The 113,775-nt window shown below is 42.8% G+C and overlaps 4 protein-coding genes across 8 annotated transcripts; 2 read left to right on the forward strand and 2 right to left on the reverse strand.

Moving 5' to 3' along the window:
• Positions 1–13,299: 13,299 nt before the first annotated feature.
• Positions 13,300–20,793, forward strand: LOC111979891 (myosin regulatory light chain 2, ventricular/cardiac muscle isoform). 2 transcript variants are annotated; one of them, XM_024010564.2, is made up of 6 exons: positions 13,300–13,427; positions 17,524–17,689; positions 18,997–19,101; positions 19,315–19,393; positions 19,811–19,859; positions 20,555–20,793. In XM_024010564.2, exons 1-6 carry the CDS (start codon positions 13,386–13,388, stop codon positions 20,657–20,659), a joined length of 546 nt encoding a protein of 181 aa, XP_023866332.1. In that variant the 5' UTR covers positions 13,300–13,385; the 3' UTR covers positions 20,660–20,793. The 2 variants fall into 2 exon arrangements, with proteins under 2 accessions (XP_023866332.1, XP_023866333.1); XM_024010565.2 differs by lacking the exon at positions 13,300–13,427 and adding an exon at positions 16,322–16,410.
• Positions 20,794–28,303: 7,510 nt separating this feature from the next.
• On the reverse strand, positions 28,304–75,949 carry LOC111981897 (collagen alpha-1(XXVI) chain). Of its 2 annotated transcripts, XR_011481730.1 has the most exons (15): positions 75,477–75,949; positions 74,668–74,790; positions 73,513–73,616; positions 42,441–42,502; positions 42,201–42,327; positions 41,904–42,011; positions 41,634–41,756; positions 32,815–32,898; positions 32,582–32,634; positions 32,386–32,448; positions 32,230–32,265; positions 32,080–32,124; positions 31,735–31,819; positions 29,188–31,523; positions 28,304–29,152 (listed from the first exon to the last, which is right to left on the reverse strand). XR_011481730.1 is itself a non-coding variant. In XM_024013388.2 (14 exons), exons 1-14 carry the CDS (start codon positions 75,635–75,637, stop codon positions 31,366–31,368), a joined length of 1,332 nt encoding a protein of 443 aa, XP_023869156.1. In that variant the 5' UTR covers positions 75,638–75,949; the 3' UTR covers positions 28,304–31,365. The 2 variants fall into 2 exon arrangements, 1 of the variants encoding a protein (XP_023869156.1); XM_024013388.2 differs by having other exon boundaries at positions 28,304–31,523.
• A 477-nt stretch (positions 75,950–76,426) lies between these two features.
• Positions 76,427–95,061, reverse strand: LOC111981896 (matrix metalloproteinase-28-like). The gene is made up of 8 exons (XM_024013387.2): positions 94,651–95,061; positions 90,578–90,654; positions 84,611–84,813; positions 80,400–80,621; positions 79,702–79,947; positions 77,992–78,141; positions 77,483–77,650; positions 76,427–77,248 (listed from the first exon to the last, which is right to left on the reverse strand). Exons 1-8 carry the CDS (start codon positions 94,816–94,818, stop codon positions 76,851–76,853), a joined length of 1,632 nt encoding a protein of 543 aa, XP_023869155.1. The 5' UTR covers positions 94,819–95,061; the 3' UTR covers positions 76,427–76,850.
• Positions 95,062–98,670: 3,609 nt separating this feature from the next.
• On the forward strand, positions 98,671–113,127 carry LOC111981029 (mitochondrial fission factor homolog B). 3 transcript variants are annotated; one of them, XM_024012143.2, is made up of 8 exons: positions 98,671–99,013; positions 100,368–100,595; positions 101,790–101,929; positions 104,059–104,150; positions 104,644–104,832; positions 106,810–106,884; positions 107,027–107,099; positions 111,719–113,127. In XM_024012143.2, the coding sequence occupies exons 2-8, from the start codon at positions 100,385–100,387 to the stop codon at positions 111,848–111,850; spliced, it is 912 nt and encodes a 303-aa protein (XP_023867911.1). In that variant the 5' UTR covers positions 98,671–99,013; positions 100,368–100,384; the 3' UTR covers positions 111,851–113,127. The 3 variants fall into 3 exon arrangements, with proteins under 3 accessions (XP_023867911.1, XP_023867910.1, XP_070305480.1); XM_024012142.2 differs by having other exon boundaries at positions 100,371–100,595; XM_070449379.1 differs by lacking the exon at positions 104,644–104,832 and having other exon boundaries at positions 98,672–99,013; positions 100,371–100,595.
• The last annotated feature ends 648 nt before the right edge of the window (positions 113,128–113,775 follow it).

A 113,775-nucleotide genomic window follows, 5' to 3' on the forward strand; every position in this document is an offset into this window, starting at 1 on the left:
TACAGCATTTAACTGTGCAGGGAGACAAGGAGTTCCAGCGGTGAGCATTCAGCACTGCTCACATTGAGACTGATCGGGACAGAACCTTGTTGCCTCGGAAAGAATTTGGTCAAACAAATACTGCAGGTCCCAAATGCTATGTGGAAACGTATAAATATCAAGTTTTCCTTTGCAATTATGAACTCCCAGGGCAAAAAAAGAAGAAGGCAAAGACGCTTGGGCTAAATTTGGATGGGGACATGCAAATGTCTGTCTTGTTTTGTGCCTTGTTTACAAGCTTGTTGGGGTTTGAAGTGGTGTGGATCTGACAGGGGAATCGACAGGGGACGGGAGTATGTGGTGGGGGGGTTGAGGGGTAGCAGAGCGCTGAGGCACAGTTCTCCTTTAATTTCTACATTAAGGAGTTTTCTAAATTTAGTCCTGAGTGCAGGCTCCTGCTTTTTCACTGACATGTGGCAGAGCTAGTCAGGAATTTGCCTGTTTCAGCATGGATGATTCATACTCAGGTGCCTGTGTATCTAAAATCCTGCTGTACAAACATGTGACCTAAGGGACCAGAGAGCATACAGCTCTCACTTTGACTTAGATTAAACAACTTCATAGAAACTTGAACATAATATTTTAGAATGGATCTTTCTTGTGTGGCTTCAAGGCATCTTTAAATCAAGACCTAGGTCAATACTCTAGTCTATGTTGAAGAGCACAGAGAAAAGAATCCTTCCATCAAATTATTGGCAGTGGTGCATATCTCGACAAGACGCACCCATGTCTGTGGCAATTCTGTGGCAACAGAGGGTTAAAAATAACACAGGGGAGCCAAAGCCAGCCTGTGTCTGCCACATCGTAAATATCAAACTGATATGTTTACAGCCAACGGCAGGCCAGCACAAGTTTAGGGCGCAGGGGAGCTCAAATCTCCATGGCGCGGTCATGGGCGACATTGCTTCCTTCACTAATCTCCATATGTTGACGTGTAAAATGCAGGACCACACACAAGCCCGAATACCTCAAAACACAGCATCTCACCTACAGTTGGACACCTTCCAACCACATGGAATCAACACAGGTGGTATGCTGAGGGGCCGCCCAACGCCACGGGACCCTTTGAAATGGCTGAGAACCTATATGGGAATTGACGTCTATGTGGAGAGGTGGAAAAATGAGCTCAGAGGCTGGTCTAAGGGCAAGAGAACTATACCAGACAAGCTTCTTCTCTCAAGTAAACCAAACATCTCTGTACGGTAACAAACACTTAGCTAGCTACTGCAAACCAGACACTCCAACCATGCTCTCACTATAATTTAATGTAGGCCCAATATACATAATAAAGCTCATTCACATAAAGATGTTACAGTCTGCCTTAAAGGTGTTAATAGTTTAAAACCCAAATTAATTCTGGGAAAATAATAACCTGAAAATGTTTACATTTTCCACATCAGAAATTTAAGTTAAAAGCAATGTTCACTGGAAAAACTGTAAAACATTAAACATGCTATAATTACAGATTTTACGACACACGCCTCAGATGGATAATTTCAATAAAGCACTATATCAAAAACAGATTTGCGACATTCTGGAGATAAAAGCCATGGAAAATAATAATATAGATTAGATAAACGCCATTTGTTCATTCATGGGGAGGATTGTGAACAAAGTGGCTAATGAAGACCAGACTGACAATCTGACACGGAGAGGAGAGCAGGCTTTCTGAGGAGGCCCTGTCTGAGGGCTCACATGAGAAATGGGATTGGCACATGGGGGACAGAGGCAGCTTTTGGCCCACAAAGAATGTAAACAGCCAAATCAAACTTAATCAGGAGAGCAAGGGCCTGAATAGGAAACTGTGGGCGTCCTTTCAACTTCAAAAGGCAGCCCTGTAATGGTGCCATTTCAAAGTTTCACACTGAGCTGCCTACTGTAAGCAGCGCAGGAACATGTCCCAAAAAATGCCTGACAAGAAACCCTTTTATTCCAAGCTTCAAAGGGCAAGCTCCCGTGGGCTGTCTGTCTGAGATGAGCGGGGAAATATTGAAAGTCACCACACCTGAGAGACGGGCTTGTAGGGGTTGTGTGTGTGTATTAATTTCCTTCAAATTCTTAGCCCTCAACTCTGATCTTTGCACATGCATTATTTGTACTGTGTATAAACTGTAGTCTCCCTGTTCATTTGTTGAATGACCTTAGACAAATATCCAGGACATGAGAATATAATGATAGTGAAGTGGGAGTAGCATTTGTCCACTTAGCATTTGTCCACTTAGACTGAGTTTGAGCATTGAGTCCCCAAAAAACTATGCAGTTTGTAGCTGCGAGGGGGGGTCCCTTGCAATTCCCAGCCCTAATATGTAGGTCAGGGGTTCCCAAACTTTTTTGACCCACGACCCCATTTTGATTTTAAAAAACTCACCCCGGCATGTCAAAAGAGTTATGTAATCAACGGCCAATGTTAACTTTTTTTTTTAAATTGGGGTTATGACAGTCTATTACAAATCAGTCTGACAGTACTTTTGACAGTATTTCAATCTGAAGGATGATTTGAAGTGACAAATGCATCACAAAGGTATTGGGACGTTCAGAAGATCAGTCAAATATGTATGATCTTTTGTGTAGAAAAGAACATCGATGTTCTTTCCCCCCCATTCTGATTTAGTGTCTAGTCTCCACTCTGTTATAATTAGTCATGTGTGGCCTGATGGCATTCAAAGGGAAACAGAAGACACATACATGTTCCTGAGAGTCTTATCTTTCAGTGATGGTGTCATAATATTTTGTAGCTTAAACTGTTCAATAGTCACATTTGTAGGAAGAAAACAGAAACCCCTCTGTTTATCACCACCGCATCTAGCGGCTACCAGAGGTTACTGACGTAACCCAGGTTCTATAAACCAAGCAGTGTTTTTTTTTTTTTTTTTTTTTACTTTTTCTTCACGACCCCATTTTCAAATCAGCCGACCCCACGTGGGGTTGCGATCCCTAGTTTGGAAAACGCTGATGTAGGTGGTCTTTCAGACAGGATTGCATGAACGTACCCGTACAGCTTGTGAAGAAACATTCATCTTGATCCTTGTAACTCATTCAATGCCTGTAACACTGACAAGCTGTAGACATAAGCTTACATTCCAGTTGGAAATAAACTGCTTTAGAATGTCTGGTGGTATCACCATTGGGTCTACTACAACATCTTGGATTCACATCATCTGATGCGCTTCCCAGGTGATCACTGAGTGGAAAGCAGCAGTTGCCTTGTTTGGGATAGTGGCTCAGAGACAGAAATCCTATTTCTGCCGAGCCATTTAAGGTTTGTCTTGAAGCTTAATGTCTTTCCCATTTGGAATGCACCAATTTGAGAAGGCCATAAAAACAGAAACAATATACTGGTTTATTACTTGTAACATGTACATGTGGTATCACTAGCAACTCCTTATTCTGGGAGTCCAATTAAAAGAGGCTGTGGCTGCTGGTGATGAAAAGGCCATACCGCAGTGCCTGACAAGCCTGAGCATACCCTGTCAGAAAGACTCACCGGTGGCAATACTGCAGCAAATTAAATAAGTTGTCATCAATAATAGAGGTGAAATCTTGAGTCCACCCTGCTGTCGGGTCTGGATCCTCCAGACAGGCCCTCGCCTCGCTCCTCTCTGCTGAGCAGCTGTCTTGACTAATATCATTGGATGGGTCTTAACATGATTATTGCTGGGCTCTTAACATAACCCTACGTGACGCATACTTTATGCGAGAACTATGTATGGCTGTCAAGAGTCAATGCACACTCATTAAATGGATACCATAGGTAGACATGTGTAGTTAACATGTCTTATGTTCTGGGAAGCGCAGCAGTTCTGAGTGGCGCAGCGGTCTAAGACACTGCATCTCAGTGCAAGAAGCATCACTAGAGTCCCTGGTTCAAATCCAGACTGTATCACATCCGGCCGTGATTGGGAGTCCCATAGGGCGCCGCACAATTGGCCCAGCGTCATCCGGGTTCGGCCAGGGTAGACCGTCATTTTAAATAAGAATTAGTTCTTAACTGACTTGCCTAGTTAAATAAAAATTAAATAAAAGATGAAGAAGCATTTTGTTTAGAATGATTGATAATAGTAGTTAAGGTTTCTGACTAGATTAATGGCTCACTCTTTCTAAACATAAAAAATACCCCACATAACACTCAGTATGAGATTTTAACCTAAATAATGCAAGATATATCTACCTAAATGTATTACTTAAGATATAAACTACATAGACAAATTATAACTGTACTTGAGAATACATTTCTTACCTGTGTCGTTTCAGAATCCTATTTAACTGGTTTTGACGTTCCAATTAGTAAGGGATAATCAATGAAGGGCTATGCGATCTGGAAAATAATGAATGACGAGCTAGCAGTGGAACTACCCTTCCACAAAGTTGCATTATTTTCCAGAGAACGAATAGAGCCCCGAGCTAACTATCCCTTTTAGACCATGGCTATAATTTCGCACATTTACCCCTGGATATGTGTTCATTTGCAGGTAGAAATGTGTTCAACATCCACTGAAGTCGATTGCAGGTTTGCTAGATAGCGACAGTAGTTGCTATAACCAAACAAACAGACTTGCTAGTTTAGCTAACCAAACCATCAGTCCTACCTTGCTATTAAGAAAATCTAATTCAACAATGCCAATAATGTTTTCAATTAGACTTTTGCTTTCAAAAGCAGCTCAAACATAGAACATGTAATAATGAACTATATATATTGTTTAATAACTAGGCAAGTCAGTTAAGAACAAATTAGTTAAGAACAGACCTCCTGTGGGAACGGGGGCTGGGATTAAATGATATATATATTAAAATAAATAACATATAAATATAGGACAAAACACACATCACGATTAGAGACAACACAACACTATAGCCATTGAATTCTACCGTGCATTATACGGAAATAATGCACGCTCTAGAATGCCCTTCAAGCCAATCAGAAACAAATATTCAACAATCCCATTGGTATAATTAAGCAATAGGGCCAAAGGTGTCTCAAGTTGAGGGAGCGTGTAATTGGCTGCTGACTGCAGGAATGTCCACGGCTGTTCCCAGAGAATGTAATGTTAATTTCTCTACTATAAGCCGCCTGCAAAGTAATTTTTTTGAATTTGGCAGTACGTTCAACCAGCCTCACAACCGCAGACCACATGTATGGCGTTGTGTGGGTGAGTGGTTTGCTGTTGTGAACAGAGTGCCCCGTGGTGGTGGGGTTATGGTATGGGCAGGCATAAGCTACGGACAATGAACACAATTGCATTTTATCGATGGCAATTTGAAAGCACAAAAATACTGTGATGAGATCCTGAGGCCCATTGTGAGGCCCATTTTTTCTTAAGGTATCTTTGATCAACAAATGTATAACTGTATTCCCAGTCATGTGAAATGTATAGATTAGGGCCTAATGAATGTATTTCCTCATGAACTGTAACTCAGTAAAATCAATGAAATTGTTGCACGTAGCATTAATATTTTTGTTCAATTTAAAGCAAATGGAATTTGTAATAGGCATACCTTATTTAAGCAATAAAGCCCGGGGGTGTGGTATATTGGCCAATATACCATGGCTAAGGGCTGTTCTTTTGCAGTGTGGAGTGCCTGGATACAGCCCTTAGCCGTGGTATATTGGCAATATACCACAAACCCCCAAGGTGCCTTATTACTATTATAAAACTGCTTACCAACATAATTAGAGCATTAAAAATAAATGTTTTGTTATACGGTCTGATATACCACAGCTGTCAGCCAATCAGCATTCAGGGCTCAAACCACCCAGTTTATAAATGCAATTAGAAACTGGGTTGTTCGAGCCCTGAATGCTGATTGGTAATAGCTGTGTTATATCAGACCATATACCATGGGTAAAATAAAACATTTATTTTTACTGCTCTAATTACATTGGTAACCAGTTTATAATAGCAATAAGGCACCTCGGGGGTTTGGGGTATATTGCCAATACACCACGGTTAAGGGCTGTATCCAGGCACTCCACACTGCATAAGAGCAGCACTTAGCCATGGTATATTGGCCATATATTGACCACCCCCACCGGCCTTATTGCTTAAATAAGGTAGGCCTATTACAAATTCCATTTGATTTACACTGACCAAAAACCAGGGTCTGTAGTGACGCAGTGCCTTAGGGAGCCTTATTGTCCCCAGCACAAGGTGCACCTGTGTAATGATCATGCTGTTTAATCAGCTTCTTGATATGCCACATCTGTCAGGTGGATGGATTATCTTGGCATGGGAGAAATGCTCACTCATGTTGTGTTTATATTTTTTGTTCAGTGTAGATAACTGTGGCCATAAAGTTATATGAACTTAATGACCATTTCAAAATGAAATGTAATCAATGTTGACTTTATTGCTATACAGAATGTAAGGCAGAACGCTTTAACTATTTAAATAAAGACACAATAAGAGCCTATGTGCAACTCTCAATTGTCGGGGGTTAGGCTACAGTGGGTACAATATGAGGCATTATATTCGTGGCGCCAAAAGCACACCTCGCGTGAGAATCATAAATCAGTCATAAAAGCGTAAGGCTATTTTCCTTCTACAAAAAAAATATTTCAGACGGAGAGCCTAGGTTACATGGAAATATTCCTCCGGAAAATCCCTGAACCAGTTGAACGCAAAATAGAGTGAACAAATTCAGATAGGGAAAGAACAGTAGGAGCCTGCCGTCAAATACACCGTCAAATACACCCACATTGTATTTTCAAACATACAATGATTTCAAGAGCCAACGGTACATGTCGCACCCGGCAAAATAGCTGAGAAAACACATCCCTGTGATTGAGATCAACCTGTTCCCTGGCCGCAGAAGACCATGGCGGACACTCCGTAGCATGGAAAACAATGGTCGAAAATAAACGGCATACGGATGAATAACAAAATATTTTCGGCACCTTTTAAATAGACTTCATTCTAATCTTGGGATGGAAATATTGTCCATCGAAAAGGGCACGCATTGTCTCATTCCCCCTCCTGACATGATGTGCAAAAACCCGTGAGACTCAGTGACGTGTACATTTCAAACATTCCTTTGATAGTAGCCTAGGCCACCTGAATCGATATTACACCCCCTATTAATTTGAGAATCATTAGCCTACTGTTGTAGGCTGTAAAATACATGCAAAAACGACACATCCACGAAATCGGAGTTGAATAGGCTTTTAGTGGGCAACTAGGTTAATTGAAATTTACCAATCAGAATAAAAGCCAAAAATAAAAAGTAACCAAATATTGATTTGAAAGGATTAACTAGACTATATAGGCTACATTAATACGTATGTTGTGATTGGTAGTAGTTTGTTTAAATGTAACAAAAAGCCTTCACAATAAGTGTATCCCTCATGAAAACGAACACATTCGCGAATCACATTCATTGGGACTATTCAATAACACCTTCATTCTATAGGCCTATTGATTAACCAATCACGTTTGCCTAATATGCAAAAATGACACTCCCAAGTTGCTTCTGTCGATTAGTCAACAGTCAATTCAAATTTCAGTCTTAGATAACTTTAACCTGTGAAATCAAAATAAAATAAGCGATTTATCAAATTTGGGTAGGCCTATACGTGCTCAATTTAAACTGCAGTGTATGCTCATACAGAACTATAAATTATAAAGCAGATAAACATCTTATAGAAGCAAAAGTGGCTCGAGCACTCATAATGCATTTAAAATATATTGAGCGCACAATTCAAACGAAATAAAACATACAACTTGGTTATTTAGTTAATGGTAAACTATTACAGATTGAAATAACGCAAACTTGAACTTGGGTAAGAATACCCATGTCTACAGCCCATGGCTACGCATAAAGAGTAAACATCACAATTTCGCTGGCCTGTATATCAAAACACTTATTTTTTCTACAGATTAACACAACCACGACATAAACTAGACATCAGCAAACTGTTTTTGTTTTTAAAATAGCTACCGAGTTGCCTAGATGCAGGCAAAACACTTCCCTAAAAAAGGAGCACGAGGCTTCGCGATAAGCTTTTCGCGAAAATAATAACTATAAACAGCTATTATGAAATGTATGCTATCACAACATTTTGTATATTTCTTATTCAAACGCAATATTTCCCAGTGTAAAACAGATAACATAAGTCACCTAACTCTTCTGCACCCATCTCGTTTCAGCACCACAGCGCCACCCGCGAGAGCTCGAGACAACCAATGCACTTATTTTCTTTAACCAAATTATTCAAACAAAACGCATCAAGAACATCAAATACATCCTCTCAAAAGGTATTAAGTTTCCAGTTTTGCACTAGAATAGTCTTCCATGAGAGTGGAATCGCCTTTGCTCCCGGAATTGCCATAGTGACCGCTTCCCCGCGGCCATGATGTCTGATCGATGGGAATTGAACAAAGAGGATCAATTTCCGATCAACGAGAGAGCCGCTTTAATCAATGGGAGAAGAGAGCTCCAAAAGCGGCCACAAACACCGGCAAAGAGGGGCTCAAGAGCGAAGCCACAACTCGACAACGGTTTGCCACGCATAAGGCTTCAAGAAAGCAGAGAAACTTTAAGGAAAAAGGCTGACCTGCAGCTGCTGTAAATCAAAGCGCTTCCAATATTGAAACATCGATCCCGCATTGGCCGCCATCTTGAGACATATTGAGACGGAGTGAGAGGCTGATACAGAGAGAGCGAGGGGCTGGAGTTCAGTAGAAAGGAGGGGGAGCGCACGCAAAACACGGAGCGGAGCAATTGAACAGGGACATCGCTTATTGAACATGGGCGTGGAATGGAGTTATTGAACATGAACCTGTGATATTGAATAGGGCCACAGAATAGAATTATTGAACGGGAGTTGGCAATTTCTTTAACAGCTAAAACATGGGATGGATTTTCCATGTAGATCGTGAACAATGCTGAAAGATTTGTTGTCGAGTGTGTGTTTTGGACTGATTTTATTCGTTTTTCGACATGTGATTGCCAATATTGATATTTCATATAGGCTACTATCCATTAGATTAGGCAATGCGTGAGAAATGTAGTATTAGCCTACTCTTGTTTTACATGTAGCCTATTATTTCTGCTATTCTTTCTGTAGCCTAATTTCTGTGTGCTACTTATTTATCATTGCTCAAATGCATTTATTAATTGTTGGATTAAGATTATCATTCTATAATATTTCGTTTTACACTAATCATGTTAATAGTTTTGGTGTTTTAAACCGTTAGTTCTATTTCATGTAAATATTATCTTATTTATTGAAGTGTTTTTAAGAATAACACTGTGAAAGGTGGTTAGAACAATTTTATTGTAAATTATTTTTTATTGTAAATTCTTTACATGGACTTTATTTAGTAAATGTAGTGACTAAGATGTATAGTTTGCATTGTGAAAACATTTTAATTATTTGACTGCATGGCCGAATGTTTTATCAATACTTCAGCAGTCTCAGCAATGTGTGCTTGAATTTGAACTTGAATTTGGGAGAACAGCGCCCCTGTAGATCTGAAATGGGAATACAAGCAATCTGCTGCAATCTATAGTTTTCATGTTGTGCTGTATATACTATTCTACTTTCGATTGGAAAGTTTCCATATTTGTTCTTTAAAATTCATTCACAACACCTTTTATCAGTCTTGTAGGTAGAAAAATAGCCTAACGTCTACTTAAATAATTTAATCACAACTTTGATGTTTTTGTTTAATATAGAACAAAGAAACACATGTCAAGTAACTCATGCAAAACTTTAACACATTTAAGAACTTGAATATTGCTGGATTTCAGTTAGAATTATTTTAAAATCACCAATAAAAATAATGTAATCACAGTGATTATATAACCAAGTTTTGTTCACTGCTAAACAGTATACTATTGACAACATTATTTATTTGCCTTGGCCTGAATGTAGTGTTATATTTTCATATATATTGTTTCCCTTATTCACACTCTGTTCCACATTGTTATGCTGATAAAGGTTATTTACATAAAATACATAATATAAACTTGCATTTGTATTTTGCACTTTTGCTAAACCCTGCACAGTGTATAATGATACATTTAGCCGTTATTAAAGCTACCATTTTTCCAGACTATTTGCATGTAATTTTACAAGAATGTTTGCTTCAATGATAAGCTGGGAAATTTCCATTCTGTTTCATTTGCAGGAAATAATATAGCCTGTCTAAGTTACCATAGAATCAGAGGCTGTTTTGGCCAGCCACAATTACTCCTGTTGAAAATCCCTGGCTCTTAAAGTTATTTGGCATATAAGTGGCAGAATAACTTGTTGAAAAGTAGGGGCTATTGGGTAACGAGAAACACCAGACACATTTAACATTTAACACAATCCCATGGCACTGCATGCAAGCCAACTTGTAGAGAGGGAAATGCACACTTGTTCGACCCCGTCATTTTATGCATGTAATCGTACATGTATTTAAGATCCCCCATAAGACATAGCGTACCATTGGAATGCAGACCAAACTAGTCTGTTCTCCTAAACATATGAAATGTATAATCCCACTCGCTCAGACAGACATTATGTTATCTAATGAATCATTCTAAGAAGCAAAGAGTACATGAATGTCTTTAGGTGAAACATCTGTGGATTCTATTAAACTACAAAATTGCCTTCCAACTTATGCAGCCGATGAACTGATGTACTCAAACAAGTTATCTTTGACTACTTCATTTCAAATTCCATACATTCGGAAGACTACCAAATACATCACACACCTAAGCAAACCATACGATAGAGTCAATTTATTCATAGTGAGTCAAAACCTCCTAAAATCCCTCATAAAACTCCTGTCAGCTCATTCATGGCTGCACTTTACATTTATGAGTGACTTTTTCCCCCTTCACCCGTATACATTTCCTGTCAGTTAATGCTTGGGCTGGGTGGGGTGCACAGTGATTAGAAATCAAACCTGAAAGACAGGCCAGCTTTCATGGGTATCATTAGTGAAAGAAAGAGAGAGACACCTTGTCAGTATTATCTCACCATGTCTGTTGTCATGCACTTTCCCCCACTAGAACCCTCCCAGGCCCAGGGAGTGGTCTAGAACGATCTCAATTAAATGAGTAGAGTAGAAGAACATACAAAGGCAAACAAACAATCATACGTACAGTACAGACAGATTGGTTGACAGATAGACAGATGAGACACACACACAAACACACAAACACAATGACATAATCATAATCATGGAGAATATATAGCTATATATATATATATATATAGCTCTTTTAGACTATTTATTACAAAGAAATGCTCAACTTGTAATGAGACTAATGGCTCTGTTCAACCCATATAGTTTCATTTCTGAATGGAGTAAAGATGAGTCTCAATTAATCTAGACTTGTGCAGAAATGTTGAACAAATGTATACTGTCCTATCTCCAGAAGGAGGCTTTAAAGAGGATACATTACAGTAATAAAAGACAATCCTGGAAAAAAAACATTCTGAAAGCAGTTCAGATTTAAATGCATGTATCACTTTTTCTCTCCACAAACATATATTTATTTTAATAAAATTACTATGTTGGCCTTATTCTCTCTCTCTCTCTCTCTCTCTCTCTCTCTCTCTCTCTCTCTCTCTCTCTCTCTCACTCTCTCTCGTCTCTCTCTCTCTCTCTCTCCTCTCTTCTCTCTCTCTCTCTCTCTCTTTCTCTCTCTCTCTTCTCTCTCTCTTCTCTTCTCTCCTCTCTCTCTCTCTCTCTCTCTCTCTCTCTCTCTCTCTCTCTCTCTCTCTCTCTCTCTCTCTCTCTCTCTCTCTCTCTCTCTCTCTCTCTCTCTCTCTCTCTCTCTCTCCTTCTCTATTTCCCTTTCTGCTACCTCCCTTCTCCCCCCTCTCTCTATCTCTTTCTCTATCCTTCCTGTCTCTCTTCCCCTCTTTCTCGCTCATTTCCTCTGTCTCTCACTCTCTCTAAACGTTGAGTGAGTCTGGTAGATCCACAGCGCCATCAGTCCTGGCCTCACCAGGGCAGTCCATTTAAAGGTAATCATGCGTGTGAGTGCGTCAGTATCGCAGGGACCAGCTAGCTCCTCTTTTTCTCTCTTTTAGCTCCGGGAGCTATCTTTGACTTAACAAGGAGGCCCATTGGTGTGACGATTGTGTTTGCGCAGGGGAAGATGGGAACTGAACAGACATGGATGGGCAAACTTGATGGAGGAGCGTTCCCCAACGTCTCCTGTCACAAAACAAAGAAATAGAGAGAGAGAGAGAGAGAGAGAGGAGAGAAGGAGAAAGGTGGGGATAGATGTGGGGGTGGGGAGCATTCTGATGATTAATTATGTTTGGGATTCCCCAATTAAAATGGAAAATTTCAGTTAATCAACCTGCCAATGCGGTGTGCTGCGGTGAAGAATGGTATCAACGTTGGCTTAACATATAGAGGAGGACGTACAGCAGTGAATATCACTCAAAGGGGTATTAATAGTAGCATGCACACATCATATTTCTTCAAATTGAATTCCTATTCAAAATGACAGTACATTATGTACTGAAACTGTAGACATAAAAATATAGAAATTGTGCCATGGGCTAATTCAAACAAAGCATTGCTGTGCCAATGGAACACAACAATAGCTGTGACATGCTGAATGAACACAGGCCGTGAGGGAACTAAGAAGGAGACGTTTTCCTGTCCCCATCTCCCCTGGCTGGGCTCCCTCGTATGACTGTCAGACAGTCACACACACACACACAAACATTCATACAAGTGTGCAGGGTAAGGGAGGAAGACAGAGGGGGGAGAGGGGGAACAGAGGAAGCAGTGTAACCCAGGAACAGTAAGAGGAAAGAGGGAGAGAGGTGCCGTGTGGAAGTATAACTCAGAAGGGAGAGGAAGAGAGGGAGCAGAAGTATAGCTCACACATGAGGAGAGAGGGAGAGAGAAAGGGGAAAGAAGAGAGCGGAAATCATACAGGGGAAGAGAGGGAGAGTGCAGCAGAGGGAGCTGTAGCAGACAGTAGTCCAGGCGTGCAGTGCAGTGAAGTGCGGTGCTGAGGAGGGCATTGGGAGTTGAGGAGGGCCCCAGAAGACTCCTGCGGCTCTATGCTCCACCCCTCTCCTCAGCGAGGGGCTCAGGGAGTGCTCATCCCAGCGCCTTCCTCCCCACTGGCAATTTGTTTTCCTAATCCACCAGAGCCTGGTGCTACCACTACCCCCGCCCCCCCTCTCTCTCCCTCTATCAGGCAAGGCCCCCTTGGGAGCCCAATTAGGGCCGTCTCCCCCACACGCAGATCTACCCAGGACTTCTCCTCCTCGTCTTTTTTTAATCAAATAAGACTCCTCTGGAGGCTAGTCCTCGTTTTAAGGAGACGGCATTCTGGATTAAATTTTAATTAAGGAAATGCTAGCCTTTTAGAAGACATCGGAAATGAATGGATTTGGGAGGGCGAGGGGAAAGCCACCCAGCGAGGTTTGTGTGCTTCTCTGTGGGAGTGTTTGTGTGTAGATGGAATCTGAATCATATTATAGTGCTATTATTGGTACAAGTACAGGTTCATCATTGGAATAAATTGATAGCTTATTAATGTCATATCATTTTTCATTACTATAAATCAGACAGACTTTGTTTTTCTTTTTCTGTGGGGTAAATAGCTGTAATTTTTTTACAAGATAATCAGGTACTTACTACCTAAATATGTAAACACGGTGAATGGATTAACATCTAAAATGGAGGTTCATCCACTCTACCTGGTTATGTCTAGTTTCACTCTAAATTGAGATGGTATCAAGCGTGACCAGTGCCTTTCTCTGGGAATACGTTGCCATCTACTGACAATCATGTGAAAATACAATTTAGCTGAGGTAAATATAACTAAACCACTTACAGTATACATAGTCATAAACATATTTTTTACCCTCCAAAAAAGCTTTGTTAATGTACAGTACTGTACCTTTGCCTTATCTTGCATTATCTCTGCAGAATCTAGGAGTTCTCCTTTTCATTCACCTTTTGTAATTTTTCAAGCTTGCCCTCCTTGGCAGAGGTTATTCCATATTGCTTACTCATATCAAATCCTCTCAGATCTCCACAAGTGTTAAGGGGGCAATTAAGTATAGGGTGTCTGTCTGTACAGTACGAGCTTGTTGTCAATTTCATAGTTACCTACTGCAGTTTAATCACCAGGGGGCGCCAAAAACCTGACTGATAGAGTAGCCTATAATAAATTCAGCTGGCCAAAGCCCTTTGACAACAGAGTGAGCTGCAGGTGGATCAGATGGATCCTTGACCTTTACCCCTGTCAGGGGATTAGCCAACACACTCAAAACATTTACTGGGAAAGGTTTAATAATAGGGCCTACACTCAAAGGTGAGCATACTCTCACAAGACTAAATACTAACTTGAGAGATGCTTGAAAAAGTAAGGGGATAATTATTGAAGTGATTGACATGCCTGGTAGTGTGGTCCAGTTGGCTACACAGATTATGTGAATACAGTGATTGACAGGGCTGGATGCTAATGGGGGAGGGCCTTGAGGGTGCAAGAATAATGAAGTGATTCAAAGCGCTGGCCAGTTTTTTTAAATGTATTTTTATTTAAATTTTATTTATTTACCCCCTTTTTCTCCCCAATTTCGTAGTATCCAATTGTTAGTAGTTACTGTCTTGTCTCATCGCTACAACTCCCATACGGGCTCGGGAGAGACGAAGGTCGAGAGCCATGCGTCCTCCGAAACACAACCCAACCAAGCCGCACTGCTTCTTAACACAGCGCGCATCCAACCCGGAAGTCAGCCGCACCAATGTGTCGGAGGAAACACTGTTCACCTAGCGACCTGGTCAGCGTGCACTGCGCCCGGCCCGCCACAGGAGTTGCTAGTGAGCGATGAGACAAGGATATCCCTACCGGCCAAACCCTCCCTAACCCGACGCTAGGCCAATTGTGCGTCGCCCCATGGACCTCCCGGTCGCGGCCGGCTGCGACAGAGCCTGGGCTCGAACCCAGAGTCTGGTGGCACAGCTAGCACTGCGATGCAGTGCCTTAGACCACTGCGCCACCCGGGAGGCGCCCCGCTGGCCAGTTTTATGCGTCCGTCACATGCCAGGAAGGAGCCCAAGCCACCTGTGTTATTAGAGGAATGCAGTGCCCATGGCATTGTTGCCCCTGGAGACCTTGACTCCTCTCCGCTACCTCTGCTTGGAGCAGCACCCAACATGGACACAACCCCCCAGTGGTCCTCTGGGGGAAAATATCTTCACCCTTTTGGTTCACGCAAGGGCGTGCCAGGGACCACAGCAAATAGGACATTCTCCACAGTCTCCCCAAGCCCATTCTCCCATACCAGAACGTTTTATTTTACTGTACACGCACGCACCCCCCCCCCACACACACACACACACACAAACACACACACAACCACACACACAACCTATCACTCAGCTAAAACAGGCCTCTCTCCAAGGTTGCTTAGCTGTGGAGATGAGTTACTGCCGTCTGACACAACAATGGTCACCTGTTTTCCACACAAACATAAAGTGCCGCCAGCACAACAGTGGTCCATATCTGTACAACTGAGGTAAATAGGAGCTATTTTCTTGCTTGACTGTTCAATTTGAAGGGCTTATGTTTCTATCAAGAATCTGGTGTTTGGCTTATACAACCCAGACATCTATAAGCTGCCAATAATGACATACTTTGGTCCCAAAATACTGTTTCAGACACAAATGTTGAGCAGTGAGCACAACTGAATTGGTTGACAATAGTGAGCTATGTTGAGAGTGCAGCTGACATCAATGCGTCAATGTTATTTCCTGTATTCATCTCTGTAGTGATTGCTAAATGAATTGTTCACCTACCTAAAGAAATATCTTAGGGGTTGATTATAACGTTTAAATGTGAGACAATACAATGGTTAAGTGATCAACAAAGCCCGGTGACCTCAGTGACCTTAGCCATTCCATGGTGTCCAACACTCCTATTAATGAAAAGCCACACAAGAGCTGTTCAAAGCGTGTTCTTCCACCGCAAAATAGACAAGGGCATCAATTCATTACCGTGGTAATCTGGCGGGCTGAGACGCGGTGTCGCACCCAGCCTAACTACAGGATCTGTGAAGTCTGAGGCATTGACACATACTCACAACTCACACTGTCCCCTCCTCGAGGATAGGGGCCGGATTTGACTGTCTGACCGTGGCCCCTGCTCCTAAAATAAGGTGTCACATAAACAGTTCAGAGCCACAGCACCCCTGCATGGGTCAATTATAATGGGGGGCTGGGGGCAGTGGGTGTTAGTCCTCTATATGGCTGGCATGCCTTGGGTGACGTTCCCCCATTGTCTAAACATAGAGCAGGTGGGCAGAGGAGCCAAGTGTGTCGCTATATAAGTGACCAGGGTCATTTTTTAGTGTCCTCTCAAGCGTAAGTGAACAACTGAGAAGCTCCTGACATAATGGTAAGAATGACACCTCCCTCACTCTCTGCTCTCTACTTGTCTTCGTCTTCACCTTGGGGTTAACTAAGTGTCTCACTTTCATGGTGTATAGGATGCTTAGAGTTCTTGGAGAAGCTAAGCTTACTTCAGAAGTAGACAGGTGTTGATGTTTTTAAATGTATTTATTAAGATTCAATTTAGTGAGGTAATCAAGGAGCGAGCACTCTTGTATATTTGATAACAGCTGTGCGGAATGGTAAATTAACGGAGTAAATTTCTTGCCAATCGTAATTAAAATCCCAAACTGTAGTGATGGGGGAGCTTGATTGCATACCAAACATGTTTGAATGATAAGAAGAAAGAATATCTTGGAAGGTTAGTAATAACTGTGATTATTAGGTCTGATAAAAGTAGGACCTAATAATAATATGCCCTAACCATCTCCACAGTGTATCCAATCAATGTAAAGAGCAGGAACGCCATTCAAATAGTTAATCATTTTTTGGGGTGCCCGACTCTGTTGATTGCAACGCTTGACCTCTACTACAGTGTTGTAAACATTTGTGAACTGTGGCTCTTCAATATTGAAAGCTTGCATGCTCTAAAAGTGATACGTTTAATTAGAGATATTAATAGTCATGTAGTTTTGTGACCGCATGCTGTGCTCTGTAGTTCAATGTTAGATGTTCATAGTTTTGGTTATGCATTTGAAATGAGCAAAACCCAATAAATGTAATTTATGTCATTAGTCTTACTTATTATTCATTATTATAACTTATGGAATATAATTAAGCAATAAGGCCCAAGGGGGTGTGGTATATGGCCAATATACCACGGCTAAGGGCTGTTCTAATGCACGATGCAACGCGGAGTGCCTGGACACAGCCTTTAGGTGTGGTATATTGGCCATATACCACAAACCCCTGAGGTGCCTTATTGCTTTTATAAACCGGTTACCAATGTGATTAGAGCAGTAAAAAATAAATGTTTTGTCATACCTGGGCTATACGGTCTGATATACCACGGCTGTCAGCCAATCAGCATTCAGGGCTCGAACCGCTTTATTGAAATGTATGTACGCTGTTGTTATTCATCATAACCTCAAAGTAATAGCCATTTCCCTGTGTATCTCAGGCACCCAAAAAGGCAAAGAAGAAGGCAGCAGAGGCCAGCTCCAATGTGTTCTCCATGTTTGAGCAAGCCCAGATCCAGGAGTTCAAGGAGGCTTTCACCATCATGGACCAGAACAGAGACGGTTTCATTGACAAGAACGACCTGAGGGACACATTCTGTGCACTGGGTGAGCTAAGGCTAATGCTTACTCCTCTGGAGAACGGCCCTTTGCAGTATAAAATTGGTGGTGAAGTTATCTTCAAGTTAACTTCAAGTTATCTATCTTGGACAAGAAGTTACCCCTCCCTCTGTCCTCCAGATATCTCCAATGAGTGTCATGATTGCTTCCACAAAACACAAACATTTATATTGAGAATGACTGATCCAAACAACAATCTCTGACCATAACACCTGTGCTGCTCAGAGTCATGTATTTAGAGAGTTGGCCCATTAAGGTTTCTACAATATGATGCACTTACAGTACCAGTCAAACGCTTGGACACAAGCCAACAAATGCTCAGCATATGTGGGAACTCCTTCAAGACTGTTGGAAAAGCATTCCAGGTGAAGCTGGTTGAGAGAATGCCAAGAGTGTGCAAAGCTGTCATCAAGGCAAAGGGTGGCTACTTTGAAGAATCTCAAATATAAAATATATTTTGATTTGTTTAACACTTTTTTGGTTACTACATGATTCCATATGTGTTATTTCATAGTTTTGATGTCTTCACTATTATTCTACAATGTAGAAAATAGTCAAAATAAAGAAAGACCCTGAGTAGGTGTGTCCAAACTTTTGACTGGTACTGTACATGACCCAACATTCTATGGCAGCCATGTTAGCACCTCATTAACATTACATGGGGAATATAATGTCTATAATGAGCATTATGAACCATTTACATGACACTTCAAATTATATGGCAGCCATGTTAGCACCCAATTAACATCACATAAATGTTCAGAGAGTGCCACTTTCTCCTCCATAGCCGTTGCTAAGTAATAATTGACACTTCTGCATTGTGCTGTTTATTTCTGATAGTTTGCAAAACCTATGAAGATGTCCAGTGATACCATATATGCAATTTGTTGACACCAGAAGTCCACAACACAGTACAGACTTGGATACACATGATTCTGAAAGTTAATCAATAAATAGCCTGTTAAATTCGCTGCTCTGTTTTGATTATTTACAGTCGGTCATTCCATAGGGAATTGTCAGAGGCGCTCTTATCCTACTGTTACATCACCAACATTTCGAGAATAAAGGTGTTAACATGGCAGCCGTTCTAAAACCTGGCCAAACTCTCTATATACATGACTCTGATGCTATGTAACTGAATGTTCAGAATTAGAACAATATTCAACATTCTAAAAGTTGGCCCAACTCTATAAATAATACATGGCTCTGGTGCTGCTGTACTTTCCCACCTGGTCACGTGAGTGGTCCCACTGACCTCTGACCTCTATCTCTTCCTGTCCTGTGTGTCTCTGCAGGCCGTCTTAACGTGGGTAATGATGAGCTGGACGAGATGCTAAAGATGGCCCCTGGACCCATCAACTTCACCATCTTCCTCTCCATGTTTGGCGAGAAGTTGAAAGGTCAGGCGACACCACTGTATGGCCCACAAAGGCTTGCACATGTCATATATGGTTCATCACATGTAAACTGAAATATTATGACTAGCTATTGCTTATAACAATCACATATTCAGACTGACATGAGGCAAATTACTATTTTCCTCAGTGATATTTTTTCACGGTGCACTGTTTAGACAGACCAGCTGTATGTCTGAAAAAAGTGTCCTCTCTCAGGTACTGACCCCGAGGAGACCATTATTAATGCCTTCAAGATCTTCGACCCCGAGGGACAGGGAGTCCTCAAGGGAGAGGAGTAAGGACTTTATTCATTCTAATACTGTCAAACATTACAACAGTAGCTGTCGCTCTATCCCCTAATGTGTATGCGGTACAGTTAGTAATGATCAAATTCCTAAAATGCTCTAATTAGTCGGTTTAGGAATTATTCAAGAAGTCAATAACTACTACAGTAATAGATAAGGCATTAGAATTGCTTTTAAAAAATTACTAAATTCGAATCTATTGAACCTCTTTTATGGTTGCTGATAATTACCCATCAATAATAGTTTCAGTAGTTTTATAGATTCTTGTAGAACAATTTGACCTTTTCTTGTGACTTTTAGGAAATAATTAACGAAAAAAGTGTAACTTCTTGGAGCCAACTCTGAGAAAAGAACTCACTGTCACGGTTGATGTACTGTACCTAACAAGTCATCATTTTCCTTTCCAGTATCAAATATTACATCATGTCTCAGGCGGACAAGTTCACCGAAGCTGAGGTAATGTCCTTCTCCCAAGTTTCTGAGGCTCAGTGGGATTTGTGTTTGGAATCAGTCAACTTTCACTGGTTGACTTATACCTCATTTCCTGTCAGAGTCCCATCCATCACACAAGTCCATTTCATAGACTATACCTCTAACCCACTTATCGCTGACCCTGAGCCCCATCAGGGCCCAGTAAAGCTATGGAACAAACGTTTCCCTCAGACCATCTGGTCCTCACAAAAGTGATCCTGTATTACATCACAAAGACAGTGAATCTGATCAGAGCCCCCATCCAGAGCACTGTCCCCTTCTAACTATATACAGGAGGCCTATATACTTCCAGTGAGCTTACGCAGTACTGATATGAGACCCTATAAGACAATGGCATTCCTTTCTTAAAAGCATATTGATGTACTCACAGAAATAACTTGCATTCATTTTGAATGAGTGTGTATCATGGTTCGTTTACATAGCATAAAGCACAACCATGAGTGGATATTTCGGTCTCATGTCGGCTTATTCAAAGAAGGCCAGATCGTGACTTGAGATGCATGTGTGTTCACTTTTATTTTAACTAACGATACACACCAAGTTCAGCTTGGAGTGCTAAAAGGCTAGGTTAATGTATTATTAGCATAAGGTGAAAACAGTTACCAATCAGTTTTTCAACCCATGACATTGCATGACCTTTGTGTGCTTCACCCTTCCAGGTTGAAGACATGTTCACAAATTTCCCCCTGGACGTCGCCGGGAATCTAGACTACAAGAACCTGTGCTACGTTATCACACACGGAGAGGACAAGGAGTCGGAGTAAATGAGCCAATCACGAGCTCTCAATCACCCAACCAATCACCTTGGACTGCCCACTACACATCATCGCCCTGTACACATGACCCGTTTCCTTTTCCACATCTCAATTTCCCCACAATAAAAAACGAATAAAAAGGACTTTGGTGTGTGAACGAAGCATTGTGTCATTTGAACTCCAAGATGACTGTGTTGAAAGTGAAGAGTTGACTGGGATCAGAGGTAATGCTCAACAATGTATTGTATGTGAGATGGGAATAGCCTTAAGCATATTTCAGACACCCTCAAGTCGCTGGGCTTCACAGAGGTTAAGTGCAAGAAGAAGAGCGCTAATAGGGATACACATAGGAGTTTGGTGACTGATAAGTCTATATTCAGATTCAGCCTCTGTCCCATTTGTCTATTGTGTTACAATACATCACAGTATTTACAGAAAATTACTAGGAATTTGAGACTCAGATAGGACAAGCAGCGAGCCAGAATACGTTGCATTGTGCATGTGAAATATCACAAGTTCTGCCGAAGATCAACAAAAGACAGGTGTCACACCCTGATCTGTTTCACCTGTCCTCGTTATTGTCTCCACCCCATCCAGGTGTCACTTGTTTTCCCCAGTGTATTTATACCTGTGTTTCCAGTCTGTCAATGCCAGTTCGTCTTGTATGTTTCCAAGTCGACCAGCGTTGCCTGCCTTGACCACGAGCCTGTCTAGCACTCTGTACCTCCTGGACTCTGATCTGGTTTTTACCTTTTTGCCTGTGCACGATCATTCTCTTGCCTACCCCTTTGGGTTAATAAACATTGTAAGACTCCAACCATCTGCCTCCTGTGTCTGCATTTGGGTCTTGCCTTGTGCCTTGATAACAGCATGTTTTATCATTTACATCTACTAAAAAATAGGGCTCATTGATGTGTCGCAAAATAGGCTACATTTAGAATTCAATATTTACACTTTTCAATACATTGATTGCAATCTGAACAGTAGAGCCATATCAATGGTGCAGCAACAAAACAGACAGAAAAATCCCAATGAGTCAAAATTATAGTTAACATCTTTTCAAAATACTGTGCCAACCCCCCGCCCCCACCCCCCAAAAAAGGTATACAAAAAAAAAAAAAGGGAAGATACTGTAAAACTGAACCGTTTACCACTTGGAACCTCACCACAAAGATTGAAAAAAAAACGAATGTAATGAGTCAGGATATGGTCAGAGACATATGCTCTAGAGGGAAGGACATAACAGTTGAGCTGCAATAATAAACTGGGTACACGCTCTGCAAAGGAGTTGGCAAGGACTCCACACTTAATATAGCAATGGTCATATGAGAGCAGCCAACAGTCTAACGGGGGTTCATTCTATTAAATCTATTTATACATTTGGTTAAATAGGTTTAATAGGTTTTCAACAGGTGCAGAAAAACCATTATGTAATGTAAAAATGTGAGCTTATAATAACTCCAGACTGAAAGAAAGAGAGTAAAGATGGTGATAAAAGTAAGATCAATAGGTCACACTTTATTTTACAGTTGGCTATTCAACTGTTTCACCTGCTTCATCCGCCTACTTGTTGACACAGGACTGCACTCTTAGAGGAACCCCATAGGATAACCCATTTTAGGTCCAGACAGAACCCGTTTTGTTTCAGGTAGAACCGTCTGTGGAAAGGGTTCTTCATGGAACCCAAAAGGGTTCTTCAAAGGGTTGTCCTATGGGGACAGCCAAAGAACCATTTTAAGTTCTAGATAGCGACAAGGATATGCAACAGAGTGGCAGATACAAGATCACCTACTGCTTCGGATAAAGAATTACCATAAACAGAAAACCTAAAGAAAACAATTTTTTTCCACTGTTGTGTGCAAATCAAATTCCAACCATTAAAAACAGAAATCAAATCTTCACAAACCGTGTAAAAAAATAAAGTACATATATTATTCAAAAGCGGTCATGATATTTTTACTGAATACAAAAACAACTGTTATATATTCAACCCACTGGCTAAACTATCTCCATGAAACTCCTTGTACACTTGGTACACCCTACGGTTTCCATCCTTTAACAGGAGCAGTGACGACCACTCAGGGCAGGTGGGGCTGTTTAGCAAAAAAAAGATATACAGTACCAGTCAAACGTTTGGACACACCTACTCATTCAAGGGTTTTTCTTTATTCTTACTATTTTCAACATTGTAGAATAATAGGGAAGCCATCAAAACGATGAAATAACACATGGAATCATGTAGTAACCAAAAAAGTGTTAAACAGATTCATCAAAGTAGCCACCCTTTGCCTTGAAGACAGCTTTGCACACTCTTGGCATTCTCTCAACCAGCTTTACCTGGAATGCTTTTCCAACAGCCTTGAAGGAGTTCCTACATATGCTGAGCACTTGCTGGCTGCTTTACCCTTCACTCTGTGGCCCAACTCATCCCAAACCATCTCAATTGGGTTTAAGTCGGGTGATTGTGGAGGTCAGGTCATCTGATACAGCACTCCATCACTCTCCTTCTTGGTCAAATAGCCCTTACACAGCCAGGAGGTGTGTTGAGTCATTGTTGTGTTGAAAAACAAATGATAGTCCCACTAAGCGCAAACCTGATGGGATGCTGCAAACTGTTTGCTGGATACCGGTAGCCAAGTCAGCACTATCCATGAGTCATTCTTCAGAGAACACTTATTATGGGAAGATGAAGACACGCTTTCAACAGCAGGATGGCTTAAGATAACTGTAGCTAACGGGTTGGACATCCCTTACATAGGTTACCTTGAGTTAGACTTAGAGACCATGGGGACAACTTTACCTAAGTGTGGCTTCCTGGTGGTCAGTGATCATCAGCAGTCCCATACTACAGTACCAGGTCTCCTTGGAATGAACATCATCAGCAGATCCAGACAACTAGTCCATGTTGAGTTTGACACAACTCTAGGCTGTGAGTTGGATTCTGATTGGAGAGAAGCCTTTCAGCGATGACAGAAATGTGACGTAATTGAAAAGTCTTCAGCTGCCCGTGTGGCTGGTAGGGATACTGTACATGTACCTGTGTCCTCCGTAGCCACAGTCCATAGTCTGATAGACTGTGGCTACGGATGCGCATCTGAGTTGCAGGTCAAAATACGAAGATCCTGCACCTGCTCGCACAGGAGAATATACCTTCAAACTGCCTGGAAAAGCCCAGAAAGTAACCTCCCCTGCAGCCCCTGTAACCTCCCCTCCGCATGATATTGGGTTGAAAATGCCTATGTACAGTACTTAGTTGTATTGATTTGATTTGGGGAGAGAAAGCTGATCCTAAGTTACTATGTGGGAAACGTTACCCGCAAGGGTTTTGGTTGGCCAACAGAGGTTTTCATACTGCAATTAGCTAACCAATATCCTAAAATATGAAGTGAAATCAAGCATAGAAAACACTATTGGTATTGATTAAAAAATATTTATAACGTAAAAAACGTATTTAAATATTCCCAGGCAAAGAACCCAAAGAGTGCCAGTAATCCCTGTACAGTTTCAAAATGCCTACCTGTTGAATATCCTCTTGTCTGCAGCAAATAAATGTATTACGGCGCATTGGTTAAATGAAGACATTCCTACTGCAGAAGAGTAGAGTGGTAGATTGAAAAACATTTATTTAATGGAAAAGATCACCCATAAAATAAAACTGCAGACATATGTAGACTGTGAAAAAGATGGGAACGGCTCCTTGGAAATAATATTGTGTCTAGATAAGACTCATTAGTCTCAATGCAACCAAACATATGATCATTTGATATTACATTTTTTGCATTGATTTTATTGTTACTTTATGTACTTTAGTTTCTTAATTCTATAGTTATCTTAATTGTTATATACTGGTAGGTATCTCAGACAACCAGAACCTTAATAATAAACACCATACTTAGGCTACTTCACAAACACTAATTGTAGGTTACTAGTTGACTGCACATAGCACGGACATAGTAGGCTATGACACCTACTCCGCAGTGGTCGGGAATGGGTATGGGGGCTGGAAACCCAGACCTTTCTGTTGGCGATCACACATACTAATGCCACGTTCATGTACTATCAGAGTTATCGGAAATTCCTAGTTTCGACTGTGAAGTTTTACTTGAATGACCCTCCAAGTAGGAATTACAAAAGGGAAACTGAGAAAATGTTGTTGCCGGTCTTATTGGTGTAAGAATTTATCAAAATTCAAAAGCACTTGAACACAATCATGTCTGAGTTACGACTTCACACTTTCCATTTCCCATGAGCATGTGAAGCCAGCATAATACTGCATTCAAGTGCTAGTCGGTACAAGGAAACTGAAATGTCTGACTTGCTAACTGGTTGAACGCGTTACAATAGCATAAGTATATAACATGATTGACACGACCAGAATAATCATCATGGGACGGTCTTAGAAGTGCCATAAGTGTAAGCCAACATAATTCATTATTTTACATGAACCTGTTTAACTGCATTTATATGGCTTAATTGATAATAGTCCAGGCAGACTCCTTAGAGTTACAAATACACACATCTGAGCAGCAAATATCATGCAGAGTTGCACCAGGAGAATTTAAACCAAACATATTTTTTTCAGGTCTTCTGTTTCCCCACATTTATTGATTAATTAATGAATTTCCCATCATGAACATGTATCCACATTCCCCAATCAAATACCTTCATTGATACCACAAAAAAAGGGACAAAACCCCCATAACATCCGACATAGCCTTGAAAAAATGCATTATGAAATAAATGTTGTAATGTACACAGAAAAGTGAATTATGAAGAAAATTGTGTAATGTAGGCCACCACGAAAATATGAAATGCATTATGAAGAATATTGTGACTACAAGTGCACCAGTTCCCCAAAGTAGGCCTATTAAGTGAAATCAAGGATAGAAAACAGTATTGGCATTATTAAAGGTTAGGATTCCTGGTTTTCACCCAGGTGGCCCGGGTTCAACACCCGGTATGGGAAATCACATCTTGGGATCCTGAGTGGGGCAGCGGTCTAAGGCACTGCATCGCAGAGGCATCACTACAGACACCCTGGTTCGAATCCAGGCCATATCACAACCAGCCGTGATTGGGAGTCCCATAGGGCGGCGCACAATTGGTTCACCGTCGTCTGAGTTTGACCGGTGTAGGCCGTCATTGTAAATAAGAATTTGTTCTTAACTGACTTGCTTAGTTGAATGAAGGTAAAAAATATATATAAAAATATATTTAGGTGACAACCTGGTTGATTAACAATATTGGGTTTTTAATACGTTAGTTTTTTTATATAAATAAATGTGGGACACAAAAAAAGGCAGTGTAGAACACCATTGCCCATCATGCATTGCTCCAATAACTTTCAAAACATTGTTCCAAAGTTTGCCCCCCCCCAAATGTATTTTCCTACGAATGAAGTCGCACAAAAATGTGTATTTTTCCCACAAATTAAGTCGCACATAAATTTGTATCTGTTCTCACAAATTAAGCCACACAAAAACACACGAAATCTGCTGCAATACTTTTTGTACATATTTGCACGTGTTGAGTGTGAGATTGTGTTGCAATAGGATGTGGTGCAATGTGGTGATATTCTGCCAGTGCAAGAGGCTAATGTCATATCGTCAACCAATCACATTTGTAGAATCCTTTTAGGCTATATAAACTTGGACAGTTACCTAACGGTACTTACAAAAAGGGTACGTCTAAGAGCTACAAAAGTAAGTAAATAGCAATGACAAACTGGGATAAAAAATTACTGAGGATAATAACAAACGATTTTGCCACTCCTATTTGCCATATCTTCCATTTAAGCCTACTTGAAAGTGTGCCCCCTCAGGAAGCAAAAGTCATTCTGTAACGGTTTTCTAGATCTTCCTCCTCCTCAGACGAGGAGAGGAGAGAAGGATCGGAGGACCAATACGCAGCTAGGTATGATGACATAATATTTATTTAACAAGACAAAAGACGAAACGAAATACTCTTAAACAAACTACAAAACAACAAACGAAGTAGACAGACCTGGTGCGACGAACTTACATGTAACACGAAGAACGCAATAACAGGAAAACTGACTACATAAAACGAATGAACAAACAAAACCGAAAACAGTCCCGTGTGGCGTAACATACAGACACTGACACAGGAGACAACCACCCACAACAATTAAAGTGAAAACACCTACCTTAATAAGGCTCTCAATCAGAGGAAATGAAAACCACCTGCCTCTAATTGAGAGCCATATCAGGTCACCCTTAAACCAACACAGAAACATAAAACAAAGACTACCCACCCAAACTCACGCCCTGACCGTCAAACACATACAAAACAACAGAAAACAGGTCAGGAACGTGACACATTCCGCCTCCTAAGAATTGTAAAGCCCCCTTTATTGGCTCAAAAAGCCAACCAATCAATCTGTTACCAACCCTAAGTAAACTTTTGGAAAAAATTGTGTTTGATCAGATACAATACAATGCTATACAGTAAACAAATTGACAACAGACTTTTAGCACGCTTAGGACATCCAACAAGCACAGCGTGTCTATGTATGCGGATGACTCAACACTATACACGTCAGCTACCACAGCGACTGAAATGACTGCAACACTTAACAAAGTGCTGCAGTTAGTTTCAGAATGGGTGATAAGGAATAAGTTAGTCCTAAATGTTTCTAAAACTAAAAGCATTGTATTTGGGACAAATCATTCACAAACCCTAAACCTCAACTATATCTCGTAAAGAATAATGTGGAAATTGAGCAAGTTGAGGTGACTAAACTGTACAAACGTATCAGTTTCATCACTACTTTTTTTCTGTAAGAATTCTGTAAGAATTGTTAACAATTCCGAGCTGTCTGTTTAAACTACTAGCACATAGCTCGGGCACCCATGCATACCCCACAAGACATGCCACCATAGATCTCTTCACAGTCCCCAAGTTCAGAACAGACTATGGGAGGTGCACAGTACTACATAGAGCCATGACTACATGGAACTCTATTCCACATCAGGTAACTGAAAAACAGATTAAAAAAAACATCTTATGGAACAGCGGGGACTGTGAAGAGACAAACACACATACACACAGGTAGCACACGCTCTCTACACACATTTACATTGTAATTTTGTTGTATGGTGGTATTATACATTTTGTACTGTAGATATGTAGTGGTGTAATAATGTTATATGATGTATTGTTTTATCTTTTGTTTTATGTGTAATGTAAGTGCCTTAATGTGTTTGGACCCCAGGAAGAGTAGCTGCTGCCATGGCAACAGCTAATGGGGATCCCTAATAAATACAAATTTGACAAGCACGAATGACTATATCACAATTTTAACCATAACTTTTTATTAACGTATCAGTTTTTTTGACCCATTGTCAATTGCACCGTTAAATGACTTAACAACTTTAAATGATTTTAAGGCTCCCGAGTGGCGCAGCGGTCTAAGCCACTGTATCTCAGTGCTAGAGGCTGTAGCACTGGTTTGAACCTGGTTCACTACAGACCCTGGTTTGATCCTTGGCTGTATCACAACCGACCGTGATCGGGAGTCACATGGGGCGGTGCACAATTGGCCAAGCGTTGTCCAGGTTAGGGGAGGGTTTGGCCGGGGTAGGCTGTCATATAAAATAAAATTTGTTCTTAACCTTTATTTAACTAGGCAAGTCAGTTAACAAACCTTTATTTAAGCAATTACCACCAGTTACATGTTTTTATTACAGTGTAACTATGAATTGTTAGTTAATTTCAATAGTTATTACAGTGTAATTACATATGTAATAACATTGTAATAAGGACCCCTTAAAATTAAGTGTTATTGAATTCACTTTCTGCTGCTGGCTTGCTGATGTTCCCTCAAATACGTATTTCCACATGTAATTGATGAAATTAGATTTTTATTCTATAAAGATTGTAGTTGTGTCATTATGTTGTGAATATTGTAGAAAAATCCTCACAGCCGTTTTCCATACTAAAAAGTCAAGTGCCACTTACAGCTTACCATGTACAGTAGACTACAGACAATATGTTCCTCCATCATGTACAGTAGACTACAGACAATATGTTCCTCCATCATGTACAGTAGACTACAGACAATATGTTCCTCCATCATGTACAGTAGACTACAGACAATATGTTCCTCCATCATGTACAGTAGACTACAGACAATATGTTCTTCCATCATGTACAGTAACTACAGACAATATGTTCTTCCATCATGTACAGTAGACTACAGACAATATGTTCCTCCATCATGTACATAGACTACAGACAATATGTTCCTCCATCATGTACAGTAGACTACAGACAATATGTTCTTCCATCAGTACAGTAGACTACAGACAATATGTTCTTCCATCATGTACAGTAGACTACAGACAATATGTTCCTCCATCATGTACAGTAGACTACAGACAATATGTTCCTCCATCATGTACAGTAGACTACAGACAATATGTTCTCTCCATCATGTACAGTAGACTACAGACAATATGTTCTTCCATCATGTACAGTAGACTACAGACAATATGTCTCCATCATGTACAGTAGACTACAGGACAATATGTTCTTCCATCATGTACAGTAGACTACAGACAATATGTTCCTCCAGCATGTGAGTCATAATAGTTGAAGTCGGAAGTTTACATACACCTTAGCCAAATACATTTAAACTCAGTTTTTCACAATTCCTGGCACTTAATCCTAGTAAAATTCCCTGTCTTAGGTCAGTTAGGATCACCAATTTATTTTAAGCATGTGAAATGTCAGAATAATAGTATAGATAATGATTTATTTCAGCTTTTATTTCTTTCATCACATTCCCAGTCGGTCAGAAGTTCACATACACTCAATTAGTATTTGGTAGCATTGCCTTTAAATTGTTTAACTTGGGTCAAACGTTTCGGGTAGCCTTCCACAAGCTTCCCACAATAAGTTGGGTGATTTTTGGCCCATTCCTCCTGACAGAGCTGGTGTAACTGAGTCAGGTTTATAGGCTTCCTTGCTCACACACGCTTTTTCAGTTCTGCCCACACATTTTCTATAGGATTGAGGTCAGCGCTTTGTGATGGCAACTCCAATACCTTGACTTTGTTGTCCTTAAGCCATTTTGCCACAACTTTGGAAGTCTGCTTGGGGTCATTGTCCATTTGGAAGACCCATTTACGACCAAGCTTTAACTTCCTGACTGATGTCTTGAGATGTTGCTTCAATATATCCACATCATTTTTCTTTCTCATGATGACATCTATTTTGTGAAGTGCAGCAGTCCCTCCTACAGCAAAGCACCCCCACAACATGATGCTGCCACCCCCGTGCTTCACGGTTGGGATGATGTTCTTCGGCTTGCAAGCCTCCCCCTTTTTCCTCCTAACATAACGATGGTCATTATGGCCAAACAGTTCTATTTTTGTTACATCAGACCAGAGGACATTTCTCCAAAAAATACAATATTTGTCCCCATGTGCAGTTGCAAACCATAGTGTGGCTTTTTTATGGCGGTTTTGGAGCAGTGGCTTCTTCCTTGCTGAGCGGCCTTTCAGGTTATGTCCATATAGGACTCATTTTACTGTGGATATAGATACTTTTGTACCTGTTTCCTCCAGCATCTTCACAAGGTCCTTTGCTGTTGTTCTGGGATTGATTTTCACTTTCCCACCAGAGTACGTTCATCTCTAGGAGACAGAACGCGTCTCCTTCCTGAGTGGTATGATGGCTGCTTGGTCCCATGGTGTTTATACTTGCATATTATTGTTTGTACAGATGAACGTGGTACCTTCAGCCGTTTGGAAATTGCTCCCAAGGATGAACCAGACTTGTGGAGGTCTACATTTCTTTTCCTGAGGTCTTGGCTGATTTCTCTTGATTTTCCCATGATGTCAAGCAAAGAGGCACTGAGTTTGAAGGTAGGCCTTGAAATACATCCACAGGTACACCTCCAATTGACTCAAATGATATCAATTAGTCTATCATAAGCTTCTGAAGCCATGACATCCTTTTCTGGAATTGTCCAAGCTGTTTAAAGGCACAGTCAACTTCTGTAAACTTCTGAACCACTGGAATTGTGATACAGTGAAATAATCTGTCAATTGTTGGAAAAATGACTTGTGTCATGCACAAAGTAGATGTCCTAACCAACTTGCCAAAACTATAGTTTGTTAACAAGAAATTTGTGGAGTGGTTGAAAAATTAGTTTTAATGACTCTAACCTGAGTGTATGTAAACCTCCGGCTTCAACTGTACATTTCCCGGCAGTCTTCGTGTAGTTTATATGCGGTGAGCATAAATTGTACAGTTATAAACTAACAAATAATGTTTCAAGTTAGAACCCATGTATTTAAGTTCATATACAGCACCAACTACATAAATATATGATAGGGTCCATTATCTGCTACCTAGACTTTAAGAATATGCACATGTTGAGGCCAGTGCCAGCACCAAAGTTACACAATTACATTGGAATAACATGACTACGATAATGACAACAGTACTAAAAGTCAATGTAAAAAACACACATTATAAACAGGTCAAATTCAAGAATCTGAGTAAGAGAAGGGGTCATTTTGCAGACGCTAGGTCATCCAAAGCCCAGATTGATGGAATTCTGTGCTTCCATAAGGATTGACTGGTCATACACTCTGGCCCAGAGAACACATGGTACGTCCATCTCAGTCTCTTAAACAATCACAGTTCATATACAAACCATGCTCTACACCCATTGGCATGACCATCTAATTGTCCCCCCTCCTCACTCTTTCCTCTCCAATCAGCTTCCGGTCTCCCGTGGCGAGAGAGTGGAGCAGGGTATTGGGTCCCGCCCTTTTGTTTTTAAACATGGGCACCAGGTCTGACAGGATGTCCAGGCCAGAACCGGGTTCTAGTGGGTTCTCTGAGAAATGACCAAAGAGAGGGAGGAATGGATTGGGGGTGGAGACAGAGGGAGATCAAGTTAATCTCACGCTCACAACAAGGACTCTCCAGTAGAAAATGACTTATCACTGACAGACACAGTGATTGCTTGGAAGTGGACACAGTATAAATCTCTAACAACCCTGTAAATAGAGACCCTGTTGTTCTCTGAGTAAGGGTGTGTCTCTCACCGTGAATGCCGATCATGTGCTCCAGAATGAGAACCCTCTCAGCCAGGATCTTCAGAGCCTCTCTCAGCTGCTGCAGCCCCTCCCCCTGGACGGAACCACATCACTATATCAAGTTCAGCTTCAAGTTCACCTATCAAGTTCAAATTAAGCTTCCACCGGGAACTATATGTTAAGGTCTGTTTATTTATCACAGTACTATTATGATATACTGTATACCTACTGCATACCACTACTGTGCTACTACTATGCCGGCTTACTACTATGCCCGCTTTTTCAAAAGCGTGAGGTATGGCAGATGTGTCTCTGAGGACTCTTAAATCATATAGAGGGAATGTGTAGGGTCACCTCAGCCTGGCTATCTCCTGGTTCACCCTTTGGCCCTGGTACACCCTAAAAACAGCATCACAAATGGAAAAAACACAGGTGGTTGGCAAAGATTAACTAAATGTTAATGTGTGTAAGAGCAGAAATGTTGTACTCTCACTGTGTACTCACTGGCTGACCATGTTCTCCCCTGAGTGCTGGGGGTCCCTGTGAGGAGAGAGAAGCTGAATGAACGATGTGGACTCATGTCATGTATAGACTGTACATAGAGCATTTCAGAGTGGAATTGAAAGGGGTCTCTTTAAAGGCAGTTCTGCCAAGCCTCACCATTTCACCAGTGTCTCCTTTAGGTCCGCGATCCCCAGGCTTGCCTGAGGGACCAAACCCAGCCTGGAACACAGAGATAGAACTTCTTGAATGAATCTCCCGTTGACATCAATACATGATTTCCGAGAGTAGCAAGCACATATGTCAAGTTGTACATCAGGAAGCACATCAAAGTCCAATGTTATACTGTACATACGTTTCTGCCTGGGGTACCTGGGTTTCCAGCAGGCCCTGTGGGTCCAGACCGGCCTGAGGAGTTGGAAAACGGAAATAGTTTTCCAAGTATTCTTCCAATATCCACTTAAAGGTCACACTAGGTGGCTAGCTGATATGGCGAAGTAGTATTCTAATTTCCCCTTAATAACATTATTACACTATTATCATTATGGCTTCATGGCCATGCCAGCGGGGGTGTGAGTGTTTTTTTACCTGGGGGTCCAGGGGGTCCGATGGGGCCTGGGGGACCGGTCACATCTCTCTGGTTATTCTGTGAAGGGAGCGCAGCCTCTTCATCTGTACCCAAAACAAAAAATGCCATGGTTTAAGTACAACAGGTGCTCACTGTGCTCTAAAGCAGGGGTCGTCGACGATCCAGGAATCCCCATCATACGTTAAAATGTTGTTTATTCACGTCTTGTCTTATCATCAGGTGAATGATAAGGGCAAGGAGAAGTAATCAACATTTTAAAATGAATAGATTTGGTAGATTGTTTTTCATTATTTTGACCTACCTACATTATAATTAGAAGAGGAAGTGTAAACTCTAACATAGCCTATTAGCTAGAAAGGTATCTCCAAACACATTTTTAGCAGGTTAAACAAAGGATAGCCATGTGTTGGCAAAATGATATCAAGGAAACTTACCAGCAGTCAGCAGCACTTGCCGCACCTGTAGCCTATTCGTAGGTGCTTTTTCAAAGCCCATGTCAGATACTCCAGTGAGTGTAATTGGCTCAAATGAGTGTCATTTTCTCAACATTAGGAGTTCAGAAATAACATTGACATCCTTAGAAAGAAGATATTCTCCTATTTTCTACTATAGGTATGTCATTAAAAATGTGTTTATTCTGTTGTTGCTAGCGATATTCATAAAAACATTTTCAAAATATATTTAAGCGCCCCCTGCAGTTCCTCCGCACCACCGGTTGAATAGTCCTGCTCTAAAGACATACTACATGAATGTACTGCAGGGATGGGCAACTCATCATGAGCGGCCACAATTGCTCGCGGGTCTGCGTACCCACATCCATACCCCCGGCCGGTAATTCGACCATGATAACATGTTTAGAAAGCTGGCCGCTAAAATGTACCTGACATGGGCTAATTGACTGACTAGCAGTCATTGACATAACAAGAGGAAAACTGATGATGCACAACCACATTTCTAAATTGCACCTTGTGTATTCTTACTATTCAACTCATAACAGTAAGTTGAGACCCCAAAGTAGTCCCCCCCCCCCCAAAAAAAGGGAAATTGGGGAAAGGAGAAATTGATCTGAGGCCCATCCCTAATGTACTGTGTGTACAGTATGTACTACAAGTTTGAGTTAAGAGTAGCCTATTTCCATTATTGACATAGCTCTGTGTGGTGGCCCGTGTTGCTCATTGGTAGAGCATGGCGCTTGCAACGCCAGGGTTGTGGGTTCATTCCCCACGGGGGGACCAGGATGAATATGTATGAACTTTCCAATTTGTAAGTCGCTCTGGATAAGAGCGTCTGCTAAATGACTTAAATGTAAATGGTGTTTTTGGGGGTTGTGAATTATTTTCAAACATTGGAGATGATAGGCTGTCTTGGTTGCTTGTCACTGTGGGTGTACTGTGGGGTAGGGCCACACTCCCTATGGTCATTGGTTGAGTGGGGAGCAGTAGCTCTGGTACTAACTAGTTCAGCATCCCACCACAGAGAGGGATAAACAGGTGGAAAACTTCAATATCCTTTTGGAGCAATCCCACTGGAAGTCATTTTTCTGGTGTTCCATCAAGTTGTCTGACGTAGACTACTTCATGTAGTGAACACACACACACACACACACACACACACACACACACACACACACACACACACACACAACTCCTAACCCCAAACTCCCTGCAGCATTGAGGTTTGACTTGAGAACCTCGCCTTGCCGTTTATTGAGCAGTTTCTGGCTCCGAGGCGGCCCATGGTTTCCAGATTCAGGCTGCTGTGCTGACAGGTTACAAATTGGGTCTGACTTACAGCAGGCAGACTGAAGCCAGAGCCCAGACTTAAACAAAGCCAGTCCACCACAGTAATCAAATACAGCTTTCCATAGACATCTTGAGTGGGAGTCTGCTGCCCTCTGCTGGTCAAAACTAGGAAGTGCCTCAGATGGAGGTCAAGAGACTTCTACAGTTTACAGTTTTACAATCCATATAGTTCAGCCAGAGTCATCTACTAAATTTTACAGCATGAATTAACTCTATACATGTTAAAATATTACACTGTAGGGATACATATGCTGAGTGTTTTGTTTCACATTAGGTCATTTTCCCTCTAACACTCATACATCACTACCGCTGACTGCCCTTCAAATCAAATTGTATTTGTCACATGCGCCGTGAAATGTTTGCTTACGAGCTCTTCCCGACTATGCAGAGTTAATAATAATAATAATAATAATACACAAATAGTAACACAGGAGGAATGAAATACACAAGAATGGTGCTATATACAGGGAGTACCAGAACCAGATTAATGTGTACGAGGTATTTGAGGTAGATATTTACATAAAGGCTGGGTAAAGTGACTAGGCATCAGGATAGATTATAATTAGAATAAAAAACAGAGCAGCAGCAGCATACGATGGGTGTGGAAATGTGTGTGTATGTGTGTGTTGTGTTGGAATGCGTGTGTGTTATGAGCGCGTGTGCGTATCAGAGTATGTGAGCGTAGCGGAGCGTGCCCAATTTGACTGGAGCGCGGAGCGAGATCCCCGATGGCTGGAGCGTCCGACTTCTCACCGGCTCCAAATTCGCTCAAGTAGCGCTCACTTCAAGAGCTCAGGGCATGCCCGGCCCAGCATGCATTTGTAGTCTCCTTGTGTGCTGCTATAGCTCCTTGTTGTAGCTACTGTCATGGAGTTAGCTAAATATTTTCAGAAAACTGATAAATCACACAGGTGCAAAATCAAGGTGACTTACAAAGATGAGGACCTAAAGCAAGAGAGAGAGTGTGGTGATGTAGTGCCCACTAATGAGTCATTGTGGAATCTGAAAAGATACATATTCCGAAAGCATGATGGTGTACTTACTACATGCACATGTTAAAAGAAAGGAACGAGGTGGGTAGGAATCTAAGTTTGTCATTGTAGCGAAGTATTTATAAACTGAAAATCAGATCTCATAAATGTTTCGTTCATTTTTGTTTTATTATCAATACAATAGGCCATAATTGATTTTGGCCCAATAGGCCTGGCATATTCCCACGTTCAAGAAGCTTTCCAAGAAGCTTTCCGTTTTGATCGGGTTATTTAGCCTAAAACCTGTAGGCCTATCTATAGAAAAATACAATATTATCTGCTGCATTGCATGAGCCTGTAGCCACAGACTGGCCAAACTCAAGTTTCTGAAAATGAATTCAAAAGGCACTAATAAGTCGTTTTTCGTTTAATTTGTATTTTATTCTAAGTAAGGCACAGCCTATATGCCCAATTTATAGACTATAATGATTTAATACAACAACATGTTTAAATGTTGAGCGCTTTATGTCCCTACTAGCCAATTGTGTTGCACTCGCAATTGCTTCACAATGTATTTATTTGTAGGCTATAGCCTTGAAATAATAGAAATAATATAGCCTAAATAATTCATTTTCAGCAGCTAATAGGCTCCCTGTCTGGCTCTTGGCCTATTTAGAATGTTTATATGCATGTAGCCTATTTGAAATTTGTATTTGCATTTATTATGGATCCCAAATAGCTGGTGCCAAGGCAGCAGCTACTCTTCCTGGGGTCCTGAAAAGTTAAGGCAGTTATACAATTTTTTAAATATTAAAATACATTCATTACAGAATTCACAACACACTAAGTGTGTGCCCTCAGGCCCATACTCCAGTACCACATATCAACAACACAAAATCCATGTGTACGTGTGTGTAGTGCGTATGTTATCATGTGTGTTTGTATGCATGTGTCTGTGCCTATGTTTGTGTTGCTTCACAGTCCCTGCTGCTCCAGAGATTAGCCAGAGATTGACATGCATATTATTAATGTTTGCTCTCTGTGTACATCTAAGGGCTAGCAGTGCTGCCCTGTTCTGAGCCAATTGCAATTTTCCTAAGTACCTCTTTGTGGCATTTGACCACACGACTGAACAGTAGTCCAGGTGCGACAAAACTAGAGCCCGTAGGATCTGCCTTGTTGATAGTGCCAGGGTCACTCCAAACAGTTTAGTCACCTCAACTTGCTCAATTTCCACATGATTTATGACCAGATTTAGTTGAGGTTTAGGGTTTAGTGAATGATTTATCCCAAATACAATGCTTTTAGTTTTAGAAATATTTAGGACTAACTTATTTCTTGCCACCCATTCTGAATTAACTGCAGCTCTTTGTTAAGTGTTGCAGTCATTTCAGCCACGTACATAGACACACTGGCTTTACTCAAAGCCAGTGGCATGTTGTTAGTAAAGGTTGAAAAAAGTAAGGGGTCTAGACAGCTGCCCTGGGGAATTCCTGATTCTACCTTGATTATGTTGGAGAGGTTTCCATTAAGGAACACCCTCTGTGTTCTATTAGACAGGTAACTCTTTATTCGCAATATAGCAGGGGGTGTAAAGCCATGACACATACATTTCTTCAGCAGCAAACTGTGATCGATAATGTCAAAAGCTGCACTGAAGTCTAACAAAACAGCCCCCACAATCTTTTTATCATAAATTTCTCTCAGCCAATCCTCAGTCATTTGTGTAAGTGCTGTGCTTGTTGAATGTCCTTCCCTATAAGCGTGCTGAAAGTCTGTTGTCAATTTGTTTACTGTAAAATAGCATTGTATCTGGTCGAACACAATTTTTTCCAAAAGTTTACTAAGGGTTGGTAACAGGTTAATTGGTCGGCTATTTGAGCCAGTAAAGGGTGCTTTGCATTTCTTAGGTAGCGGAAGAACTTTTGCTTCCCTTCAGGCCTGAGGGAACACACTTTCTAGTCTGCTTAAATTGAAGATATGGCAAATAGGAGTGGCAATATCATCTGCTATTACCCTCAGTAATTTTCCACCCAAGTTGTCAGACCCCAGTGGCTTGTCATTGTTAATAGACAACAATATTTTTTTCACCTCTTCCGCACTCACTTTACAGAATTTAAAATGACAATTCTTGTCTTTCATAATTTGGTCAAATATACTTGGATGTGTAGTGTCAGTGTTTTTTGCTGGCATGTCATGCCTAAGTTTGCTAATCTTGGTAAAGAAAAAAAGTAGTTGGCAATATCAGTCGGTTTTGTAATGAATGAGCCATCTGATTCAATGGAGCCGAGTTTGCCTTTTCCCCCAACATTTCATTAAAGGTGCTCTAAAACATTATACTATCATTCTTTATGTCATTTACCTTTGTTTCATAGTGTAGTTTCTTCTTCTTTTTATTCAGTTTAGTCACATGATTTCTCAATTTCAGGTAAATTTGCCAATCGGTTGTGCAGCCGATTGTGAGCTTCTTACGTGAGCCTCTTACGTTTACCTTTTCATGTTTATTCAACTACTTTTCATTAAAATCCATATGGTTTTGTTTAACCTCTTGACGCTAGGGGTCAGATTTTTTATTTTATTTTTAATAACGTTCCCAAGGTAAACGGACTATTTCTCAGGTCCAGATCGTAGAATATGCATATGATTTACAGATTAGGATAGAAAACACTCCAAAGTTTCCAAAACGGTCAAAATATTGTCTGTGAGTATAACAAAACTGATTCTGCAGGCGAAAACCTGAGAAAATCTAACCCGGAAGTGATTTTTAAATTTTTTATCTGTGTTTCCTGGCCCGTCTTTCTTCCATTTAAAGGGGTATCAACCAGATTCATTTTCCAATGGCTTCCTCAGGCTGTGACCAGGCTTTAGACATACTTTCAGGCTTTTATTTTGAAAAATTAGCGAGATTTTTCAAAACTAGTCAGGTGTCCTCTGAATAGTTCCTGCGTGCGAGAAGGGTAGCTCTCCATTTTCATTTGATTCATTTGATTGCTTTTCTGACTTTCGTGACCAAGCTAACCAAGCTAATATAAGGCTAACTGTTCTAGCATTGATTGATACACTCACAAAGGCTTGGATTTCTTTCGCTGTACAGCATATTTTCAAAATCTGACACGATAGGTGGATTAACAACAAGCTAAGCTGTGTTTTGGTATATTTCACTTGTGATTGCATGATTATAAATATTTTTAGTAATATTTTGCGCCCTGCAATTCAGCGGTTGTTTAGGAAAATGATCCCGTAAAAGGGGAAGTTAAATACTTCAAAACCAAATGGTAGGTCCAGTTAGTCACAAAAATAGATTGCTGTTGGTTAAATTGTTATTTTAATGAATGGAGTGAATTTTGAATTATTTCCTGTGTGTCACGCCCTGACCTTAGAGATCCTTTTTATGTCTCTATTTTGGTTGGTCAGGGCGTGAGTTGGGGTGGGCATTCTATGTTGTGTTCTATGTTGTCTAGTTCAATGTGTTTGGCCGGGTGTGGTTCTCAATCAGAGGCAGCTGTCTATCGTTGTCTCTGATTGAGAACCATACTTAGGTAGCCTTTTCCCACCTGTGTTTGTGGGTAGTTGTTTTCTGTTTTGTGTGTATTACCTGACAGAACTGTTTTGTTTTCATTCTTCCTCGTTGTTATTTTGTTTAGTGTTCAGTTTTGATTCAATTTATAACATGAACACTTACCACGCTGCGTTTTGGTCAACTTCTTCCCAGGACGGTCTTTACACTGTGAGCATGGAGCGGTTTTTAGCAGAGCAGTTGGAAAGGATGTGGAGCGCCAGATCCACGGAGTGGGATTTCCAACCGCTCAACTCCGCTCACATACTCTGGTGCATATGTAGTTTATGTGAATGTGTGTGGGTTTTATGTGAGAGTGTCAGTGTAGTGTTTGTGAGGGAGTGTGTATATAGTGTGTGTGTATATATAGTCTTGTGAGTGTGCATAGAGTCAGTGCAAGATAGGTTCATTGCAGATAGTGCGAGAGCTAGCTATGTACTGCCACACAAAATTGTTAAACATATCAAGCCATTTGCCGAAGGCAAATTCATTAAAGAATGTTTAATTGACTCTGCAGCACTACTTTGCCCCGACAAGAAAGAGCTGTTTGAAAATGTTTCCCTGTCAAGACCAACAGTGACACAGCATGTTGAGGACATCACTGAGAATATGGAACAGCAGTTGAAAGACAAGGTAAAGGATTTCACCTTTTTCTCCTTGGCCCTTGATGAGAGCAGTGATGCACGTGACACGGCGCAGTTGTTAATATTCTTACGAGGCATAACCCCAGACTTTGAAATTACAGATGAGCTGAATTCCAAACTACAAGGGAAGGGCCTTTTTGCACATCAGATGTGCAGCCTTGTCAAAGCCTTCAAGGGAAAATTACTCCTCCTGACCCGCCAAGTAGAAGCCAACAATCTCACCCACCTTCCGACACTACTAGTCTGTTCCCTATCAGATGACCAGCGGGATAAATATACATTGCTGCTGTGTGCTTTGAACGGTGAGTTTTCAAAGTGTTGGTTTCCTCTCCTTTCACCTGCAATGTGAATAACGCTCCCACTGACCTGCAACTTGAGTTTATCGATCTTCAGTCTGATGCTGTAATTGGAGAACTATTAAAAACAATGTCACTGACGAGGTTCTATGCATCTCTCGATGAACAAAACTTTCCAAAGATTAGGAGTCATGCTCAGAAGATGTTTGTACTTTTTGGGTCAACCTATGTATGTGAACAGACCTTTTCAGTGATGAAATACAACAAGTCAAGGCACATGTCATCTCTTACTGGCTCTCACCTCTCAGCAATCCTGCGCATAGCGACGTCAGAAACTATACCTGACTCCACTGCTCTAGTCAATGCCCATCAGAGACTCCACTGCTCTAGTCAATGCCCATCAGAGACTCCACTACTCTAGTCAATGCCCATCAGAGACTCCACTGCTCTAGTCAATGCCCATCGGAGACTCCACTGCTCTAGTCAATGCCCATCAGAGACTCCACTGCTCTAGTCAATGCCCATCAGAGACTCCACTCCTCACACTGACTAGTTGACATGTAATGTTGAGCTGTCAACACAGTCTCATGATGTATAATCCTGTAATATGATTCTGGCCCGCGATGGCCAAAATATATTCTAATGTGGCCCTTCATGGAAAATAATTGCCCTGGCCTGTCCTATATTGTCCTTCTCCCTTAGCGTGCATATTTATTTCTAGCTGTAACAATTATTCACTATTAGACTTCACATGTCTCACACAGCTAATACTACTACAGGAAGAAGGTAATAAGACTCCAGGATTACAGGAACATTCGAATCATCCACACAGCGGCCAACTGACAGGCTTTATGGGGACTCTTGCTTGACTGATACAGGTATAGGACTTTTTCCAAGGCCTTGTGAGGGCTCAGTATGCTTAACTAAACTCTCATTTTTCCTCTGAGTGTGACTATATTATAGCTCTTGGCAGACCTGTTGCCTGTTGTCCAATGAGGGTTCTTTGATTAGGAACAGAGAGTTTTAACAGGCAAAGAGAGGGCTGTTCCACTGATGGACTTCCCAGATATGGGCCAATGGGACACCTGGCATGCTGAACTATACTGTACACAGGCCCTATAACTTCATAAATGGTCCGTGAACTCCGTGCTATAGGTGAAACTGCACTATGCATGTCAATTGGCTTTAAGGGGTGTCATGACATGTTTTTCTTCCTTCCATAATATGTCCCCCAGTTGGTAGAGGAAATAGGTGAGAGAGTAATGTCTCCAAATATTATCAATGGATTGCTATCAGTAACTTACCTTTGAAACAAGATCTCCACATATATGTTTGGCAGATGGCCCTGAAATAATGGATATTCCAAAATGTCCTAACTGTCAAACTGCCAATGGCAAGAAAGGGGTCAAAAATCACATGAGACTCCTGAAACACTTTCAGAATGAACCATCAGTCATATAAATAAAACTAGTATCCCCATAGGGCTTATGGCTTTCATTTCTTGGTGTAGTTCTTGGATTTAATTTCTTAGTGTAACAGGGATACTCACACTGGCCCAGCTCCCTCAGACCAAACACATCTCCTCTGTGAGAGAAGGGAGAGGCTGGCCCCGGAGACCCCGCTGGCCCAGGTGCACCTCTCTCCCCTGGGGCTCCTCGCTGGCCCTCGGGCCCTGTGGGAACCACAGCACAGTCTGCCTCAACACAACACTGTCTTTACACACAACATACTAATCGAATGTATGTGCAAGTGCCAAACTGCTTGGTAGCTTAAGTGGTAGTGTATGGGTGTGATACAGATGTGAGGGTAAGACTTATACCTCTGGGTCCCATGGGTCCAGATTTCCCTACGAGGCCTGTCTCTCCGGTGCGTCCAAGGGGTCCCACCACACCTTGGGGTCCAACTGGTCCTGGGGGGCCTCTTGCTCCTTGAACAAAAACTAGTTAACTCAGTCAGAATCCCACCTGATTCAGACACTTTTCTTTTTAATCTTGGTGCACTTTTCTGTAAATTGATAACAACAGAGTCAAATAGCTGCCATGTAAAACTATGGAGGAAGAAAAGTGAATAGTTAACCATCTGAGGTTCAATGAGGTCCTGCAGTAAAGTCCCTCACCCGGTAGGCCAATGGTGGGGGGAGGGATGAGGGTGGGCTGGGGTGCTCCCACCTCGTTATCTGAAGACCTATCTGGGGAGTATCTGAATGGGGGAGGTGGTGGTCCTGCCTCCTCCAGTAACACAATCTGTCACAAAACAAAGTAATATTTGTGTGTTCAGATATGAGATATGAGGCCTTGTTAATAGGTTAATGTATGCAGTACTGTTTAAATAACATGTTTGCTTGATGCAAGCTTACCTTGGACTCAAGGATACTCAGTCTATTGTTCATATCAGTATAGCCAGTGCAGTTCATACATTCTGGGAACAGAGACAGAAAGAAAGAAAGAAAGAAAGAAAGAAAGAAAGAAAGAAAGAAAGAAAGAAAGAAAGAAAGAAAGAAAGAAAGAAAGAAAGAAAGAAAGAAAGANAAAGAAAGAAAGAAAGAAAGAAAGAAAGAAAGAAAGAAAGAAAGAAAGAAAGAAAGAAAGAAAGAAAGAAAGAAAAAAGAAAAAATGAAGAAAAATAAAAAGGGAGAAGGGGGAGAGAGAGAGAGGTAACAGTTAGTAATACATTGTAGCTTGTTGCTTTAAGTGAGAGATACCATATTATCTCTCAAGTTAGCAGAAACAGATGAGACTCATACCTTTGTCCTTTCAATACATCCATACCAATTCCCAGTGCAATGGTGTGCATTTGCAATAATGCAATTCCAATAGTAGAGGACATGGTTTGGCATATGGTTTGGCTTAAGAAGATACACATTTTCAAGCCAGACTAGCACAAAAGATAAAAACAAACACACAGTGTGTTGGGTCAGACTGTGTTGTTGTAAGAGACAGAGAGAGGGTTCATGTAGTGGCTGGGACATTATGAAGTGTGCCAGTCAAAGCAGCAGCACAGCGGCATGGTGACACAGGATGGAGAGACAGCAAACGCCCTGTGCTGAGATGACATACAGGCTGGAGAGAGGGAAAGAAAGTAGTGAGAGGGAGGTGAGAAATGGAGAAAATGACGGCGAGAGAGAGAAAGAGAGATAGATAGAGGAAGAGTGAAAGAGAGTGATGTGAAGCTTGCCTGGCAGCCTCCCTGACCATCAAGCTTCTCTCGTTGCCAGAGAAAAAAAAACTTCCCTCCTCCTTTGCCAATTCTACTAACTCCTGGCCAAAGTGTCCTTCTCTGTCAGGCAGCTCTGAGACTTGGCATCAGCCATGTGTTCAAACGGCACCGCCACTGGCCCGCTCCAGTGCTTGACAGCGACACCCACCACGGTCCACCACCTCTGACAGGACAGCCTTGCCGCTGCCTGCTGCCCGGTGCCCGTCTCTCTGCCAACATGCCCAGGCCCAGGCTGTCATGTCCTAAAATGCCCTGGGATTTGTAATGGAATGGAACATAGTACAACCACTCTTAGTTCATCTACTGATACTGTGTGATACCTACTGTATACAGTTGAAGTCGGAAGTTTACATACACTTAGGTTGGAGTCATTAAAACTCGTTTTTCAACCACTATGTTTTTGGCAAGTCGGTTAGGACATCTACTTTGTGCATGACACAAGTCATTTTTCCAACAATTGTTTACAGACAGATTATTTCACTTATAATTCACTGTATCACAAATTCCAGTGGCAGAAGTTTACATACACTAAGTTGACTGTGCCTTTAAACAGAAAATTAGTCATAAGATTTAGAAGCTTCTGATAGGCTAATTGACATCATTTGAGTCAATTGGAGGTGTACCTGTGGATGTATTTCAAGGCTTACCTTCAAACTCAGTACCTTCTTTGCTTGACATCATGGGAAAATCAAAATAAATCAGCCAAGACCTCAGAAAACAATTGTAGACCTCCACAAGTCTGGTTCATCCTCAAGGTATTGGAGTTGCCATCAAAGATCGCCGCCACGGCACAACCCAAGGGGGGGCGCCAACCCAGACAGGAAGATCACGTCAGTGACTCAACCCACTCAAGTGACGCACCCCTCCTAGGGACGGCATGGAAGAGCACCAGTAAGCCAGTGACTCAGCCCCTGTAATAGGGTTAGAGGCAGAGAATCCCATAAAAAAGCGTGTGCGAGCAAGAGGCCTACAAACCTGACTCAGTTACACCAGCTCTGTCAGGAGGAATGGGCCAAAATTCACCCAACTTATTGTGGGAAGCTTGTGGAAGGCTACCTGAAACATTTGACCCAAGTTAAACAATTTAAAAGGCATTGCTACCAAATACTAATTGAGTGTATGTAAACTTCTGACCCACTGGGAATGTGATGAAAGAAATAAAAGCTGAAATAAATCATTCTCTCTACTATTATTCTGACATTTCACATTATGAAAAAAAAGTGGTGATCCTAACTGACCTAAAACAGGGACTTTTTACTAGGATTAAATGTCAGGAATGATGAAAAACTGAGTTTAAATGTATTTGGTTAAGGTGTGTAAACTTCCAACTTCAACTGTATATGTGGGAATTATATTTCTTACGAAATTGAAAACATAGCCAGGGATATCCTGCACGTCAGGCCTATGCTTAGAATCACCTTCATGAACTGCAGTGTTTTATGTACATGGCATTTCCATAGCATTTCACACAAATTCTCAAAGCACTTTATGTTGTCTGTCTGGCGTAACTCTATGGAACTGGTTCCCAAACTTTTTGGTGGTTGAGAACCATTGTAGCTTTTTGAGTTCCCTTGTGACACACCAAGTACACAAACAAAATGGGTTCTAGACAGCACTCCGGTCTTAGGACACAACCCAAAAAAGAATTAGCTGCAAACCACCAGTGAATCCCGACCCATCTATGAAAAATACATCACTATGTTGTCTGGGTAAACATTGTCTGTCATTCAGCTACAGACTACATCAAAGTGTGCATTGTTGACTTGGCATAAAATAAAATAAAATGCTACATGAAATTATGCCATGTGCATGTGGTTATTAATAAGTGGAATTAACATTTATGGCCTAAAAGTCGCGTTTTTCCTCCAGTTTTCTGAGTAATGAATGTGACATCAGCGTGAAGGTGTTTGTTGACACGCGGAATGTGTGCTGCGAATCATGGAACATTGCAAGACCTGAGGTGGGATGCCAAGAGACAGACAAGGGAATGAACAGATCAGAGAGACCCTAAAACACAGTTGTTACACTGTTATAAAATGTGTTTACACTGTTCTTTTCAACTCAAATCAAATTGTAAGTTTCACAAATCCAATTGAATGAGCTCATTTTTTAGGAGGGTTAGTCGCTGCCATGTACACAAAACACTGCAGTTCATGAAGGTGATTCTAAGCATAGGTCTGACGTGCTTTCCCTTGATCAACCACTAGGACATTGTCAATTTCGAATCTTCTCTCTCCCTGGCTATGTTTTCAATCTCGTAAGAAATATAATTCCCACATATATACAGTAGGTATCATTCAGTATCAATAGATGAACTAAGAGTGGTTGTACTATGTTCCATTCCATTACAAATCCCAGGCCACGGAATACGCATGGCAAGAAGACAAGAAGAGAAAGGAGGGTGATGATGATTACCCATTGTCTCCACTGTCAATCATGACAAACTCTGCACTGGGGTCTTTAGTCTGATGAGATTCCAAATTAAAGAGGTTGATTCAAGAGATTCAGGCCATCTGCACAGTGTGTGTTGTGGTGTGTGTGTGTGTGTGTGTGGTGTGGGGGGAGGGGGGGGGGGATGGTAGAGTTCTGTGGTGGCCTTGGCAGGTTCCCCCAGCAGCCTGAGTGATCTTGAACAGTAACATGACTAATTCACGCACTCAAGCTGCCTGTTGCGTTGATGCACAATCAGGCACTGAAAGCACATTTGCAGCTTTTCCCCCCACACACATTCATATTGCTATATAATGACTGCCAGGAGGCCAGTACAGACAGAATGGTGATGTTTCTCCTGGCATAGGTACTGCAATAACATAAGACAACCTTTTATGGTCACAAAAATGTGCTGTGGGTTTTTGTGGCGTGGTTAGGGTTAGGGTTCCCATGACTGTGGAAGGGCATCAAGGTCGGCAGCAGCTGGATACAGAATGGAATCCATGCAGTGAAGAGGAGTGATAAGACAAAGTTGAGTCCATAACTTTGAAAGTCTCTTGTTGCATGTCTACTGAAAACTCAAGGATCATCTTCAAATATAGCTCAAAATCTATTCCAAAGTTCCTTTATTCATTTTCAACAGCTTACCCATAAAACATAATTGACTCAAGGTGAAATGGAAACGTGCTGCCGGGAAAATATTAAATTCACGCGTCTCTCCTGATGACCGAAGGACAAGTAGTCCCAGCCGCTAGCTGAATTACAGCCTGGTGTAAAACCTGTAGTATGATAAATACAGGCCTGGATGACACTACACATAGCAGGGACGCGATGTTGCCGCCTTGTGATTTTTATTTTAAATGTTTTATTTAACCTTCATTTAACTAGGTGATGACAAGAGTCGGCCATTTTAGCGAACACCACCGTTAACACTTGGCATGAGAGGCACCTCCGTAAGCCTGTGACTGTTGTGAGCACACTGACAGCTCTGCACCACACCTCAACATATAAAGACACACAGGACAAGCTAGTTATTTGAGTGTACTGTATTACATATATATATATACACAGTGGCAAGAAAAAGTATGTGAACCCTTTGGAATTATCTGGACTTCTACATAAATTGGTCATAAAATTTGATCTTCATCTAAGTCACAACAATAGACAAACACAGTCTGCTTAAACTAATAACACACAAACAATTATACATTTTCATGTCTTTATTGAACACACCGTGTAAACATTCACAGAGCAGGGTGGAAAAGTATGTGAACCCTTGGATTTAATAACTGGTTTACCCTCTTTTGGCAGCAATAAACTCAATCAAACGTTTTCTGTAGTTGCGGATCAGACCTGCACAACGGTCAGGAGGAATTTTGGACCATTCCTCTTTACAAAACTGTTTCAGTTCAGCAATATTCTTGTGATGTCTGGTGTGAACCGGTCTCTTGAAATCATGCCACAGCATCTCAAATCGGATAGAGGTCAGGACTCTGACTGGGCCACTCCAGAAGGCGTATATTCTTCTGTTGAAGCCATTCTGTTGATTTACTTCTGTGTTTTGGTTCGTTGTCCAACTTCTGTTGAGCTTCAATTGGCGGACAGATAGCCTTACATTCTCCAGCAAAATGTCTTGATAAACTTGGGAATTCATTTTTCCATCGATGATAGCAAGCTGTCCAGGACTTGAGGCAGCAAAGCAGCCCCAAACCATGATGCTCCCTCCACCATACTTTACAGTTGGGATGAGGTTTTGATGTTGGTGTGCTGTGCCTTTTTTTCTACACACATAGTGTTGTGTGTTCCTTCCAAACAACTCAAGTTTAGTTTCATTTGTCCACAGAATATTTTGCCAGTAGCGCTGTGGAGCATCCAGATGCTCTTTTGCGAACTTGAGACGTGCAGCAATGTTTTTTTGGACAGCAGTGGCTTCTTCCGTGGTGTCCTCCCATGAACACCATTCTTGTTTTGTTTAGTGTTTTACGTATCGTAGACTCGTCAACATAGATGTTAGCAGGTTCCAGAGATTTTTGTAAGTCTTTAGCTGACACTCTAGGATTCTTCTTAACCTCATTGAACATTCTGCGCTATACTCTTGCAGTCATCTTTGCAGGACGGCCACTACTAGGGAGAGTAGCAACAGTGCTGAACTTCCTCCATTTATAGACAATTTGTCTTACCGTGCGCCGGCAGAGATGGCCACCTTGCTTCGCGTTCCTAGGAAACTATGCAGTATTTAGTTTTTTTAATGTGTTATTTCTTACAATGTTACCCCAGAAAATATTAGGTTTTATTACATACAGTCGGGAGGAACTATTGGATATAAGAGCAACGTCAACTCACCAACATTACGACCAGGCATACGACTTTCCTGAAGCGGATCCTCTGTTTGGCCTACCACCCAGGACAATGGATCGGATCCCAGCCGGCGACCCAAAACAACGGCGCCGTAGAAGGGGCAGACGGAGCGGTCTTCTCGTCAGGCTCCGTAGACGGACACATCGTGCACCGCTCCCGAGCATACTACTCGCCAATGTCCAGTCTCTTGACAACAAGGTAGACAAAATCCGAGCAAGGGTAGCATTCCAGAGAGACATCAGAGACTGTAACGTTCTTTGTTTCACGGAAACATGGCTCACTCGAGACATGCTATCTGAGTCGGTACAGCCACCTGGTTTCTTCACGCATTGCGCCAACAGAAACAAGCATCTCTCTTGTAAGAAGAAGGGTTAATCATGCCTTATGATTAACGAGACGTGTTGTGATCATAACAACATACAGGAACTCAAGTCCTTTTGTTCACCTGACTTAGAATTCCTCACAATCAAATGCCGACCTCACTATCTACCAAGAGAATTCTCTTCGATCATAATCACAGTCGTGTATATTCCCCCCCAAGCAGACACATCGATGGCCCTGAAAGAACTTAATTCGACTCTATGTAAACTGGAAACCACATATCCTGAGGCTGCATTTTTTGTAGCTGGAGATTTTAACAAGGCTAATCTCAAAACAAGGCTCCCCAAATTCTATCAGCATATCGATTGTGCTACCAGGGCTGGCAAAACCCTAGACCACTGTTATTCTAACTTCCGCGAAGCATATAAGGCCCTCCCCCGCCCTTCCTTTGGAAAAGCTGACCACGGCTCCATTTTGTTGCTCCCAGCCTATAGACAGAAACTAAAACAGGAAGCTTCCGGTTCAGGTCTATTCAACGCCGGTCCGACCAATTGGATTCCACGCTTCAAGATTGCTTCAATCACGTGGACTGGGATATGTTCCGCATTGCGGCGAACAACAACATTGACGAATAAGCTGATTCGGTGAGCGAGTTTATTAGCAAGTGCATCGGTGATGTTGTCCCCACAGCGTCTATTAAAACATTCCCCAACCAGAAAACGTGGATTGATGGCAGTATTCGTGCAAAACTGAAAGCGCGAACCACTGCTTTTAACCAGGGCAAGGTGACCGGAAACATGACCGAATACAAACAGTGTAGCTATTCCCTCAGCAAGGCAATCAAACAAGCTAAGCGTCAGTATAGAGACAAAGTGGAGTCGCAATTCAATGGCTCAGACACGAGAGGTATGTGGCAGGGTCTACAGTCAATCACGGACTACAGTCAATCACGGACTACAAAAGAAAAACCAGCCCTGTTGCGGACCACGATGTCTTGCTCCCAGACAGACTAAGAACGTTTTTGCTCGCTTTGAGGACAATACAGTGTCACAGACACGGCCCACTACCAAAACCTGCGGGCTCTTCTTCACTATAGCCAACGTGAGTAAAACATTTAAACGTGTTAACCCTCGCAAGGCTGAAGGCCCAGACGGCATCCCCGGCCGTGTCCTCAGAGCATGCGCAGACCAGCTGGCTGGTGTGTTTACGGACATATTCAATCAATCCTTATCCCAGTCTGCTGTTCCCACATGCTTTAAGAGGGCCACCATTGTTCCTGTTCCCAAGAAAGCTAAGGTAACTGAGCTAAACGACTACCGCCCCGTAGCACTCACTTCCGTCATCATGAAGTGCTTTGAGAGATTAGTCAAGGACCATATCATCTCCACCCTACCTGACACCCTAGACCCACTCCAATTTGCATACCGCCCCAATAGGTCCACAGAAGACGCAATCGCCATCACACTGCACACTGCCCTAACCCATTTGGACAAGAGGAATACCTATGTAAGAATGCTGTTCATCGATTACAGCTCAGCATTTAACACCATAGTACCCTCCAAACTCATCATTAAGCTCGAGACCCTGGGTCTCGACCCCGCCCTGTGCAACTGGGTCCTGGACTTCCTGACGGGCCACCCCCAGGTGGTGAGGGTAGGTAACAACATCTCCACCCCGCTGATCCTCAACACTGGGTCCCCACAAGGGTGGGTTCTCAGCGCTCTCCTGTACTCCCTGTTCACCCACGACTGCGTGGCCATGCACGCCTCCAACTCAATCATCAAGTTTGCAGACGACACTACAGTGGTAGGCTTGATTACCAACAACGACGAGACGGCCTACAGGAAGGAGGTGAGGGCCCTCGGAGTGTGGTGTCAGGAAAATAACCTCTCACTCAATGTCAGCAAAACAAAAGAGATGATCGTGGACTTCAGGAAACAGCAGAGGGAGCAGCCCCCTATCTACATTGACGGGACAGTAGTGGAGAGGGTGGAAAGTTTTAAGTTCCTCGGCGTACACATCACGGACAAACTGAAATGGTCCACCCACACAGACAGCGTGGTGAAGAAGGCGCAGCAGCGCCTCTTCAACCTCAGGAGGCTGAAGAAATTCGGCTTGTCACCAAAAACACTCACAAACTTTTACAGATGCACAATCGAGAGCATCTTGTCGGGCTGTATCACCGCCTGGTACAGCAACTGCTCCGCCCATAACCGTAAGGCTCTCCAGAGGGTAGTGAGGTCTGCACAACGCATCACCGGGTGCAAACTACCTGCCCTCCAGGACACCTCCACCACCCGATGTCACACGAAGGCCAAAAAGATCATCAAGGACAACAACCACCCGAGCCACTGCCTGTTCACCCCGCTATCATCCAGAAGGCGAGGTCAGTACAGGTGCATCAAAGCGGGGACCGAGAGACTGAAAAACAGCTTCTATCTCAAGGCCATCAGACTTTTAAACAGCCATCACTAACATTGAGTGGCTGCTGCCAACATACTGACTCAACTCTAGCCATTTTAATAATGGAAAAATTGATGTAATCAATTTATCGCTAGCCACTTTATATAATGCTTACATACCCTACATTACTCATCTCATATGTATATACTGTACTCTATACCATCTACTGCATCTTGCCATCTTGATGCAATGTATCACTAGCCACTTTAAACAATGGCACTTTATATAATGTTTTAATACCCTACATTACTCATCTCATATGTATATACTGTACTCTATACCATCTACTGCATCTTGCCTATGCCGTTCGTCTATCACTCATTCATATATTTTTATGTACATATTCGTATTAATTCCTTTACACTTGTGTGTATAAGATAGTTGTTGTTAGGTTATATTACTTGTTAGATATTACTGCATGGTCGGAACTAGAAGCACAAGCATTTCGCTACACTCGCATTAACATCTGCTAACCATGTGTATGTGACAAATACATTTGATTTTGATTTGATTTTGACTGATGAACATCAAGGCTTTTATATATACTTTTGTAACCCTTTCCAGCTTTATACAAGTCAACAATTCTTAATCTTGGGTCTTCTGAGATCTCTTTGTTTGAGGCATGGTTCACATCAGGCAATGCTTCTTGTGAAAAGCAAACTCAAATTTTGTGAGTGTTTTTTATAGGGGAGGGCAGCTCTAACCAACATCTCCAATCTCGTCTCAATGATTGTACTCCAGGTTAGCTGACTCCAATTAGCTTTTGGAGAAGTCATTAGCCTAGGGGTTCACATACTTTTTCCAACATGCACTGTGAATGTTTAAACGATGTTTAAACTGAAACCTATTAGTAGTGTTGCCCCTTGCTCTGCAAGGGCCGCGGCCGTTGTGGAGCGATGGGTAACGATGCTTCGTGGGCGACCGTTGTTGATGTGTGCAGAGGGTCCCTGGTTCGCGCCCGTGTTGGGGCGAGGGGACGGTACTAAAGTTATACTGTTACACAATGTCGGTTAGGGGCTCGTAAGTAAGCATTTCACTGTAAGGTCCATACCTGTTGTATTCGTCGCATGTGACTAATAACATTTGATTTAATAAGGAAATCAGTCAATTGAAATAAGTTACTTTAACTGGCAGAATAGCTATTGTCAAAATGAATATATTGCCACGGCTGAATTTTAGTAGTTGTCTCCCTCTTCTGGTTATTGGGATAAAATCCAGAGTGCGGTTTAAAAATGTACATGGAAAGGTAAGTGATCCCACATAAAATTAACACATTTACAAGAGAGAGAACGAAATAGGAGGACTATCCATACCAAACTTTAAATTGTATTTCCAGGCACTAGCATTTCGTCCCATCCTAAATTGGTTTAGACATGATTCTTCCGCACCCTGGCTGAGTTTAGAGAGATATATGTTGTCTCCTATTGACCTGGAAGAGGTGGTCTTCTACACTTTGTTCCTATTATTGCTCACACAATCTCTATTTGGTGCAAAATGTTAAAACAATGTAACTGGGAATCAAAATGGCATGCCCATTCTCCAATATTTCATTATAATGCCTTGCGATCTGGAGGGCAGCCTTTTGCATCCCCTCAATGGTTCAAATGTGGAATTCGTACCCTTGCCGACATCACGGACAAAAATGGTTTGAGAACATTCCAAGATTTGACAACTTTTTTCTATATTTACAACTTAGGTCAGCTATGCTGGCCTATGGAGTCTCTCACAACTACCGAACCATCCAATGAGGGTATTTATAAATAAATGATCTGGACTCCTGAAACGACTGATCTGACGTGGGAGTGCCCTGTAGTTAAATGCTTCTGGGACAAAGTTACAAAATTAATTTCGAAATGCATGAATGTAAATATTCAATGCTTTGCATCTACTATGTTGCTTAACGATGATAGCTCCTTGAATCTCAATAAATCTGAGACAATTGCTGCTGGCAGGCTGCACTTTTGCAAAATAATATGTTGGCTCAAATACACTTGACTTTGTAAAGAATAATCTCAGATAAAGCCCAAAATCTATAAAGCCCAAACATACAAATAAAATATACAGTATATATTGGTGGTATGGGGGGAGGGGTCATTGACAAGCAACCTTAGTTGATGGGGGTGGGGGGGTGAAGGCGTGGAAAACATGGTTTGCGGGTGGGGGGGCAGGAAGTAGATTGTTGGATGGAGACATGCTGGATGGGTGGGGTTGGGGGAATGGGATGGGAGGTTGGGGGAATGGGATGGGAGGTTGGGGGTGGAGGCTCACTTCTTTTTGTTGATTTTTTTCCTTTACATGCTATATTTATTGTTACTTCTTGTGGTATGATCATGGTGATCAATACTTTGTATTTGTGTACTTAAAAAAAGTTTATTTTGAGTAGCAGCCCAAAGGTGGATGCGAGCAAACTATGAAATTATATGAGTTTCATGCCCCCCACACACACACACAAACACACCAGAAAATGACCAAATAAAAAAAGAAATAGTTTAAAAAAGGAGACAGGACAGGAGATGCAGTTTCAGCACAAAAAACAAGTTGACATTTTGGGGCGAGAGAGTGAAAGATAGATGAGCCGCTAAACTAACAGCCAGACTGTGGCCTGTCTAAACTCATAAAGACCTGTTTTCACTTACCCCTGAGGAGAAACTCCCAGCCACATATTGACCTGAACCCCTGAGCCTCCTCCTCCTGCTGCCTCACAGAGGTCAAGGGTGGACGTGCAGGATGGGCAGAAGTGAAGAAACTGGCTCCTCAACACAGGAACAAACTTGAAGAGTTATAGGCTGTAATTGCTGCCTCATTTGGCATCATGTTAAACAGATCATGTCCAGCAGGATGGAGCCTCGATATCTAGTCTACACGCTAGTATTTTGTCAGTTTGCTCAAGACTATCATTGCCATCAATGCATGATTACACAAAAATGATGCCTGCACATTTCAAGTTAGGATTTGGCCCAGTGTGCAATGGGGGGGGGTTGGGGGTGACTGTACAATGTCCATCCCTACCTCTATAAGAGGAAGATACCGATCATAAACAGCCTTGTAGACAGATAACTTATCTTCCACACCTGCTAGTATTTTTCACCTCATGCGGTGTAGCTATTAGGGTGGATCCATCTTGTCTTTTAAAACCATTATGATACATAGTTCTGTGATGGATTTAGTTCTTGCTATATTTCTTTTGTCTTACTTTGTTACAGATACCGTACAGTGTACAGTCAACGTCTCCTCCTTTCTTCCTCTTCCACAGTAAGAGATATGAATTTATGAACTGTTGACCTTGACGGTGCTTGTCTCTGCTCCATGGATCTGAGGCTAAGGTAAGTCTATACGGGTCACATTTCAAAAGATGAAGTGCGCCCAGAGTCCGACATCCTGGCACAGACTGCTGTCTGGTCTAAACCCAGGCGTGCTTTTCCTGCGGTGTAGTGTACCACTGGGTAAAGGTCTACCTTCAGACCACTGGACAGGGGAGAGGAGGTGGAAAATACAGATGTTCTCTTCAGTCGGCAGTAAAAGAGAGCGAGAGAGGGAGACACCCCCTGAAGACAATGAAGTATGCAGACCCAGAGAGGTGAATACTTTCCCAGATGGAGAGATGGGGTGGAGGACCCATTGGACATTTTTGGCAGCAACTCCACTGGTTCACGAGAGGCAGTAAGCAGATGATAAGGACAGTTGAGGTTTTGAAATGTAGACACCATACGCATGCACGCTTCGCACATATGCCCAAACACACACACACCGACTTGAATAGAGGAACAGATGAGTTATGAAGCATCTTCACGGTGAAAAGTTCATTGCAATAAACTACACGCAAAACAAATACACATAAACAATCTCACCACACTCACGGAACACACCCATCGACACATAGTTGTGGAGGAAGATGTTTCTGGAAATGTTGCTTTGCAGCTCAGGGCATAAAAACACCAGTCTCCCTCATCGACAGAGCTGGGCTAATAATAGCACATCCCCCAAACAAAACAAATGGGTCTACAACCTCTTCCTATGCCTATTTTACAGTATGTACAGTGTGTAAAGCACAATATTTATACTGCATGAGTCCAGCTGCAAGCTAATCCTGATCCAGACCATTGTATACCACCCCTTGCAGAATGAGATTGTTAGACTAGGTCTCCCTGGTGCAGATTTGACAGACCACTCTCTGAGGTGGTCTCTAGCTGTCTGACTGTACCCATAAACAAAATAGACTTGATCACACAAACACAGCTCAAAACAAAGCACAAGCCACTACTTAGTGGTGAAATTGTCATAAAAGACCAAATGGGGGACATTCCCTCTTCTCGTCCCCTATGCGATGTCTAGCCACAATCCAACTAACCCAAGCCACAACAACAAGATGAATTCTAAACAATCACTCACAAACTTGCAGATCCTGTGTCTGTCTTAAAACTAACAAAACCTACATTGTTAGTGATTCCATTGACATGAACTGTTCTAACTACGTTTTCTTGTTTCAATGTCTGTTGTGCCTGATGAGATGGTTATCGCCATATAATATAAGGCACTTAGAGACCTTGCGGATACCATTCATTGTACTTCATCTACTTTATTACTGCGTTATGCGCGACCATTCAGAATAAAGTGGTGGTATCATCTGACTGAGTCAGACTTAGAGATGTAAACGGAGCTGGGTGGATCTGGCAGACTTTATCAACGTGAGGGGGAGACCTCCCTGCTGAGGAGCGTTTGACACATTTCTCAGCTCGAACACTCAAAACTATGCGAAATTTTAAATGCTCAAAGGAATGAATGATTCCATGCCTTGTGTAATTCAGACCTTCTGGTACTGTACAGTAACAGGGGTCATATGCTCTCACTTAACGGCCCTTTTAAGGTTTACAACTCACGCACTATAATGTACATACGTACGTACGCACAGAAATCTTTAAGAGTGCTTTGTGTTTAAGAGTAAGATGGATGGACTGTTGACAGGGCTGATTGTGCTATCTGATTAAAACAGGGAGCCATGTAGCCATCTAGGCTTTTTTTAAAGCTCCTAAATGAAACTAGCAGTCTCTTCTGTAGGCCAATAGACATCAAAAGGGGACCATTGAGCTCTCCCAGAAGTTTGGTTGGTGCATAAAATCTGTGAATTCAGATAAATAAAAAGGTGTGATGGGTCCGCACTCAAAAAGATGTTGCATAAAGCTTACTACATTTTTGGATTGTTGTATTATTTTCACTGCATCAGGGATAGCGTACACAGACGTTTTGGCTTTGCAGCTTTCTTCAGTGTGTAGGTACACATCTTTTTCATTCATAGACACAGAAAGGTCACTGTGAAGTATTAACTGTGTTTAGTTACTCGACAGATGGGTACGCCAGCTGTTTTGCGAAGTATCCCATTCCAAACAGTTGCTTATAAAGGACATCTCAAAATGATGGCAGATTCTGGAATTACAGTATTACTTGAGTTGGAGGAATGAAGCTTGATTAAACTGCTGGCTTACTTAGAGCTCTGCAATCAGCTGGCATGTGGCTGAATGCTAAATGGAGCTCCCCAGTAGAAGTGGCCAGCCCCCACCCCTCCCTCAGCGGTCAGTCAGAGTTGGGCCTGGCTGTGTCTTCTCAGTCTCCTTAGTTCTGGCAGATTTACGGGAGGTCACAGTGTGGCAAGTTTAGGCACACTTCCTGGTGGACTGTCAATTCCCCAACATACTAACTCAAGGTAACTCAAGGAGTCAAAGTGATTTGAGTAAAGAGCTGTGGAAAAATGTGCTTTCAGTTTGGGCAAGCATTGCACAAAAGATATCTGAACCCTAGTGGAGGATACATATGCTAAAGTAAAACTTTGTCAGGGGATACTTTTAGTAGTCATTCTACACTCCACGTCCACTGTCCCCAGCCATGATGCTTTGATGGAAGATGAAACTTGAAGTCAAACCATAATAAGTCATTGTGTCCTGCTTGTTTTCTCATAGCTCTCCAAATCGGCATACAGCAGTTTCCTACAGTGTGCAGCTGCTCCTCTTATGTCTTTATCATCCAAACAACATTATGAGTGTTCTCCTGTTTCCCATGCTACAAGCCCAAGCAAATAACACCAGGGAGAGGATTTGATCGTGCCGCTATCACAATGAGTCTGCAGGAATTTATGGGAAAACAGGTTGGCCAAAGATTGTCTGCATTGAACACCATCCTCTTCATAACTCAGTGGGACAAACCGTACCCCCAAACACATCAACTCCATGATCCCAGACTAACTCCAATTTGCATACCGTCCCAACAGCTCCATAGATGACGCAATCTCAATTGCACTCCACACTGCCCTCACCCATCTAGATAAGAGGAATACTTATGTGAGAATGCTGTTCATTGACTACAGCTCAGCGTTCAACACCATAGTCCCCTCCGAGCTCGTCACCAAGCTTAGGACCCTGGGACTGAAAATGGTGCTTCAGAGGGTGGTGTAGACAGCCCAGTACATCACTGGGGCTGAGCTCCTTGACATTCAGGACCTGGCCATCCAGGCGGTGTGAAAAGAAGGCCCAGAGCATGGTTAAAGACTCCAGACACCAAGCCATAGACTGTTCTCTCGGGCTTCCGCACGGCAAGCAGTACCGGTGCATCAAGTCTGACACCAACAGGCTCCTGAACAGCTTCTATACCCAAGCCATAAGACTGCTAAATGGCTAACTAAATAGCTAACAAAATGACTACACGGACTATCTGAGTTGACTCCTGTATTTGATAAAAATCTCTATGAACACTCACAGGGTCCTACATACTCACGCACACTGACACTCCAGCACACACACAAACACTCCATAATTTACTCACACACACAATATGCACATACACTTATACTGACTCTACACACACACACCCACTCACATACAATCATCATATTCACTGCTGCTACTCTGTTTATCATATATCCTGATGGCTAGTCACCTTACCCCTTTATATACAGTTGAAGTCAGAAGTTTACATACACCTTCGCAAAATAACATTTAATCCTAGTAAAAATTCCCTGTCTTAGGTCAGTTCGTATCGCCACTTTGTTTTAAGAATGTGAAATGTCAGAATAATAGTATAGAGAATGATTTATTTGAGGTTTTATTACTTTCATCATTCCCTGTGAGTCAGAAGTTTACATACACTCAATTAGTATTTGGTAGCATTGCCTTTAAATTGTTTAACTTGGGTCAAACGTTTGCGTAGCCTTCCACAAGCTTCCCACAATAAGTTGGGTGAATTTTGGCCMATTCCTCCTGACAGAGCTGGTGTAACTGAGTCAGGTTTGTAGGCCTCCTTGCTYGCACACGCTTTTTCACTGGGATTCTCTGCCTCTAACCCTATTACAGGGGCTGAGTCACTGGCTTACTGGTGCTCTTCCATGCCGTCCCTAGGAGGGGTGCGTCACTTGAGTGGGTTGAGTCACTGACGTGATCTTCCTGTCTGGGTTGGCGCCCCCCTTTGGGTTGTGCCGTGGCGGAGATCTTTGTGGGCTATACTCGGCCTTGTCTCAGGATGGTAAGTTGGTGGTTGAAGATTTCCCTCTAGTGGTGTGGGGGCTGTGCTTTGGCAAAGTGGGTGGGGTTATATCCTGCCTGTTTGACCCTGTCCGGGGGTGTCATCGGATGGGGCCACAGTGTCTCCTGACCCCTCCTGTCTCAGCCTCCAGTATTTATGCTGCAGTAGTTTATGTGTCGGGGGGCTAGGGTCAGTCTGTTATATCTCGAGTACTTCTCCTGTCTTATCCGGTGTTCTGTGTGAATTTAAGTATGCTCTCTCTAATTCTCTCTTTCTCAGAGGACCTGAGCCCTAGGACCATGCCTAAGGACTACCTGGCATGATCACTCCTTGCTGTCCCAGTCCACCTGGTCGTGCTGCTGCTCCAGTTTCAACTGTTCTGCCTACGGCTATGGAACCCTGACCTGTTCACCGGATGTGCTATCTGTCCCAGACCTGCTGTTTTCAACTCTCTAGAGACAGCAGGAGCGGTAGAGATACTCTTAATGATCTGCTATGAAAAGCCAACTGACATTTACTCCTGAGGTGCTGACTTGTTGCACCCTCGACAACTACTGTGATTATTATTATTTGACTTTGTTGGTCATTTATGAAAATTTGAACATCTTGGCAATGTTCTGTTATAATCTCCACCCGGCACAGACAGAAGAGGACTGGCCACCCCTCATAGCCTGGTTCCTCTCTAGGTTTCTTCCTCGGTTTTGGCCTTTCTAGGGAGTTTTTCCTAGCCACCGTGTTTCTACACCTGCATTGCTTGCTGTTTGGGGTTTTAGGCTGGGTTTCTGTACAGCACTTTGAGATATCAGCTGATGTAAGAAGGCCTATATAAATCGATTTGATTTGATTTGGCATAGTGTGAGTCTATGTCCCACTCTGAACCTGAACCCTAACCCTTAACCTCTAGGGAAGTGAGCCGGATCCCTCTCTTACGGCCTGTGGGGCCACAGTGTGTCCACCTGTCCCGTTCAGCTGTCTTCTACCATTTCCTGCTCTGCAATCCACTGCGCTCCACTGTCTATCCGTCTGTCTGCCTGGTTCTCATGTTCCTTGGTGCAATGTGTCATGCCATTCCATTTTGATTATCACTTACCAAAGCTGATATATATTGGCAGTTGGATGAACAACTGACGGAAGCTTAATGGGACAATTTATCTTTTCCAGTCTAAGGTTGTGGTTATTGCTTGCTACTAAGCGATATGGGCCGGTCCAGCTTGAGAACTTCCTATTCAAGAAAAATACAAACTTGGTTCTCACAATCAAACCACTGTTTGCGCGTATGAACCATATCTCTGTAGTGCGTTAATAATAGTAAACTAATGTATGTTTTTCCTTACGGTAGGTAGAGCTAGCATCTGTTTATGTTTTCCATACTCTTATCAATCAGAAAGTTGCAAGACGACAGCAATATGTGGAATTCATGTGAATGGTGGAGAATGTTCTCAGATGTTAAATTAGCCATGTGATGATATGAAACAAGTTATGGAAAAACAAATAATCTGCATTATAATCAGTTCACTTGAGGACAAACAGAAACAGAGTTTACATGGCAGATTTCCAAGCAAAGGTGCAAGGTTGTGTGAGTTAACCCTGTTACATCTGGGGTGCATTAATGAACTACAAACACATATCCACTCAAACCACTTCTTACCGGACACGTCTCTACATTGTAACACACACGCTCAAATTTATGTGGCTGTACATGTGGCTGAACTACAGAGAAATATATGGGTCGACGTGACCCAATGCAACCCAACACGACCCAGTCTTGGGAAGTCTGTTTGCCAAAACCATTAAACACATTGACCTGAAAAATAACAATGGGGACTCAACATATGTAGATCTGGGTTTCATGACAGAGTTATCAATCACTTCCAGTTACCATGAGGGAAAAACCCTTGTTCACCTTGAAATGTAATCAAACATGTTGACTGTTTGAGCTTCCACATAAGAATAGCAATAGGGCATTTCCCAAATTTCGATGATCCCTTTTTTCTAAAAACATAAAACACAGGTGAGATAAATTAGAACGCCAGTGTTCACAACGCAGCACCAGGGATGGATGGATACATGGCAGAGATGGGGGCACTGAGGAGCACTGGGCAGGTCCTGGCACAGCCCCAGTTGAGCTCTTTAATTAACCACTGCCCCATTAATGTTTTAGATATGGACTACAAAATATCCCCGGACATTGCTCAGCCAGAGATAGGCATCAGAAAGGCCGTGTCGGAGGACGAGGGAAGTAGGGGGACCGAGGTGGAAGGGGAAATGAGAACCAGGCTCCAGAGTCCCCCGGCGTTGTGATTCCCCTCCAGTCTCACAACCAGAGGGGATGGAAGAGCTCATCAGGACCTTACATAAACACTGCCTGGTTCTCTCTACAACACACCCCAAGATCACTGCTGGAGAACTCCATCAAAACCCCATCAGCAACTAAAACAACAGAAAGAGTTGATGATCTGTGTATCTCAGAAGGACTACTGCTTACGGTCATTGTGGTTTAAAGTGGTGATAATCTCTTGATTGGAGATTAGTTTTATGCTCTTACATTTCAGCAGCACATAGGCTTGTCTGTGATCAGAGAGTTAAAAGGAGTTAAAGGAACAGGCACATCCCCCTCTTTGGAAGGCTGACCGCATTTCCCATTAGAGTGTTCACAGTAGGGGAGCACATCACTAATGTCTTGCGATGAGGGGGAATGTCAAGACATGGCCCGGAGTACTGCATTTCCATCCCATGTTTGATGTCACTGAAACACGCAGGCTGCTTCTTGACGCAGTGGGGCGTATATATTTGGTCTAACCGAAATGTTTCGAGGAGGATTTTGCCCTTAATTGGTAAAGATGGGATCTGCTGCCGTCAGATGTCCGTGTTGGTCTCCTATGGAGCAGAGGAGGAAGTGGACTGCCGGGGGCTGCTTGGGGGTTGGAGCTGACCAACTCTCCATGGAACATCCTTTCAAACAAGCGCCTCACCAAAATATTTTCTTAGATCAACCGAACACAGGTCACAAGTTCTGAGAGGCCCTTTGGCCAAGGCCTTGAGCCTTGAGTACAAAAGTAAAGAGGAGAGAGGGAGTGAGAAAAGAGAAGAGAAAGACGAGGAGAGGGTGGAAGCTTGATTGATTGACCATACCAGTAGAAATCTGGAAGGGGGAGAAGGAGACCTATGCCTATCTGTCTTTTATGCTGACTTCTAGGGAGTTTCTGTACATAAGCTCAAGGTACCTAAGTCACCATTTGACTGTCGAAGACTAACAATCATCACAGGCACTCACTTTCTTTCTCTACTATCAAATGGAACCTACAGTTGAAGTCGGAAGTTTACATACACTTAGGCTGGAGTCATTAAAACTCGTTTTTCAACCACTCCACAAATTTCTTGTTAACAAACTGTAGTTTGTGCAAGTTGGTTAGGACATCTACTTTGTGCATGACACAAGTAATTTTCAAACAATTGCTTACAGACAGATTATTTCACTTAATCACAATTCCAGTGGGTCAGAAGTTTACATAAACTCAATTAGTATTTGGTAGCAAGGGCAGAGGGGCCAGGCTGTCATGTCCTAAAATGCCCTGGGATTTGTAATGGAATGGAACATAGTACAACCACTCTTAGTTCATCTACTGATAGTGTGTGATACCTACTGTATACAGTTGAAGTCGGAAGTTTACATACACTTAGGTTGGAGTCATTAAAACTCGTTTTTCAACTGCTATGTTTTTGGCAAGTCGGTTAGGACATCTACTTTGTGCATGACACAAGTCATTTTTCCAACAATTGTTTACAGACAGATTATTTCACTTATAATTCACTGTATCACAATTCCAGTGGGTCAGAAGTTTACATAAACTAAGTTGACTGTGCCTTTAAACAGCTTGGAAAATTCCAGAAAATTATGTCATGGCTTTAGAAGCTTCTGATAGGCTAATTGACATCATTTGAGTCAATTGGAGTGTGGATGTATTTCAAGGCCTACCTTCAAACTCAGTGCCTCTTTGCTTGACATCATGGGAATATCAAAAGAAATGAGCCAAGACCCAGAAAAACTATGTAGACCTCCACAAGTCTGGTTCATCCTTGGGAGAATTTCCAACCGCCTGAGGTACCACGTTCATCTGTACAAACAATAGTATGCAAGTATAAACACCATGGGACCATGCAGCTGTCATACCACTCAGGAACGAGATGCATTCTGTCTCCTAGAGATGAACGTACTTTGGTGGGAAAAGTGCAAAATCAATCCAGGACAACAGCAAAGGACCTTGGGATGATGCTGGATGAAACAGGTACAAAGGTATCTAACCTGAAAGCCACTCAGCAAGGAAGAAGCCACAGCTCCAAAACCGCCATTAAAAGCTAAACTACGGTTTGCAACTGCACATGGGCAAAAGATCGTACTTTTTGGAGAATGTCCTCTGGTCTGATGAAACAAAAATGGCCATAAACACCATCGTTATGTTTGGAGGAAAAGGGGAGGCTTGCAAGCCGAAGAAACCATCCCAACCGTGGAAGCACGGGGGTGCAGCATCATGTTGTGGGGGTGCTTTGCTGCAGGAGGGACTGTTGCACTTCACAAAATAGATGGCATCATGAGGAAGAAAAATGATGTGGATATATTGAAGCAACATCTCAAGACATCAGTCAGGAAGTTAAAGCTTGGTTGCAAATGGGTGTTCCAAATGGACAATGACTCCAAGCATACTTCCAAGTTGTTGCCAAAATGGCTTAAGGACAACAAAGTCAAGGTATTGGAGTGGCCAACACAAAGCGCTGACCTCAATCCTATAAAATTTGTGGACAAAACTGAAATAGCGTGTGCGAGCAACGAGGCCTACAAACCTGACTCAGTTACACCAGCTCTGTCAGGAGGAATTGGCCAAAATTCACCCAACTTATTGGGGAAGCTTGTGGAAGGCTACCTGAAAAGTTTGACCCAAGTTAAACAATTTAAGGCAATGCTACCAAATACTAATTGTAATTGAGTGTATGTAAACTTCTGACCCACTGGGAATGTGATGAAATAAATAAAATATGAAATAAATCATTCTCTCTACTATTATTCTGACATTTTACATTCTTAAAACAAAAAGTGGTGATCCTAACTGGCCTAAGACAGGGAATTTTTGCTAGGATTAAATGTCAGGAATTGTGAAAAACTGAGTTTAAATGTATTTGGCTCAGGTGTATGTAAACTTCCGACTTCAACTGTACATACCATCTGCATGTTGCGGCTCAAACTTTTCTTGCCCAGGAATTGTCAATAAAACCTCAGATTTATCCCTGGTCACAGTTCGTGTTCCATTGTCCAAAAACCCCTTTCCAAATGGTTTTCATTAGACTATCTTTTCCGATAAAGATAAGTGAGGAGAAATCAGTGGCTCCATGACTGCACAGTCCTGTAAGTGCTCAGGGACGCCTCTTGCTTTTGGCAGGATGAGCTACAGTATGCTGTAGCAGTGCTGGAGACTCGCCACCGCCAATCTCCAAAACCCAACGACGATGTTCCGCCTCAGATTTATTGCTTTATAATGGGGATATCCTCCTCAGTGGTCATTACCACAGACAGAGACTCAGGCTCCAGCTTCGTTAGCAGGCTTTTTCCCAGCCGTCCAAACAATCTCATGAGAGACTTAGGTGTGCCACAAACCGAGTTAAGTAGTGATTTAAACAAACGCAGTGGGAGTTTAGCCGCTATTTGATTTATGGAGCCGGTCAATACAATAAGTGGAGGCTGGGATAGTACGGTAGGGTGCAGGGGCTGTAGGGATGCTGTTACCGAGCAGTGAGAACAGTGTGCTGGCTTACATGGACTGCTGTCTGGGAACCCTACAGCACACAGACAGATTAACAGTCTGGTTATTACTGAACTGACTCCCATCTTCAGCTCTTACTGGTCCACTTAGGCAGAGACAGGAGGAAAAGATGGGATCGGGAGAGAGAGAAACAAAGAGAGTGAAGAAGAGAAGAGAGGGAGCTACATACTACAGGCCACAGTATAATTCATGCTCACACGAAGTTTAAAAAAACATGCACACATACTGTACACATTCACTCACACTGAGCAGTGAATGCACTTGGAGGCATTTAGTACCGCTTGCCTGCCGTGTAATATGTAGGTAGCGAAAGGACCATCAGAATTAATCAATTGTCCAATGGTCCTTACCTACTGTATACAGACTGAGTAAATATGAAAATGTTTATGTCTGCGTGACCTCTAATTCAAAGCCATAACTTCCAGAGAAAATAAGCAGATGTCACTGATTTGTAAATAATCAGCTGACATTGAACAGTCAACTCTTCTTGTGTGCTTAAAAGATAGTAAGCAATTTCTTCCCAGTCCATTGTAGTTGGAGTGTGACAGGAGGTGATACCCATGACTAGAGGCAGTGATTTCCTAACTTTTTGACATTGTGACCGAACTAAATCCTGTTGAATAGACAAGAAAATTAGCTTCAGCCTCACAACCAAGAGGTACTGGTGACAACCCACTGGGAGGATTAACCTGAGGTCACAGGAACTCCAGGGTCAAGGTGCCTCTCACCCATCCACCCCAACACTGGCAGGCAGACCCTGCATATCATGTATTCCTACGCTATCGGATTTGGACCAGGGCCATAAATTAAGTCTCTCTTTACCTTGCTCCATTACACCACCACCCCTATTCTGTATTTCTCTCCCTCTCTTAGCCAGACTATGTCTGACCCTTCCTTTTGACAGGCTAGCTCCACAGTGACGAGAGCAGGCCCTGCATGGCTCCATATGGATGCAATTATTCCAGGCATTTCGACCACTTCTAAAAATGTTAGCAGACACATTTCCAAAGGTTAGGCAAACATCGAAAAACACGCACCTTTGATCATATCTTATGGGACTTTGGCTGAAATGCACCTTTCGCAAAGACATTCATTCCAACTCAAATGGGGTCAATAGCAACTGAAACAATTGAAAGCTGCCAATGTATTCAGCATTATGACCCAAAAAACCAAGGCTAAATCTGACTATCACTCTATTGCTCGAGCCAGTGATTTATGTTAAATTGAACCTACTATACAAACATCATTCTGTAACATACATGGCCAAGTGTCTGCCACGATACATCATTAAATTAGCCACTACTTTACCAGTCTAAGGGGTATTTAGTTGCACCTGGAATTCAAGCCACTGACTCATACCACTGAGTGGTGATGATGATTTGTGACTCTCACGTACAGACAAAGCTTAAGATATTAGTCTAGACTCCAGACCCCCACACTACACTAAGAGAGGTCTATTACGGGTGCTTTCCCAGGGATATCTCAATGCCTTACAGTCTGTGGATGGGAGTGGTGGGTTGGGGGAGGTTAGGAGGGTTGAGTTAGCAGGACGTGAATCAAAACAAAGCGGTTGGCATGTTCCTGTGAGAGCAGCTCCAGCCACGGCTGAAATCTGGTCACTGTAACCCAAGTTGAGTCTGGGAGAGGGGCTCCCTCTGAGAAAGGCAACCCGTGTCCCGAGGGGGCTCAGTCTGTCCAAATATTTGACCAAACACGCAGATAAGTGTCTGTAGCCTGCAGACAATCACAGAACACTGCTCTCTCTGCTTGCTTCCACTTACAAGAGATTCTTCACTCAAAATAAGTTTGACTTAAAGTTCCAATACAAGTTGCTGTGGAGTTCCTTGGAGGATATTTTCATGTTTGTTTTAGTATAGCAAAAGTATGAAAAAGTATTGCACTCCCTCTGGAATATCTTTGGTCTCCAAATGGTGTGGGAATGAAGACACAGCATCAAAGTAAGTAGAAAACCCCTTAAACTAAGTGTTTCCACTGTAGATCATGAAGAACTTAAGCCAAGCAAAGTGGCCAAATATTCTCAAGCCATGCTGGAAAAGCAAGTGGACCTCTCTTTCAAGGACTTATCATCCAAATCCCTCCTTTGGTCACAACAAAGGCTGTGGTGGGTTTTCCTGGGTCTCGTTCCTTCTGTGGACAAATGCATTCCAGGCTGGCCCACAGAAGTCAGGGACGCGACCAGGCCTCTCCAGCTGGTCCCGCTGACCCTCCATAAATCATGTCTGCTGCCACTCAGAGCATAACACAGACAGACACACTTCAGAGCCATGCCAATGCCTCGCCGGCTCCTGCCCTTTAGCAGACAACACATTTCAGGTCAGCCAGGTCAGTGCCGTCCCACTGGGCACACACTGGTTGAATCAACGTTGTTTCCACATCATTTCAATGAAATTACATTGAACCAATGTGGCATATATACGTTTAATTGACATCTGTGCCCAGTGGGTTATTTGTTTATAAACGAGAGGTACGTGGCTTTTTGAAGGTTGTTTTGGGGTGTCTGGAATAGTTCACAATATGTTCTTAGACTCTCCTGAAATAGTTGTGCTCCTGGATTTCCAGACAAAACAATACAAATGTTTATGGGGACTTGGAGATGAATGATTCTAGTATTTGATGTCTCTATTCTTAGTCTCCTCAGATGCACACTTGTTTGGTTGTTCTGCACTATGGGGATGATTTGTGTCCTTTGGTTGGTGAGTAGGGAGTTCTGGATAATCTAATGATGCACTGGAGGAAAATACTCAGTCCATTCCCAACTGTGGATCGAAGGAACATTATATACAGTGCCATCAGAAAGTATTCAAACCCCCTTGACTTATTCCATATTTTGTTATGTTACTGCCTGAATTCAGAATGGATTACATAACTTTTTTCTCACCCATCTACACACAATACCCCATAACGACAAAGTGAAAACATGTTTTTAGAATTTTTTGCAAATCTATTTAAAATGAATTACAGAAATATCTCATTTACATACAGTACCAATCCAAAGTTTGGACACATCTACAGTACTCATTCCAGGGTTTTTCTTTATTTTGAGTATTTCCTACATTGTTTAATAATAGTGAAGCCATCAAAACTATGAAATAACACATGTGGAATAATTTAGTAACCAAAAAACTGTTAAACAAATCAAAATATATTTCATATTTGAGATTCTTCAAAGTAGCCACCCTTTGCCTTGATGACAGCTTTGCACATTCTTGACATTCTCTCAACCAGTCTCATGAGGAATGCTTTTCCAACAGTCTTGAAGGAGTTCCCACATATGCTGAGCACTTGTTGGCTGCTTTTCCATCACTCTGCGGTCCAACTCATCCCAAACCATCTCAATTGGGTTGAGGTCAGGGGATTGTGGAGGCCAGGTCATCTGATGCAGCACTCCATCAATCTCCTTCTTGGTCAAATAGCCCTTACACAGCCTGGAGGTGTGTTGAAAAACAAATGATAGTCCCACCAAGCGCCAACAAGATAGAATGCTGTGGTTGTCACACCCTGATCTGTGTCACCTGTCCTTGTGCTTGTCTCGCCCATCTTCCCCACTTATCCCATGGGTTTTTATACCTGTGTTTTCTGTCTGTCTGTGCCAGTTCGTCTTGTTTGTTCAAGCATACCAGTGTTTTGTGTCTCAGCTGTTGCTTTTTCCAGTTTCTCTTTTCTCGCCCTCCTGGTTTTGACCCTTGCCTGTCCTGTCTCCGAGGCCACCTGCCTGACCACGCTGCCTGTCCCTGACCCTGAGCCTGCCTGCCGTCCTGTACCGTTGCTCCTACTCTGGATTATCAACCCCTGCCTGCCTTGACCTGTCGTTTGCCTGCCCCTGTTGTTACAATAAACATTGTTACTTCACACACAGTCTGCACTTGGGTCTACCTTGATCCCTGATAGTGGTAGCCATGCTTGTTAAGTGTGCCTTGAAATAATACAAATAAAGAAAAACCCTTGAATGAGTAGGTGTGTCCAAACTTTTGACTGGTACTGTATGTCAATACTTTGTAGGTGCATATTTGGCAGAGATTACAGCTGAGTCTTTCTGCCTAAGTCTTTTAGAGCTTTCCACACCTGGATTGTGCAACATTATTATTGAAAATATTCTTCAAGCTCTGTCAAATTGGTTGTTGATCATTGCTAGACAACATTTTCAGGTCTTGCCATAGATTTTCAAGTAGATTTAAGTCAAAACTGTAACTTAGCAACTCAGGAACATTCACTGTCATCTTGGCAAGGAAAACCTCCCTGGTCTTTGTGGTTGAATCTGTATTCGAAATTCATTACTCGACTGCGGAACCTTACAGATAATTGTATGATTGGGGTACAGAGATGAGGTAGTCATAAAAAAATCATGTTAAACACTATTATTGCACACAGAGTTTGTCCATGCAACTTATTATGTGACTTGTTAAGCACATTTTTACACCTGAACTTATTTAGGCTTACCATAACAAAGGGGTTGAATACTTATTGACTCAAGACATTTCAACTTTTCATTTTTAATTACTTTGTAAAAATGTCTAAAAACATAATTCCACTTTGACATTATGGGGTATTGTCTGTAGGCCAGTGACAAAAAATCCAAATGTAATCCATTTTAAATTCAGGTTGTAACACAACAAAATGTGGAAAAAGTCAAGGGGTGTGAATGCTTTCTGAAGGCACTGTAAATGCACGTCAATGCAGCAACCGTAAATTGGTCACTTGAGTTCCCTACTCACATTTTGGAATCAGGGTAATAAATAATAACCTTTTGACCTCTGACAAATTGTGCATGAATAATAGCATTACCAAATGCATATGCTTATGTCTAGTAATACTGCTCAACAGTAATTTGTTATGGTCACTTAAAATACAGTCCAGGGAGTATCAATCAAGTAAGAATCATGCCAAACCCAGCAAATAACAACTCACTACAAAGCCTGGGTTTTAGTGGAGGAAAGCGAATGATTGAGGCAGCGTTCTCAAGGCCCTGTCATGAAAGCCATCGAAGCAGAACAAAAATATGAGTCAAGTGAAATATTACAGCCACAATGCTATTTTTTTCCCTTGACGTAAAATTACATTTAACAGAGACTACGAAGCCTTTAATGGATTGGATGCATATGGGAACTCAAAAGGACACGGGTGAGTATGGGAAGCACATGGCATATGAAGAAAATTCTGTGAAACTGATTGAAAAAGAATCTGTTTTGTTCCCTCAACATTATGGACAGCTTGAGTCAAAATGTGTGTTCCATTGGCTCTGGACCTTCGTAGACTCTGTGCCTTTATGACTGGGTTCCACTGGATGCTTGAAAGGGCAGAACTATGTCCCCTTTGAAACATCTAGTTCTCATTGCTACGGACAATAAATCTATTGTCTGCTTCACCACCAAAGACTGATTCCTTCTGGTTAAAGTCTGACAAAGTTAGTGCACGCACATCCAGCCAATTTCACAGGTGCAATTTCACAGCTTCTAAACCTGACGAAGACGGTTAAAAAGCTGCACAGTATAACTATATTTTTTCATTTTTTCCTATGAAATCGGACACTTGCCATGTGCCTGCAACATGCTCATCTTGACAGGGACTGGCAGTTCATGAGAACACTTGCTTACAAAGTCCAATAATAGGCTCCCTGTCCAATGGCTCCAAAGAGTGGATGTCGTGATGACTCTTCTCTTAACCGGCTGTTTCCATAGACCAGTGAAATCCGGGGTACGGCAGCTGTGCATGCACTACCACAGACAGCTGGCTGAGACCCAGCTTTCACATCCACCAGGTTTCACACACACACACACACACACACACACACACACAAACACACACAAAGGCTAGATGACACACTCGCCGCCCAGCGCATTACGGCATGACGACAACCTGGAAGAGCTCATTCTAGAAGAGTCGCAAACCTGAAACAACAACGACGCGCTGGTTTCAATTAACGCAACGGCCCTGGGAGCGAACGCTGTCTGAAACAACTGTGTCGATAGAGTGGGGGGGAGACCTCCCAACCCCAGATGATGTCATTTCTTTCCCTCAGAAGCATATGCTTTCTGGGTAAAGACGGGAAAGGCATGTGGTTCTTGCCACAACAGTAAGTGGGCTGACTTCTGCAACTGTGGCTTGCCTATCCAGGGATAACATTGCCTCCCGAGCACTGATCCTGGGGTGCTTTGCTTCATCAGTCTAGAGACGAGGCTGTGAATAGCACCTTGCTCTTTGAACTTTTTTTGCCATTCAAAGCACATTGGAGTTTTGCAATGGGTATGTGTACAGTGAATGTGTACGGCTCCTACTGCTGATGTTCCAGGAATAAAGGACAGGTTACAAATCTCTAGTCTCTGCATTTCCATATCTCCCTCTATTGCTTTATACCTATATACTGTATGTCGTTTGGCAGACACCTTTCTCCAAAGCGAATAACAGTAGTGCTTGCATACTTTTTCATATGGGTGGCCCCAGCAGGAATTGAACCCACGATCCTGGCAATGCAAGCGCCATATGAAAACCCTTTAAATAACCCTTTTTGGTTCCAGGTAGAACTCTTTACACAGAGGATTCAACATGGAACCCAAAATAGTTCTACCTGGTACCAAAAATGGTTCTTCTATAGAACAGCCGAAAAACCCTTTTGCAACCCTTTTTTCTAAGAGTGTACCAACTGAGCATGACAGGACCACTCTCCCATCTCTTGCTGCCAGGTCCTTCACCTGAAGCTGCAACAAGGTTACACTGGAGAATTCCAGACCAACATTTTGATTCAGCAATTATAACTGAAGGAAAATGTTTTTTATGACTAGCACTCATTTTCTTTCTTTTCTTCAAAATTTCTTCAAAGTTTCTTCAAAATCAACAGATCATGTCATGCATGCAGGACATGATATCTGATTGCCATGGTTGAGCTCCCATGAAGGTGGATTCCGCAGCCATGTGAATAACTGCAAAGATGGAGATGTTTGGTGATGGGGCCAGAAGCAGATGTTCAAGAATCATGGCTGAATCCTAATTTGTAACGGGTGCTTGAGATTCACGCAAATCTCCCAATGACAGTTTTACATGATTTACTGTAGGTGAATGTGAAGCTATTTGCATGTGGCATGTGTGTGTGTGTGTGTGTGTGTGTGTGTGTGTGTGTGGTGTGTGTGTGTGTGTGTGTGTGTGGTGTGTGTGTGTGTGTGTGTGTGTGTGTGTGTGTTGTGTGTGTGTGTGTGTGTGTGTGTGTTGTGTGTGTGTGTGTGGTGTGTTGTGTGTGTGTGGTGTGTGTGTGTGTGTGTTGTGTGTGTGTGTGTGTGTGTGTGTGTGTGGTGTGTGTGTGTGTGTGTGTTGTGTGGTGTGTGTGTGTGTGTGTGTGTGTGTGTGTGTGTGTGTGGTGTGGGTGTGTGTGTGTGTGTGTGTGTGTGTGTGTGTGTGTGTGTGTGTGTGTGTGTGTGTGTGTGTGTGTGTGTGTGTGTGTGTGTGTGTGTGTGTGTGTGTGTGTGTGTGTGTGTGTGTGTGTGTGTGTGTGTGTGTGTGTGTGTGTGTGTGTGTGTGTGTGTGTGTGTGTGTGTGTGTGTGTGTGTGTGTGTGTGTGTGTGTGTGTGTGTGTGTGTGTGTGTGTGTGTGTGTGTGTGTGTGTGTGTGGTGTGTGTGCGTGGGTGTGTGGTTTGTGTGTTGTGTGTGTGTGTGTGTGTTGTTTGTGTGTGTGTGGGTTGTTGTGTGTTGGGTGTGGTGTGTGTGTGTGTGTGTGTGTGTGTGTGTGTGTGTGTGTGTGTGTGTGTTAGAGCTGAGCTTCCTGCCCTGAAACAGCCAATCCCAGGGGTTCCTAGTCTGCCCTGTGAAGACATCCGCTCTAACAGGGGAGAGGTAGAAAGAGAGAGAGTTTGGGTAGGGGGGTTTGGTGCATTAACAACAGCTGGAGCGGATGACCTTGGTTCCCCTGAAACCAAAACAAGGCTCTCAGTAGAACAGACCAGTAGGGCCAGGGGGTTCACTTTACCGAGGGTCGCCCCACTCCACAACAGTCTGGCTCTGTTTACCCATTCACAGGGAAAGCACTTCCAGTCAGGGAGAGGCCCCTCTCCAGACAGTACGTGGAGGGGTGTGTGTATGTGTGAATGTACTTGTGTGTGTCACTGCCATAGAGATTGATAGAGGACTCTTCATTGTATCTGTCTCATTATGGCGTCTGTGACTGCACGGGCAACGCCATTGAGGTCATTTCCATTTTGAAGTAAGTAGTCCATTTTCTTCTTCTACTACTTCTATGAGTTGGTAAACAAACTGAAAGGGTGCATATAAAGCCAAGGTTGGCGATTGACTGCAACCTGTTATGGAATGTTTATTCACAAGTATAATTCATTGGCTGATCCCTCTTGATGACCTGGATGGAATTATGTGCTCCTTCCTTAACCCATAGGAATTCCCACCCAGTTGACTACTTCAAAATGGTGAAAGTCCTCAATGGCGCTCCCCACGCTAAAACAAGCTTTTGGGCCCTAGAGTCCTCTATCATTCTCTATGGTTACTGCACAATGCCTTACAAATATGACAACAACATACTGTTTATGGTACAATTGTAGGATAGAGTGCAGCATCATCATCAGGTAGCCACTGGAACATCAAGATATAAAAGATAGATAGCAATGCATACAGACAGAAACAAGTAAACATGTCGTCCCCCACGAATGATACAGCGCCATTAACAATCATTTCACATCTTCATGACATATGCTTTCCTTCAGTAAGTTGACTCCTCAGAGCACAAAGGAGGGTCATCAATCCTATGTTCAACAGAGCTACAGTCTGAACTGGGGAGCAGAGCCATGGTCTCTGTATCAGACACCAGTCATAAATCTGAACCTCCATATCGGTGACATGAGAACAGAAGAAACACAGTGTCTTGGTCCATTAAGTTACAATAAGGAACCTTTTCCCAAGAAGAAGCAGAACAGTGAGTCCAACCAAAAGGGAGGACCAGTAAGTATAATCTGTCATTTAGAGCCAAGTTGAGCTTTTGATTCAGTGACTATCCCTATCTATTGTTTTCCTTACACCACAGTCAGGAGATTCAATAAACAAAACAAACCACACAAACAAAAGGCCCAGACAAGAATACAGAGCATGAGCGGGTGATGATCAGCCATTGTTTTTCAGCCTGGGATTTTGATGTCATTTATAGCAGGGAGTTTAGGATGAAACCAATGCATGAGGTACACAATGGGACTACAGTTTTGACTGCAGTGGCATTTCTACCTCCAGCTCACCAGTTCTCTGAGTGTAAAAGGCAGGCAGACGGACGGACGGACGGACAGACAGACAGACAGACAACACGGGTACAGTACTCACCCTCTCTGCAGTTGTGGCCCATAAAGCCTGGGCAGCACCTCCACTCCAACGCCGTCACCTGGCGATACGTCAGCATGTATGTGGGCCGGACAATGGTTCTGTAACTGAAAGCAGAGCATAGTCACTAACTGGGGCAGATGTTCACTTCACGGACATAATTAGAGGCCTTTACAATGATTTCAGTAACATTAACAACAGACAAGGGAGAGAATACATTGACCTCTTTACACAGGAATAACTCTAAATCAAAAGATGTTGAACCTGTCTATAACATAGGGATAAAATAACAATGCCGATCCAAGCTTAACATTATGACCGAATACAGGGAACCCATTAAAGTAGTCTTTCTGGATGGATCCCAAAGACATAAAATAACCAAACAGTTGCAAATCACACACATCTATATAATAAATGGCTATGGTCTTACATTAGTGTCTGTTCTGGGAGTAATGGCAGACCTGGGAATACTGGAATGGGAAAAATCATATTCATATGCCTTAATGGTGGATGACTTGTTGCTCTGTGTGGTGGTCGAGGGAGTAAATCTGCCTTCTTCAATCAACAAACAAATAATATTTCCATGAGGCTTAATAATCAGTCATTAGACTGTCTGCAGTCAAAGCTGGATGACATTAAGGACCCTTTAGGCTACAAATATACAAACACCATAATCATGACCCCTGTGCAACGTCTGGCCAGACTCGTGGCCAGCTTAACTGAAACCAGAATCAATGACCTGCTCTTTTCCATCAAGATGGCTTTGTCTTCAGGACATGTAGAATTATGATTCAGGATACACTGTCAGCAAAGGCCACCAAAATGTATAATGGCACTTGACCCATAAATGTCCTAAAGAGAACCAAGGGAAACCTGGAAATGGTAGCCCTTCCCTCAAAGCGTTTGGCTCAGCAAGATGGTTGTAAGCTACTGCAACCCATTAGGATGTATATCTATATCGTTCTTTGACGGTGAATTGACATTGTGGGGCTCCTGCGCATGATCTTTTTAATTACATGCAGTGATTTGAGCAGATGATCCCTCAACACGAGATGGTCCCAGCGCAACTCTGAAACCAGAACCTCTCATGTCTGAAGTTGTATTTTCCACTACATGACCGGCCTGTTGGAGTGAGTGAGTGAACTGTGCCGACCATACCTGATGAGGTTAGAACAGGGTCCCGGCCACCGGCAACTCTGAAACATACGCTGTACCAGCTTCTCTGTCCCGTTGTGCACCTGGCATGACACAGTCTTCGACACTGTGTACTGACACCAGTTCCTACCAAAGGAGACCATAGGGAGGCAAAGGTTTAGTGCGTGTGTGTGTGTATGTGTGTGAGTGTGTTTTAGTTTTAGTGCGTGTGTGTGTGTGTGCATGGTATCTGGGAGATGGGGATCCAAATAAAAGGCAGTCAAAAACGTTTTTCCGTTTAACTTTGAATAATAAACCAAATATTTTTTTCCTATTCATCATTATTAAGGACAACTCTCTGGGCGGTCCGCTTTTGTCAGTTGAGAAGTTTGGTGTATCAGGCCAAATCTAGACAATAAAAGGATGTGAGGATGTGAAATTGGAAATAAAGTTGTTTATAGTGTCATAAACTGGAGCTGAGAGGCAATTCACATACTAAGAGAGAGTATTCAATTTGGCAGCAATGTGCAACTTGAACGTCTGCTCCATTCATCCAATCCAAACCCAGAACCACATCTTAATACTCTCTTCCATTATTGCCAGTACTGCTTTTCACTTCGTTATTCTTAGAGGGCAAGAAAATAGTTGTACCACAGTTATATACTTTTGGTTAAAGTCAACGCACAAGCTCATGCATGGTAGCATACAACTTCAACAGGGTTGATAACTATATAAAAATGTATATTTCTACAGATCAGTAGCTGTTTAACATTGAACAACAACTTGAACTCATAATCACTTCTCTGATGAATATTTGCTTGAGGTCCACTTACCTGCGAGCCGCATTGGTGCCTGCAGGGGGTCCAGCGGTGTGTTCAGTGTGGATGGGTTGCAATGTCACACCTGGAAATTGATAGATAAACCCGGTCCCTCGTGACAGACTGGGTGAAAACATCCAAATACAGAGAATGCTAAAAATGATTGAACCTGTCATTGTCCGAGAAGTTAGGTTTCTGTTCGAGTGAGAGGTTGAACACTACCTGTATTTTGAAGTGGACAAAGTTTGGAGACGCGCGTCTCGGGAAGTCAAAGCCGCCGCGCACGAATATATCGTCCTAATATATCGTTAAAGTAAATTAATACCATATAAATCTGCAACGTCGTGAGACATTCTGGAGCCTACTGTTCTCCCAGTCACTGCCTTTGTCGTGTTGCTAGGCTTCTGCCTTCCAAGTCTGGAGGGATTGTCTGTCTGCAGCAGCGTCTGAGCGCTATACGCACTGTAGTTTGGGAAGCTCGACGCAGTCGTTTTTGCGCATGGTTTATTATTACCGCTGAGTAATGTGGAAGGGATAAAGTTCACCACCATCAACAGAATAGATGGTGGTGGGCTAGATATTAGGTTTACATGTATGGAATAGGAAGACATCAAACGTTATCCATACATCATTTACGAGGCACCAACATTAAAACATAGGCTACTGAAGTGCATAAATTCACAGGTTCAAATCAAATGGTGATGCAAATCATATCGATTTCATTGGTCAAAAAGTGTAAAAAGTAGCAATTAATCTGAAGAAAACAACTAGTATTCATCAATAGCTCTTTGGCTCTGATATGTCACCAGGAGAACTAGTAGCCTACATGCAAGAGTGCATTAGACATTGTTACATAGTAGCTTACTTACAACTAAACTAACTTTCTTTTGATCTCACATTATCAGAATTTAAGAATCATTTTAATAAAGAGGAGGTCCCTGTAACAGTCCCTTTGTCACATCATCAGCACATCAAGGAATTGCCTCAAATGCAAAAACAGTGCCATATGTGGTACTTTATGAAATAATTATACAAAAGGTCTTTATGAATGCAATAGTCTACTAAAGAGTCCAGAGACTTCATCTCCAACAACAACAACTTGTCTGAGAGAAAACATACAAACATAATTTATTTGTGCAACAATGCCACATGTAATTTATAACTCACAAATTGGCTATGCCATACTGAATATCGTAATACTGTCTACAACAAAACACACATTACAAACAAAAGCATTGGTTCACTGGATGAAGTAGGATTAGGAATACTTATTTAATAATACTGTATGAACATAAAAAATATGAGCTCTGTCATTGCTTAGTCTGAATATATCCATTGCACATTACCTTCGCCAACCACTTTAATCAGTTAGTTAGCACCCTCTTGTGGTCACAGTATATTATTGCCTCTGTGGTGAGTTCCCAAACAGCCTGTCCACTCCAGCTCTGTGTCCCACATCCCCTCTCCAGTCACCTGCACTTTCTCTGGATCAAATCTCCAGTAGTGCCGCTCCTTGAAGAAGTACACTTGTCCATCAGGGTGGCTGACGGCTCCGTTGGTCCCCCGGGGGACCCCCCTCCAGTCGTCCAGACTGCGGGGGTAGTATGGCTCGGGCCTCAGGGTCCCCAGGTTGAGCACAAAGTAGAGCTGGCCCTTGAACACCACCAGGTGGCCCAGGCGGGGGTAGTAGAAGGCCTGGTCAGGGTGTCCAGGGAGGCCCAGCTCGCTGCTCCTCAGGGGGAAGCCCGGGTCCACACCACTGCTGGAGTAACGCCACACTCGCCTACCTGGGGGAAGAGACGCAAGGAGGAAGGTGCTGGTTGTGTGAGATGTGAAATTACAATGCAGCAACACATATATGAGGACACAAACTGAAAAAGCAGTCTGTGTGAAACATTTCTGCTATAATCTACCTGAACTATAACCCCAACTACGATACAGGACAGATGTTACTATAACAAGAACAAATCATTTCAGGTACGTTTATTGCTGGGTAACTCGTGTCTTCATTTTCACACTACCTTTGAAAAAGTAGAACTTATTGTCCATCTGAGAGTAAGCAGCTGCCTCAATGGCGAGGGGTAGTCCTGGCCAGCGGTTCTGCAGAGGTAGAGGGGAGCTGGTCTTGCCTGCAGGAGACACAGTCCAGAACAGCCCCCCACGGAATACTAGGCTGGTACCATCTTGGTCTGCAAGGTAAGAAAAAATGAATTGTTTTCAGGAATCAGAGTATATCATCGTCTTCAGAAGTCAATGAAGAACTCTCAACCTACTATTCATGTAAATTGCTATGAGATTGATTACCTTATGTCCCAAAACAATCACAGGCCAAAATCCACCAGATGGCGCTGTTAACTTGTCATATTTGTCTTGTTCGAAACCTCAAATCTTATCCAAAACGTGCTTCTAGCCTCAAATATGCTAGGTAAGTACGACTTCCAGTCTGGTGACAAAGAGCCATTCATTTCAATGGGACCTATTTGTTTGCCTTTCTAGCATGATCAGATAGTGACCATCAATCAAGTCCTACCCATGGTGAGTGCATCAAAGAATCCACTGCAGTATGGAGGTGGGGTTGAATCAGGCTTCCAAGTACCACCTTCAGACAGCTCCCAGTCCCGTAGAGCAGAGCTGAACACCTGACCAGGCAACTGGATTACCTGACCGCTCTCTGGCTTCCCTATGGAGAACATTCAATGACAAAAAGGACAGTAGCTTCAGTAATGTCCAAGCTTTTCTGACTACACGTAATATACATGCATATTCTTCTATGTTACTACAATAGACCAGGTGGATCTGCAAAAAGCTTGAATGATTGATTTATTTCTGACTGCACATTTACAAGTGGAGTACCATTAAAGCTTTCTGCTATGGACAAGTATCCACTGGGCACAGACATCAGTTCAACATCTAGTTTTGATTTACATTGGTTGTGTTGTCAACTAACGTGAATTCAACGTGAAATCAACATAAAATGTCACCATGTCATTGGATATAGGCTAAAAGTTGGGTAAAAAATGACCAAATTCCCTTATGTTGATGACTTTTTTTCAAGTCGAATCATTTCCCCACGTTGATTCACCGTCATCACATTACATTTTGGGGTTGAAATGACGTAGAAACAATGTTGATTCAACCAGTTTTTGCCTAGTGGGTGCAGATAAGACCTATATGCCTGTTTCACAGCAAGTTTGAGAGGTAACATACACAAAAGACACTAATTGTCAGATTTGGCACGCCATAACATTGCAGAATGGAAAACCCAACACATCACAGATGACTGAGTGCTGAGATATTGACAGCTGAGCTGACTTTAAATTTACTGTATTCCAATGCCAAAAGAAGTAAAGAGAGCCAAATGATTTTACAATGCCACTGACTCGCAGACACAACGTCTCCTTTGATTTGTCTCCAGATGTTGCCCACCCGTTCTGTTTGGAAAACGTTGAGCAAACATTTGTGTAAAGGTCTGAAAAAAATCGGCATCCCTAAGGAGAGCGAGACAAAACATGGAGAGATAGTTTGTCTGGCGTCTCCCTGTTATACTGTCTAAATGGAAACGTTGATGTACAAGGAAGTTGCTTGTTTACTTTGGTGTGACCTTGAGAGGATGGGAAAAAAACACTGATCAACACTGTCTCCAGCTGCCGGAAGCCTGGCTCTGGGATATAGTGATCTTTGGACATCCCTCTGTGTACAGCATTAGAGCGGTTGGATGGAAAAAATGTACGTTTAAACGGTAGCATGTGTGATTCCCTGTAATGAATGCAATAGCTTAAGATACACATTTAATATGAAAAGATTCCCTCCTTTAGCTTTCTCAGTTGATGCTTCATATATCACAGGGTGGCCGGGACTGTCGGACACTATGATGTCATGGTGAATGATAGCACAGCAGATGGTGATGGGTTAAAGAAACGGATGCTGATCCAATCTCTAGTCAGATCTGTGTACTAAGTTCAGCATGAGGTCTCAATGTCATTATATCATCATCTCGTCACCCTCGTGTAACCTTGTTCCCTCCTCTACCTGACCACTGACTATTACCTCCATATCTTCTCGTTCCACTTCCTCAAGTTTTCTTCTTCCACTTCAGTGTAACTTCGCTTTGGACTAGGCAATTTTCTTTGTACAGCAGTAGTTGTCATGTAAAGTGACTGGTTAAAAATAATGTTCAAATTCAAATTGAATTTCAAATAACTTTAATGTTCCTCTCTCAGAGTGGAGTAGGCCTACACACCATAGAGCTGCTGTACAGCAGTGATGTCATCCCAGCTCAGCACCGTGGCTTTCCCCAGCTTCTTGTAGTAGGGGGACATGAGAGCGTGGCGCACAGGAGAGTGCTCCAAGCCCAGCGTGTGGCCCACCTCGTGGGCAATCACCATGAACAGGTTGTGGCCCTTGTAGCCGTTCAGTGTCCAGCGCTCTGCCATGTCAAAGTGGGCCTCCCCTCGGCATGGGAAGAAGGCATGTGCTAGGGCGCCTCCTGGGGGTAAAAACAAGAACATACAGAGGGTTCAGCGGTGGAAGAGAAGCTTCTCAAAACAACCTATTGCCCTACCCCTTCAAACTGTGCAGATCTGAAGGAGCCAGGCAGGCATAAGAAATATGGTAGAAGCTTCTCGACTCTCATTTTCAGGCTAGGTGGAACCATCAACATGTTTCTTATAATTATCTGGTCCATTAAAATCTGGAAACACTAAAGCGGTAGATGCTAGTGGCTGTTCTCAGACCAGGCAAGAGGGATCTGTAAGCATGTGAACATTGTGACAGCTGGGGATAGTTCCGGGCGAGATCTTTCACAGCGGAACCCAATTGATCTTTGGAAATTGCCCTGTTTGAAAATGCATTCTCCCTTCCTTTAGGTAAACTATGAACTGACAGGAATCAGTCAAAATGTCAAACCACTACTACATGGTATACTGCTATGCTCCCCACCTGGACCATCAAAGGCGTTGCCCATGCCGTCGTTGTGCTCCCCCTCGTAGAAGGCCAGCCGGATGTCAGCTGACCCCTGGGTGACCTCTCTGAAGGCCAGGGCCGAAACGTTACTCCACAGCTGGAAAGCGGTGCGTACAGCTAGGGCCACCTGACCCCGAGGGAGGTGGCCAGGCCAGTTCACCACCTGGTAGGTCAGGTGACGCTTGTGCCACCTCTCACCTGCAGAGAGATGAGATAGTAGACTGATGAATATAGAGGAGCAAGGGGGACTCATGACCAAGAAGTGAGATATTATATGAACGTTGAAAAAGAGTAGTTATGGTAAATAAGTCACTAGCACCCACTTTTGGGAGCACTGTTGTGCTGGGTAAGATTCAGATTGTCATTCATGCAGCTGGGAGAGAGGAGTATAAGGGGGAGGGAGAAGGAGACAGAGAGATAGAAAGAGGGAGAGGGAAGGAGAAGAGAGAGAGAGAGAGAGAGAGAGGGACGTTTGCAAATCACAATAATGGGGATGTGAGTGTTTCTTTTTGAACAATAAGGGTGAATCCTTTGGCGAAGTGCAGAGAGAGTAATGTTTATTACATTACTTGTGGTTACAGCAGTGACACAACTTTAAAAAATGTTATCAACTAATTCAGAAGAGCTCTTGCTGTGTAGGATTGGTAGGAGTGGTTGTCTAAGGCAATAAATCAATTATTTGTGTGTCAAAACAACTCAACTCCAATAAAAATAACCTTGTCAATTGACTGCAGCAGATTATTCCTCAATAAGACACATTCCCTAAGCAAGGCCACCTCACACGTGTCTGGATAAACGCTGGTTTCTAACAGAGGCACAGACCAGTGGGAAGAGATGGTCTTCTTCACCTGTATGAGCTTAGAGCCAGAGTGTGATAAACACATTTCAAGAGCATGTGTGAAATCGCATAGAGAAAAAAACGCTACAAGGTTTAACCTTTTTGCTAGCACTCCTTGAAAGAAAATTTATTGAGAACAACTCCACAGGACACTAAAAAAACTCTCATATCTCAATGTTTACAGTGAGCCTCATTGGTGAGACTAGATGAGCTAAGACTGTTCCAGCAAGCCTCATTGGTGAGACTAGATGAGCTAAGACTGTTGGTGCAATCGTTTGCGTCTCTCTGGTACTCGACCAACGAGCCAGTAAGAGCCAGCCCCTGCCTTGACTTCTGCTGGCTGCCTTCACTACTGTACTGTAGATAGACAGATACATATAACTATTCTCCTGTACCCCACTTACATTTGAAAGAATGCCATATTCTTCCAATTCAAATTCTGTAAAGTTTAATTTGTGACTAAAACTGCCTCTTTGCAGAAAYTGTCCTTCAATCTCCTATCCGTGTGTGTAATCCATATTGATGGGATTTCTCTGAAATAGGATTGCTCCAGAGGATCCTGAGCCGTCCTTCCATGGACTCTCTCCCAGCATCTTTGCACAGGGAGCAGGTGGCAGCTGTCAGGWACAAACTTGCAGCTGGAAAAGTGGGCAGTATGACRCCTACATCTGCATTCTTCTAGTATTATCCAATCACTTCAGGGGCTGTGTGGAATTACATACTTTTCTCCATCCAGACCACAAACACAAACACCAGCACCCTAATACCCCAAAACAGCTCCATTTACCACTGAGCATGTAGGCCTATCTATCACACAGTGGAGATGTGTTGGACAGTCTCCATATGGCCCCTCGGAACATTGAAAAGACGGTCGTATATCTTAATAATTTAGGCAGTGGTTCTCACAGACTAAAAGGGACTGGGGAGCTCCTTTAAGATGAAATAGGATGTGTGTGCAGAGAGTTTATATCTAATTTAGAATGTGCTTCCCACACACCCAAGTGGAGATTGGAGAATTCCCTGAAGATATTTCAATGGCAGTGTGTGTAGATAGCCTACATACAGATGTAGGATCTTATTTTTTTCACCCTGTTGCAGAACATTCCTGCAATGCAGGACATTTCAAACTTGTCTTGTATTTGAGGTTTAAAAAGGGTTCTAAAGTTTATAAATTCCACCTTGAACTTTCAGACTTGTAAATGAATCAAACCCTACAAAAATGTCCATTAATTATATCCACATAATAATTCACATGCCCTGTCGCTGCTGGATTATTTTCCTGCTGTAGCAAACTGGATCAAATTATGATCCTACATCTGTACTATGCTGGCTCTGATTTACAGCAGTGGAGGCTCCTCMGGGGAGGAAGGGGAGGWCCATCCTCATCAGTGAATTTCACAAAAATAAAATAGTGAAACATTGAAAAAGCTATCCATTTTAGATAAAACTATGCTAAATATATTCACATGTCCTCAAATAATTTAATAAAACACTGTTTTGCCATGAAGGTCAACAGTAGCCTTAGMAACACTCTGTAGGGTAGCACCATGGCGTGGCCGGAGGACAGATAGCTTCTGTCCTCCTCTGGGTACATTGACTTCAATACAAATTGAAGTGTCCCCAATACAAATTGACTTCAATACAAATACAATGTGGTGAGTAGTTTACTCAAAGAGAGAGAAAGACAATAGTTARAACAGTTTTGAACAAATTAATTTCTTCCAAAATTATGGAGAAGCAAGAGAAAGAGAGAGCTAGCTATATTTTGTAGTATATACTTTTTAAACTTTCACTTACTTAGCTAGCATCGAATGCAGCTACAGTAGCTTGTTTACCCTACTCAAACACCCGGTTCAAACAGAGAGAGATGCTATGTTTGCTAGCTGGCTATGGCTATCCAACACTGGAACTATTCCAAGTCAAGGTACGCTTTTGGTTTTATAAATTTATTGCCACCAGGGCCTGCTGGTGTAACTGCTAAACTGCTTGCTGTTGACTGTACTGCATGATTGTAGCGGGTTTACTAATGCGTTAGTTCTAGTAGATATGTTGACTATGACGTGACAATGATGTACAGTAGGCTGTGTGTGGTTAGCGATATGAAGGTTTGGCTTGAAAAGGTTTTTTCCACCTGTTCACAGACAGCTGATGTGTTGTGCACTGAAGTCCACAAGGGAAAAGGTGAGAGGAGAGCGCGTAGATAGAWACGAGAAGGAATAATATATACAAGGAGCCGTTTGTATGTAGCTGGTATGAAAGTGAACTGTGTTTGCATGCGATCAGGGGTGTATTCATTGTGCCAATTCTGTTGAAAAACATTTCTTAAACGGAAGAAAACGGAACGAAATGGGGATAAACATATGTACATTTTTCCAATAGAAACTCTTGTTTGCAACTGTTGGACTAATGATTACACTCTAGATCAGMTAGATGCAGGCAAGATGTATGCAAGGCGGTATTAAATGTGTCACTGTCTGTCACCTTGATTACGCAAAATTCTCTCAACCTGTGCACCTACGTTGTAAACTTTCCTTCAACCTCATGATGGGTACAGGGAGAATTGTAGCATCATGTAGTAGCCCAAACCTATRGATGTTACATTGAGCTGGGTGAATGGAATATGAATGACAGTCATCCAATATGCTGTAATAGAAATAAGGCCATGTTCATAAAATAAAAAAATCATCCTCCCTCATCWTAAACGGCATGAACCCCCCACTGATTTACAGTTTGTAGTGAACTCCCTAACAGAGACCAACCACAGAAAGCACATGGCCATGGATGTTGACTGCCACTAGAGTCCTTCAGTGGAGGTCTCAAAGCCCATTTTCTCAAATTTGGACTTCGAGGCCAGTAGTAAAGCTGATTTTCCTTGTTTTCCTCTAACCTGGGACTAATTCAAGGAAAACCAGCCTTCAATTTGAGACTCCCTGCCTAACAGTTGATAACTCCCTAAAAAATAATTTGCTCATTGAAGAAACCAACAGGGCAGCTTGCTATTGGGAGTCATTGAGCAAACAACAATGTTATGACCTCAATAAATGGTAATAGTTGATTAGATGATAATTTAATTGAGGATGCAGTATCGAGTCACAGTACAGCTGATGAGATTAGTTAGCCTGACCTCTCCATTCTAGACAATAAAGTCACATTGGCATTGCTATAGCAGTCTATTCTTGAAATATGACCTATATAATCAAGTCCACCTGTATGGGCCAACTACATTTCAATCAAACATTTGATCTTCAAGGAAGGAATAAAAAAATGAGTAATATCTAGGAGGTTGGTTTGAAGTTKGCCAGAAGTGAGCCCAAATCAGCTAAAGGAGGTCCATGGATTGGCCACTAACCTAGCTGGCTACGGCGCTTCCTGTGTAGACGCTGTCCAATGTTAGGTTTGGTCAGACCTCCATGGAAGATGTCGTTGACCTTCTGTGCCCAGGCCTGCTGGCCCCTGTCATCCCTCACCCCACACCTGGGCTCTGCCATCTGGTGCCGTGTGGCACTGTCCAGACGCCCAGTGACTGGCAGGTGGGTGAGCCACTGGAACTCCCTGAGAGGCAGACAGAGGAGAGATGGATGAATGATAAAAGAAGAGTGAACGGCAAATGAAGATCGGAGAGCACATCCAGAAAGTAGAATCAAAAAGTTGCAAACCCTAAGAATGTGGTGCAATCAATACAGCACTTTACAAGTAATCCACATGTGATGATGGTAGTGTGTGTTCTTTACAACTGACCTCAAACTAACCTTTTTGTGGAAGGTACTATGCAGTGCACAGACCCTCTCGCGCAATCAACTTCATTGAGATATGTCTAGTTTCTTTGTAGGCCTATTCGGCGGGAATATTGCGAAGCGAGCTGAATAGCCTATTGGCTGTTTCTGTTTGAGTCTTTTATTAAAGAATGTGAAACAATGGTGTGTCGCATTTCGCTTCGCTCCACAGGTAGTATTACATTTAATTTCGGTTTGATTTGATTTGTAGCAATTTTTTCTTAGCTAGCTACATAGCCGTCTTTGTATCAAAGGTAATTGTGTAGTTTAGAGTAATTATCGAGGTTAGCTAGCCAGCTACTTTCGTCCTTCTAACGTAGTCAACACTGCTAGCCAGCCAGCTAGCTAGCCAGCTAGCCAACTTCTACCGAATAGCAGCACTGTAGAAACTATTACATTACAACGGAACGACTTGATTAGTGTAGTGTTAGCTAGCTACATAGTTGTCTTTGCTGTCTTTGTATCTAAGATAATTGTGTAGTTTAGAGTAATTATCGAGGTTAGCTAGCCAGCTATTTTCGTCCGCCACGCCGCCGTTCTCCTGCCTAGTCAACACTGCTAGCTAGCTACCCAGCTAGCCAACTTCTACCGAATAGCAGCACTGTAGAAACTATTACATTACAACGGAACGACTTGATTAGTGTAGTGTTAGCTAGCTACATAGTTGTCTTTGCTGTCTTTGTATCCAAGATAATTGTGTAGTTTAGAGTAATTATCGAGGTTATCGAGGTTACCTAGCCAGTTATCGAGGTTACCTAGCCAGCTACACTTTCAAACAAAGTCAACAACGCAGCCACTGCTAGCTAGCCTACTTCACCAGCCAGCAGTACTGTATCATTTTAGTCAATAAGTTTTTTGCAACGTAAGCCTACCTTTCTGAACATTCGAGACAAGTGTAGTCCACTTGTCATTCCAATCTCCTTTGCATTAGCATAGCCTCTTCTGTAGCCTGTCAACTATGTGTCTGTCTATCCCTCTTCTCTCCTCTCTGCACAGACCATACAAACGCTTCACACCGCGTGGCCGCTGCCACTCTAACCTGGTGGTCCCAGCGCGCACGACCCACGTGGAGTTCCAGGTCTCCGGCAGCCTCTGAACTGCCGATCTGCGGCCAACAAGGCAGAGTTCATCTCAGCCTATGCTTCCCTCCAGTCCCTCGACTTCTTGGCACTGACGGAAACATGGATTACCACAGATAACACTGCTACTCCTACTGCTCTCTCCTCGTCTGCCCACGTGTTCTCGCACACCCCGAGAGCTTCTGGTCAGCGGGGTGGTGGCACTGGGATCCTCATCTCTCCCAAGTGGACATTCTCTCTTTCTCCCCTGACCCATCTGTCTATCGCCTCTTTGAATTCCATGCTGTCACAGTTACCAGCCCTTTTCAAGCTTAACATCTTATCATTTATCGCCCTCCAGGTCCCTTGGAGAGTTCCATCAATGAGCTTGACGCCTTGATAAGTTCCTTTCCTGAGGATGGCTCACCTCTCCAGTTCTGGGTGACTTTAACCTCCCACGTCTACCTTTGACTCATTCCTCTCTGCCTCCTTCTTTCCACTCCTCTCCTCTTTTGACCTCACCTCTCACCTTCCCCCCCTACTCACAAGGCAGCAATACGCTTGACCTCATCTTTACTAGATGCTGTTCTTCCACTAATCTCATTGCAACTCCCCTCCAAGTCCCGACACCTACCTTGTATCCTTTTCCCTCTCGCTCTCATCCAACACTTCCCACACTGCCCCTACTCGGATGGTATCGCGCGCCGTCCAACCTTCGCTCTCTCTCCCCCGCTACTCTCTCCTCTTCCATCCTATCAATCTCTTCCTCTGCTCAAACCTTCTCCAACCTATCTCCTGATTCTGCCTCCTCAACCCTCCTCCTCCTCTCCTTTCTGCATCCTTTGACTCTCTATGTCCCTATCCTCCAGGCGCGGCTCGGTCCTCCCCTCCTGCTCCGTGGCTCGACGACTCATTGCGAGCTCACAGAACAGGGCTCCGGGCAGCCGAGCGGAAATGGAGGAAAACTCGCCTCCCCTGCGGACCTGGCATCCTTTCACCTCCCTCCTCGTCTACATTCTCCTCTTCTGTCTGCTGCTGCTAAAGCCACTTTCTACCCTCTAAATTCCAAGCTCTGCCTCTAACCCTAGGAAGCTCTTTGCCACCTTCTCCTCCTCCTGAATCCTCCTCCCCCTCCCCCCCCTCCTCCTCTCTGCGGATGACTTCGGTCAACCATTTTGAAAAGAAGGTCGACGACATCCGATCCTCTTTTGCTAAGTCAAACGACACCGCTGGTTCTGCTCACACTGCCCTACCCTGTGCTTTGACCTCTTTCTCCCTCTCTCTCCAGATGAAATCTCGCGTCTTGTGACGGCCGGACGCCCAACAACCTGCCCGCTTGACCCTATCCCCTCCTCTCTTCTCCAGACCATTTCCGGAGACCTTCTCCCTTATCACCTCGCTCATCAACTCATCCTTGACCGCTGGCTACGTCCCTTCCGTCTTCAAGAGAGCGAGAGTTGCACCCTTCTGAAAAAACCTACACTCGATCCCTCCGATGTCAACAACTACAGACCAGTATCCCTTCTTTCTTTTCTCTCCAAAACTCTTGAACGTGCCGTCCTTGGCCAGCTCTCCTGCTATCTCTCTCAGAATGACCTTCTTGATCAAATCAGCCAGGTTTCAAGACTAGTCATTCAACTGAGACTGCTCTTCTCTGTGTCACGGAGGCGCTCCGCACTGCTAAAGCTAACTCTCTCTCCTCTGCTCATCCTTCTAGACCTATCGGCTGCCCTTTGATACTGTGAACCATCAGATCCTCCTCTCCACCCTCTCCGAGTTGGGCATCTCCGGCGCGGCCCACGCTTGGATTGCGTCCTACCTGACAGGTCGCTCCTACCAGGTGGCGTGGCGAGAATCTGTCTCCGCACCACGTGCTCTCACCACTGGTGTCCCCCAGGGCTCTGTTCTAGGCCCTCTCCTATTCTCGCTATACACCAAGTCACTTGGCTCTGTCCATATCCTCACATGGTCTCTCCTATCATTGCTATGCAGACGACACACAATTAATTTCTCCTTTCCCCCTTCTGATAACAGGTGGCGAAATGCCATCTCTGCATGTCTGGCAGACATATCAGTGTGGATGACGGATCACCACCTCAAGCTGAACCTCGGCAAGACGGAGCTGCTCTTCCCCCGGGGAAGGACTCGCCCGTTCCATGATCTCGCCATCACGGTTGACAACTCCATTGTGTCCTCCTCCCAGAGTGCTAAGAACCTTGGCATGATCCTGGACAACACCCTGTCGTTCTCAACTAACATCAAGGCGGTGACCCGTTCCTGTAGTTCATGCTCTACAACATTCGCAGAGTACGACCCTGCCTCACACAGGAAGCGGCGCAGTCCTAATCCAGGCACTTGTCATCTCCCGTCTGGATTACTGCAACTCGCTGTTGGCTGGGCTCCCTGCCTGTGCCATTAAACCCCTACAACTCATCCAGAACGCCGCAGCCCGTCTGGTGTTCAACCTTCCCAAGTTCTCTCACGTCACCGCCGCTCCTCCGCTCTCTCTACTGACTTCCAGTTGAAGCTCGCATCCGCTACAGACCATGGTGCTTGCCTACGGAGCTGTGAGGGAACGGCCTCCGTACCTTCAGGCTCTGATCAGGCCCTACACCCAAACAAGGGCACTGCGTTCATCCACCTCTGGCCTGCTCGCCTCCCTACCTCTGAGGAAGTACAGTTCCCGCTCAGCCCAGTCAAAACTGTTCGCTGCTCTGGCACCCCAATGGTGGAACAAACTCCTCACGACGCCAGGTCAGCGGAGTCAATCACCACCTTCCGGAGACACCTGAAACCCCACCTCTTTAAGGAATACCTAGGATAGGATAAAGTATCCTTCTAACCCCCCCCCCTTAAAAGAGTTAGATGCATATTGTAAAGTGGTTGTTCCACTGGATCATAAGGTGAATGCACCAATTCGTAAGTCGCTCTGGATAAGAGCGTCTGCTAAATGACTTAAATGTAAATAAATGTAAATCAAACCTTCAACCAAATCACATTTTATTAGTCACATACACATATTTAGCAGAGGTCATTGCGGGTGTAGCGAAATGGTTGTGTTCCTAGCTCTAACAGGACAGTAATATCTAACAATACACAATACACACAAATCTAAAAAGTAAAATAAGGAAATTAAGAAATATAGAGTATCTATTGTGAGGGTTCAGTGACCAGCCGGAGGAAGACGACATGACAGCACCCTCCTCAGGGGATAGGTACTCAGTGTAAAGCCAATTAGTACAGTACACACCTGGGCCCACTAATTGGCTTGGTGTCTCCTTCTATATAGGTGTGCCAGGAGATGAGCTCGAGGTGGATTGGGAGCAGACACGGGGACTGGTGAGGATGTTGGACTTTCCTACCTCAGAGAAAGCGGCTTTATCTGATGCACCTTGGCTCTATGTTAAACAAGGCAGGCCATAGATGGAGGGAAGCGTCCCCCCTGTAAATATGTGTAGACAATCGTCTTAAGAGAAGGGGAGCCGTTTGTTGTTTTGTGTTCCCTTTTTGGCCATGGCCTTTTGGTCAGCTGCTTAGTTTAGGTTTATTCTTTTTACGCTGTTTCAGCRTTGGACGCTACCTTGTACTGGAATTATTTTGTTGGGTGAAAGAACCCGTTGAGTGACAATACAAAAGGAACCACAACCACTGCCTCCGGTCTGTTCAATTCATGCCTCCCGCCTGTGTTAGGGTGTTTCGGACTAGCTGACCCGTCACACACTGTGTATACATTTTTATATATATATATATATATATATATATATATATGTGTGTGTGTGTAGTATATTTGAGGAATACGTAGAATAGTATATGTACAGCAATAGTTAAATACGATGGCCTTGACTAGAATACAGCATATACATATGAAGTGGGTAAAACAGTATGTAAACATTAGAGTGACCAGTGTTCTATTGAAGGTTCTAAACCTGCTGAGCATGGGGGTAATGCATCGTCTAGCTCTTCATTAGTGTCAAATGCGTGTAGTTTAAATATCAGCATAAATAATAGCTGTCATATCACCTGGATAAATACCAGGCTCTGGTGGCAGACTGTTACTTCCATTAGTGAAACCAAGCTTTTGCTTTGTGATAGAAAATAAACATGCAATACATTTCGATAAATCTTTTAAATGAGTTAGGCTTTTCTTCTCCAAATATTCAGTAACTCACAGTGCAACTGTGAAAACAGAGACGTGTGCTTGCTTTTTCACTCAAGCACAACTGGAGAATGGGACACACTTTTGAKAAAGCTATGTCAACACAACCTCAAAGACATTTTCACAGAGAATGAAAAGTTTTTCCTCAGATTTGATATTCTGAGAAATTAGTGAGTACACAAAGTCAATGAAAAATGTACATGGCATATTCTGTAACAACCAATACATTGTAATCAATCATTGACCACACTCGATTAAAAATGTCCCTAATTTCCCATTATTACTGTAAAGTGCTCTTTCTGGTAGGTTAAAAGATGCCAGCCTTGTACCTGAGAGCTGTGTTGACCTCAGTATCATTGTGTTGGTGATTCTCCTCCTCAAGGTATCCATACTTCTCCAGAAAATTCTATACAGGAAAACAGAACATACAAATTCAGAATGTGTATCACACTCTCTCCTGGACCATAGACTATGTTCAAGGAAAGGGAACAAATCAATAGGGGAGATTGGGGTAAATTGAGCCAAAGGGTTAAGTTTAGCCACCCTTTTTCTAGGAAACCATACATAAAATTCATCTGACCAAATATTTAAGAAAAGGTTGTCATTTCACAGAGCCTGTGAATGACCTCTTATACACATCTAGATGTGTATAAGAGACAGGTTTAATACATTAGTTGGGGTCTCTATAAGCTTCAATATGAGGTCCTAAAGCCAGCATGAAAGTGCATCCTTGTAGCTGTGTGGGCTAATATAGTCAAAATGTTTGCCTTGGGGTAAGTTGAGCCAATGTAAGTGTTTTCTTCCCAGGCGTAATGGAAATCATCAGCAAGCATATGATATGAGGTAACAGGGCCTGGCATATGTTAAAAGTGTGACAAAAAAAGTACAAAGTGTTCATTAGGTGTTAAGCGTGTGTTTAAAATATACTTAAAACGTAATTATGTTGAATTGTGTTTGGGAAATAAAGATAGACATAGTTTTAAAAAGGTAGCGGTAATATTTCATTCAGTATAGAAATGTGTACCAGGGTAAGTTGTGCCAAGCGACCACTTTTTTTTGACAAGCTATGTTTTCAAAACTGTAATGATTAGATGGTTTTTGAGGATTTCCATGGATACACAACATCCTGAAAAATATGTATGTTAGATGGAGTGATGGTGAATGTAAAAACAGCTCAACTTTCCCCACTCTCCCCTACAAAGTAATTTAGTAATTTGTAGACTCCAACACTTGAATGATTTAGAATACCATGGTCAAGACAGCCTGGAGGGGAGAGAGGAAAGCATTGGGCTGGTATGAAAGAACCTGAAACATCAAGCACTGAGTGAATGCAGCGGAGGACTCAAATTAGGGCTAAGTGGTCTTAGAATCATTATAGCAGATGCTAACACCAGAGATGCCATTGAGAAGTTTCACACCGCTGCCAGAGATGTTTGTGGTGGGTTGTTCCCCCATCATACTTTTCTATGATTGGATTGATTAGGCCCTGAGGGCCACCAGCCAGTGCTGTTCCCATGAGCAGCTGGGAGCGAGCAGAGTGCATTGTGGGATGTGGCACTCAGGCCCACTTCTGCAGCTGGATGATGATAAGCGGCACTCCCCTGGGTCTTCCGTGGCCCAGGTCCCTTAAATGGCTGCCTAATGGAAACCAGCCAGCACAGCTGGGTAGAGACTAGAGAGGGGGCCTCTGCATTAGAGTGGAACTCCACAGACCATTTTAATTGCAAAGAAAACCAGACGGGTTGAATTGACTGGGTAGTCTTGGGTTTTGAATAAGGCTGGATCTAAAGCATGCTAGATGATACAGTGTTCCAACAGACAAATACAATGGACCATTGGTAGATCAGAGTGCCAGGGTGAAATCCTAACTTGAGATCAAGTGACGGGCATGGATCTAAAATTAAAATTCAGCCTGGAAAACGAGTCAGTTCTCTGTTGTTCACTATACTCTTCGTTATTTGTGTGACCAAAAACTATAAAAGTTGAAAATGGGCTGTACTGTACTGGGAAAATTGAGGAATAAGGCTACAATTAGGCTAAACCACAAAGAGCTCACAATGTAGCCTACTTTGTTGATCAAAAGCTCAATTCCCAATAAAGGAATGACCGTTGTGTGAAGTAAAGAACCATGAAACTGGGACCGACATTTTACGACGCAACGCAGACGTAAAGAATGAAAACGGAGCCATTCAATCTTGTCGTCTCTATGAGTAAGAGAACCAAAGGTTGACATTTTCCAGGCTTCCACAAATACAGACCCTTAGGAGTTTTAGAAGCAGAAAAATAGCTACTTGTTGGTGTAAAAAAAAAACTCAATTCACAGCCTTTGTTTCCAGTTAGACACTTCTTGTGCTTTAAACAAGATGAAGGCTTCTTCGGTGGAAGGATGCTCAGTGGAAGAAAACATTCCTCCAGCAGGAGAGGCCTACAATTCCTGTTGCCACTTGCCTCCTAGTTTACACCAACACAATGAGCCTTTCACTTGACTTTCACTATCTGGAAGGTGAACAACCATATGTCAAATGGAACAGAAAGCTCATGACCCCTTCAACCTCAAATATAGTTCAGTGTTGTTTCGGACATCAGGGTTCTCTGTCAATGACTTATTTCAACAGAAGTGCATGACAACGACAGTGAAGTGTGCAATGATGGACAATATAAACTCTAAACAAAAGAGGGGACAGGGGAATAAGTCAATTGGATTGAGTGGGAAGTATCACAGAACAAGAGAAGTGACCAGTATCACACATTTAACACTCCCAAATGAATCTAAACTCTACAATTCCAGAAGCATATCTGTATTTAATATTTGGAGACAATAAGTCCACAAGTAAACCTCATCTAAAGGAATCTATGCCTGGCAACAGTTTGTTGACTTGAGTGTTCCTGTGTATGCAACATGGTCTCTTGGAAACTTGTATTATTCTGTAGCTAAATCTGTGACATTCCATTTAGTATGATATTACATTCCTTTACGAATGGAATAGCAATCATACAATATCATACGCATTATAAGACATACAGTCTCATACGTCTTATCTGGTCATACAATAGCATACAAATTGGATGATGTAACTTAACATATGTATTGTATTACGTATAGTATTCTACGTCTTTCTCTGAGAGCAATTTGCTTGTTGCGCCATAACAACAAAGGGGAGAATTTATGTTGGTGGTTAGGAGAACTAAAACAACAAAGGTTAGGTGAATTTACGTAGCAGGTTAGGTGAATTGTCTTACGTTTAGAATAATGGTTAGGTGAAGGGTTAGCTAAAATTCTACAGTTGACCTGATGTGACTCGAACATGCAACCTTTGGATTGCTAGATGGTCGCGGATTACGCCTACCCATCCTCCCCGACCAACCTCCCTACTTTCAATTCTGTCTATAGTAACTAGACCATTAGTAGGTATCATACGTCTTGGAGGTGCTCAGAAATACATAAAGTATGTTTCGTATGGCTCGGAGGCCAGGCTGGTGACATGCATTTTCCCTAAGGCGAAGGTACTGTCCCCGAACATCATCAAAGGATTTATATGCCCTAAACCCATACAGTAGTAGGTTGCCTGTCGTGTAAACATCATGCTGCTCCTGAACAAGGCAGTTAACCCACTGTTCCTAGTCTGTCATTGAAAATAAGAATTTGTTCTTTACTGACTTGCCTAGTTAAATAAAGGTAAAATAAATAAATAAATGTTAAACAGCACCACATCTAAAGACAGACCCATGTTGTGGTGAAACATAATGAACATATACATGTTTTTGTGCTAAGCAGGCTGCAGTCATCCAAATGAGCCCTGGTCACAATACTGGTGTTACTGCCCCTCCGTTTTCTTATCCCATGTTACCCATGTCATGTGTTTGGGACTAAGGGTGTGTAGAGCAACAGAGGGTACAATGTTGGACTGGCGGGGAGGCCAGGGGAGGAATCCAAAGGGCAGATTTACCAAGAGTTAAGGTCAGGGAAGCCAGGCAAGCTGGGGTCAGGAACAAATTTGGTTTTGTGTGCAAAGCCATAATACTCTGACTGGGTCAACTAACCCTGAGCTCTGCTTACAACAAAGCGTGGTAAAGCCTTGCTGAGAGTTATCCAAGAAGTGAGGGAATCATAGTAACTGCGAGAGGAAAACATGCCTCATACATGTCCTAGTTATCACATACAGTAATGTGCATCCAATAAAAAAACTCAGGAATAGAAATGATAGAATTTTGAATAAGAGTAAGACATGAGGAAGAAGTGGGGAAAGTATTCGGTGAAACTGTAATGACAGGAAAGTAAATGGCAGTACAATAACGTTACCCGTTGCCTTCTTCAAACAATTGAGCATCATTTATTACACTGAAATGTGAAAGCCAGTCCTTGCCATAATTCATGATTTTCCAGGTAATTTGCATAACCTACCTCAGCACTAGTCTCAGGTGGTGGCGGGAGATTTAGCAGCACAGGTGAGCCAACGGTAACGGTTGCCTTCAACGTGAGCAGCACACAAGAAAGCTGCAACACGAATGTCCACAAAGTTTTCTCAGGTAAAATGTTCATCTTGCCGACAACGACAACGCAAGTCTTCATACTTGGCCACGTTAAATGACTGAAATACGTGTTGACTAAATATCCTGAAAGACATAAACTTGATATCGAGATGTCTACATTTCGCCGTCTGTATCTGGAGCCACAATGCGAGGAGTCTGCTCAGAGACACCGCCTCCAAAATTGAATGATGTGCCTCGTTTCCAACAGAATTCCAACTTCAGTCTTGGAACTAAATGTGGAGTTCCATAGCTGCATTCAATTTAGACTAACAACGCCTGTAACGTCCTGGAAAGAAAGGTTGGTAGCACCTGACCTTACAGCAGGAAATAAAGAAGTAACAACATGGTAATAATTAGTGTGCCTGCTGAATAGTACTATTGCTCATACTAAACTACATACTATAGCTGAAGCCAGTGCACACATTTTCTTGAAGAAATACCTTTACACTTTACTACTTATAAAAAAAGTTAATATTTCCTGATGTATTAAAGACAACAACAAAAAACGGTGTTATTATTTGTTCAAAATGTGTTAATCACTTGTTATTTCTGGTTTTATTATTTTCATTCTTTACCATTGAAAACTGATATTTATTTATCTTTTTATGCAATCAAAATATAATTATTTGCCCAGATGGATTGCTGCTGAATAAAATGTACATTTCAAATAGTTCACGATTTGATTATTGAAGACCAAGTCCCATAAACTGTGCATCAAGTATTCTTTCTCTGGACATTTAAAAAATTGCCATTTCAAATAGTTTGCACTGGCAGGACAAGTTTACAATCTCACTGGATTTTTGAAGACCATTCACTGTTCACAGAAAGTATATTTGATATCGACAAAGATTCTTATATTATCCATAATGTTTGAGCTGGTTGAATGGATATAACATGGCAATTTCCCTGACCCACCATTCACAGATGGTTGGGTGACCACAGTGAAAGGGGGCGGTCTCTGGTCTGTTGTCAACATTTTTGCAGCACTTCGCAGCAGAGAAGGTTAGGACCCCTGGTATAGAAGTGGCAAAACACATAYGACGTAACTGCATGTGGTAACTAGTGATGACCATTTTGAAACGTCGTCAGTGATTTTTAGCTGGGAACGTGGCGACTCCCAGTGAGCATTCTGGGGATGACAAAGAGGAGACTTGGCTGATGACTGTGCCACGTTTTGTGAGCATASAGAGGCAAGAGATAGCCAGACTACTAAATTGGGCTAAGGAACAGAATTTGGGTATTGTTGAAAGGCCATCTGTGCATGTTCTGCAAACAATAGGGCGGATGAAGGTGTGGCATGAGCGTGATGAACAGATAGATGTGGTTATAGACAGTGAGGAAAAAGAAAAACTGCAGAGGGAAGATGTGTGTTGAGGTAGATTTGGGCCAAGTACTACAAACCGCACTGTGCTGTCTCTGATGGCTTAGAAATATAACCTGATGAGATTGAGGATGAATTACCTGCGGTGGCAGATGTGGTGAAGACCGAGCCTCGACCAGATGGTCATGCAAAGGATGATTCTGGGCCAGTGGGAGTGACATTTGGCTGACCAATATGTAGTCTCAGGCTGGGTAGAAAAGAAATTGGACACTGTTAAATCGGTGAAGGTGGCTCGAAGTGGACTTGATTTTCTGTGTTTCTTCTGCCCAGAGGGAGCGGGTGCTTAACATCACATGCCTCGGGACAAGACCTGTGACTTGCTTTGCTCTCCAGAGCAGGGCGCCTTTGAGCGTTTGAAAGGAGTGATTACTTTGGTGGCGTTAAGTGTTTAAGTGGAGCAACTGAAATGGAAGATTCCCTGTGTCTGTGATGCTCGCTRTTTGTTGCGATGCAGACCTGGTGGCGTTCTTGGTGAAACTGAGAAGACACTGTCCTTTTGAGTTTTGAAGCAGAGTCTTTACCTGGCAAAGTCATGTTAGGATATGTCAGTTATCCCGTGAGAGTTTTTGTGCCAAACCCACAAAGGTGTTATAGATGCGAAGCTTATGGTTATGTTGCAGCAGTGTGTAGGAGGGAGATTCCCGAGATGTGAGAAGTGTGCAGGAGGGCATGGGACAAAGGAATGTGTAGTATTGGTGGAAAAAACTGTGTGTATCAATTGTGGGGGTGCCCATGTTGCTGGGAATCAGAAATGCCTGGTGCGGGAGAGATAGGTTGAGGTCAGAGTAGAACAGAAGGTGTCGTATGCTGAGGCAGTGAAGAGAGTAGAGGAGGATGGGTCAAAGGTGAGTAGTATCCTAGCTGTCTAGCGGTTAAGAGCGTTGGGCCAGTAACCAAAATGTTGCTGGTTCGAATCCCTGAACTGACTAGGTAAACAATCTGCCAATGTGCCCTTGAGCAAAGCACTTAACCCTAAATCAAATCAAATGTATTTATAAAGCCCTTTTTACATCAGCTGATGTCACAAAGTGCTAGACAGAAACCCAGCGTAAAACCCCAAACAGCAAGCAATGCAGATGTAGAAGCACGATGGCTAAGAAAAACTTCCTAGAAAGGCAGGGACCTAGGAAGAAACCTAGAGAGGACCCAGTCTCTGAGGGGTGGCCAGTCCTCTTCTGGCTGTGCCGGGTGGAGATTATAACAGTACATGGCCATGATGTTAAAGCGTCCATAGATGACCAGCAGGGTCAAATAATAATAATCACAGTGGTTGTAGAGGGTGCAACAGGTCAGCACCTAAATGTCAGTTGGCTTTTCATAGTCAAGCATTCAGAGTTCGAGACAGCAGGTGCGGTAGAGAGAGAGAGTCGAAATAGCAGGTCCGGGACAAGGTAGCACGTCTGGTGAACAGGTCAGGGTTCTATAGCCGTAGGCAGAACAGTTGAAACTGGAGSAGCAGCACAACCAGGTGGACTGGGGACATCAAGGAGTCATCAGGCCAGGTAGTCCTGAGGCATGGTCCTATGGCTCAGGTCCTCCAGGAGGAAGAGGGAGAGAGAGAGAATTAGAGGGAGCATACATAAATTCCCACAGGACACCGGATAAGACAGGATAATTACACCAGATATAACAGACTGACCCTAGCCCCCCGACACAATACTGCAGCATAGATACTGGAGGCTGAGACAGAAGGGGTCGGGAGACACTGTGGCCCCGTCCGACGATACCCCCGGACAGGGCCAACTAGGCGGGATATAACCCCACTCACTTTGCCAAAGCACAGCCCCCACACCACTAGAGGGATATCCGCAAACCACCAACTTACTACCCTGAGACAAGGCTGAGTATAGCCCACGAAGATCTCCCCCATGGCACGAACCCAAGGGAGCGCCAACCCTGATTGCTCTTGTAAGTTGTTCTGGATAAGATCGCTAAATTACTAAAATGTCAATGTAAAATGTAGTAGGCCTAGGCCAATACAGAGTGATACAAATATGTGCTTCAGTAAGGTTGGCTTCTTAGCATTTGTTGCCATGGTTATCAAATGTACCACAGAAATGGAACTTAAATCACAGAGAATAGATGTTGTGGTGGCAACTGCAAAGAAGTACTTGGGTCAAGGTGTTGAATTAAAAAGCCCCGTCCTCCCAGGCCATCGGATCAGTTATGGCCAAAGTAGTGAAATGAGGTGGTGTTTTCTTTTATAAAATAGTGGTATATATGTGTTGGGTTGGTTGGTGGTGCAATTCGTTTTTTTTGTATCAAATATGTTGGGGTGGTGGTGAAATTTGTGTTTTTTTTTATATCACAAAATGTAAAGCTGACAATGAACTGACAAGGTAAAAATCTGTCGTTCTGCCCCTGAACAAGGCAGTTAACCCACTGCTCCTAGGCCATCATTGTAAATAAGAATTTGTTCTTAACTGACTTGCCTAGTTAAATAAAGGTTAAATAAAAAAAATAGTTATGGACCACACACTCCCGCACAGTAGGTGGCGGCATGCACGAAAAATGTGCAAACACAATGATACCAAAGAAGGACGTTAGTAGGATAGCGAGCTAGCTAATGTCAACTTTATAAAGTTTAGCTACATAGCTTGCTAGTTCCCTAAGCTTTTATCTAAATAGCTATAGTTTTTGTTGATAAACTGTCTAGCCACGGTGTTGTTAAAGATAATGTCAAATTGCTGCTGACAACTTCGTGATAGTTGACCAACTTATTTGGCTATCAGCTTTACTCCAGCTATCTTTAGCTTCTAGCTAGGTCGCTTGCATTCTAACTGACAAGCTAGCTAGCAAAGCTACTCGCTAATTTAGCTGGCCAAAGATCTCTGCCCTGCACGTTACTCCTCAGGTCTGTCATCTTTCTAGCTAGATATATCTTGCATTTATTTTACTGTAGAAAGTGTGATAACAATAGGTCAATGATTAAAGTATGATGACGGAAAAAACGATGAATAACGTTAACCCTTGGTGTTTGAGTGCAACAAGTAGCTAGCTAGCACTACTTGCCAGCTCTTTTTCAGGCTTGGTAGCTGTGATTGCTAGCTAACTGGCCACCAATATGCTAACACTGGCTTACCATACCATATTGTGTTGCCATAGYTAGCTATTTAGCTTGTCATGAGCTATTCTCACAGCTATTTTAACTAACTACAACAATTGTCTTCAGCCATAGCTATCCAGTAGTGTTTCATACCTAGCCACCTAACTTTAGTCTGATTAATCAGGTTGTAACGTTAATACACAATTAATTGGTATGTACAGCCTGAAACTAACGCCTGCAAAATCGTGTAAATGTTGCTTACAAGCCAGAATGTTGAATGCAATTACATTTGAACTTACCGGTACTCTATCGGGACAAACTATCCATAGGAATGTATTGTTTACCCGACTTTTTAGAGAGTAGTTCGGTAACGTTATATGGTTATGTTAAGCACCGAGGTAAAATTAGTTTTATACTGGATGTTCAGTTTTTAATCTTGTCAATATGCCTAACTATTGAACCAAGCGTGCCATGACAACGCAAATKGTAGGCTATTATCTAAATCGGGAGGGTGGAGAACAATCAACACTTTTTGTGTGTGTGAATTTCAAAAACAAATATTCTGATTTATATCTACACAAAAATCTGCAATTCCCAAAAGTGTGGATTGTTCTCTGTACTCTACCCTGATTCAGAACCATTTTCATTGTCATGGCATTCTTAGTTCCATAGAGCAGTTGAAGACAAACTGCACAGACAACCGGTATAGTAAGTTTAAATGTAATTTAATTAAACATTCTGTCTTGTAAGGAAAATGTACATGATTTTCAGGCATTACTTCAAGGCTGTATATACCAATTCATTGTGTATACAGCCTAATTAATCAGACAACTAGCTACCTAGGTACGCAGTTCTCACATTAATTGAATTGAGTTGCCTGCCATCTGCAATGATTTGACAGGCCCCTAGCCAATTAAACTCAAAGATTTACGATGGAGTTGGGCGGCGACCATTGTGGGCGGACTGGATTTAAGCACCCAAAGAATAACACAGGATAGTTCCAGCTAATCCACACTGCATGAAAATGAACCTACTAACATTTGACTAATCCTGTTGCCTATTCAGCTAACTACATCCAAGTATAGTCTTACAGGGGTAGTATAGGCTTGTCAAAGATGCACTGTGACTTCAGAAGTTGTAACACATTTTGATCTTAAAACAGCAGCTGCCAGTGCTACCATGGCCTCTTCGGAGTTCCGGGGTGACGTTTCCCAGGTGCGTGGCGGCCGTGACCCCATCTTCTCTGAGGCCATCAACCAGAAGATGCGTGTCCCCGACCGGCTGAGAGTGGGGCCAGGCATGGGACAGAGATGGGAAGAGGAGAGGCAGGAGTGTGCTGACTGTCCCGCTTCTTACAGCATGCACATCCCAGACAGGCTGTCTCTCACAGGTGGGGACATGGTTGGTCTGGGGGTAGGCCTATTGATAAAGACAAAACAGGAGGCATTTATATGGCTTAAGTTCAAATCAAAATCTAATTTTATTTGTCACATGCGCCAAATACAGCAGGTGTAGACCTTAAAGTGAAATGCTTACTTACAAGCCCTTAACCAACAATGTAGTTTTAAGAAAAAGTGTTAAGTAAAAAATAGATATAAAAGTAACAAGTAATTAAAATAACAGTAGCGAGGCTATATACAGAAGGTACTGGTACAGAGTCAATGTGTGGGGGCACCGGTTGGTTGAGGTAATATGTACATGTAGTTAGTTAGTGACTATGCATAGATAATAAACAGAGTAGCAGAAGTGTAAGGGGGGGGGCTATGCAATGCAAATTGTCTGGGTAGCCATTTGATTAGCTGTTCAGGAGTCTTATGGCTTGTTAAGATGCCTTTTGGACCTAGACTTGGAGCTCCGGTACCGCTTGCCGTGCGGTAGCAGAGAGAGCCGTCTATGACTAGGGTGGCTGGAGTCTTTGACAATTTTTAGGGCCTTCCTCTGACACCGCCTGGTATTGGGGTCCTGGATGGCAGGAAGCTTGGCCCCAGTGATGTACTGGGCCGTACGCACTACCCTCTGTCTTGTGGTTGGAGGCTGAGCAGTTGCCATACCAGACATTGATGCAACCAGTCAGGATGCTCTCGATGGTGCAGCTGTATAACTTTGAGGCTCTGAGGACCCATGCCAAATCTTTTGTCTCCTGAGGGGGAATAGGATTTGTTGTGCACTCTTCACAACTGTCTTGGTGTGTTTGGACCATGATAGTTTGTTGGTGATGTGCACACCAAGGAACTTGAAGTAGAGTTGCGATAGAACGAAGACGGGTCAGAAGAAAAACTCCTTTAGACACTTAACAATGCTGGTCCAAAATGCTCTGTTTTCTTTTTTTCTTCAGGATTTGAGTCGGAGCAATAATTTACATTTACATTTTTTAAGTCATTTAGCAGACGCTCTTATCCAGAGCGACTTACAAATTGGAAAGTTCATACATATTCATCCTGGTCCCCCCGTGGGGAATGAACCCACAACCCTGGCGTTGCAAGCGCCAGGCTCTACCAACTGAGCCACACGGGACAATAATGGGATCTGTGTGTGAGTCCCTATCTTATCTCAATGTTCTTATATCTTTTTGACTTACTAATAGATGCCCCGGACATGAGCCCCCATCCACTGTTCACGTCATCCAAGCAAGGCGCAGCCCTCCCCCTGGGGCCTGCATGGGAGGCACAGCAGCACAGTGCCTGGAACAGAGAAAGAGACCCCTACATGAGGGAACCAGTGCAGGTATGTGAGTGTGGAGACTGGACCTTTTCTTTGGGAATGAGTTGTCTGACAATAATTGGATAAGTATAGTGTCATGCCATTGCTCTGAGTGTCATTCTTTAAAGTGTTCAGAGTCGTGCTTAGGGAGAGCATTTGAGGAGATGGAGTTAGCAAATGATTCAATATGCAGGTACCACCTGGATTGAAACATTCCCAGCAGCTTCCATCTGGCCCTACCCTCACCATTGAACTCAGGGATGGCCAACTTTGATGGGGGTGGGGGCCACCAAAAAGATCTGGACTCAACGTGGGGGGGGGGCGCAGTGGCTCGCGGTTCTGCATACCCATATCTATACCTAAACATTAAGTCATCCGGCACTAGCCATTTGGTGTGCCTAAGCAAAGTTTTAGTTAATTTCATGCAATTGTACACATTTTGCCATAGGGTGGAGAGAAATGTTTGCCTGAGAATGACTAACACAATCCAGGGGGGCCCCGGTTGGTATTTCGACCATGATTACTACAAGTTTAGTTGGCCTCAAGACTAACTTAATCTAAAACATTTTGCTGACATAAGAGAAAAACTGCTGATGCACAACCACATTTCTAAATTGCACCTTGTGTATTCTGTTCTTTTACCTGACGAAGTCCCCCTACCCCAAAATAGATTTTCAGGGATGCAAACTAGTCACCTTTTCGGGGAAATTCGCAGTTTTGAATCCAAAATAGGTGACCTACGTGATTCGTGTAGAATCGTGCAACTGGAATTTGGAAAGTTTGAGGTGAGGGAGAAAATGTGGTGGAACAAGTATCTTGCTACAGTAGCTGGATAGAATTCTCCGTTAGCTAGCCAGAGAAATGTTGAGCAACATTAGCCAACTTAACTGATCAAGTATGATTGAATTTATGGAGTGAAAATTAGCTGGCTAATAACAGACAGCTAACGTTAGCTACCTAACGTTACAACATCCGATGAGCTGACGTTAATAACTGAACCATTCGCTATAGTATTAACTGGTATGACTCCTTGTCGTTCCTCAAGTTATAACGTGTTAGTTGCTTACTGGACCCTGGCAATCTGTGTGAAATGTTAACAAACTGTTTTCAAATCAAATTCTATTAGTCACATGCGCCGAATACAACAGCAACCTTAGTGAAACGCTTACTTACGAGCCCCTAACCGACAAAGCAGTAAAAAAAAAAAGATAATAAGTAATTAAAGTAACAAGTAATTAAAGAGCAGCAGTAAAATAACAATAGCGAGACTATATACAGGGGGGTACCGGTACAGAGTCAATGTGTGGGGGCACCAGTTAGTTGAGGTAATATGTACATGTAGGTAGTTATTAAAGTGACTATGCATGGTTAACAGAGTAGGCAGGTCTTAGTGCCAGCCTCTGACTGTGGTGGTATGTAAACAGCTACGAAAAATACAGAAACTCTTAAGGCAGGTAGTGTGGTCTACAGTTTATCATGAGATACTCTACCTCAGGCTCGAGACTTCCTTAGATATCGTGCACCAGCTGTTATTGACAAAAATACATAGTCCGCTGCCACTTGTCTTACCAGACGCCGCTGTTCTATCCTGCCGGTGCAGCGTATAACCCTCCAGCTGTATGTTGATAGTGTCGTCATTCAGTCACATCCATGAAGCATAAGATATTACAGTTTTGAATGTCCCGATAGTAGTTTAATCTTCCGTGTAGGTCATCTATTTTATTGTCCAAAGATTGCACGTTTGCTAGCAGAATGGAAGGAAGTGGGGGTTTATTCAATCGCCTACGAATTCCCTCTACAGTATGTGGTTAATTTTCAGAATTAGAGAATTAGGTAAAACTGAGGCGTGGCTTGTTAAACAAGTGAATTCAGTGATCAAGTGTAGCTGGAGCTGAGCCTGGCTTAAGCTGGAAGCCACTATAGAGTTGAAAGGAACACCATACACCCTCCCTCTTTTTCAATACAGTGGATAAAAAGGGGTATGCCAGGTGTACTTTGCATGTTTCAGTGCAAAAAAAGTGTCACCTTTTTGGGCACTCACAAGTTTGCATCCCTGGATTTGGAAATTGATCCGCAGGCCTACCAAAGGGGGCCACCAGTTGCCCATCTCTTCCTTATCGAACTCATGTTACTCTTTCTCTCTTCTGTGACAGAGTCCACTGCGTAGGTCCTACAGTGACCAGGCTTTTGGCAGGAGCAACCCTGGCACCCCCACCTGCAAACAGACACCACACACCCCTATCTCGTAAGTACAAGACACATTGGATTAAACACTTCTTAACTCCTTTTAAATGTCACCATAGAGATCCATCTTTTTCCTTGGACCAGACTGAATGGCTTACTACATTTGTCATTTAGTAGAAGCTCTTGTCCAGACTGACAGGAGCATTTAGGGTTACGTGCCTTGCTCAAGGGCACATCGACAGATTTTTCACCTCGTTGGCTCGGGGATTCGAACCAGCGGCCCTCCGGTTACTGGCTCAAAGCTCCTAACACTACATTCTACTGACTGCGCTGCCTCAGGCCCCATGCAGCGTTGTCCTCCCATTCTTCACCTGTGTTTCCAGCAGAGGGAGACACATTGGTTTCTCTGATCTCTAGCCTCTCCTTACATGTAGGTTATACTCGAGGCAACATGAAGTTGTGGCGTTGCCACTATGCTTGGTAAGTGTTGTTCCCTTCTGTCTGTCCTGTCTTTTGTGGTGACCCAACCCACCCCTCACTCGTGCCTGTTGTAGTTGCGGCGGTGCAGGATGCCCCCCTCAGCGCTCCTCTACTGCAGCTGCTGCAGACACCCTGCCCATGCCCCTGGGGCTCCGTGCCACCCTACCCAGCCTCCTGTCCCCACAGACCATGCTGCAGGCTGCCAAGGAACTGGGCCAGCAGGCCTCACAGTGCCTTCTGCAGACTGTCACTCAGAAATACAGGTTAGGGGATAGCGGCTAATCCTACCTTCTCCGACCTGAGTGACCCCTGCCTACCCAAACCGAAATCTTAACAAATGGCACCTAACCTCCTTCCATTTCTTGCTTGCTTGGGCTTGCATTTATGTTCTTACAGTACTAGTTCTCACTTTCTTTGCAAAGCTTTTGCTTCGATAAAGGATTCATTCTTGACTACAGGATCACTTCCTTTACTCACAACTTAGGTTGAAATCATACTATTTTTATTTGACCTTTATTTAACTACGCAAGTCAATTAAGAACAAATTATTATTTACAATGACGGCCTAGTGGGTTACCTRCCTTGTTCAGGGGCAGAATGACAGATGTTTACCTTGTCAGCTTTGGGATTCGATCTAGCAACCTTTCAGTTACTGGCCCACGCTCTAACCACTAGGCTACCCGCCGCCCCAAGTATACCATGAAATGCTTGCTTATGAGCCCTTCCCAACGATGCAGAGTAAAAAATAACAAAATAAGGTATTTGAGGTAGATATGTACATAAAGACAGGGTAAAGTGACTAGGAATCATGATAGACAATAATAAGAGTAAAATGGTGTATGTATATACAGTACCAGTCAAAAGTTGACACCTACAAGGGTTTTAATTTATTTTCTACATTGTAGACTAATAGTAAAGACATCAAAACTATGAAATAACACATGGAATCATGTAGTAACCAAAAGTGTAACATATATTTTAATTTGTTTAACATTCCATATGTGCTATTWCATAGTTTGTCTTCACTATTATTCTACAATGTAGAAATAAAGAAACCCTGGAATGAGTAGGTGTCAACTTTTGACTGGTACTGTATATAGTGTATACACTGAGTGTACAAAACATTAAGAACATCATCCTAATATTGAGTTGCACCCCCCTCCCCTTTTGCCCTCAGAACAGCCTCAATTCGTCAGGATATGGACTCTACAAGGTGTCAAGCGTTTCACAGGGATACTGGCCCATGTTGACTCCAATGCTTCCCACAGTTGTGTCAAGTTGGCTGAATGTCCTTTGGGTGGTGGACCATTCTTGATACACACAGGAAACTGTTGAGTGTGAAAAACCCAGCAGCGTTGCAGTTCTTCACACAAACCGGTGCGCCTGGCACCTACTACCATACCCCGTTCAAAGGGTATTTTTGTCTTGCCCATTCACCCTCTGAATGGCACACATACACAATCCATCTCAAGGCTTAACAATCCTTCTTTAACCTGTCTCCTCCCCTTCATCTGCACTGATTGAAGTGGATTTAACAAGTGACATCAATATGGGATCATAGCTTTCACCTGGTCAATCTGTGTCATGGAAAGAGTCTGACTAGGGTGGCTGGAGTCTGACAATTTTTCGGACCTTCTTACACTGCCTGATAGAGGTCCTGGAAGGCAGGGAGCTCTGCCCCAGTGATGTACAGGGCCGTCCGCACCACCCTCTGTAGCGCTTTGTGGTCGAGGGCGGTGCATTTGCCATAGCAAGCGGTGATGCAGCCAGTCAAGGTGCTCTYGAGGGTCCAGCTGTAGCACTTGTTGAGAATCCAAGGGCCCATGCCTATTCTTATCAGCCACCTGAGGGTGAAGAGACGCTGTTGTGCCCACTTCATTAATATGCGGGTGTGTGTGGACCATGTTAAGTCCTTAGTGATGAACTGTCCCGTCCCTCTGCACTCTAAACTCTGCTTGCTGCTTCTCCCTGCTTTGCTCTTGCTTCGGGTAGAAGTTGCCAGTAGGCACACATCTTGGATCAGCCCATTGTACCCTAATCCTAACCTTAGCCTTTACAGGCAACAATGGAAAACTGATCTTAGATCAGTATCCATGTGACAACTTCATCTTGCTTTGTGCTGTCTTTTGTTGCACACTTCTGGTTGTTTTTCCTCATGCTGGATCCTTCCCTGTTGTTCTTCGATCTGCCTTGCGTTAAAAGCCCCTTTGCAGACTGTGGTCTCTCTCCCTGGTTTAAAGGTTCAGCTATCCTGAACACCCAACTACCGCTGTGGTTGAGGAGCCCCCTGTGTATGTCGAACCAGCCAGGAAAAGGTGACAAGTTCTGGCAAACCATTAAAATGTCCTATTATTGTTTTGTGGTACCAAAAACACATTTCTGAAGCCTAAAGCATTGAAGTGTGGGTGTGTGTGCACATGCACCATTTACCTTTATCCCTATTTGTGTGGTTGGCAGTGCCATGCGGGACTCTTGGATGAGCCCAGATGAGGGAAGTGCAGCTGTGGAGTTCATCGTACTTAGGAGACAGGTAAGCAGGGTAATTACCCCTATCGCGGGTGAAAAGAGACAATAATGAGCTACTTTCACATTCCATTGAACGTCTGAATGACACTGTCTGATTGACACCTGCATCTGAACTAGTCTACCTTATAGGATAATGCGAAATCAATATAATGTAAAGTTAAGGGGAAGCTATAGAAACAGCTGTGATATAGGCCTAGGCTATATGAAGATGAAATTGACAACCATTTGAAAATAGAACACATGGACTCAACCTGTCCATAGCCTGTCCATAGGTGATTATGTTGACACTGGGCTTAAATTTTTATTTAAGAATTTATCTAAGAGTAGCTTATACTCTGGCGGATATTTCACTGTCTTTTTGTCTTTCACGCATCTCGACAGGCAACTTAACTATCTCTTCCCCCTCTCTCTTAAACGAGTAGCATATAAACTCAGCAAAAAAAGAAACGTCCCTTTTTCAGGACCTTGTCTTTTAAAAGATAATTAGTAAAAATCCAAATAACTTCACAGATCTTCATTGTAAAGGGTTTAAACACTGTTTCCCATGCTTGATCAATGAACTATAAACAATTATTGAACATGCACCTGTGGAACAGTCGTTAAGACACTAACAGCTTACAGACAGTAGGCAATTAAGGTCACAGTTATGAAGACTTAGGACACTAAAGACACCTTTCTACTGACTCTGAAAAACACCAAATGAAAGATGCCCAGGGTCCCTTGCTCATCTGCATGAACGTGCCTTAGGCATGCTGCAAGGAGGCATGAGGACTGCAGATGTGGCCAGGGCAATAAATTGAAATGTCCGTACTGTGAGACGCCTAAGACCGTGCTACAGGGAGACAGGAAGGACAGCTCATCGTCCTCGCAGTGGCAGACCACGTGTAACAACACCTGCACAGAATCGGTACATCCGAACATCACACCTGCGGGACAGGTACAGGATGGCGGCAACAACTGCCCGAGTTACACCAGGAACGCACAATCCCTCCATCAGTGCTCAGACTGTCCGCAATAGGCTGGACTGAGGGTTGTAGGCCTGTTGTAAGGCAGGTCCTCACCAGATATCACCAGCAACAACATCGCCTATGGGCACAAACCCACCGTCGCTGGACCAGACAGGACTGTCAAAAAGTGCTCTTCATTGACGAGTTGCGGTTTTGTCTCACCGGGGGTGATGGTCGGATTCATATTTATCGAAGGAATGAGCGTTACACCGAGGCCTGTACTCTGGAGCAGGACCGATTTGGAGGTGGAGGGTCCGTCATGGTCTAGGGCGGTGTGTGACAGCATCATTGGACTGAGCTTGTTGTCATTGCAGGCAATCTCAATGCTGTGCATTACAGGGAAGACATCCTCCTCCCTCATGTGGTACCCTTCCTGCAGGCTCATCCTGACATGACCCTCCAGCATGACAATACCACCAGCCATACTGCTCGTTCTGTGCGTGATTTCCTGCAAGACAGGAATGTCAGTGTTCTGCCAGGGCTAGCGAAGAACCCGGATCTCAATCCCATTGAGCACGTCTGGGACCTGTTGGATCGGAGGGTGAGGGCTAGGGCCATTCCCCCCAGAAATGTCCAGGAACTTGCTGGTGCCTTGGTGGAAGAGTGGGGTAACATCTCACAGCAAGAACTGGCAAATCTGGTGCAGTCCATGAGGAGGAGATGCACTACAGTACTTAATGCAGCTGGTGGCCACACAAGATACTGACTGTTACTTTTGATTTTGACTCCCCCTTTGTTCAGGGACACATTACACCATGTCTGTGGAATTTGTCTCAGTTGTTGAATCTTGTTATGTTCATGCAGGTATTTACACATGTTAAGTTTGCTGAAAATAAATGCAGTTAACAGTGAGAGGACGTTTGTTTTTTATATATCTACATCAGTCAAGTTTGGACACCTACTCATTTTTACTATTTTCTACATTGTAGAATAATAGTGAAAACATCAATTCTATGGAATCATGTATAACCAAAAAAAGTTAAACAAATCAAAATATATTCAGCCTCAGAAATTGCAGCACAAATAAATGCTTCAGAGTTCAAGTAGCAGACACATCTCAACATCAACTGTTCAGAGGAGACTGCGTGAATCAGGCCTTCATGGTCAAATTGCTGCAAAGAAACCACTACTAAAGGACTTGCTTGGGCCAAGAACACGAGCAGTGGAAATCTGTCCTTTTGGTCTGATGAGTACAAATGTGACATTTTTGGTTCTAACCGCCGTGTCTTTGTGAGACGCAGAGTAGGTGAACGGATGATCTCGTGTGGTTCCCACCGTGAAGCATGGAGGAGGAGGTGTGATGGTGCTTTGCTGGTGACACTGACTTATTTAGAATTCAAGGCACACTTAACCAGCATGGCTACCGCAGCATTCTGCAGCGATACGCCATCCCATCTGGTTTGCACTTAGTGGGACTATCATTTGTTTTTCAACAGCTGTTTGACCAAGAGTGAGTGATGGACTACTGCATCAGATGACCTGGCCTCCAGTCACCCGACCTCAACCCAATTGAGATGGTTTGGGATGAGTAGGACCGCAGAGTGAAGGAAAAGCATGTGCTCAGCATATGTGGGAACTCCTTCAAGGCTGTTGGAAAAGCATTCCAGGTGAAGCTGGTTGAGAGAATGCCAAGTGTGCAAAGCTGTCATCAAGGCAAAGGGTGGCTATTTCAAGAATCTCAAATATAAAACGTTATTGCATAGTTTGTCTTCACTATTATTCTACAATGTAGAAAATAGTGAAAATAAAGAAAAACCTTGCATGAGTCCAAACTTTTGACTGGTACTGTTTGAGTTACAGTTCATATAAGGAAATGAGTCAATTGAAATAAAATCATTAGTCCCTGATCTATGGCTTTCACATGACTGGGAATACAGTTATGCATCTGTTGGTCAAAGATACCTTAAAAAAAAGGTAGTGGGGAGAATCAGAAAACCAGTCAGTATCTGGTGTGACCATTTGCCTCATGCAGCATGACACATCTCCTTTGCATAGAGTTGATCATACTGTTGATTGTGGAATGTTGTCCCAGTCCTCTTCAATGGCTGTGCGAAGTTGCTGGATTTTGGCGGGAACTGGAACATGCGATTGTACACATCGATCCAGAGCATCCCAAACATGCTCAATGGGTGACATGTCTGAGTATACAGGCCATGGAAGAACTGGGACATTTTAAGCTTCCTAGAAGTGTGTGCAGATCCTTGCGACATGGGGCCGTGCATTATCATGCTGAAACATGAGGTGATAGCGGGAGATTTAACGGCACGACAATGAGCCTCAGGATCTCGTCACGGTATCTATGTGCATTGAAATTGCCATCGATAAAATGCAATTGTAAATTGACCGTAACTTGTGCCTGCCCATACCATAACCGCACTGCCGACATGGGTCCATCTGTTCATAATGTAGACGTCAGCAGACCGCTTGTCCGCAAGACGCCATACATGTGGCCTGCGGTTGTGAGGCTGGTAGGACATACTTGCAAATTCTCTAAAATAACGGAGGCGGCTTATGATTGAGAAATGGCCATTTTAATTATCTGGCAAAAGCTCTGGTGGACATTCCTGCAGTCAGCATGCCAATTGCACACTCCCTCAACTTGAGCCATCTGTGGCATTGTGTTCTTTGACAAAACTGAGCATTTTCGTGGCCTTTTGTTCCCAGCACAAGGTGCACCTGTGTAATGATCATGCCGTTTAATCAGTTTATTGATATGCCACACCTGTCAGGTGGATGGATTATCTTGGCAAATGAGAAATGCTCACTAACAGGGATGTACACATTTGCACAAATTCTGAGATTAAGCTTTTTATGAGTATGGAACATTTCTGGGATCTTTTTCAGCTCATGAAACATGGGACCAACACTTCACATGTTGTGTTTACATTTCTGTTCAGTGTAGTTTGAAACTTTTGAGCAATTTAAAAAAGCATCAATCAATCCTCTTGCTTGCTGAATTTCAATAAAATAGGTCAGTGTTGGCAATGAACTGGCGAGGAAGTTTGAATGGCGAAAATGACATGTAGCTCTGGTGTAATGTAATCACAAAGGCTAAATTAATACATTGCTGCACTGATGCATTGTAAAAAAAATAAGACGGGCAGAAATGTATTTATTCATTCACACAACAAACTCAGACCTGTCAGTGGCAGGCTACCCTGTATTTTGTCTTATAAAAAATATTCTGGCAATGTATCCAGTCAAAATGTAGTAGGCTAGAAATTACATTAAATGTTTAGGCCTATATTACTTCATGACAGTATCTTATGGTGCTGGTAAGACGTTAGAGGACTTGGTGAGTGACATCAGCATCTTTAGGCTTAATTTAGGCCTGAATCTCTCGCGACAAGCCTGTTTACTGTTCGTGCGGCCTTATGCTTTTGTTCCATCAATGCCATTATGACAGTGTAGCCTGTGTTCAACCAGTAGATGGAGCCATAACTTCAATATTTTCTTCTGTCCATTGAGTTACTAATGTTATGGATACTTGTATGTTGCATTTCTGTAAGATGTCCTTTCTACTGAGGCCATCTTTACACTACGACAAATGTTGTGTATAAACAAAAATAAATCAGTCACTTACAGTATAACAGATCAGCGCCTTTCTCGTGTCCAGGTGGTGAAGATGAGTCGTCGTCTGGTGGGTCTGGAGAAGCAGAACGCTGAACGCAGACAGACTGAGCTGGTGCTCTTCTCCCTGCTCCTTTCTGCCTGCCTGCTCAACGGATGGCTCTGGATACGCAGATAACAGACACACGTCACTCAAACAGCCCGCTCATCTGCTCCAACCAGCTACTTTGCTCAACTCTGCATTACACATCCACTCAGCTGGGTAGTTTGTCAGTGCACTTATTCTTACACACATGTTGGTGTTAGATGTTGAGCAAGTATAAATCGCAATGGCCCATCTCCTTTCTTTCAATGCCAGGGCCCAGATTCACTAAACACTTCTTACGAAAAATACGTTCACAAGATATTTTAAGTGCAATTCCTCTATCTTCTTACAAATCTTCATTTCTTGGCAACTTCTCACAATGGCAATCATGTTAGCATATTTCTTACTGCGATTACTGTTCTAAAACATGTTATTGGGTTTAAAATGATCAATACTGAAACTTTCAGGTGAAGTTTGTGTGAATTAAACTGCTTTCATGAGCTTTTTCTCGCACTGCCAAGAGTTTAGCTAACTTGGAATTAAGAACGAAATTTCTTAAGGAGAAATAGAGCAAGAAAATGTCCAATAACCTTTTGAGGAATAATAACTTTCTTCAAGTCTATAGTTAAGGTCTAGTGAATCTGGGCCCAGGAGAGGAAGCTATTTCGGTWACTGTTAAGGTAGGGCCTTAGGATGATAAAATGAAGGTGTTGAGCATTAGTGGTGTGCATAGGTCACATATGGACTAAGTTGATTGTCAAGGTGGATGCTGGCAAATTTCAACATTATCAGGGATTGATCCATGTCATGTTTGCCTAAAGGATTGGCCATCTCTGACTTGAACAGCTAGTGCTTACCACGGTTGGAGGTGGTGATAGGGAATGATAGTGTTACTGCGGAGGCTTCTATATTGTTGTCGTTGAGATGGATAATGAGATTTACGTCATTGGTCTGTCAAAACACAGCTTGTGTAAACTTAACATTTCAATCTAGTTGGTAACCACTGGTGGTGGAATGCCATGAGTCAGTTGGTAACTGGTCCAAAGTATCTAGTATGGTATGATTTACTTGGAACTCTTCAGACTTAGAGAAGCCTAAATTGTAATCTGTTTCAGACAGTACATGGGTAATAAGGTCCTTCTGTAAGGCCTCTATTTAATTGAGACATGTCTGTGTTTGAATGCCTGCAACATGAAGTGCTTTGAAGTTGGCTGCCTCAGTGGCTTTGATCTTTTCCAGACCAGTTTATACTATGAAATGATATGTTTCTCAGAAGTCGAATGTAAATTGAACACTAATTTAATACATGGGGTTTCTTTTTCCATTTTTGAATTTGTACTGGGTGTACAATAAATGAAATGTTGAGTGAGGTTTGTTTTGTCCGTTGGGTCTTTCACCTTCTTGAACCTTGTCTGGGGCCGTATTACCTCGATTCTGTTGCAAACGGAACAGAAGTGTTTTTTTCCATTGGAAAACCTCCGTTTGGAGTAAACATGCGTACCCTAACAGCAATGGTTTGACATTTGAGTCATTATTTCTAACATCGATAGTGCCTATACTTTCTAGCGCCGTTTTTAACTTTAACACAGTAGGGATAATAAGGGAGTAGTTTGACACACGAGCAACTGCTCACACCGCTGAAACATCTGGGTGGTATTCATTATGCAGATTCTGATGCATGGAATTTGTCAGGTGTGGTTTCATTGCATTCAATGGCAACAAGCTGCTTGTGGATTTGACAGCTCTAATGCGTTCCACCAAGACACTATTTCAATCTGATTGAATCTAGCCCTTAGATATCGAAGAAGTCAACTAGTCTAGTTCCACTGCATGTTTTCATTGTTCCTCTAATCATGGACTGATTTAGAACTAGGACAACAGGTGGGTACAATTATCAGGTARAACAGAAAACTAGCAGGGCGGTGGGAAGCTCTTCATGGAGGGTGTGACGTAAGCAAATACATTGAAAAGTCACCTTGTCCTAGAGACGTTTCCAGGGTTATCGAAACGTCACACCA

Source organism: Salvelinus sp. IW2-2015, linkage group LG20 (genome assembly GCF_002910315.2).
Source record: "Salvelinus sp. IW2-2015 linkage group LG20, ASM291031v2, whole genome shotgun sequence".
In the NCBI taxonomy this organism is placed as follows: Eukaryota; Metazoa; Chordata; class Actinopteri; order Salmoniformes; family Salmonidae; genus Salvelinus; species Salvelinus sp. IW2-2015.

Excerpts from the sequence above, each read along its gene's own strand:
- LOC111979891 (XM_024010564.2), top strand. The coding sequence starts at position 13,386 with ATGAATGGATTTGGGAGGGCGAGGGGAAAGCCACCCAGCGAG. Across the intron at positions 19,102-19,314 it reads GTTTGGCGAGAAGTTGAAAG|GTACTGACCCCGAGGAGACC; the intron begins GTCAGGCGACAC and ends GTCCTCTCTCAG. Across the intron at positions 19,860-20,554 it reads ACAAGTTCACCGAAGCTGAG|GTTGAAGACATGTTCACAAA; the intron begins GTAATGTCCTTC and ends TCACCCTTCCAG.
- LOC111981897 (XM_024013388.2), bottom strand. The coding sequence starts at position 75,637 with ATGACAGGTTCAATCATTTTTAGCATTCTCTGTATTTGGATGTTTTCA. Across the intron at positions 42,328-42,440 it reads TGAGTATCCTTGAGTCCAAG|ATTGTGTTACTGGAGGAGGC; the intron begins GTAAGCTTGCAT and ends GTTTTGTGACAG. Across the intron at positions 32,635-32,814 it reads CGGACCCCCTGGACCCCCAG|GCCGGTCTGGACCCACAGGG; the intron begins GTAAAAAAACAC and ends CCAACTCCTCAG.
- LOC111981896 (XM_024013387.2), bottom strand. The coding sequence starts at position 94,818 with ATGAAGACTTGCGTTGTCGTTGTCGGCAAGATGAACATTTTACCTGAG. Across the intron at positions 79,948-80,399 it reads CAACGCCTTTGATGGTCCAG|GAGGCGCCCTAGCACATGCC; the intron begins GTGGGGAGCATA and ends TTTTACCCCCAG. Across the intron at positions 77,651-77,991 it reads CTTTGATGCACTCACCATGG|ACCAAGATGGTACCAGCCTA; the intron begins GTAGGACTTGAT and ends CTTACCTTGCAG.
- LOC111981029 (XM_024012143.2), top strand. The coding sequence starts at position 100,385 with ATGGCCTCTTCGGAGTTCCGGGGTGACGTTTCCCAGGTGCGTGGCGGC. Across the intron at positions 106,885-107,026 it reads GTCGAACCAGCCAGGAAAAG|TGCCATGCGGGACTCTTGGA; the intron begins GTGACAAGTTCT and ends TGTGGTTGGCAG. Across the intron at positions 107,100-111,718 it reads TCATCGTACTTAGGAGACAG|GTGGTGAAGATGAGTCGTCG; the intron begins GTAAGCAGGGTA and ends TCTCGTGTCCAG.